The sequence below is a fragment of the Dermacentor andersoni genome, chromosome 5, assembly GCF_023375885.2.
Source record: "Dermacentor andersoni chromosome 5, qqDerAnde1_hic_scaffold, whole genome shotgun sequence".
In the NCBI taxonomy this organism is placed as follows: Eukaryota; Metazoa; Arthropoda; class Arachnida; order Ixodida; family Ixodidae; genus Dermacentor; species Dermacentor andersoni.
This window is the reverse complement of record NC_092818.1, coordinates 199,007,657-199,151,835: the sequence shown is the minus strand read 5'-3', so window position 1 is coordinate 199,151,835 and position 144,179 is coordinate 199,007,657. Positions and strand designations below refer to the sequence as shown.

General features: G+C 47.2%; 2 protein-coding genes and 2 long non-coding RNA genes across 9 annotated transcripts in view; 3 read left to right on the top strand and 1 right to left on the bottom strand.

Annotated features, from left to right (window-relative positions):
* The window catches only part of LOC126531844 (uncharacterized), an 80,042-nt gene extending 36,039 nt beyond the window's left edge, over positions 1 to 44,003 (top strand). For 2 of the 6 annotated variants that reach the window (XR_008612788.2, XR_008612787.2), the window contains exons 3-5: positions 22,415 to 22,555; positions 26,729 to 26,840; positions 43,160 to 44,001. Coding sequence is in view for 1 of the 6 variants with exons in the window: in XM_072288486.1 (XP_072144587.1) it covers positions 22,415 to 22,555; positions 26,729 to 26,840; positions 43,160 to 43,265 (359 nt within the window). In the remaining 5 variants the exon portion in view is untranslated. Of the gene's footprint in view, positions 1 to 21,654; positions 21,865 to 22,414; positions 22,556 to 26,728; positions 26,841 to 43,159 lie in introns of those variants that run through there. The other 4 variants (XR_011894860.1, XM_072288486.1, XR_008612789.2 and 1 more) reach the window with 4 other exon arrangements.
* A 14,709-nt stretch (positions 44,004 to 58,712) lies between these two features.
* On the top strand, positions 58,713 to 62,117 carry LOC129385192 (uncharacterized). The gene is made up of 2 exons (XR_008612792.1): positions 58,713 to 58,973; positions 61,725 to 62,117. It is a non-coding gene; the product is annotated as an uncharacterized lncRNA (long non-coding RNA).
* Positions 62,118 to 71,762: 9,645 nt separating this feature from the next.
* LOC140212796 (uncharacterized) lies at positions 71,763 to 137,762 on the top strand. The gene is made up of 2 exons (XM_050179582.3): positions 71,763 to 73,688; positions 136,347 to 137,762. Exons 1-2 carry the CDS (start codon positions 73,266 to 73,268, stop codon positions 136,680 to 136,682), a joined length of 759 nt encoding a protein of 252 aa, XP_050035539.1. The 5' UTR covers positions 71,763 to 73,265; the 3' UTR covers positions 136,683 to 137,762.
* Positions 95,555 to 99,008, bottom strand: LOC126531846 (uncharacterized). Its single transcript, XR_007599707.3, has 3 exons — positions 98,497 to 99,008; positions 96,489 to 96,698; positions 95,555 to 95,652 (listed from the first exon to the last, which is right to left on the bottom strand). It is a non-coding gene; the product is annotated as an uncharacterized lncRNA (long non-coding RNA).
* Positions 137,763 to 144,179: the final 6,417 nt, after the last annotated feature.

Genomic DNA, 144,179 nt, shown 5'->3' with positions numbered 1-144,179 from the left:
GCTCGATGGTAATTCGGCGAGATGAAGCGAACGGAGCGATTCTGATGAAGCGTATTCCATTTGTGGACGGACGTGTGTGGTGTATGGTTGTAGTTCTAACAAATATAGACCGAGGTAAACATTTCTGCTTAAGTAGCCTAAGATATGGTTTGCTTTTGCGTGGATGCCACGGTAACGGTACGATGTTACAGACTGCAGTGAGAAATTATTCAGCACGTAGGTTGGGCAGGCTGTGTTAGTACGAGAGATTCACGTGGCTTTGCATTTGTTAACGTTAAGTTCCACCTGCCAAGTTCGACACCAGTCACAGATGTTATTTCAATCACCCTGCAGGCACATATGACAGCAGAAGTCCTAGTAATCTTGCGATAAATAACTCAGTCATCTGCGAATAAACAAACCTGTGAATATTTGTTATTAGGCAAGTCATTTATGTATATTAAGAATATAAGCGCCTGTGCGCTTTCACTGTGCGAACTTTATGTGCGAGGGAGTGCTCAATTTACGTGACCCTTTCCAATATTCAGTGGCGTAACGAAGCAGAATGCGGAAAACGATCTCAATTGCGGACAATCCACTTCCGACTGTTCACCTCTTACGAGCGAGCTCGGCAAATTTATGCGCGGAAGGGCTAACAATCCAGAAACATGCGCACTATTCATTGCTTCCACCCGCTTTCTGTCGCAGTCCGTCACCATTTGTGCTTTCAGCCACCCCCGGCACGCGACTCAGCTGGCCAGCTTACCCACTCGCTTTGCTTTGCTCCGACAAACAGAGAAAGCGAAATGAAGGAAACGGGCCAGCTGTTCAAGCCGCCGCCTCGATCAGCCAAGCACGACGCGGGCTGCAGCGGCCGACTCTCCCCGGGGCTCGTCACGGTCGGTGGCACGCGCTTGCCCACTTTTTCATTGTTTCGCCCACTGGCGTAAGACGCGTGCTGGAACGCGAGAGGCTTTGCAAAGTCTGCTGGTTCTCTTGAGCTCGAGTTGGTATTCGACGGCATTGCGTATCGACAGACAAATCGAGGGCCTTCGAGCCGTTCGTCGCTTCTCATGCACGAACCTTCTCGTCTTCAATGAAAACAGGCCTCTTCACGGGAAAATACTTAACTGGAAATCGTTGCTGAATCTCCCCAGTGACCCAGCTCTACGGGGCAACCACAGCAAACTGCATTTAGAAGAAAAACAAGTTTTCTTTTTTACGAACTTCTTTTATCACTTTTTTATTTTTTGTATTGCCACACCTTCCTGAATACGCTTCCGGGTCAGGAAAATTACCGGAAGGTCCACCGTTCTTTCTTCCCCCCCCCCTCTCTCTCTGAGGTCCCTGTGCTGCTTCCTCCGCGCCAACGCAAATTCCACTCAGTTCATTCAGCATGCGAGCGAGTTCAGTTGCCGAGCTCGCGAGAGCTGCACTAGTAGCAGCGGCCCTTCTGCTGCAGATGGCCGGCGATCGTGCGGCGGCCGAAGCCGAAGAAGGTTCCTACACGGCGCAGAAAGAATCGAGGCACTTTGGCTTGGCGCCGTTCAACTTGGGTATCAACATTCCCTACATCTTCAACATGAAGCTCCTGACGTCCCCCACAAACACGGGTCTGGGCCTCAGTGTGCCCGCAATCTTCAATATGCAGCTGGATACCGGAGGACCGCACCAGCTGCGTCCCACGGGCTTGCGGCTCAACTTCTTCGGCGCCGGACGCAACGGAGAAAAGGCTCGCCGAAGGCGCCCCAGCATCTTCAGGCTTGCAGGGAACGACCAGCTCATCGGTACCAGGACTACGTCGAAAACGCAGTCACAGACTGAGGCGTCGTCGTGAAAAACACGTTACGCTCCGTGGCATATCAGTTTAACACCACTTGGATCTCCTATTCGCTTGTGGCTTCTTGGTGACATGTTGCTAAAATTTGACAACCTTACTGGTTGTCAAATCCAGCCTTGGCATCCTGAGTGCAGTAAAGGTATTGTTGAAAGGGTGTGTACCGTTTTTGTTTTTCTAAACGTTGATTTTGTCATTGCTGTAGCAGTGAAGTATCGCGGGTGAGGGAGCATGCATGCACAGTCCCGTCCTCTCGGGACAGCTTTATATGCTTTGAGCAAATCGACTGACTACCCAAACTTTGTGCGTGTAATTTCCAGAAGAGTGCGAATAGTAATTTTTGAGACTGAATCGAATACGAATGGAATAGTGCCAGAAGCAAGTCAAATCGAAAACTTTTCGAATATTTTTCAGATAATCAACAGTTGATGATTCTGAAATATTCGAAAACTATTCGAAAAGCTTTCGTATTTATGAAATAATCGTTCTTCAATTCGAAGAACGAGTCGCACAATATTCGATTTGTTATTCGAAAGTTTCCCATATACGCACAGAAATTTAACAAAAAACAAACGCGTGCAGGCTTTTGTAACGTATAACGTACACACACAAAAAAAAAGTTCCTGGAGGCCATAAATTGTCCCGATCCATTACATTTTGTCATCCGTCGCGAGGAGTGGCTCATTGCGGCCATAACGGCGGTGCGACTTTGCCGGAGCTAATGATGAAGAGCGAAAATAAGTGAAATTAGTCGTCACGAAGTTAGGGCCCAATTTTCAATAATTTGAAAACGCGTCCCGCTATTCGCGCACCGTTTATTCGGAAAATGGAACGCCGCTGTACATGCCGAGTTCGAGATGCGCAGCCTGGCGCGACACGAGTGTTATCGCTCGAGAATCCACCGATCCAACAACGGCGCCGTTGGAGCTTACTTCACGCATTTTCGACGCCAAAAGTTACTCATTATCCTATCTTCCGCACACTATTTCATAGCGGAACTTATCGCATCCGAAAAAAAAAAAAACTCTCGCTTGCTATTGAAGGTTAGAGGATCTCCGTCTCAGTCCATCTGGGTCAAGCTGAAATCATCGTAGGCTTGGTCACGTTTGCTGATACGTTGTCAGTGCCCTTTAGTGCTCCTTGAAAGAACCCGAGTCTCTCGTTAGCTACTGGCAGTGTAGCACAGCTTTGCCTGGGAGCGAACTTGTTAGATCTCAGGGAATATTTTTCTCGTCACGCTGTCATTGCAGGAACAGTGAAAATCTTCACTCACTCGCCCTCTTACGAATTTCCTTGCCCGAGGAGGATTAGGGCGGCCTTTACGTTGATGCGACAGCAATGCAAGAAGGTGGGTGCACGGAGATTCAGCAACAAACCATGTGCTGCTACTTTATAACTTCGATTGTTGCATGGGGTGTTTGGCCCAAGGGCCAGGAATAGCCAAAGAGCGTCAAGAAATGGTATGGGAAAGTCAATGACGCGGTGAATGACAAGTGTCAGATGTAACGAGGCTGTATGGAGGTCTACAATGTTCCCTGTAAGGCACGTAAAATGTAAGCATATTAAAATAATGTGAAGAACGAGTAATGTGAGCGATGACCATAACATATATCCTACAGAGAGATAATACTATAAAGTGCGTAGCGTTCTAGTAGCACTAGCGCGTCACTGATACCCTGTAACACAAGTGCCTGGAGGCACGTGCTCTACGAAACAGTTCACGCCCGCCGCAATACCCTCTAGATAGAGGTACGGCTGTGACTCTCTCGGGCTAGTAACACGTAGCACAATATCACTTAAAAAGTTAAGCACTGCTTTGATCTCAAAGAAAGGTTGTGGGCCAAGAAATAATGTCGGATGTAAGAGAATACGTAGTTTGTATGCTAGAGGAAAGTGCTTTTTTCTGTTCTGCTTCTACTTCACGGCACTCCAGTAAGACGTGGAGTACGATCAGCCTCTCACCACATCTACCACAGAAGGGAGGTTCAGCGCCAGTCAAAAGGTATGAATAGGTACTATATGTATTCCCTATTCTGAGGCGGCAAACGAGGACGTCAGATGGTCGTGATCTTGTTAATGATGGCCAGTTCCCTAAAAGTGGGTTATTTACATGGAGCTTATTCAATGTTTGCTCAGTAGCTTCTGAGTTGTTTGCGTTGGAATGGCTTTAGGTCTGTGGCAGGAACGGATATGGACGGATTGATAGGTTTCGTTGCTATCGAAGTTGCCATTTCATCTGCAAGCTCGTTGCCCTCTATACACCCGTACCCAGGCACCCAAAATATTATGACCTGTTGGCTGGATGCATACGTATTTCAGAGCATTGAATATAGGTCGTTGATTACAGGATTTTTATGTTTTTGTAGCTATAGTAAAGCTTTGACGACGCTTAAGGAATCTGTGAATGTAATGACCTTTGGGAGCTCTCTTTTCCTAATGTGTTTAGTAGCCAACAGTATTGCACAGGCCTCTGCCGTGATGATACTGGTTTCAGGGTGCAGAACGTCAGATTCCGGAAACAATGGGCCGACAGCTGCGTAAGAGACGCCGGCTTGTGACTTTGATGCATCTGTGTAAAACTCTGGGCAGGCGTACTTCGACTGAAGCTCCAGAAAGTTCATATGCATGTGCACATGTGGCGCGTGTTTTGTTACATCAATAAATGAAGTGTCATATTAAATGAGTTTGCATTGCCACGGCGGTAACAGCTTTACTGGAGCCATTAAGCAATATTTGGTTAGACAACGGTACATGTATTTATTTTCATCATTTGGTAATGGTAGTTGCGATAACTGATTACTGTGTTTCGCTAGAATAGCAGCTTGGGCTTCGCGAAACATAGACGAGACACGAGACGAGAAGACAACACCACAAGCGCTGCCAACAACGTTTATTTGAATAAACACGGCTTCTTATACTATTGCCCACACGTGTCGCAATCACGTGATCGCACATCATGTGAAACACGCACTTTCTTTTTTTTTTCACTCAAGATAGTGGTTGTACGTACAAAAGCTCAAGTTCTTTTTTGTCAGTAACAAGGACGGCGTGCTAACGCATCGGTCACGATGTCTGGTAATCTCGGCGGCCTCGATTATCTCCCGGACCAGCTGGTCATTGGGTTTCTTCAGCACTTCACAGCGTCTAAATTCTGCGGCGCAAGCTTTAGAGCGCTTGTGGTGCCGTCTTCTCGTCTCGTGTCTCGTGTCTCGTCTACGTTTTGCGCTGTTAACACGAGGATGATTACTGTGATAGCCACTGATTGGTTCGGTTACAACCTTAGACAGAATTTTGGCCAAAGTTAGATCCATACACGACTGTTGTTGACTGGTTGAGTGACTTGGATCGGCGCGACACTTAAACCAAACGCTTCTAGCACAAACTGAGTGAGCCATTTCTTGTCTGATTTCGAAATGTCCACATTGAAGAGATGGACAGCAAATGATGAATGAAAGGTAGGGAGGGTAACCAGGACTGAGCCCGGTTGGTTACCCTTCACTGGGGAAAGAGAAAAGGAGACGGAAACATTAAAAGGAGGAGAGAAAGTCCACTGGGGATATCATTCGGTCACACAGTCCGTGTCACAGACGGTTACTCAATCCGGTCGCTTTCAAATATCGCAGCAGCGCTTTTATGGCTTTTTGTAGCTGCGATATGCGAGGCCATGGTCCCAAGATCTTGTTCAAAGTGAACGGTTTTCTTACTAACTGATCCAAGAATGATCACAGGAGTATTGGGATCACGGCTAACCTATGCAAAATGCGTGGTCATGAACTTCTCTATATCACACTTGGGTGTGCCTGGATATATATGCACAGTAAATATCACAATTCCGTCTTTCGTTTGTATGGCCCAGACATCACAGTCGGCGACATTGTCATTTTGCTATTCATGGGTGTATGGTTGCACATACATCTTGTGCTTTGCATATATATCGCAATGTCCCCTGCTTGCGAATCCATGTGCTGCTGACAAACGAGTCAAGTATACCCATCGACTTGAAACAATGCATCTTTATTTATTTATTTATTTTTATTATTATTGGGGCCGGGGTGCTTGAAGCCTACTTCACCGCCGCCGGGGGTCGGACCGGTATTTTACTAATTCCGGGATCGGCCCACGCTCACTTTTTTTATTGTTGACGCGAAACCACGAAAAATACATGGAAATCTTGATTTATTTAATGGATTATTATATATTCGTATTATTAGGAGTGGAGTGTTTTAAGCCTGCTTGACCACCTCCGCCGCGAGTCGGGCCGGTACTGCACTACTTCCGGGACCAGTCCACATTTTCTGCCCACGGACACGACATATGCATTGGGGGGGGGGGGGGGGGGGGGGTAGAGGAATGAATGAATAAAGCCTTTATTTTAAGGAAGGGGACGGCTCTAGGCCGCTGATGGGGATTAGGAGGGAAGGGAATGTGGGCTCCCAGACTGTTGGCTGAAGCACTTCTTCATCTCAGTCTTGGATCTTCCGCTTTATGCAGGCTCAGGTGCATGTTCAGTTCCGCCGCTCTCACATGGGCTGATCGACCCCTTCTACACTACTCGAAACAGGCCACTTTGTCTGCCATATGTCGCGATGGCTTTCTGTGTTTCAGGGTTAGTTTGTATTGCAATTCCTAGTGTTCTAATGTATCCGTGTAGTAAATACTGAATGTTGGACCTCCCTTGTGAAAAAGCTGCACAGCTCCAAATGAGGTGTTGCAAGTCTGCTCTGCATGACTCCTGGCAATGTGTGCATCGGGTATAAGTCTTCGCAATCGTAGCTTGTCTGGGTTGGTGCCATTTCTCAAGTATGTGTGGTGTGTATGCAGCGTTGGCCATAACCTTATTCAAGAAAACCTCTTCCGTGCGAGTAACCCCGCCCTTGTCGTCAAACACATGTACTGGTGTAGCTTCTAATGATCTCCGTTTACTGTCTGCTTTTATTTTAGTACGAATGTAATGCATCAGTGCTCTGCTAGGAAAGCCTTCGGCCAATATCTTTGGGTATGGATTTTAGTCCGCGGGGTTTGGCGAGGAAACGGAGTGTGGGGAGCTGTACGCGTAATCAAGCCCACCCGCTTGCGCGGCAGCTGCGTGAGCGGCTGCGTTTACTCCATCCGTGCCGGTGTGCCCCGGTGTCCATAGGATTTCAACATTTGTCCCATTGTCCTGTATTCTCTTTAGCTTTTTTCTGGTGTCGTTGGCCACCGCATCATCTGTCGTAGGCCCCATTAATTCAGCCACTGCTTCGTACGAATCAGTAAGAATCCGATAATTATTTCGCACACTCTGCTCTAAAATGTCTCCCATGTCAATGGGAATGGTGTTGACCGCTCCCCATATAGCTAAGAACTCAGCGTGCAAGGTTGCACCCCCAGGAAGCTGACATGTGTGATAGCCATTGTGTTGGGGTGCAGATGTGCTAACCCAGGCCATGCTTGATATGTCGTTTGTGATTGCAGCGTCCCTGTAGATGTCAATGGTGTGCTGCGGCGTTCTTAATCCCAATCTCCTTTCAAATATTTTTCTAGCTTCCGCGTTTCGTCTGGCGATAGGGCGTTGTTGCCTCCGTATGCCCAGTGGTGCTTCCCATGGTGGCGTTATGGTCGCTTCCGCGGGCTTTGGCTTCGCATGGACTTGTTTATCCCATGCCATGATCTGTTTTCCTTGGATCGTGTTTTCCAACCGGGATCGCATTCGAATTCGTGCTTCACTGATTATGTACCGTATGGGTGGAATCGCTACGAGCTTGAGCAGGTCCTCGTTCCTCGTGTGCTTCGGTAGCCCAGTGATCGTACGGAGGGTGGCCCTGTGTAACTTTTTGATGTCACCGAGGTCTCGTTCAGAGAATTCGTACACGGGTGCCCCGTAAAGAATCCTTCCAACCGCGACCGCTTTTGCAAGCGTTTGGCACGCTTTCTGACGCGCTCCGCCATACTTGCTCGATATTCGTCTAACCATGTGCAACAGCGGTCTCCATTTTTGCTTTAGTGTGCGAATCCATAGCTGGGGGCTATTGCAGCTAGCAATCTGTGCTCCAAGAATCTTAATTTGTCCATTGGCCGACGTAATATCGCTTTGGCCGATGTGTAAAGTGATCTGCTTGTTTACATTGGTTGCTTTCTTTCCGTCTACGCTGATCAATTCTGTCTTCTCTGGCGAGAGTTGCAGTCTGAGGTTATCTAAAGTGTTGCTAAGGCTCAGGATCGCTGCTTGCAGTTAAGTTTGCATGCTCTGTATGTCGGAACAATCCGCCGCTTCCGTCCATATTGTTATATCGTCGGCGTAAATAGTAAAACGGGCTGAAGTGTCTCGCTCAAGACTTTCTGCCACACGTGTCATGGCCAGATTGAATAGTATAGGTCCGAGGATGGAGCCCTGGGGCACTCCCCTATCCAAGTAATAGGTCTTCGGACTCCATCCCGGTGCCTTGCCGTGGAGCTGGATTGCTCTGCTTTGGAGGAAACTACGTATCCAATTGTATGTTCTTTGGCTAGGGTACCTGGTTGCCAATTCCTGTAAGATGGCCTCTTGTTTCACGTTATCGAATGCTTTACGCATATCGACTCCAAGAATATAGTCAGGCATCTGTTTGCCAGACTTACGGTTGATCACTCTGCGGAGCAACCAGAGGCAGTTATGTGTGCCCATGTTCGGCCGAAAACCTGCCTGCGCAGGATGCAAACCCGGTTGTACATATTCGATGTAGTGCTGCATTCTTGTGTGTAGCATTCTTTCTATCAATTTGCAGACAGTTGACGTTAGAGCTATGGGGCGTAGGTTAGGTGGTATCGTGTGGTCGTTGCCCGGCTTCGGTATAGGGTAGATGAGAGACAGTTTTAGTGAATCTGGCACTAGTCCGGATTCCCAGGATTTATTGACAATTGTTAAGAGCTCTTCTTCAACTTCAGTGCTGAGGTTTCGAAGTTCTTGCCAAGTCACTCCATCGTGCCCGGGAGCTGACTTCGTTTTGCCTTGTGCAAGGGCTGCTACGAGTTCACCCAGCGTAAAGGGCGTGTCTAGCTCCTCTTTCGCGTTGTCTATTGTTGCAGAAGGCAGCGGCGTGTGGGAAGAAAGTGTGGATGACGCGGTCCTCCAGCACGGCAGGCTCTTCTCGCAAAAAGAGCTCCGCGAGAGGAGGTGCGCCTTTCTTGCTCCCAAGCAGGCTCCTTAAAATATGCCATAGCCTTTTTAGGCCGGGTTGCCGGCCAAGCTTCGCGCACGTATTGTGCCACGTGTCTGCTTCGAGTTGTTGTTGGTATTCCTTGATGAGTCGGTATTGATGTTTAAGGCGCATTATATCTTTGTGACGCTTTCCTTTATACCGTTATTGCTGTGTGAGGCGGTTGACCTTCCGCCACAGATTTGCAAGTTGCATATCCATGTGAGTTGCAGTGTCATCGCTTGGGATAGTTTCTCTGGCCTCCGGCCGTGCCTCCGCTATCATAGCGCTGAATTGTTAAAGTCCGCGAAAGAGTCCCCGGTAGCCATTCTAAATTTCTTCCAGTAAAAACACCGTTTCTCTCCTCTCTCGGATCTTTTTGCGTTTGAGCTTGATAATTATTGGTAAATGGTCGCTTCCCCATGTCGTCGATTCTACGTTCCATTGCTTTATGAGCCCTGAAGTGGCTAGTGTCAGATCGGGCGTTGTGTCCTGTTGTCGCGCGTGTAGCCCTATGCGGGTTGGTGTTTCTGGTGTGTTGCATATGTCCAGAGTTGGCATTTCTATTGCATCGTGCAGATGCGTCCTCTCGGGTCAGCTTTGGCGTAGCCCCATGTTTGGTGCTTGGCGTTAAAATCTCCTCCCACTATAATGGGCAGGCCTCCGGCTTGTGCCTGCACCTTACTGAGCCATTGGTAGGAGTCATTCCGTTGCTTAACCGTTAGGGGTCTGTAGTACGTGGAGACTGCAACCATTGGCCGGTGGCCGCGTAGACATAGCTTCACTGCCACAATTTGTCTAAAATCATTACACAAATCTGGTATCTGCAGTTGGGTTGCGGTGCAGTCATGTCTTACTAAAAGAGCAGCTTGGCCTTGCACTTGTTGGTTTCCTTTGCCTTGGTGTAGTATCGTAGCCTGCTGAAAGGTTTGGTAACCTCGAACAGTGCATTGTCCCCTTGTCTCCTGCAGAAGCACGACAAGGGGTTTGAATTTATTAATTTGCTGTCTTAGTGTAGATCCATTCTGCGTAAAACTTCGACAGTTCCATTGGATGCATATAGGCCATGCCGTCATCTTTCATCTGCTGGCTTCCGCCTTTTAGGTTCGTCATGTTGCTTCTGAATATTTCTCTGAATTTCCGTGAATATCGCCTGCATCTGAGTTTGTATTGCATTCGTTACTGTCTGAAATTCCTCCCGTAGGTTCTTTTTGAGGCGCTGGGTCTCAGTGTGTCTTTCCTGCCTTAGAATGCTCAGTATCTGTGCATACGCCGTGTCTTGGGCTGTTAGTGGTTTTGGCACTGACGGTGCCTGGTTCTGCTGGGTCTGTGCAGGTCCTGCGTGTTGCAGCTTTCTAGAGTTTGCCGTGGTTTTCCGACTAATTGATCGCCCGACCCGACTGTTAGAACGCGTGCGTTTTTCTCGGTCTGCCGGCGTCTCTGATTCACGTTGCCGTGGCGTTGGCGGTGGTTGCGTATCTCGTTGCTCTGGTGGTAGTCGTGCGAGTATTTGCTGCAGCATTGCTCTCAACTGCTGATTTTCTTTTCTTAGTTCTCTTATTTGTTGCTCATAGTGAGCGGATAGCGTGGGTTGTGTGGTTGTTCCCGCCAGTACTTTTTCAGACCAGGTCACTGTCCTCTGACCTTCTTCTATGTTCTGCACGACTTTCTTAATGTCTTTCGGTGCACGGCTAGGACATGCTGAGTTTAGCGATATGTGGCCATGTGTCTGTCATGCGACACAGAATAGCTCTTCGTCACATTCGTTGTCTTCAGGGTGTTTTCTACCACACTGTTTACACACTTCGTCTGAAGGGCAATACTTGGCAATGTGTCCCAAGCCGTGACAATTGTAGCAAGCTATAACCTTCGGTCTGTACTCATGCACCCTTGTGATCTCATAATCCAACACGAGCCTGTTTGGGGGAGATTCCGTGTTAAATGTTAGCAGCAGCATGTTTGTCCTCCCGAGCAGACGTGCCTCTAGGATAGTTGCCGTCTCGCATCTCAAGTGATCCTTGATATATTCAATGGTCTGGCCGGGACGCACCTTGATGACCCCTCGACTGTTACCCACCTTCTGTCTTGGCGTTCTTTCAATGATCACTTCATACGTACGAACGCGACCGCTCATTTTCTCAGCTAATCGTGTCAGCGCCGCAAGCCTCTTCGCGTGTTCTTCATCCCTGACAGTAACCTTTATGCAGTTCGCTGCACGGTCGCAGCGAAAAATTGATAATTCTGCAAGTTCCCAACTTCTTGCCGTCATCTCTAGTGCTGCTGTTATAGCCTGCTTAGGTATGTCATGGACGTGTACCTTGTTAAGTGGCCTGATCGAGAGCGCAAAATGAGGTCGACTTACCCGCTCGAGGCGAAGCTGTTCGGGCTTGACTTTTCTGTTTGGTTTCCGCTTGCTGAAAAAGGACCATCCGTTGTCCTCCTCGTTGTCTTCGTCGTTGCTATCATCGTTGTCGTCCACGCTATCATCCTGAATATCCATTTGGTCGTTCACTTGCGACACCCTCCTTCTGGCCTCTTCCATCGAGGGACGCGCCACGGCGTCTTCGGCTGCAGCTCGGCGTTTCGACGCTCTCTGCGGGCTTCGCTCGTCGCGTTGTCTGCATTTTGGAGGGGCTATTCTTCAACTTTTCGGCGTCTCTAAGCTGAGGTGAGCATGGAGTTCCCGCGCTGGGTCCACTCGAGTGCGAATGTTGCTGTGGTGGTGACATGATGCCGTGTTCACCTGGCCGGCCTCGCCGAGGCCGCACTCGGGCTAGGCCCAGACGTGGTTAGGCTTAGGTCAGCGGGTCGCCGTCGAAAATGTCCTCGTAGCCAGAAAAAGACGTCAACTAGAGCCGTGAAAAAAGCACACCACACTCACAGAAAGTACTCACAGTGTCGTTGCTCAGTGTTTTACCACGTAGAATGATAGTTCCACACAAGCTTAAAAGAAAACATCGAAGAGCCAAATTGGGACACGTCTTCACACTCTGGCGGTCGCAGCGCCCTCCGCACCCTCCCCGGGGGCTAGAGGTATACAGGTTCGCCGCAATACATGTCATAATCGAACATATTTTAGTCATTTGTGGTTGATGGTAATAGCAAGAGTGACATCCAGGACGAACGAGACTTCTGCTGCCTTCTGATAACAAGAAAAGAAAAAAATTTCAGTAATGCTGGAAAAGAGTGACTTGTCACTACAGCTTTGAAGAACATACGTGGCCTTCCCATAGCGCGATCAGCCTTCAAGAGTAGAACTTTGCTAGGACTCCGGTTGGACAGCCATTGTTTCGGGGTTTACACGACACACGGTAGGAGTCACTAAAGCTTTTGCTTGCATAAAATTTTGCTCTTCCAAGTTTGCGCCCAAAAACAAACACACTAGGCGAAGTCAGCACCATGCATTAACGCTTGCTGCGCTCTTCGATCCTGAATTATCGTTCCGGTTCCTCTGCTCTCCCGACGACAGTTGGGCGCAGACAGCACGCCTTGTCTTCCGAGTCAACATTAAGCCTAGCGGAACGCGTCTGGCAAGAGGCCTTTCTTTTGACGCACTCTAACATGCGGAGCATCGCGCCATCTGCCGGACGGCTGTTGTTGACCGGCGCTTTCGTCGGCTGTTCGAATTTTAAAGCGAAAACGTTACTGGCCGTGAACTTGCGATTTCGCTGTGGCGGTGCTCCGAGGAGGCACATGACGTCACAACGTGCGCCTCGCCGCGGATATTTCTCTCTCTCTCTCGCTCCCTAGTCACTACTGCGCATGCGCCAGTAGTAGCACCGAGCCACAGGTGTTCCGCCGCTGCGCAGCACCGCGCCTTCCGCCGCCGCCGTTTGGTATGACGTCACCCCGCGTTCCTCGTCGTTGCGCTTGCCACCGCTCGCTTCGCCAGCTGCGTCGCATGCCTGATAACATGTCGGAGGATTGTAAAGGAGAGCTCGCGTGCGCCGCAACCACAGTTGAGGCGGCAGTACGGACGGCGACAATTCTGATAAGCAGGAGGAGGCCTGGAATCGACATCAGAACGAGATGAAGAGGAAACGAATTGCCCAGGAAACAGAAAAACAGTGCGCCTAACGACTGGCTAAACGCCGCAACATAGCTAGACAACCAGACTAAACTGGATTTGAAATCAAGATTAACCAAGGCTAACCATGCTATGCCTTAGCTTTCGCTACGTATAGCCTGGCATAGCCGAGCTAAGCCACTGCCAATTTTTTTCTGCCTCTGCGCTGGCGTTGAGGGGCCGAGAGCCGCAACAGCACAGTGTGCACAACGGAACGATGCCACTGGCTTCCGGGGACGACGGACGTGTTCGACGTGCAAAGCGCAATTTCCCTGGTTCATCGGGTGCCTGCGGTGGCTTCCCGGTTGTGTGGTGGCTACCGTAGTCTCGTTTGGAGAGCTTCAGAACACCCACCAGCGGCCCGTGCCGGGAGGTGGATACCAAGGAAACCGCCCATCTTGTGAAAGCGCGGGACGTACTATATCAGGTTCGAAGCGAGTAGCCAGGTGGTTCGGCAGTGCGAGTCAGAATTACGACTCCCTTATACTGCTGCTTCTCGTGATTCGCAGTTCGTGTCGGTTACCTGTGGCCCGTTCACTTGAGGCAACAGCAGGTACTCCAGCTTGCGTTTAGGTGACAGCGCAGGATAATTGTACCGTAAGTGGCCAAAATGTCCAAGAATTGACATCTTTCCAATTCAACATTTCACTTGCGCAGTGATAAAGGTAAGTGCTTTAACGGTACAATAACCTTTTGAACCAATTGCTGCTGGGCTTAACACGAAATATAGGAAGAGTAGATTTTAATGAAGAGAAAGGAGGAGAGGTCGGCCTGGAGAGCGTGTCTCTAGCCTGCTACTCCTCACTGGGGAAAGGAGAAGTGGGAAATACAGGGAAAGGTAGGTGGCGCGTGATTATGTTATGGTACAATGAGATACTATATACACGTTGTCCAATATGCGGATGCGCACTGGAGACGCAATACACGTAAGAGTAATCTTGTCCATACAAAAAGTAATCTTGCCACAAAAAGTTATTGCGCAAGCACATTTCGCACTGACTACACGTCTCACAGCTTCTAGAGGCCATCGTCTAAACCAGTCTCACTTAAAATGTTCAAAAGTGATTTTATGGCACGTTGGGCACAGTCAACACTCCTCCACGCGCCCAAAAGCTTTTCTTCTGAAAAGGGGCGGGAGTCCAAGCTGTCAACAGTAGATTTGAGTTTTCTTCGTTCGGCCGCATATTGAGGGCACACGCAAAGTACGTGAGCTATTGTCTCGAGAGTGTGACAGACGCTACATTCAGGGTCCCGTGCTTGTCCAATCTTGTGAAGGTATCGGTGGGTGTATGCCACACCCAGCCGTAATCGATGAATGAGTGTTTCCTGGCTTCTCCGCAACCGAAGTGGAAGCCGGAATTGTAATCCAACGTCAAGTCTATGGAGGCGCTCTTGTCGATGTTCGGGGTTGTCCCAATGTCGCGCCGTAGAAGTTTTAATGGAGGTATGGAGCAAGGCGTTAATGCCATACCGGGAAAAATGAATTTTTATAATGGTTCCGTCAGTGTGCGCCTTTTTTTGCTTCCGCGTCAGCCTGTTCGTTTCCTGCTATTCCACAATGGCCAGGAATCCAGTGCAGCACGATGGTGTGCCCGGAATGAGACGCCTCAGCAAGCAGAGACATGATGTCATAAACCAGAGGACTATATGCGTTTCTGTCATTCATATAATTGCTGATGAGTTGCAGTGCTGGTTTTGAGTCACAGAACACTGTCCACTTCTCGAGACTCTGTTGCAGTATGCAGCGAACTGCTTCTCGAACTCCAGTAAACTCAGCTGCTGTAGACGACGTCCTGTGTCCTATCTTGAACCGTTGTGCGATCCCCATTCCTGGCACCATGTAGGCCGCCGCGGAAGAGGTCTTTGTCACAGAACCATCCGTAAAAACATGTTCGTAATATCCATACATGTAAGCAATGTATGATAGCGCGAATGCTTGAGACCAGCAAGCGGCATTTTCGACCTCTTCGTTATTCCAGGGATTGAGAGTCTCACCGTTGGCTTTGCCATCGTCCAGAGTGGAACTTCGGGTATGTCATACGGTTCGAAGTCCGACGGCAATAAGTGTTGCTGCGACAACACGGCTTCTGAGTAGGCGGACACAGGCCGTACGCTTGTGACGTTCGTGAGTGGATGATTCCTGTGTCTAGTTAGTAGCCTTAGATGCACTCGCAATGGCTCATGTTGCAGATAAACTCGAGCTGGGCACGCACGTGCCTCTGCAATAGTGCCCCAAGTAGACGCACATCGTGGTAGTCCTAAGCAAATCCTCAGTGCGCGAGCCTGAGCACTTTCAAGCGTGCGTACAGTAGTTGTACTAACCCGAGAAAGTACAGGTGCACTGTAGCGGAAGTAGCCAACAAAAAGTGCCTGGTAGAGCTGCAGAAGAGATGACTTGGATGGCCCTCATGATTTTCCAGACAAATGTCGAATGATCTGAGTAAAGCTGTCCATTTTTCTTCTTAATCCAGAGAGGTGCTTCGACCAAGATAAGTCACGGTCGATGGCGACTCCGAGAAACTTGTAGTAGGTTACTGAAGGTATAATCTTCCCATTAATCATAACTGGGTAGCAGGCCATTGACTTCCGTGTAAATGCCATGGTTACACTTCTTTCCGGTGAGAGCTGCAGTCCGCGACTGTTTAGATATATCGACGTTGTTGACACCGCGCGCTGCAGCTTCGTTTGCACTTGCAAGCGCGTTAAGCTCGTGGTCCATATACAGATGTCGTCTGCGTACACAGAGACCGAGACTGTGCCTGCATGTTCTTTGACCAGTCCAATGCGAACGATATTAAATAAAGTTGGGCTTTGTACACCTCCTTGAGGCACTCCACGATAGACGGGGTGGTTAATTGTTTCACCGTCTGGAGTTGTCATGAATATCGTTCTCCCTTGAAGATAGCTGGCTATCCACTGATGCATACGTCCCCAAACGCCACATTCTTCTAGGGCATTTAAAATTGCATCATGTAGAACGTTGTCAAAAGCACCCTTGATATCTAGAAAGACAGCAGCCGTTAATCGACGGCGACGTTTCTGATGTTCAACGGTTGTTACTAGGTCAATGACGCTGTCGATTGACGACCAACCCTTTCGGAAACCTGTCATTGCGTCTGGATATATATTACGCTTTTCCAAAAACCACTCCAGGCGCGTCAAAACCATGCGTTCCATGGTTTTACCTATTCATCTGGCAAGTGCCACAGGTCTGCAGGAAAGCATAGCATGGGGTGTCTTGCCTGGTTTCAATAATGCCACGATTTTGCTTGTCTTCCAGTGTGCAGGCACAGTTCCCGAGGACCAAGAGAGATTGTATAAAGCCCGAAGCTTTTCAGTCGCTCGAGGGCCTAGATGGCGCAAGGTAGAATAGGTAATGCCATCAGGACCAGGCGCACTTGAGTGTCTTGAAGAGGAAATCGCTGCACGTAGCTCTTGCAGCGTGAATGGGAGGTCGAGACGATCGTCCATTGTTGGAGGAGCACACCTGAGCACTGAAGCTACCGATGTTGTAGATCCAGAGAGGTGTATGCAGAAATCTTCCGCGATTTCCTTCTCACTGCGCGTCTGGATGATAGCCAAAGCTCGGAAGGGACGTAGCTGTTGTGGAGAAGATGGTAGTGCTCGTACAACATGCCATATTGTGGACAACGGTTTTCTTGGGTCCAGGCTGGTGCAAAAGGACCTCCAACGTTGTCTGTCGAGCTTGTCTAAGTATCTTTGAATTTTCTTTTGCACATGGCGTGACGTCCTCAAGCCTGATATCAATTTAGTTCGCCTGTATTTCCTCTCGGCGCGACGACGAACAGCCCGCAGCTCTTCATATATAATGTCAACGGATGTTTTTAAATTTGATGTTTGGATGATGCATGTTGTTGCGTGGATTGCTGCTGTAATGCGCTCTTCAATCTCTTTCGGTGAAATTATAGAGTTGCAGGATTCTTCTAGCTTGTTCTGAAAGGCATCCCAGTCAGTGCGTCGCGTATGAGAACTTGGAAGTCTTGTAAACTATCTCAGTTGTACATAAGTAGGTAGGTGATCACTGCCATACGTTTCAGCATCTGTGCACCAGGTAGCAGAAGACGAAAGGCATCGTGAAGCGATAGCTAAATCGAGACAGCTGCTGTACGTTGTTCCACGTAGAAATGTTGGTGAGCCGTCGTTCAGGATGGTGAGATCATTGCTGCTTGTGAAGTTAAGAAGTTGACTTCCTCGAATATTTGTGATCCTACTACCCGAAAGATGGTGGCGCGCGTTGAAATCGCCTACAATAATATGAGGTCCTTGGCAAGAGTCAAGAACAAGTTTTAGGCATCCAGAGTCAAATCTTCCCCTGGGAGAAATATAGCCACCGATGATCGAGATTACCCGGCGCTTTAGCTTCAGTGTTATAGAGACGTACTCGTTGCTGTTATGCACCGGAACTTCGTTGAGCGAATACGTCAGGTCACATCGCACACATAGCAAAACTTTGCTAGTATTTCCACTTGTCCCAGACGCGAATTGTTCGTATCCAGAGAGTCTAAATGGCGATGACATATTCGGCTAGCATATTACGATAACTGGAAACCGATGCTTGAGCACTCTCTGTTTAAAATATCCCAGGTGACTCCGTAGACCTCGTGCGTTCCACTGGAATATTACGGAAGCGCTTATCCTTTCCTGTAGTGACAGCCTTGGAGTTGATGATGCCATGGCGTTTGCTAGCTTTTATACAGCAGCAAGCACTGGTTCTAGTGCCTCGAGAATTTGCACCGCAGCCTTGGCAACGGGCGTCTGAACTCCGATGAGCAGCATTCGCAAGGAACGAATCATCTGTGCAAGCATTGCCTTGATTTGCCCATCCGAAGATGAAGGTTCATGTTCACGTTGGCGTTCCGGCTGCACTTCTGTACTCCGAGATGGCAGGGAAGGCCATATAGTAGTGTCCTTGGTGTCCAGAAGAGTAGACGTGGTTAAAGGTGGCTCTGACGTTTGAGGACAAGCAGGAGCGCGTGACGACTTTTCCTGGTGTACAGGTTGTCCTGTTGTCGATGCTGATCTCCTTCTGCGATTACGTGAGCGCCTCTGGCGGCGGTGGACCTTGGTAGCCGCTTCTCTGTGTGTACATCGATCTCGTACCATTTTCCTTAGCACGGACATTTCAGTCTTTAATTTTGGACAGTCCTTCGACGTTGCCTCGTGCAGCCCATCGCAGTTAGGGCACTTCAAGTCAGAGTCAGCACACGTCAACTAAATATAAAACGATATCTTGCCCTATAGGAGGCGATGAGTTTGCTTATAGGGTCCGTAGCCGTGCCGACAATAAGGACCCCAAGGTCGCGAGCGTGAATTCTTATTAAGAAGTTTATAATAGCGGCCAGCTGCGACGACACATCGTTCACTTAGTATAGGGGGAGGGGGTGGAAGACCTGTCCGAACAGCGACTTCAATTTGCTAGAAATCTCATTGCGGCAACATGGACGTTCCCGTCTTGTTTTCCTTCAAAGCGTGTGTGCTCGGATGCAACCATATATACATACAGTAGACTTCTATTAATTCGACCCGACTAAATTGATCGAATTATCCGGTCGGTCGAATTAAACAATAGGCAGAAAAAACATAGAAACACACAGGTGATATAATCGGCCGTATTTGGTCATTCTAACAAGCCCCACGAATTAACGCGCGGCTGGTATATATGTGTCCAAAGGAGAAAACTGAAGTAGAGATAATATTAAAGTTCCAAAGCAAAGTAGAAATCTAACGCGCACCCTATTTGTGAAAGAACAAGAAGAAGAAGAATAGGCGAGGATCTAGGTTACGTTGTACAGCGGCGGCTTGTTAAAAGTCAGCTTCGCCGCGAAAAGTATTGTTATGCAGAAAAGCATAAAATGCCGCGAAGGCGGTATTCGGATCAGTTTTATTGTGGAAAAAAGTGTGCGTTATAATCGGGTAAATGCCTTGATCGAGCATTGTGAGCTACCCGCATTGGTTAAAAATTCTAGCTAGGGCAGGCCAAAAATAGGTGTTTTCGACGGTAGATGACGTGTGTTCAACGCATTCGCTGTCCTCTAAGCTCTGCCGAGAGCGCCAGTAACAGGGTGGCTGTTGGGGTCATCATAGGGATCAGGTGCGTGCATGCTGGCTGGTCTAGTTCGAATTATTCAGCGAAGTGCAAGTTTAGGAAACGAAATAACGGATGCTTGGGCCCATAGAAAAAATGCATGGACGCTGGCCGGAACCTTCAGTCTTGAGCGAATTAATCGAAAAATCCAATGAACCGGAGTCGATTTAACGAAAGACTACTGTATATATGTAATGGTACTATATAAAAAAAAGAACTACATTTTCAATCCCAGCGTCTGGTTCTTCTCAGTTTTTATCGGTATTTACGCTGTTGTTTGTCTCAAATATCCCTCGCTAGCAATTACTCCTTTTGTTTAATTACACATGGCTCGGCAACCGTCTGGTTGCCGAGCCAGTTTCTATGTCTAGAAACTCAGTCCACGCTGGCTGCATGCGATGTGTTGAATAAGCAACTCCTTGCATTCTTATTTGGTTCGATGGGCTACGGTGGCCCCTAGAGGAAGAAAATAAGTTACGATGGCGATGATAATCATGTACACCAGGCGCCTTCAAAAATACAAAACAAGGACCAGACGAATAGCGTTTTCTTTTCTACAGCCAGGGTCGCATGCTACGCGCGCGCCTTTCCCAGCATTTCAGGCGCCACCTGTGAACTTGTGCGAAAACTGGATACCTCCGACAGCCCATGTCAAGACTGAGATAAGCTACTTTATGGAGCTTAATTACGAGAGAGGCGGATACAAGCCGACTTCTCTGATGGCATTTGTTCAACTTAATTCATCATTCACAACGACGTTTAGTCACCTGCTTTGGTCTGCAGCCGTATAATTTGCAAGGGCTGAACCGCCCGAGCCACCACGTGCCCTATTTTCCGCTTCCACTCGAAGCCGCGCAAGCAGCGGCAGCGCGTGTTTCGAAAGTAGTGCAAAGAGCTCGTGCTTTGAATATGCAATGTAGAAGGCTGGAGCAAAGCCTGCCCCGGTGGCGCGTTCTTGCGTGAAAAGAACTCTAGTTCCACATTTACCCAAGGTGTGTCGTCAGTAGTCTGTTCTGATGCAGGTAACAAAAATTTGTCTTGATTGGTCCTTCCCGTGAAGCAAAAGAAAAATAAGCATGTTGGCAGATTGTGAGGAGGAGAGGAAGCGATTTTCTAGGCTTATACGTTACTCTAGAGTCCTGCGGCGAAGTGAACAATGGAAATTCAGTGAAAGTAAGCTATAATGATTATTTACTAAACTGAATTGGTTGTTGTGTTATCGTGAAATTGTCTTATTGTGAAATCGTGTTATCTTGTTCTTACGAAAATGTTAATTCTTGCGCTAGATATTGCACAAGGTGCGAGAATGCGACTTTTTTTCAACACACATAATTATTATCTCAAAAATGCAAGAAAGAACATTGCTGCACAAGAACGTTGCTAAGGAGCAAGGAAAAACTCACGTTGTCGCTAGAACTTTAGCCACCGTTATCGACAACTTCACGCTTGCGTGCAATAGCCAGTAAGCTGGAAAAATGCGTAGCTCTGCAGCTGAGGCCTCCGAGGTAATTCAAGTGCAAGCGCCCGTTTTTTTTACGAAGATGCCCAGAGATACGAATCTATAAAAGTAATCTCATTGAACAAGAATTATTCGTTGGCACTTCGAAGGGTGTGCGTGGCACGTCGCGCATACTTTCGTACATAATTTTCACATAAAAAATATCTATATCGATGACGGGCTGCTGACTGCAGTGTGTGCTGGTACCGCCGGTACATGCGGCAGTTCGAGAACCGTTAAGATCATAGACGAAAAAGAAACGAAAGAAAGCAGACCGGAGTGATCCGTCATTCGAGGCGTGTGCTCAGCCGTCTCTGCTCTGTCGCGAGAGTCACGTGTGTTGCCGCAGGCGGCATCTTGCACGCCGCTGTTGATCGCCTCGCCAGAGCGCCGCCATCTTAAAATAGTATACTAGTTACGTAAGGCATATGACGCGCACATGTTCAGGAAGTGTGCTCGGGTTCGCCTCGTTGATGCCGAATAATAGCGGTGCGGAGGGGTAAACGGGAAAGGCCGTAGCGTTGTCCGGAAAGCATCAAGTGCGAGCAATCTTGCCCGCGGCACCGGCAAGCGGCGCGAGGGCTTTCGCGTTCGCACGTCGCCTACAAGTCGTATACCGCTCGCGAACGACGACTTTGAGCGACGTCTCGCAAGGTGTTGCCGGTATGAGGGCAGCAAATAGGCGCTGAAGCTGGCGTGACCGTGTTTTAGGTTAATGTGTTTTACTTTAAAGAGCAGCGTAAAATATTTCTAAAGGTCTTGCAGTAGGTTCTTAGCCTTGCGCGTACCAAAATTTAATCATTTGCTAGTTCCGTGCGACAATCGGTAGTACTTGACTGATGTACCTATCGGCGTTCTGTGGATGTACATCCAATCCCGGCTTCGCGCTAGTGGCTAATCGCTCATAGCACTTCCGGGCGATGAATTCTGGGCTTCCAGAACCGAGCGACAAGAACGAGTGACTTGTTCGCGCGGCGGCCCGTTTCGTCGCTCAAAGCCGTCGCGCACGGTATCGGTGTCTGGGCGTGACCCCTGTCCGTTCACACAAACAGCTACGTCACGTGACAGCCTTCAATCCCTGTTATTTTCCTTGTTGGCGGCACACGCAAACTACAGATGAGTTTTGTTCATCTTACGAGTTCGTGCATTCGAATTTATATGCTAACAACTTTGGGCAAGCCGAAACACTAAGAGAAGAAGAAGTTAGCTGTCGCTGTTTTCAAGGTGAGAAACGCCGTTACCTTTCATCGTAACTCTTTTTCAACCACTTATCGCTCAGCGGTATGAGTAAGCACATTTAGCAGCTAGAGGTGCTTTATATCTGATAACGTGTGATCGGATACATGATATTTTCACGAGTTCCGCTGGTGAGGCAGTCAGTCTAATTGCTTGAAGAGGCACTACTGGCAGAATATCCTTCCCCTACAGTTTCCAGCACATAAACGATGTTTCGTTTTTAAGTGGATAAATAATCGGCGCTTTTCACAACTAGAGGAAAGACATCAGAGAGGCGCACAGCTCCACAACTTCCCCCTGTCATCCAGCGAACTCATTTCGGGCTGACCGCTGATACACTCAGTTGCGCGGTAGTGCCAGCCACAGTATCTTCTTTGTACCAAATGTGGGACAAACATTTTTTTTAGAGATAACGCTTGTAAGAAAAAATAAAAGAAAGGCCCGCCACTTGGCTTTGATTCGAGGTTAATTCAAACACGAATGTGAGCAGCTTACACGTGCGTGTCCATGTACATTGTGCAACTTGCACCAATTACAGTCTTTCTTACCGGAGCGGTGAAGATCCCCTTATCGGCGATGACTACGAGGCTGCTGTGCTTGGCAACCGTCTTCCTTGCCATCGTATTCGGGAGAAGTGAAAGCCGCTTTCTGCCATTGCAGAACGACGGGGCCTTAACCCGTGAGTTGAACTGGGCATTTCACGTTTGCTAAAACAATTCCTCATACTTTCTGTTTACGTAAACGACCAGCGGGCGCTTTTTTAATGGGAATGCCATGCACAAGCTTCTTTTTTTCGTATCCACCTATCACTGGTTGGAAACCGTATAGGTTATGAAAATCAGTAATCAAGGCGGTTTTCAGTTCCCTTCCGATAACATACATAACTGGGTACTTCTTTATTTGCTTATTTGGCGCATGCTTTCGCATACCAGAGGTAAAAGCTATCATAATCTGAGGCAATTTCTTTTTCTATGAGTTTTCTATAAAGAATTAAAGAAGGGAAAAACTCGCGGATGTGCAGTTAGCTCGGCGTGGAGGCTCCGGACAGGCCGCCATTGCAATCTGAACCTGGCAACGTTTAACGTTAGAACGTCATCTAATGAGGCGAGTCTAGCAGTGTTATTGGAGGAATTAGAGGGTAGTAAATGGGATATAATAGGGCTCAGTGAGGTTAGGAGGACAAAAGAAGCATATACAGTGCTAAAAAGCGGGCACGTACTGTGCTACCGGGTCTTAGCGGAGAGACGAGAATTAGGAGTCAGATTCCTGATTAATAAGGATATAGCTGGTAACATACAGGAATGTTATAGCATTAACGAGAGGGTGGCAGGTCTTGTTCTGAAATTTAATAAGAGGTACAAATTGAAGGTAGCACAAGTCTAAGCCCCTACACCCAGTCATGATGACCAGGAAGTCGAAAGCTTTTATGAAGACGTGGAATCGGCGATGGGTAAAGCCAAAACAAAATACACTATACTGATGGGTGACTTCAACGCCAAGGTAAGCAAGAAGCAGGCTGCAGACAAGGCAATGGGGAAATATGGCATAGGCACTAGGAATAGCAGGGGAGAGTTATTAGTAGACTTTGCAGAACAGAATAAGACGCGGATAATGAATACCTTCTTCCGCAAGCCGGTTAGCCGAAAGTGGACGTGGAGGAGCCCAAATGGCGAGACTATAAATGAAATAGACTTCATACTCTGCGCTAACCCTGGCATCATAAAAGATGTGGACGGGCACGGCAAGGTGTGCTGCAGTGACCACAGGATGGTGAGAACTCGAATTAGCCTAGACGTGAGGAGGGAACGGAAGAAACTGGTACATAAGAAGCCAATCAATGAGTTAGCGGTAAGACGGAAACTAGAGGAATTCCGGATCAAGCTACAGAACAGGTATTCGGCTTTAACTCAGGATGAGGACCTTAGTATTGAAGCAATGAACGACAATCTTATAGGCATCATTAAGGAGTGCGCATTAGAAGTCGATGGTAACTCCGTTAGACAGAATACCAGTAAGCTATCGCAGAAGACGAAAGATCTGATCAAGAAACGCCAATGTATGAAAGCCTCTAACCCTACAGCTAGAACAGAACTGGCAGAACTTTCTAAGGTAATCAACACGCGTAAGACAGCTGACATAAGGAACTATAATATGGATAGAATTGAACATGCTCTCAGGAACGGAGGAAGCCTAAAAGCAGGGAAGAAGAAACTAGGAATAGGCAAGAATCAGATGTATGCGTTAAGAGACAAAGCCAGCAATATCTTTACTAATATGGATGAGATAGTTCAATTAGCCGAGGAGTTCTATAGAGATTTATACAGTACCAGTAGCACCCACGACGATAAGTTGAGAGAGAATAGTCTGGAGGAATTTGAAATCCTAGAGGAATTTGAAAGTAAAGAACGCCTTGGGAGCTATGCAAAGGGGGAAGGCAGCTGGGGAGGATCAGGTAACAGCAGATTTGTTGAAGGATGGTGGGAACATTGTTCTAGAAAGACTGGCCACCCTATATGCACAATGCCTCATGACCTCGAGCGTACCGGAGTCTTGGAAGAACGCTAGCATAATCCTAATCCATAAGAAAGGGGACGCCAAAGATTTGAAAAATTATAGACCGATCAGCTTACTGTCCGTTGCCTACAAAGTATTTACTACGGTAATAGCAAATAGAATCAGGAACACCTCAGACTTCTGTCAACCAAAGGACCAGGCAGGATTCCGTAAAGGCTACTCAACAATAGACCATATTCACACTATCAATCAGGTGATAGAAATGTGCGGAATATAACCAACCCTTATATATAGCTTTCATTGATTACGAAAAAGCGTTTGATTCAGTCGAAACCTCAGCAGTCATGGAGGCATTACGGAATCAGGATGTAGATGAGCCATATGTAAAAATACTGAAAGATATCTATAGCGACTCCACAGCCACCGTAGTCCTCCATAAAGAAAGCAACAAAATCCCAATAAAGAAAGGCGTCAGACAGGGAGATACGATCTCTCCAATGCTATTCACAGCGTGTTTACAGGAGGTATTCAGAGACCTGGAGTGGGAAGAATTGGGGATGAAAGTTGATAGAGAATACCTTAGCAACTTGCGATTCGCTGATGATATTGCCTTGCTTAGTAAGTCAAGAGACCAATTGCAATACATGCTCACTGATCTGGAGAGGCAAAGCAGAAGGGTGGGTCTAAAATGAATCTGCAATAAACTAAAGTAATATTGAACAGTCTCGGGACGAGAACAGCAGTTTACGATAGGTAGCGAGGCATTGGAAGTGGTAAGGGAATACATCTCCTTAGGGCAGGTAATGACCACGGATCCGGATCATGAGACTTAAAAAACCCGAAGAATAAGAATGGGCTGGGGTGCGTTTGGCAGGCATTCTCAAATCATGAACAGCATGTTGCCATTGTCCCTCAAGAGAAAAGTGTATAACAGCTGTGTCTTACCAGTACTCACGTATGGGGCAGAAACCTGGAGATTTACGAAAATGGTTCTGCTTAAATTGAGGACGACGCAACGAGCTATGGAAAGAAGAATGATAGGTGTAACGCTAAGGGATAAGAAAAGAGCAGATTGGGTGAGGGAACAAACGCGGGTTAATGACATCTTAGTTGAAATCAAGAAAAGGACATGTAATGAGGAGGGAAGATAACCGATGGTCATTAAGGGTTACGGACTGTATTCCAAGAGAAGGGAAACGTAGCAGGGGGCGGCAGAAAGTTAGGTGGGCGGATGACATTAAGAAGTTTGCAGGGACAACATGGCCACAATTAGTACATGACCGGGGTAGTTGGAGAAGTATGGGAGAGGCCTTTGCCCTGCAGTGGGCATAACCAGGATGATGATGATGATGACGGAGGAGGCTCCGTATCAGCTGCAGTGGAAGGATGGCTCGCACATGTGCAGATGCCTCCTCGCGGTAACGGATCGCAATCACGGTATGCTACAACTGTCTATTATCTGAAATTTGAATTTCCTTGCTAATAATGTTGTTTTTATCCTATTCGATTACGTTTCGGATTTCGGAGTGCATGTGTTGCCCTAAATTTATACATACCAGCCGAGGGCGCGCTGGACTTCCGCCATTCAGAGCTGCAAAGTTTGTAGGTTGCCATTCGTGCTGCACAGCTCTTAACGCTATCACTGAATTGCAAGCAACGCGCGTGTTGTGTTGCACATAACCATTAGATAATGTAATTCTTCATACAAGGCTCCTGTAAAAAAACGTCGTGGTTGAACGCGGTTAAACCGAGTTTGTCGAGCAATACCACGGTTTTGCTTGATAGGACACAGTCGCTGCTCGGTGCTGTAATGAACTACCGCATCTACACTTGCACCGCAAGACAACACACAGGCGCTGCTCGGCGCGGCAGCAGCAGCGAGCGAATTGAACTTCATGCTGCGTCTCGCTTCAGCGCGAACTAAGCGTTGAAAGCACAGCGCATACGAAGTTAACAGCGCTCGGCGCACTTTGTGCACGTCGCAGATCACTTTGAAGATGCCCGCGTGATCGCGCACTTTGTCTACATCGCAGGTGGCTTTTAAGATATGGGCGCTCACGCGGCGTACACGGCAGCCGCCGGTAGGGGCAGGCTAAGTACCAGTTTGGTCTTGGCCGAGCTTGAAGGTCAGACTTACGGAACCAGGCGTTTTCTGTGTTTGTGGCTAAAGCAGTAGAGCTATCGCTCTAAAAATAACCTGGAAAGAGGAGTAAAGTGCTGTTATTGGCTGTACCTTACGCCATATTATACCAAGCCTCGTTCCTCGCGCTGCTCACATCATTAATTTTGGTGTTGTAGTAGATACTGTCGATTAATGATTCGCTTTTTCTCTCAATAGCAGGCGGATGTGTGGACCCAACCGGTCATATCGTCAACGAAGGCTTCAGCATCTCGAGAACACGTCCATGCCAGCTCGAGACTTGCCGCAATGGCACGTGGGATATAGCCAGGTGGGCAGCGGTGCACTCTGAGTTACCTTGGTCGTACAAGTTCGTAAGGATATTCCCAGGGTCTTGTGCCGTAGTACGTCAGTCACCACAAAGGCGAGGTGTACTGCGTCCCCTTTCACGGCTGTCTATCAACCGCAGTGGTGGTGTGGTGCACGTGGAATGTTTTGCGCGCTGGCTTTTCCAAGACATCTGCCGCTGATTCGAGACGGAATAATTTCATAGGGGTATCTACCATAGGGGCAAAGGGCAAGTGCACCCTTGCCCCCCCCCTCTCAAATGTGAGTGGGGGCAAAGTATGTCATGCCCCCCCCCCCCCCCCCACTTTTGAAATTGGCCACCTTCGGCTGCATGCCGGAAAGTCCAACAAAATACAGCTGAAGCTGAATTTTCTTTCTTGATAGAGAGAGGGAGAAAGAGAGAGAAGCCACAAGGGAAATGCAGAGCCACCACATAATACTTTACTGCGCATCCTCTGCTTGGACAGCGAGGATTGTCTTTTGTGCCTCCTCGGGACCCCCTGTAGCGAACGGACTGACCACACACGTTCGCGTTACGGAGAACGCCTCGCGCTGGTCAGTTCCCGCCGTAACAAGTGTCAGCTTGCGCAACTTGCATAATGCCCAGTTTTGGGGAACCGCTATGTCCGTATTCGATTCAGCTCGCTACATTTAACCTGCGGGCGAGGGGGAGGTTCGGATAAAGCACTATAAATAGCCGCGCCCAGTGATTGTGTGCCTTACGGCATGAAATCATAAGATTATCAAATGCTGGAGCTATTTATCTCTGTTCACAGATAGCCTACAAAGCGTTGCAGTGTCAGTATGTTATCATCATGAAAAGTCTAATCAATCTCTTACAGGCATAACTGTCGAAATAAATTGTGTTATCACAACTTATCGTAGATAGGCTCGTGAAAATGACCTTAGTCGAACGTGCAGAGCCGTTTGAGTACCAATTTTTTTCTAAAGGCAAATGTCACTTCTTACTTTGACGGTTTAATTTTCAGGTGGTTTCTAGATAAGAGTTGCACTATTACATGTTTCCCGGCAGGAGGAAGAAAAGCAGATATTTAGTATTTTGAAAAAATGAAGGCCACTTTTTGGTGACGCGTACTGAAAATTTGCTCTGTGTAGGTTGCTTATGGGCTCTGAAAACAGCCACTGAATAATCGATTTCTACCAAATTGTATGCGTGATACATGTAATTTAGTTTTCTCCCCGGTATCCTCGGTAAAATATTCGGGGCACAGTGTCTTCGAAGTACGAAGCAATGTTCTGATAGGCCAGCGAGATATTAGGTTATTAAATTAAGATTAAGAGTATTAGGTTCATTACAGCCTTTGTAGAAAGTTACTCATTGAAGCGTTCCAGGGCGTCGTAATGCCGCTAATAGAAATGTGTCCCAGACTCCTAAAACAACAGTAGAAAAGATGGTTGAATTCCCGTGAAAATAGGGGGAATTTTAAGCGCAATGCGTTGCGAAACTTTCGCTTTCCTGCTTTAAATGCAAATGCTGCAGATAATTACTCGTTTTATTTCATGTATTAACAGATTCGTAGGTATATATATATACATATATATATATATCTTTATATCTCGGAGAAATGAGGGGCGCAGTATGGCCAATGTGCAGGCAATGATCCAAATGGGTGAGTTAAATGCGCATTTTCTAGCAGAATATGTGTGCAAGTGGTCCATAGCGTTATCAGTCTGTTTTTCGAAGGCTGTAAAGCTTAGAAGGCTATGATGCATAATTACATCTACAACTGAGGTGAAATTTTGCGAACATAAGGGGAATAATACACCAACTTTATTTGCGATGGTAAATGACTGTTGATCAACTACAAGGTTAAAAAAATTGTAAGCAAGTGTTCGAAAGTATCATGCTGCTACTATAGCCAGGTTTCCCAATGTCCCAAGAAAACTCTGTGTTTCAGATATTTTATACTTTGAAGAAATAGGCAGCATTTTAAGTGCAATGTGTCGCGTAGTTCTAACTTTTTTTTACTTATTTAGAAGCGTTACGAAAAATTATTGAACCCTCACCTTTGTTCTTCATAGTTTTTTTATGCGTGATATATTAGTTTCGCATGGTGTCCTCATTGAACTAAAGAAAATAGCTGCATTATGTTTGGTGACTGCAAGTACAGGTTAACGGGTGATGTGGAGGTGAAATTCAAAATGGATGGTGTAATTGGGGCTTTCACAATAAATTACGTATGCTAGCACTCCAGAATGTTTGAGCGTGTCTAACAAGCGGGAAACATTTGAGCCTACTGCCCTGGCAGAACTGTAAAAGCCGCCAAGATCAAATTTAGCGAAAGTTGGTGGTACACTATGAAAACTATTCGTGCGAAGTCAAATGTGGTTGGATCAAACACAGCCTTTGTAGAAAATCTTATTCAAGTGTGAGAGCGCGTGATATGGCCGCTATCATCTATGCTACCTAATATCCCGACATAGCTGTTGAATACAACAGGTTTACATATATTGTGGAAAAAGGATGGGGGGCATGGTAACTGCAATATGTGAGAAAATGTTTACGTTCCTGCACCTCTCAGAATCGTTGCAAATAATTACTAAGCCATCGTCTTTCTTTCCCCATTTTCACGCATCATAACACGTTCCGTCTTGGTTTGAGCGATGTCTTCGTAGAACTAAACAAGAAATTTTGCTTATATTTGGCAAAACTAAAGCGCGCGTTATGAGCAATATGTAGGTAAACTTCAAAGACATGGACTAATTATGATATCTGCAGTAAATTACTCATGCAAGCGGTCTAGAACTTTATGAATGTGTTTGGCGAACAAAGGATTTATGCCGTTGCCTTGAGGAACTGAACTCAACCGATATCAAATCTAGCGGGAATTGAGTCGGGTGGGGGCAAAGAGGGACGAAGGACGCCATGGTAAATCATCAAGCCAGCAACGAACTAGCCCTTCTAAGTCTCTTAACCATGGAAATGCCATGCCGATGTAACATATGTGTTGATTTACTGGAGTTTTAAATATTCCCAACAAGAAGTGCTCCAAAGCATTACATGCGGGCAAGGTTTTAAGCGGGACATTCATATATATATATATATATATATATACCCGTATATATATACGGGTAACCTTTAATGTATGCGATATAACTACTAGAAACTCAAACATTTATTGCGGCTGTTTGAAAGAAACAGCTTCGCGGGAAATCGGGTTGTAGTTATTCATGGTCGCACCCATCTGCTGTCTTTTTTTGTTGTCGTGAATATTGCAAGTAATTTATATTGATAGTACTTCGTTGCGTATAACCTCAGCAATACTATTACCGAAACTACAGATGCATTTATGCTGTAGACTTAAACACCAAGTACAATTCCTTGTTTAATTATTAAATTTTCTTATCACAAATGTCCATTTTTCACGTGTGCTGTACTGTTGCTACTGGGCGGGATCCGGGGACTCTCTGAGGCACTCACTGCCTTTTTCCTGCATCTTCTTGAGAGATTTTATACACTTGCAAAAAATAAATCCAAATTCAAATAATTCTCCTGGCCCCCATAGTTCACCATGTGTGATTTATAAAGACGTCTATATCTGCTAAATATAAACAAAACTGACAGAAGCATTTCCAGGCTCTTTCGCTTACTTTTCTGACAGCAATTACATGGACGCTCCAGGCGCATTTCTGTTGTCGTCGCCGTCGACGTTGTGTTCCGTATGAAGTCCAAGGGAGATAACACTGTCGCCGCGTGCCGTATGCTGTACGCGCCAACGAAAGTGTGCGAGGTTCAGCCGACGATCGCGGCTCAATCGCGCGTGCGCGAGGGAGGAATGCGGGGAGGAAGCGCGCCATCTTCCGTCGCATGCGAAGAACCGGTGGGACGGGAGGTACGGGGTGCGTTGGTACTTCGGCAGCAACTGCGTATAGGGCGGCCGCGCGCGTTCGCGCGGCTTTTGTCTTGAAAGCGGTCTGCTTTGGGGCCACAGTCTCGGTGGGCCGACGGCTCGTACCTATGCGTGCGCTGTGTTCTCGCCGCTCAGTTTGCGCTGAAGAAATAGACAGCACGAAGGTCACTTCGCTCCTGCTGCCGCATTTCCTCACGCTAGCGATTTCACTCCGCGAGTGTCCGCGATCATTGAGTGCGATGTGTGCGTGCTTGCCTGTGCGCGCTGACACCATGCTTGGTAATTTTGTTACTAAGCGAGTTCTTACAAGTCTATACGGCCGATAAAATTACTGTCCTTACTTATGCTTGCTGTGTACTACTTTGTAATTTGCTATAGCAATCGATGCTTCGCATCTCGGGTGAAACTGCGACATTTATAAATAGTAATTCGCGATATATATATATATATATATATATATATATATATATATATATATATATAATATAATATATAAATGTCGCAGTTATATATATATATATATATATATATATATATATATGACAGAGAGGTCAGATAGTTCGCGGTTTGCCCCCTCCCCCCCCCTCGAGAAATAGTTGGTACGCCAGTGAATTGTCGTGCTGCTTCTGATCGCGCACTGCCAATTGGACCCGCCGCTCGCTCGTCACACTTAATGCCTTGCTCAGATCCCACTCAACAACGGCCGGGTCGGCATAATCTGACAGTGCATTTTGCTCGGGTCCACTGCTTTCTTATCATCCACCACTCACGACCTGGTGATAGCGTATAGCGAATGACAAGCGCAAGCAGGAAAAGAGTTGAAACACAATCGCTACATTATCCTCCTGGCCCAAGCTTGTGGACCTGCATGTTTTGAAGGTCAGCCGAACGATGGCGGCCGCTGTTTGTCGCGGCTTTATCGGTGACCCCATGCATCGCCATTTGTCCTGAAGCACGCGCGATGCCTGTTCGGTTGCAAGTTCTCAGAGGCAACTATGGAGAAGCAGTGGTGCCGCCGCTAAAATGGGCTGACGAAGAGAACGCATTCTTTTTTGACGTTTGCACAGTGCGCTTCAATTGCAGCAACTATATGTCTAACTATATGTCATCATCATCCCTCATGACACCTTTATGTCCCTGTTCCCCCTCCGCCTTTGCAGATTAGCAGGCTAGAGCGTGTTAGCTCAGGCCGACCTCTCTGCCTTCATTAAAATAAATTATCTCTATCTATATGTCTAACGTTCATAATGAATTTATCACAGGATTTTAGTAGATTAAATAAATGAGGGTTGCTTATGTGAGTGCTATCCCGACAGTAGTAATGACCGCGTATAAATTGTTTTGATACATTGAGCGAGTCGTCTTGCAGTAAGTCCTAAGAAGCAGCCGAACCGTAGTACTGAAAAGCTGACGTATAAAACTGATCTGTCATGATTTCATCCTAAATTTAAAACGTAATCTTTGTGACTGGTCTAAGACCGTGCTCGGCAACTTGGTTCTCGCAATGGCCACAAGCCGTCGTAAAGCAGCGGACTCATGTGTGAACCAGCGCTTGATTAAGGGGGGGGGGGGGGGGGGGGGCTAAAGGGGCTGCAGCCCAGGGCCTCACCTCGGACAGTAGCAGAAGGGGGCTCATTTATTCTAACCTGCTTATTATATGGAACCATGGGCAACGGAACTTCGAGTGACATGTATGAAGTGAGAAAACCAGAACGAGCAGACGGGGCCCCCCGCCTAATGTAACAGCATGCGTTTAGCCTGATCATTTGGGGAGAGCTTGTCGAGCTGCAAAAATAGGAATCCCCCGCCACCCCGGCGGGGCCCTCTTTCTTACGAAGCGAGGTGCGTTTGCTTGGAAGAGTCTTCGTGGTTTTCTGTCAGCCCGTCTGTCCAGTGCTGTCTGGAGAGGAGAAGCAAGGGGGAAACAGCTAAAACATGTAATGTGGGATGAGGACCTCAATCTTCCTTGCCCCTCGTCACCACCACGCCACCCTACACCTCTCAAATAATTCCGCCGCTGTCCTTGTCATAGAAAGGATGTGCTGCAGTACCCAACAGTGCCTCCCATTCGACTTTTCTTTACCGTGATGGTAATTTGGGCGTGGGAGGATGAGTCCGATAGCAGATGATGATGAGTCTGGTGGCAGAGTCTAGGCAGGAAAGGAAAGAAGACGTCACACATGCTTTTGTCCGCGTGCCGTGGGGCATGGAATGTTCACTGTTCGGGCTCGGGTTGTGGAAGAGTGAAGGGGGAAGTTGGAGAGCTGGACACAAAGGCCTGTCTCCAGGGCCCATTCCTGCCTAGTGGCTGCGCACCCTCGCGTGCGCTCGACGGAAAAAGTAGGTCAGACTGGCTGCCGAACTTTCCAGAAAGAAGTAGAGAAAGATGACTCAGAAGCGACGGAGGGCGCGTAACTTCGCCCGCGCTAGGAGTCGCCCTCTCCCCTTCGTTCTCGCGCTCGGCGTCGACGGGGCGAAAGAAAAATCGAGAGCCTCCCAGAACAGACGATTGCTCCTACCCAATAGGAAGACGAGACCGGAACGGGAGAAGGAATGAGTTTGTACGGAGATGCAGGGAATTTGTACAAGGAACTCTATGCGTATGTGAACGCCTGCTTTGGCGCTAGTAACAGACAGACGCGGCGCACGTCTATAAAAGGAAGTTGATCGCGGGCTGCGATTCAGCCCCGAGCCGCCGGTTAAGCTTGCATAAGCCCACCCGCTGAGGAGCTCCCGGGGGACGCACCACTCTCGGCCAGCCACGGACCATCCAGGCAGCGTGCGCCAGTCATCGAGACGGCCGCCGTTGGACACCTGCGGTCGCGTCGGACTGACGAAGTGCCCGGTGAACAATTAGCGTCCATTCATGCGAAAATGCTCATCAGAAGCATCAAAGTGGTGCGTCTAAACGAAAAGCGGAGTTAGAAAGAGAAGAACGGGAAAAGAAGCTACCAAAGATGACAAAGTACCTACTGAATGCAGCTTCCGCAGAGCAGTATGATCGCTCTACCCAGAGTCCGTGTCAAACTCCCAATACTATTGACACGTGCACTTATCTTTATCGGGCGACCACGTTTCGCCGCTTAACAACTGTAATCGCACAGCGACGGACGCGCCTGCATGTATCCGACGTTTCTGGAAAGTTATCGATGATTCTACCCGGCTGTCTGTTGTCGCCGAACCTTATGTTATCTGATTTCATCGCCTGACGCGAATGGCGTAGAACATTGTGGAATACGCGCGGGTCCCAGCGATTAGTCTGGAACATTCGACGACTGCTGTATAAAAGCCGACGCGCTTGACCCGCTGAGCAGATTTTCGACGATCGCCGAGCGTGTTCGCCGCTATCGTTGTGCTATAAGTGTAGCCTGTTTTGTGGGCACAGGTTCGCCCAATAAAAGTTAGTTTTGTCGTTCACAGTACTGCTACTGTGTTATTCAACGTCACGACCACGTGACATCTGGTGGAGGTGCTTGTGCGTTCATGTACCGAACGCCCCCGCAAAGCCGCGATCCAAGCCCGAAGCCCGAGGACAAAACCAACGTCGCCCAAGACCAGCGAGCTAGCCGCCGGCTGCAAGGACTGCCCCCAGAGCACGGACTCCTACCTGAGACGTGCAGGAAGATTGCCACCAAGTCCTCCCCAATGGCAGCCCCAGCATCCCCCGTCGTGCTGCAGCAGCCCAGGGAGCCCCCCACGTTCCGCGGTTCAACATTCGAGGACCCGGAAACCTGGCTCGAGACGTACGAGAGGGTCGCTGCATTTAACAGCTGGAACAGCGACGACAAACTGCGACATGTCTTCTTCGCATTGGAAGACGCTGCCAGGACGTGGTTCGAGAACAGAGAAGCCACGTTAACGACCTGGGACCTTTTCCGAAGTGGCTTCCTGCAGACATTCACAAGCGTCGTACGCCGAGAACGAGCCCAAGCACTACTGGAAACCCGAGTGCAGCTGCCCAACGAGACCACCGCGATTTTTACAGAAGAAATGAGCCGCCTATTCCGCCACGCCGACCCGGAAATGTCCGAGGAAAAGAAAGTCCGGCTACTAATGCGTGGTGTTAAGGAGGAACTTTTCGCCGGTATGGTACGAAACCCACCGAAGACTGTCGACGAGTTTCTTCGCGAGGCCACTAGCATCGAGAAGACACTCGAGATGCGAAACCGGCAACTCGACCGCCGCACCAACGCTACAAACTATGCCGGAGTTCAATCACTGGCCTCCGAAGACCTGCGCGAGGCTATCAGGGCAGTCGTACGAGAGGAGCTTCAGAAGATCTTCCCGTCATCGCAGCCTCAAGTGGCCTCGATCGCTGACATCGTCAAAGATGAGGTTCAGCGGTCGCTTGGAGCTCCGGAGGTGCAACCTCAATTACCCCAACCCGAAGCGATGACCTACGCCGCCGTCGTACGCCGTCAAGGCCCTCCTCAGCGACCGCGCCAGGGCCCTGTAACGCCGCAATTCCGTCGACCAGCGCCGCCGCCGCCGACAGCGCGCCCACCCGTCGCCCAGCGGAGCTACCCGAGGAAGACCGACGTTTGGCGCGCTCCTGACCACCGCCCGCTCTGCTACCACTGCGGGGAAGCGGGTCACGTCTACCGACGATGTCCATACCGGGAAATGGGACTGCGAGGTTTCGCCGTCAACGCTCCGCGCCCGCAGCAAGGTGAACGCCCTCGCGATATCGCTGACTACCTCGCGGCTACTCAGTGGAGTTCTCGACGACCGTCGCGTTCACCATCACCAGGCCGCTACCTGTCGCCGCAGCGCCGACCATACACTGGCCCAGCTCGGGGCCGGTCAGCGAGCCCATATCCGGAAAACTAAAAGCAGCAACCGATGGAGGTGCGGTTGCTGTCCGTCGAACTGTCGAAGATCCTCCGCCGCCGACGAAGACGCCGAAGAAACTACCTCGACGACATAACGACACGCCGCCGTCCCGACGAAGTCTGGAAGGAAAGAATCCGACGACGAAAGACGACCTGACGACGTCACATACCAGCCACAAGTCAACGCGACGCAGTCGTGATCCGACGCCAAGACCGAACTGTAATGCAAGACAAAGAGCCACTGACCTCGACGTGCTTCTCGACGGCCACGCAGTCACCGCCTTAGTCGACACAGGGGCTGATTACTCCGTCATGAGTGGACACATCGCCGCCCAGTTGAAGAAAGTTAAGACTACGTGGGAAGGCCCTCAAATTCGTACCGCCGGAGGACACCTCATAACGCCGACTGGAATGTGCACGGCAAGAATTACCGTTCACGACCGGACTTACCCTGTCACCTTCGTTATCCTCCAACAGTGTTCACGAGACGTCATTCTCGGCATGGACTTCCTCAACCAACACGGCGCAGTCATCGACCTGAAGTCGAAGTCAATAACTGTCGGAAGACCATGCGATACCGTCGGAGAACCCTCGTAGTCACCACGCCTTGAGTGTGCTCGAAGATCAGGTGAGCATCCCGCCTCGCTCCAGCATTGTTATTTCGGTCGGCACCGAAACACCCGCTGACTTAGAAGGTGTCATCGAAGGCGACCAACGTCTACTGCTAGACCGTGAAATTTGCGTCGCAAGAGGGATCGCTCGACGGCACGGAGGAAACACGAAAGTGTTGCTGACAAACTTCAGCCAGGAGTACAAGCACATCAACAAGGGCACGACGATCGCATACATCGAGGAAATTCTCGAAAACAGCAATGCGTTTGTCCTCTCGGATTCCGCCGCATCTACCCCGACGACCATGGTTGCCGAACCAGACTACGACATTAATCCAAGTCTCCCCGTGATTAAGCAACAGCAGCTCAGAAGTCTGCTCCGGCGATACAAAGGCTGCTTTTCGACGTCATCGAGGATTCGACAAACACCAGTCGCCAAGCATCGCATAATCACCGAGGAGTACGCTCGACCACTTCGCCAGAGCCCTTACCGAGTTTCGCCGCGAGAACGTGAAGCTATAAGAGAACAAGTCGACGAAATGCTGCGCGACGACATCATCCAGCCGTCGAAAAGCCCGTGGGCATCTCCTGTTGTGCTGGTGAAGAAAAAGGACGGAACCCTTCGTTTCTGCGTCGATTATCGTCGTCTGAACAAGATCACGAAGAAGGACGTATACCCTCTCCCACGGATAGACGACGCATTGGATCGGCTCTGCAACGCTAAATACTTCTCCTCGATGGACCTCAAGTCTGGCTATTGGCAAATAGAAGTCGACGAAAGAGATCGTGAAAAGACCGCCTTCATCACCCCAGACGGCCTCTACGAGTTCAAGGTTATGCCATTTGGACTGTGCTCGGCGCCTGCAACGTTCCAGCGCGTGATGGACACGGTTTTAGCAGGATTGAAGTGGCAGACCTGTCTCGTTTACTTGGATGACGTCGTTGTATTCGCAGAAAATTTTGACGATCACCTTGGGCGGCTTGCCACAGTACTAGAGGCCATCAAGTCATCAGGGCTCACTCTGAAGCCAGAAAAGTGCCGCTTCGCTTACGATGAGCTTCTATTCCTAGGCCACGTCATCAGCAAATCCGGAGTACGCCCCGACCCGCAGAAAACAGCTGCCATTGCAAAGTTCCCGCAGCCCACCGACAAGAAGGCAGTGCGTAGATTTCTTGGCATGTGTGCCTACTACAGGCGATTTGTCAAGAACTTTTCACGCATCGCTGAGCCGCTGACACAGCTAACTAAATGTGACGTCGAGTTCAAGTGGGAAACGCCACAGGGCGACGCATTTCAAGAACTCAAACGACGCATGCAGTCGCCGCCCGTACTTGCGCACTTCGACGAGCACGCCGATACCGAAATACACACTGACGCCAGTAGCCTAGGCCTCGGTGCAGTCCTAGTCCAGAGAAAAGATGGACATGAACACGTGATAGCTTACGCTAGCCGATCATTGTCAAAAGCAGAAGGCAATTATTCTACAACCGAAAAGGAATGCCTCGCCATCGTTTGGGCCACAACGAAATTTCGCCCTTACCTATATGGCAGGCCATTCAAGGTGGTCAGCGATCATCACGCGTTGTGTTGGCTAGCTAACCTAAAAGACCCCTCAGGACGGCTGGCACGGTGGAGCCTCAGGCTACAAGAATACGACATCACTGTAACCTACAAGTCCGGACGAAAACACTCAGATGCCGATTGCCTATCCCGCGCCCCCATTGACCCGCCGCCGCAAGATGACGAGGATGACGACGCCTTCCTTGGAATAATAAGCGCGGAAGACTTCGCCGAACAGCAACGAGGAGACTCGGAGCTAAAAGCCCTAATCGAGTATTTGGAAGGGCACACCGACGTTGTCCCAAGGGCATTTAAGCGTGGATTATCTTCGTTCACGCTTCAAAACAACCTACTCGTGAAGAAGAACTTCTCACCAGTCCGCGCCAACTACCTTCTTGTTGTTCCGTCGGCGCTACGTCCAGAAGTACTGCACGCCCTACATGACGATCCGACCGCTGGGCACCTCGGTTTCTCCCGGACGCTATCGAGGATACAAGAAAGGTATTACTGGCCGCGCCTAACCACCGATGTCGCCCGTTACGTCAAGACATGCCGCGACTGTCAGCGACGCAAGACACCACCGACAAGACCAGCGGGATTACTACAGCCGATCCAGCCTCCTTACCGACCTTTTCAGCAGATCGGGATGGACTTGTTGGGACCGTTTCCGACATCAGCTTCCGGAAATAGGTGGATTGTCGTGGCGACGGACTATCTCACCCGCTTCGCTGAAACTAAAGCTCTACCGAAAGGCAGCGCAGCCGAGGTGGCTAAATTTTTCGTCGAGAACATCCTGTTGCGACATGGTGCTCCAGAAGTCCTCATCACCGACAGAGGAACGGCCTTTACAGCGGAGCTCACTCAAGCCATTCTGAACTACAGTCAGACAAGGCACAGGAGGACAACGGCCTACCATCCGCAGACGAATGGTCTTACGGAGCGGCTGAATAAGACCCTCGCCGACATGCTAGCGATGTACGTCGACGTCGAGCACAAGACGTGGGACGCGGTCCTGCCGTATGTCACCTTCGCCTACAACACGGCGGTGCAAGAAACAACACAGATCACGCCATTCAAGTTGGTTTACGGCAGGAACCCGACGACGACGCTCGACGCCATGCTGCCGCACGTCACTGACGAGGAGAATCTTGACGTCGCTACCTATCTCCAGCGCGCCGAAGAAGCCCGACAGCTCGCCCGCCTATGGATCAAGACCCAGCAGCGTACCGACAGCCGACACTACAACCTCCGACGACGCTTCGTCGAGTACCAGCCCGGCGACCGTGTTTGGGTATGGACCCCGATACGCCGGCGAGGACTCAGTGAGAAGCTGCTGCGACGCTATTTCGGACCCTACAAGGTCATCCGACGTATTGGCGCACTAGACTATGAGGTCGTGCCAGACGGCATTTCGCACTCACAACGGCGCCGCGCACGATCTGAAGTGGTCCACGTGGTGCGCCTTAAACCATTTTACGGACGCTGATGAACTTCCTTAGTTTGTTGTTTTCTTTGCTACGAGTGCTTTTCTTTGTTACTTTCGTTTGTTAGCAGCATCGGGGCGATGCTTTTTAAGAGGGGGGTAATGACACGTGCACTTATCTTTATCGGGCGACCACGTTTCGCCGCTTAACAACTGTAATCGCACAGCGACGGACGCGCCTGCATGTATCCGACGTTTCTGGAAAGTTATCGATGATTCTACCCGGCTGTCTGTTGTCGCCGAACCTTATGTTATCTGATTTCATCGCCTGACGCGAATGGCGTAGAACATTGTGGAATACGCGCGGGTCCCAGCGATTAGTCTGGAACATTCGACGACTGCTGTATAAAAGCCGACGCGCTTGACCCGCTGAGCAGATTTTCGACGATCGCCGAGCGTGTTCGCCGCTATCGTTGTGCTAGAAGTGTAGCCTGTTTTGTGGGCACAGGTTCGCCCAATAAAAGTTAGTTTTGTCGTTCACAGTACTGCTACTGTGTTATTCAACGTCACGACCACGTGACACTATCGACTGTGCTTTTGTGGAGGACTTGCCAACTCCATCACCACGGTTTCCTGGCAGGAAGCAAGATTTGACTCATCTTGGTTGTGTGGATCCTGTGAAAACGGTGCCAACCTTGGTCGTCCATATTTCTGAGCAACCGACGCTAACCGAACCTTGTCCTGTTCCTGAGTCAGCAACGTCTATGCTACTCGGCCGGGCCCCTGCCACAGAGCTCCAGGTGTCCGAAACGCCGCGCCCGATTACTACTACTGCTGATCAACAGGTGCCATACCTCCCCGATGAGCCTCCTTCTACTGACGAGCGCCAGGAAACAACACTCCAAGAACCGACTCACTTGTTTCCTGTTAGTTTGGCTTCAAATACTCCGAAGTGACTCTGCTAAGTCGCCGGACGTTATTACTGACAACTTTCGGAGTGTATGCCTTGAGAAAGGGCCATTGTATTTTCAAAATCGGGCAGAAAATGTTCCGTCTTCCGAAAGGCAATACAAAACTCAGAAACGCTATATGTCACCTCATCTTTTCGTGCGAAAATGGGGAGGCGTGCGAGTGACACTGGTTAATGTACTCGGAGCCCAAAGGTCCCGTTTACTGTTTCATGTGCAAACTATTTTCGATTTCAAGTAACCCCAGGGTTCTTGCCACGCACGGCGTTTCTGATTGGAAAAGAGCAGAAGAAAAGGTTTGCGCACATGAAAATAGCGTCGAGCACCGGAACTATACGTGGCAGCATGGCTCGCCCGCTCTAACTCGAGCAGCACAATTGACAAGGAGCTGGTTAAGCATCTTGTCACTGAGACCGCTTACTGGACAGAGGTGTTGAAGCACGTAGTCAAGTCGTTGTAGTTAAGCTTCTAGCTGAGCGCAACCTAGCGTTTAGGGGCAGTGAGGAGATTTTTGCCTCACCGAGAAATGGCAATTATATGGGAGTGCTTGAGGTCAGTGCCAAGTTTGATCCCTTTCTAGAGGAGCACATCAAACGCTACGGGAACAAAGGAAAAGGTCACCCATCGTATCTGTCAAAAACCAATTGTGATGAATTTATCGAGCATATGGCAAAGGCAGTCAAGGAACGTCTCGTTGACGAAGTGAAACGTGCAAAATACTTCTCTTTAATAGTTGATTCGACTCCAGACCTTACTCACGTTGATCAGCTGTTATTTGTTTTACGATACTATTTAAATGGGAAAGTGTACGAACGCTTTCTTGGATGTGTTCCAATTGAATCGCGTACATGCTTGTATCTTTTCGATACCGTGATGTCCCTCTTGACGACCAATGGTATCTCAATTGATGATTGTAGGGGCCAAGCTTATGATAACGCGAGTAATATGTCAGGAAAATACAAAGAACTGCAAGCTCAAACACCTGAACGAATTGGCAGTCTACGTCCCGTGTGCTGGTCATCGACTGAACTTAGTTGGCGCGTGTAGCGTTGACAGTTGCCTTGAGGCAGTCAAATTTTTCAGTGTAATTCAGAGACGGTATGTGTTCTTTGCTGCCTCACCTAAGCGATGGAGGTATCTTTTGGACAGCATGGGTGGAACTGGCCAGCAGCTTGTTTTTAAAAGACTCTCTGAGACCAGGTGGTCAAGACACGTTGAATCATATAAGGCTATTCTGAAAAAATTCAATGCAGTCTTGCGTTGCCTTGAAGCTATATCAAAGAACGAGGAAGAATGCGGGGACAATAGGAACGAAGCGCACTCTCTCTTCAAGAAAATGACAAAAATAGGGACTGCATTCATGGCGATTTCCTGGAGTGAAATCTTGGAGCGCTTTGACAAAACGAGGGTAGCAATTCAGAAACCAGGCCTAGACATTTCAACTGCTGTAGACCTGCTGAGCTCTCTAGAAGGCTTTGTTAATTCTTTGCGAACTCTCTTTGATACATTCGAAGAGAGGGCACGCACGCTAAGTACCAATAAATGTTATCAGGATGAGGGCAAACGCATCGTTTTGAGTAAGCACCCGGACGGAAAAAGCGATAGTGCGCTGCAAGGTGGAAAAACGTTTATCGTAGATACCTACAATGTTGTAGTTGACAGTCTAGGCTCTGCTTTGCGAGTGCGAAAGGCTGCCTACACTGAACTCTGCGAAAGGTTCGCATTCTTAAAATTGCTGACAGAAGTTGCGAGCGAGTCCTCCCTGGCAGAACAGGCTGAGAAGTTGGTGAAAACCTACAAAAATGATTTGAAACCAGCATTTTCCACTGAAATCGTTCAGTTTACGGACTTTCTGCACAACTCTGTGTGCCAGGACACGAGTCCTCTGGGAATAATGAAGTTACTGCACGAAAGAAAGCTTATTGATGTGTTTCCTAACCTTTCTATTGCTTTGCGAATATACTTAAGCATACCCGTGGCAAACTGTGAGACCGAACGATCGCTTTCCAAGTTGTCGCTGATAAAAAATCGCCTTCGTTCGAGCCTCCTTGACGACAAGGTGAACTCACTTGCTATCATGTCCATTGAAAGTGACCTCCTTCGCGATCTATCCTTCGAACAGACTACATCTGATTTCGCTAAAGCGAAGGCGCGAAAGATGGCATTTTGAAAGAGGACTGTTTGCGCTATACGTGAATAGTTCTAATAAGTTCGTTGTGTCGCCTCCCAGCCTCCACGTTCCCAATGAAACGCTGAGCAGTGTAATTCAAGATATGCAAATCTTCGTTGTTCGTCTCTTGTTTGTTATTGTGATTTTAGCGTGCTTCAAAGAAATGTATTTTTGTTGTTTTTGATAGTGCCACGTTTATTTGGTGTCGTCCTTGCTTGTCTTACCTTTAACGAAAACACTTTCACATGATGTTTTGTAATTGCAGTTGGTAATTTTCATCTGTATTTTAGTGCATTTTTATGGTGTTCGTATTGCCTTAAGTATAGTATATATCTATTGCATATTTATAGAGTAACCTGTATAACGATTACTGCAGTCTGATGCTTGAATTTTAATAAACAATTTTTGGATCAAACCATGCTTCTCCTCACGGGATCAAACTTAGTGATGCAAACAAAGCCTAGCTTCAGAAGGATCGACATCTGAGCTGTGTTGTGTTTTCTACGTTCTTGTTCGTCTTGAGTGCACTAAACTTTTCCTTAGCGCCTAGCTTTTGCTGAAAACAGAATGCAGATTAATCACAAAGTGAACATATGTGTGGGTGTTTACAACAGCACGCGTTTCAAGCAAGTTTTGTTGTTTTCCTTATAACAATAACAATAATAATAATCCCTTTGATCCCACTTCGTTTTTTTTATTTGGTGGAATTAAAGTGAGACATGGCATATTTCCAGTAGCGTAGCAGGCGACAGGAGGGGGGGGGGGGGTCAGTATAGGGAAAGGAGGCCTGCATGCGCATTAGCCGAGGGCCCCCATTTTTCTTAATCCAGCCCTGGTGTGAACACATGGCTTTCCTTGGTGACAGGTGCATCGAGGACGTGGATCCGAAGTGCAAGGGGCAACTGGGAACCAGGGGACCGGGACCGTACCCGGACTGCTGTGCGCTTGCTGTGTACTGCGCCGGACACTGAGGCTCGGCCAAGGACAGCGCCGCAGCTCTCGAGAAACCGTGCTGTAACTGCGTCACCTTTGTTAAAATCTCGTTCGAGGACTCCAAGACGACATGTAAACGATCTTTTCCCATCCGCCCGCTTTAAATTTTCTGCGGCAGCTCGTGAAAGAGAAATGCCCCTCGGCTGAAGATGCAATCCCAATCACGCTGTGCGCTAGCTAAACGTGCTATTGGGCTCGGACAACTGCTTCAAGCGCGTCGTGTAAATTGAAAAAACGCTGCAGGCATCTTTTGCGCCCTCTAGTGCACTGAGTCAGTATCAGTTCGGACGTGTTGGCCGAATGTAAAACACGTAAAGCAAGAAAAAAAACGAAAAGAAAAATGTTGTCGACTCCATTTTCATTTGTCGTCAGCCATCCGTGTAAATTTGGTGGAGAATTCCCAAAGGGTTGTTTGCCATTGGCCCGTCACCTTCGCTGATAAATACAACATCAAGATTGGCTGGCAGCTGCTTCTACGAGTACTTCCTTTTTGTGAGTACGATTTCTGGTATCTGAAATGACCAACATTTACCACATAGAAAGGCATAAACGCATTAAGTCGAAGAAAAGGAACGTTCCTGGCAATAAGGCTGCAGCTATCGTGATAAATGCCATTCTTTTTCCTATACAGATAGATTCACGAGCGCATCACCTGATAAAAAGCACGAACCATTCTGTCTCGTTTACTTTTTGTGCAATGTGTTAAGTGTCAAGTGTTTTTCTAAATGCCTGACAGCTGAAAGCTACATTTATTTTCGAATATTAGCTGACGCACACTGCGCAGTCTCTATCCTGGCTGGGATAGCAGTAAAGTGATCCAAAGATAGACTGCCGCGCTTTCCAAATGTTTCCTTGTTATCACGAATGTTATCACGAATCTTCGAAGTTCGAGCGATTGTTTCTCAAACCTTCGGTAAAACATGTTTTAACGGGGCAACTAGCACTCGTTTAGGAGCCAGTAATTATTGCATTCTCACTATACATTTGGAGGCATCAAATGAAGGACAGGTTGCGGGCGCCAAAGTCAGGATACAAATGATTGGTCGCACCACTAAGGACACTGTCTCGAAATCGTCGGAACAGCAGAGTGCCAGGGACAACGGCTCGCGCTGCCTGCACGGTGCGAGTTTCGCGCCCGGCTCTTTCATAGACTGTACAGGTGAGAACCGCAGACTGCTTTCATCTCCGGGCGAACATACTCGAGCGGTGACGTCAGTGCCAGGTGAAACCGTCGATCGTCAGTTCACGCCCGAGTTCGGCGCTCCTTCGCAACCACTCCTTGCTGCGGACGCGTCGAACATATCCGTCACACAAGCTGCAAGTACGGCATAACATGCTTTGGAGAAGGCGTTGTCATTGAAGCTCTCTACCACACGGGGTAGCTCATCGGTCGCCCAAACGCTTCTATTGGGCTGCCTGATGTCTGGAACTACTGTTGCGCCAGGGGCTGGGAGCTGAGACGGCGCAGTGTGACGCGGACGCTAGTGGCAGCCGCGTGGGACGTGGCCGACGGCGCTTTCCCGGGCTCCCCGTGGCTCCTTCCTGGTCGGCTGGAGCTCGCCGTGCAGCCTTACTTCGGAGACCAGAAGCAGCTGCTTCGGAAGGCCAACGTGCTGGGAGTCGTAACGGCATTTCGTAAGAGAACCGGCCGTTGTGCGAACGCCGGGATGGTCGCAGACGTAGCGGTCTTCGAAGGAGGTCCAGTTCGATTCCAGCTAGATGCTGTTGACTCGTTTATGTTGTTGATGATGATGCTTTATTTAATGGCACCAATACACTCTGGGGTATAGGCCACGAACCGGGTGGTAATACGATAAAACAATAATAATGTGGATTCCAACAGCGTCTCCTTTTGCTTCTTCTTCTTATGACGCAGGCGTGTGTCGGTTCTCGCGTGGCGCGTTGCATGACTTCAGGCTTCAGGAACGTGTTGCTGCCTGCATGCAGTGGACAGAGAAAAGAACTGCGCTGCAAAAGTTGAGGAGTCGCCATAAATTTAGCAAGGACATTAACATTTGTCTCAAAATGAATCAACATGAACAAGATCTTGAGTTCAGGGGTGCATGACTAATCTCACAGATAATTCGAATCTAGATTTCCCACCAGATACCGACAGATCGTCCCCTCTGAGACCAAACAGGTGCGTCGTACCAAGCTCAGAGGTCATGTACAAATATGCGACTTCTAGAGGCGCCACAGTCGGAAGTGGTGCCGCTTATTAAGAGGACAAACCACACATCCGAAATCGCTGGTATCCTGTCTTGCTCTGCTTCACAGCATCCGCCCTCCGGAATAAGCACGGATATGACTGTAATGCTATATAGAAAACTTCAGAATAAGGATCTATTAGTCTTTTGACGTAAGTCTGTAGCTCAATTCGGCACACGGTCAGGATTTTCTTCTTCTTCCTCCTCTTGTTTTCTTTTTTTGTTGGCAGCTGTTAGGGACAGGGCCGAATATTCGCCCAACTTTAATGCACAGTATTAAGTAACTGAAGTAGCAAAAAAAAAAACTAAAAATGGGGAAAAAAAGGAAGCAAAGCAGAAAATGATTCAAACAACTATTATTTTGGCCAATCCCCGAGAGTGGGTAAGTGCTAGTAGATCACAAGGATTTGCATCTACATATTTGATAAGCAAGCAGGCGAACTGTAACAACAGCGACTAGAAGTGATGACGTGTAAAATATTGCATTGCATTGAATTTCTCTGTCAAACCACATATTCACCGAACGTCGTCGCGCTTGCCCATTACTGCCGGTTATTAACAAAGGGTGTATCTGAGCTAGTTGGTTCGTGACTACCCTAGAGTGCAGCCTAAACTTGGAAACAGGAGAAAAAGGAGGCAACGTGACACACAGCTGACAGCTATGTGTCATGTTGCTTCCTTTATGTCCTGTTTGTAAATTTAAACTGTTTGCTACAGTAAAGTGTCGGTTATGGATGCACTCTCCAGATCATAGTTAGAAATAATTTTTGTAGCGAAATAATTCAGAACAGGAAATACCACTAAAAGGAAAGAGCAGACAGAGGGACAGGCGCTACACTGTATTCCGAAGCTAACCCTGCTACATATACCGAGTGTTTCTACGGAGACTTTAACTAATATTTAAAAATAGCCGTTTTGAAATAAGCGGACGGCTTCTTCGGTGCCGACCATGGGGGTATGGTAATTACTAACTAATTAACAAAAATCAGACAATTACAGTTAAAATTTTCTGTGTAAGCGGGCTCATCACAATTAAGAAATTGACGCAAAGTCTCCGTCCAAGCTATGTCAACTTCGCGATCTGGAAAGATGCGCTTACCCGCAAAACCGGGGCACGACGAACGTCGGCTATCAGAGCGCGCGAAACAGTAACTGGGAGGCTGCAGCGAGCGCAAAGCCGCGCCCCTCGAGGCCGCTTACGTCACCCAGCAGCGGGCAGTGCATGCACCACGCCCCATTTGAGCTTCAGGGTAGCCTGCTAGCTTTTCTTAATATATTACGCTATCCGTACATGTCCCAATAGAGTCGGGCCGGCTGTTCCAAACTGTGATTGCGCCAGGAAAAACAGAACAGGGCATGGTAGATATGCGGTCTTTGACGCTGGTTATGAGATGACTGTTGCTGCCATTGGGACCATCTTAGAGGTTCTTTTAAGAGTGTATGCTATGCGTTATAATAAACTTTGGGTTATAATAAAAGGGACGCAAAAGGCAAAGTGCTGAAATAGAGCGGTGTGAGACGAAAGTGAAAGTGAAAGTGAAAGTTTATTTTCTTTTCAACGAAAAGAGGGCGCCAAGACAAAAGGCAAGAGCCTGACAAGGTCCCGGTCACCCGGGACCTTGTCAGGCTGATCTTCTGTCAGCGACGGAAGATCAAGTGATTGCTGTATATAGGAATGTGGACTCTGGTTTCTCTAGAATAGTTTGATGGGATAAAACTTATTCACCGTATTGAATTTCTTTAGGTCAGATATGAGACAGTCTCGAGATAGGCGCCAAATCGCAGACATGTGCCCTGGTTTATAACCCAGTTGGCAGTTGTGCGGTGCGGACGCTTGTTTCGGTGCTCTTCGGATTACGCATGGTGACCGGGACCGGTTGGACGGACGACTGCGAGAACGCAAATAGATGAGTTCTTTCCTTTAATATTTTGAGTATTTGGATTTGGGCTAGTTTTTAGATCTAGGCTAGTCAGGTGAAGTGCTCGCGAAAGAGTAGGTCAGTGACCTAACGGCCGGGTCTTTTCCGGCCGGCAACTATAGATTTGCAGGGCTCATTTATGAGTTAACTAGTTTAGACAGGCAGTTAGTATTTCTTTTCTAGGTGATCGGCTTTTTGCGGTAGGCAAAATTTTATTTGAGCACGTGGTTGCAAGTGGTTGTTTTTTTTTCTAGCTTTCGTGGTAGCGATAATAGAGTCCTGCTAAGATGGTCAAGCAACTGAAGGTTAAATGCAAGGAGTGTGAGGCGTCGGAGAATGGGAAGAAAACATGGTTCGAATCTGTTGAGGAGGCCGAAGGCGCGGATTTTATGTGCAAATGCTGCGTATTAACTGCACGCCTGGTCAGGGCTGACGAAGCGAACACCAGCCTAGCGTTACGTATGAACGCTCTAGAAAAGGGGCTACAGGTAGAGAGGGCAGAGAAGCGCAAACTCCAAGAGCAGCTTAGTGAATTGTTGGATGAAAAAATGGTTGACACCGCCATGCGAAGTCACATTGGCGGACTCTCCAGCGCCAGCCACGTGGATGGGGCCTGCACTGGCATGGACAGCGACAGGAAAGAAGGTCAGGCAGGTTCATACAGGAATAGCTACGCACACGTGGCAACTAGGAAATCAGGAGGTGATGGAGAGGAGGGGAACAAGCTATCGACGAATGAGGTCACAGTCAGTGATAAGAGGCAGCAAAATCTGGAAGTTAGGAGGGAGGAAGGGAGTACCCTAGTGCTTATCGGTGGTGACTCAAATATGGGTAGGTGCAAAAGCACTATAATGGAGCGTGTAAAGGGCGATAAGCGGGTAGCAGGCGGGGCGTTCCCAGACAGGACGCAGTACTGGGAGAGACAAAAAGCGAACTTTCTAAGAATGTTGCAGAGCGCAATTTGGTAGTGGTAGCGGCGGGGCTAAACGATGTCCTGAATGGTGAAGCCGCCAAAGTAGTGGAAAGATTAGCGGAGGGAGTTGACGATTTAAGGGCGATAGCATAGCAAGTCCAGAACGTGGTTTGCACAGTGCCGGAGGTGCAAGGACGGAATAGAGAAATTGCCAAGGACGATGTGGCTGTTATTCTGGAGATAAGAAAGCTAAGCCAGGAAAAAGGGTTTGAAGTGGCGGACATAAACAAAGAAGTGCATAGCTTTGGTGGAGGCTTTACACGAGATGGCATCCAGTTTAATAGAAGGCTAGCAACCGAGATCGGCTGGCGCCTGGCAGGCCGGGCAGTAGCTTGTCTAGGAGGTCCACTGCGGCTCAGGGCGTAGGGGTAAGTAGAAACAATGTAGAAGTGCAACACGAGAGGATGACGCCAATAAAATGCGCACTAGAAGGTCCAGGAAGAAAACTACAAAAAAGACATTTAACACCAGGATCAGGTACATAAACGGTAGAAAGAAAGGTGGTAGAAAGAGAGCGAAGTGGTTAGAAATAGAACAGCAGTTAAAGGACGAAGAAGTAGATGCATACGTGCTATGCGAAATACATCTCAGGGATCTAGAAGATTCACCATTTATTGAGGGCTACGTCTAGGAAGGGGGCAACAGAACAACAACGGAGAGGAAAGGAGGAGGAGTACGCTTGCTGATACATCAAGGAAAAAATTGGCAAAGAATAAAGTCAACTTGCAAAGAACATGTCTGGCATCAGGTACAATTGCCATTAAAAAGACATGGCTTGGAGTAGCTTATTTAGGGACAGGGGACAAATGCAGGCAAGAAAACAAGGATCTAGTGAAGTGTCTCCATGACAATATAGAGCAGTTTGGAGAAGGTGCCGATAATATTCTGCTGGGTGACATGAATGGCCACATTGAGGATCTGGATGGATACACAGATTGTGACGGGAAGGTGATTCTAGACTTCTGTGAGCAACACAACCTAGTTATAGTAAATAGAGAAACTAAGTGTGAGGGACAAATCACGTGGGAATCCCGTAACAAGCTAACGATCATTGACAACTGCTTAATCTCGCAGGAGATGTATAGCAAGCTCTCAATAATGGAAATAGACGAAGGGGGGAAGTACAGCCTCAGAAGTGATCATAAGCGTATTAGTCTACAGCTGAAAGCCATGCTCAAAAGAGAAATGCCAAAGAAAAGTAAAAAAGAGTATGCAAAATTAAATGACGAACAAATAGCGCAAATAGCGGCCGGCATAGAGGAAGCAATAGAGAAACATCCCATGGAAAAGTGGGATTATAATCAGAACTACTCATTAGTACAAAAATAAAAGAAGTAAAAGGAGTAAACTGCTGGAGAGGAAAGAGGAAGCCACGAATTTGGTGGAATAAGGAAATTAGGGAGGCCATCGAACAATGATGGTTGGCATCATGGGAACACATAGAAGCAAGGATGGTGCAGTTATCTGAAGAGGAAATAGGCGAAAAATGAGAATCTTATCGACAAAAGAAACAACAAGTGCAGGTCCTTGTCCACGCTAAAATGAAGCAGTCCTCTAATCACTGGCTGGCTGAAGTTCGCGATGCAACTCAAGGGGGTTGCATATATATATATATATATATATATATATATATATATATATATACACACACACGAGGGGAACGTCAAAAAGTAAAGGGAAGGGACTTTTACAATTTCTCGCACTACGCTTTGGCAACACTCCTAGTATCCAGCTCTGAATTAGTGGTGTCGTCTACAACACTTCTATGGAACGTGTCACTCTTATTCCCGCGTTAGTCGTTAGAGTGTCGCAGACCGTTAAACATAGCAGCTCTGTTGTCGAACTGCACCAAAAAAGAAATGAGGGCGGTGATTCGCTTTTTGTTTTCGGAAGGTGTTAAACCTGCGAAAATTATTCGTCGAATGCAAGCGTAGTACGATGAGAGTTGTTTATTGCGGAGCAAGATATGCAAACAGAGATGAACTTTTTATGTGATGAGGAAAGATTGGGAAGACCATCGACGTCAGCGACTGAGGACAATTTGAAAGTCGTTTGGAGTATGGTGATGGAAAACAGACGAATCACAGTAGACGAAGTCACCAATACTTTACATATCAGTCATGGTTAAGCGTATTCCATCTTACATGACGGGCTAAATTTTCGAAACGTTTGTGCGAGGTGGGTCGCGAAAGAATTGTCAGCGCAGCGCAAGGCACAAAGGTTGGACATCTACCCGCCGTGTTTGCTCAGTGGCTATGGTGTCGGGCTGCTGAGCACGAGGTCGCGGGATTGAATCCCGGCCACGGCGGCCGCATTACGATGGGGGCGAAATGCGAAAAACACCCGCGTACTTAGATTTAGGTGCACGTTGAAGAACCGCAGGTGGTCAAATTTTCCGGAGTCCTCCACTACGGCGGGCCTCATTATCAGAAAGTGGTTTTGGCACGTAAAACCCTATAATTTAAGAAGGTCCCTCGGTTCTGTCCAGGTACGTGGCATTTGCATATTTTTACATTTTGGTGTATGATAGTTGAGCAGCCTGTATATTTGCATGTGCATGTGCATATGCCTGCATATATTTTGCATGTGCATGGTGTCTACAGAGGAAATTTTAAAGAAATGTTAAGTGAAAACATGCGGATGACGAATCGGCCGCTGGTGCGTTAATGTGCTTGTCCTCCTATTGTCAGAATCAACAGAAATAAAGCTAAATAATGATTTAACAGCCGAGCACGTTCCCCACAAAAATGATGCAGTAAGCTCTTAGCCTCAATAAAAGTTTGAAGGGCCCCTCGCCAGGCGCCATAGCAAATTTTTATTATACAGTAGAAGTTGTTACGTGTCCTCTAGGGCGCGTTCTGCCACAAAAATTTTTCAAATCGGCTCATTTATAGGCGGATAGAAATATTTCAGTGCCGCGAACCCATGATTTCGGAAGGCGAGCTCCACTGCATAGCGAGACACTCTTTCACTCGCCCCGTCCAGCCTCCGCAAGCGAAATTCCTTCCCTGCGTGCTCCCATGCCGGACCTCGAGGATCGCGTGACGCATACGTCACGGGCCCCGCCTTCATTTTTTTACTTTTTTTTTGTCGGCGTTGCGCTCGAGCTGTTGTGATGTCTCGTTTCGCGCAGCCCATGCTTTTGCGCGCTGTGCACAAGGAAACATGACCAGCGGTCCGCGCTGTGCACAAGGAAACATGACCAGCGGTTTAATTCAGTGCTATACGAGTACGAATACTGAGGCAGAACAAGCGGATCGCAGAGCATGATCACGCGCTGGAACGCGGTAGAAAATGGCATTGTTTCGGTACCTGCGCACGGGACTGCGCGACCATGGGAACAAGCAGACGAAGCGAGAGTACATCTCTCTTGCTTCGGTGCGAAGTAAAAGAACACGCAGACATTCCGTTTGTGCATTTTATTATTTCTCTAAACTTCAATTTGTCAATTCAAGCAAGAGATCACACAAATAACAGATGATGCCTTGAATAATTCTCGAAGTCACGTGTCACCACGAGCGACGTCTCACTGCGGACACGACTACGTAGGCGCAGGGGCACGACTACGTCACCGTCCGGCTTGGAGCGCGGCGGCCACGAGGAGAAAGAAAAACTGCGTTCGGTTTGAAATTTCATATCTTTCCGCGGCGCGAAGCGATGTAATACTTTGCAGACACGATCGTTAGCGCACATTGTATGGTCTGCGCTTGTCAGCTCAACATGGCTAGACCTGGTGAGGGGCCCTTTAAGTGTAAAGGTAGAAGCAACTCAAAAGAAACCTCAAATGATGTGGATAACTGTTAACGCTGTGGTAATGATGCTTTAAAGGGGGGGGGGGGGGGTAGGTTTCGGCAGGAGGAGGAGGAAGTAAACTTTATTGCCCTAGAAAGAGTAATTCAGCGGTCGGGCCGGATGTCTTCATCTTCTATTGGTTGATGCCGATCTCCGGCCTGCATGGTTGGCGCCCCTATTCCAGGGCACCACTGAGCGTGGCTGCTCGTCGGGCATGATCCACCAGCCTCCGTTGGAGGCTAGGGTCGCCGCTGGAGAGCACGCTCTCCCACTGCTCCGCACTCGGATTTTCTATTTTGTGGAATGCCTTATTCGTATTGCACTCCCATGTGATGTGATAAAGTGTGGGTATTGCGCCACACCACGGGCATGTGTCCCTGTATTGACCTGGGAACATTTTGTACAGTTTATGTAAATTTGGGAAAGTTCCTGTCTGCAGCTTTCGCCAGTAAACTGCCTGTTCTTGAGTGAGTGTATTGTGAGGCGGGGGATATCTGATCCTCGTCCCTCTATGGTAATTTAGTAAGTCAGAGTACGTTGGGATCACTGTCATGAAGTCCTCAGGATCTCTGTTTAGGTCCGCTCGGTTTGTATGCTCGCGAGCGATCCTATCTACCCTTTGGTTGCCCTCAATCTCAGTGTGCCCCGGTACCCAAAAGATGGTGTGTCTAATGGGTTTATTCTGTTGGCCAGAGCGGAGGAAGATTTGGAGCGCTTTTAGACCGATTCTGCCGTTAATGTAGTTTCGGCATGCTTCCTTGGAGTCTGTTAGAATTATAAGGGATCTATTTGTGCGGTAGCCCTCCACAGCTGCTAGAGCAACAGCCATTTCCTCTCCCTCGGTTACCGTACAATCCCGTGCCGACGCGCAAGCGATTTCCCTATAGTCCGAGCCTATTACTGCCGCGACGACTCTTTGTTCTTTTTCCCTTCGTTCTCGAGGATATACCGCGGCGTCCGTGTATACCGTGTTCGCCTTGGTTGCTAGGTATTTTTCTACATACTTTGCCCTAGCGTTCCGCCTGGCTGTGTGTAAATTCGGGTCCATGTTTCTTGGCAGGGACCCTACCTTGATGGTACTGCGATACTCATCGGGTAGGTTTGCCGTTCTTTGTTCTTCCTTTTCAATTTCTTTATGCCCCAGTTTCTTTAGGAGCTCTCTGCCCGTGGTAGTCTGCTGGAGTCTGAGTAGCTGCGACCCTAATTGTGCTTCTTTGAGCTCCTCGAACGTGTTGTGGAGTCCGAGGGCCAGCAGCTTCTCTGTCGAGGTGTTGGCCGGCAGGTGAAGCGCTGTTTTGAACGCTTTCCTTATGATGGCGTCGGCCTCGGGTCCCGGAGCAATCCCGTAGTAGGCACCTATGTTCTCTAATCTATATGTTGTCACAGCCTACTGTTGTCGCGCGCTACTTCAGCGTCGTTTTCATTGCCTGGCACATACCCGCGGCGACCATAGAAGATGTGGCAATATTTTGGTTCTAACATACTTATTCTAAAATTCTGGCTTCAGATTACTTTATTTCGAACTACCCAGTCCTTGGCAAATCCCCCAGAGTGGGTATGTGCCAGTAATTCTAAAGTTTCTACATCTAATCAGACACATAGACGAAGCTGAACACAGCGCATTTTTTCACCGCAATGCTTACCATGTTTTCTTTCTTTAAGGAGCGGCACTAGGAGAGATCAAGACATACTTCGCCAGGTTCAACTGCTATAACTTAACAACAGTGTGTAACTTTGCTTAGGGTAAGTACTGTGTTCAGGTGTTGACTTCTGGTGGTAATTACAACGATGCTGTCTTAAATAATGACAATAACCCAGTAGCAGCCCACATCAGCAGCAGCAGCAGTGGGAAAGTCGAAGGCAGATGCAAAGAAAGCTTCACTTTTAAAAAAGAAAACTACCCAATTATTATTTAAAGGCTAAAAAATCAAATCAAGAACAGAAGCAAGCTCAAAGCATGCACAAAAAAAACTTATGATTTCGTCGTCGCCACGGAGCCAATGGGAAAAAACGTTCATCCGCCACAATATATCTCCCGCCGTTTTGATTTTATTGAGTTTTGATTTAGGTCAGCTGCATCTCTCGGTCGCTTACTTTAGTTCACAGCGCCACCGCTACTCTTATATCCGTTGCACTGCTACTCTATCCTTCTGCTTGCCCCTCTCTTCCTCTTCTATCACTTGCGGCGTTCTTAGTCACCGTTACAATATACATACACTACAGAAGGTAAAGTTTCCCTTCTCTAATTTTATATAGGTGTTGCGTCGTGATGCCCTCTGGTGTCACAAGCGGCACTCGCTACCATTGTTATCTGCCATGTACGCATGATGGAGCCGCGACCTTCATGTCTATGCGTCCGTATGAATTCGTTGGGCCAATCAGGTGTCATCACGCCACCTGTGTACCAGCCAATGTCGCGATGCAACCTGTGTTTGAAATGCTGTATAAGTCGAATAAACGCCACGTTGGCCAGACCCTCTCATCCGGAAGAAACGTCTCCGCCAACCTCACGGCGTCTTCCTTCGGCTTCGGGTGCGACGCTACAGTAGGCGGTCTGTGATGGTAGGATAAAGAAAAGATAACGCTCAAAGTAAACCGATGATGAGTGAGACAAAGGAAGGAGCAACAGGGTAGTCAGTCTCGTATTGCAAGAGTTTAAGTTAACACACCAGGAGAAGCAAAGAGGGACCGTCAAAAGAGAAACTCATAAATTGTGAACAAATTTTTATTCCTGTCTTGAAAATTTCAATTTTAGAATTTTAGGGAGAAAAATTGTGGGGAATGTGGCAGAGAGCCATTAACATAGAGAAGTATATTCGACGTAATCTTTTCGTTTGAATGCGAATAGTGTAATCTGCACCTCCTTCTCTTCAATCGCTCATCAGCATCATCGTTCTTGCGCGAGAGGACACCCGAGTCCCGGTGACTAACCTTTCGGACGGCGTGTACAGCGTACGTTTCTAGGCATCACGAGTGAGTTACACTATTCTCATGAATGTGCGCTGACGTGTTCTTTTAAGCACAAGCATTAGTAGCGTATTTACAGACACGCGGGTGGTCCTATGGCGCACAATGTCGTACGGCCTAGACCAGCATTCTAGATGTACTAAACGCCTGAAACACTAATGGGTTCATTCAGGCTGTATGCGGGCAGGTGGTGCTGCGCGATGAATTGAAATGGCGCAGCGCGGTTGGGAGATGTTGGTAGCCGCCTAGGTTGACAGCAGGCGGTACGTAGTGCTAGTAAGCGAGTGGAGTTTTTATGTGCCGTCGGAATCGCCCGCCTTCACGTAGTAGAAATGGCAACGGGTTGTCCGTTGGCTTGACTAATTGCCGCTGCGTGTTCATTCTGTTTCATTCGTTTGTTCCGCAGTTTATCCATTACTTCGGCGGTTGAAGACAGTGTAGACCCAGAAATATTATCGCGCTGATCTCTTCACTTCACAACAATGCTGTTGAATGCCCACAAAATGTCGAGAAGCGGTTAATTTAGAAGTTCAAGATAAAAGTTTGTTGAGGAAAAATGCCTTTAAGCCACCGTTTGTTTACAAGTCGTTCACAGCACCATGCGTTCTTACTTTTGCAGTGACGCAGTAAGTATATCACACTTCGAGCACTTAGTTTCCCTGAATAAGAACTGAAAATTTTACTTTGTTAAGGCGCAGCAGCTGTGCTATCATCATGCTCAGTCACGAACGGTGCTTTAAGCTCCGAAGCAGCAGCTTCAACCGCAAGGTAATCACTCAGTGCTGAACACGTGATGCCAGTGCTTGTATCTCGCCCTAAGCTGGTGCTACATTGTTGGACGACAGCTAGGCCACTTGTTTGTATCCAGAAGGAAGAATCCACGTCGGTATGGCAGTGGTCTGCCAAATGAGGTCAACAAAGGTAGAGGAAAATGGGCTAACGAGCAACATACACAGACCTGACGACATGGTTGGCGTGCGCAGACACGCCTTATACGGTCGCACCCTTGTGAATTTCAGCGGCGAAGCCCCAAGAAAGGCATGATGTCTTGATCGGCCACATTGTTTAATGTGGGTGATATCGGTGCCTTTTTCTTAGTCTGCTTGCGTCAAAGCAAGAGGTATGTTTGATAGCATAAGTGTTTGCGCCACCCGCCGTGGTTGCCTAGTGGTTGTGGTGTTGGGCTGCTAGGTACGAGGTCGCGGGATCAAATCCCGGCCATGCCGGCCACATTTAGATAAGGGTGAAATGCGAAAACACCCGCGTACTTAGATTTAGGTGCATGTTAAAGAACCCCAGGTGGTCAAAATTTCCGGAGCACCGCACTACGGCGTGCCTCATAATCAGATCCTGGTTTTGGCAAGTAAAACTGCATAATTTAATTGTTTGCGCGAAGAAACACGACTGCACAAGAGGCACAGTGACAGGACCAGCGCCAACTGAGTTTACTCTGCGTCGCGTCACAGTGCACACCTCGGGGCACTCGGTATAGTGCGCTTGCGCAGACGGAGAGTGTTAGAACACATAATTAACCAGCAGCGCGATCGAGGAGGAATGTCTCAGAGTTGTACAGCAATATAGAGGTGTCACTGACGCAGGCACTTCGTCTTTTTCACGTTGTGATATGTCTCCATTGGTTCTTGTACGCCCTTACCTTCGCCTTTTCCCAGCGTTCTAAACGCTGACAAAAGTGTCTCACACGTTTAGGCAGCGCAATGGGCTGGCGAATTTGCCAGAACGTTGTTGTTTTAATGTTTTTTATTGCTCCCGCGAATGATGGTTAATGCAGAATCCCGTTTGCCTAGGCATAACTTGTCGCAGTTGGCGAGATTTCACAAAGCACCCTTGTGGAACAATTCACACGCAGCTTGCCGTGCATCGTGCCGCATTGTCTCATGTGCTCACTGTCGTGTGAAATATGTGCGAACACACGTGCTAGTTTTTCCTGAGCCGAAAGCACCACTGCGATTTCATATCGGTTCGCAATCTTCTTGAGGTTGTGCAATAGTCTCTGCACGTATTTCTTGCGATTTTGCCGTAGATTGTGGTAAGACTCGAGCCGTGTGTTACGTACGCTTTCTTTAGATTTTTGTAGAAAAGTTTCAGCGGCTGCTGTCAAAACTACTAGCGGATATACCAAGCTCAACGTACTGAAGTATGTTAAGAACGTTGAACAAGCTAACCTCAGAATCTGTTCAAAGAAGCAAGCCTGCATAGAGTCAATTTTCAACAAAGCTTGAAGCTATCAGAACTGTCCCTTCATACAAAGCTCAGCCAGGATGATGGTCATTGAAAAAATAAGACATTTCACACAGAACAAGTGTGACACATGGCCCAATACACGCGTTGTCGTTGCAGATTTAACACATTATCTAGAGATACAAAGAGAGTCTTCAAATGAAATTCTAAAACTGACTGAAAATATTTTTCTGCGCACATTATCTTGCACCTAAAAAGTTCGTTGTAAGCTACTGAAAAAAAGAGGCATTGAATATCGATCAAAAGGGCCATCCCAATCGACACGTTATTTGGCAGAAAGCTCGCGACTTCGGGTAAACTCTTAGTACCAAAGAGATGTTTTGCAGTTAATTTATTTAGTTGCTTTGATATATGAACTGGTTGAGCTGGTGTCGCTCTACGATCCGTTTTCACTAACAACAATACGAAAAAGCAAATCTCGTTTACGGGTGTTCACACAGAAAAAGGCTACCAAGGTGCTGCGCGGTGCCCCTGGCGAGCTTTTGTGTCGCATTTCATCGACAACGAAAAAAACGCTGTCCCAAGGAAACGAACCCAAGCGCCAATTTGTTCTGACGCTTAGTTTCCTTTCTTATGATTGCGCTTTTTCTCGCGTTATACTTTCAGTCACAAGTATGCTTAACTTACGAGCCAGAGAAAAAAAGTTTAATCTAAGCAGACATTTTCGTGACATACTTACGAGGCGTTTAACGACGTCGAAGAACGACAAGTAATCAGCTTCTTCTATAGACGTTGCGGTTTCAATTAGTGTACTTTGTTAATTTTCGAATTTTGCGTAACAAAAGCGTGATATGGTGATGAAGCACGCCGTAGTGGGGGACTCCGTATTAATACTGACCACCAGGGGATATCTAACGTGGCCCCAGTGCACGGGCGTTTTTGCACGTGTAGTCGCCATGGAAATGCGGCCGCCACGATCGGGATTTGATACCGCAACCTCGGGCTTCAATGCCACAGCCGCTATAACGCCGCTGCAGGTATTCACAAGTTTAATTCAACTACTACGAATAGTGGGCGTGATGGGGAGTGTACTCTCAATTTAATTAAATACCTAGTATATGATACGCAAACGAGAAAGTGAATGCAGATGCATTTATGTTACGTTCAGTGCGCTTTGGCTGTGCATCTTGATGATGCACATCTAAGTGCTTTCCCACTCTTTTTTGTGATCATTTCATGCTTTCTGGACATTTATTTGTTAACTTAATGTGTACTTACGCTTATGTACACGAGTATAGGATTGTAGGTACCTAGTCAGGTCCAGTCACGAACTTGGTCTTTTTCTCATCTGATTTTTTGAAGGGGTAAAAAGAGATGCCCGAATGCTCGTGGAAAGTGAGCAGCCTGCTCTGTCGGCATGTCCGTACGGTGACATATTAAAAGAAATGAATGAAAGATAAGTGCATGGGGACAAACACCAGTGCTCGGGAAGCTGAGCCACACGCTAGCTGTGTCCGTGCAGAGATCCGGGCCGCAGCTGCGCTTGCTGTTGGGCGTTCGTCGGCGCGCTGGCCGTTGCTGCGCTGTCCGCCTTCGTCGTCTGCATGGCTCTCGGGGTCGTGAGCATCAGTGAGTGTTCGAGCTAGTTCGATGTTGCAGCGAACATTCCGCGATCTCAAGAGTACGGGTTTCTCATAAGACAAACTAAATGTGTAATCTTGTGCAACGAAAATTTCTGTGGCCAACATATGTCCTTCTGTATTTCTGCTGAGAAAGAAAAACTCGGAGTATTTACTACACATTCATAACCACCATATAGCCGCCCTGTGGCGGCTGTTTCCCGGCGATCATGTACAAGCATTAAAATGTGCCGGGACTTATTTGCACTGATGAACCAGCGAGATACGAGCTGGAGCCCGCTAGGCACACACTACCCGCCGCGGTGTCGCTCGATGTCGTGCGTTGGATCCTGGCCGCATTTCCATGGGAGCGAAATGCAAGAACGCTCGCGTACTGCACATTCGGTGAACGTTGAATGCCACACATGGTCGAAATTCGGAATACAGCACTATGGTGCGCCTCGTAATGAAATCGTGCTTCTGGCCTGTGCGTAAGACTTCGGAATTTCGGTGGCAGCTCGACGACGGTGACGACGATCCGTGCGGTGATTGCGAAAGAGCTCGTGCTGTTGGCTGCTGCTAGACTTATAATCACCTTTGTAATTAAATCTTGTTGCAAATCTTAATTTAGCTATTTACACAGCGACCATCTCTAACTTGAACTGCTGGCTTTTATTTAATTAATTAATTAATTAATTTATTTATTTACAAGCAATAGAAGTAGTATACAAAAATGGAAAATAAGAACGCTTATGAAGTTATATTGCCATTAGGTTCGATGAAAGTTCATTATTGGAAAGGAATGGATATCGCCTGGGAAATAAGTTCAAAGGCCTATAGCACGTGGGAAGATAAAGTTTAGGAAAGCTGCGCGACGACCCTATTGCAAAACCCAGTGCCACTGGGACCCAGTGCGCCGGATTATGGGCCCAGTGCAGCGCGCTGGATGCTGGGGCGCTGGGAAGACGTGGCGTACTGGGAGGCACTGGCTACTCGTGCGAAAAACAGCTGTAGCGGGTTAAATATGCGGTGCCTGGACACCGTATATATTTTTTTAATACAGAAAGCAACAAAGAGCGTTTTAGTGCAATAAAAAAAAAGAAAAGCGTAAAAATAAAACTACTCCGACCAGTATTCGAACGTTCGACCTACAGATATCAAGCACGGCACTTTAACGCTACGCTACGCCAGCACACGGAAATATAGGGATAATTTGCCACGTCAAAGCCTAAAAGCAGTTTGTTTCGCAGAGCTACGTCTCGTACAGACATGGTTGATGCGCTATCGCCCAGCAACTAAAACTCACGCCTGTACCAGAAAGAAAAAAATGGCCAGGCTTAGCTTGGTTAAGCCAAGAATGCGTTGCATATTGTGTTGGGGCCCAGCTTTTCCTCCGGCTGTCGTGACGTCACGTCACGTGGTTGCGCTAAAGGTCAATGGTGGCTGCCCGGCCGCGCCCAAGGGCTGAACTGAGTGATTGCAATATGCAACGCATAAAACTCTAGTGTAGGGGTATGAGCCACTATGGTGGCTCATACCCCCAATGGTGGCTGCCCGGCCGCGCCCAAGGGCTGAACTGAGTGATTGCAATATGCAACGCATAAAAGTTGCTGTCCGTATTCAGCAGTATGCTTGCAAGTGCCACAACATCGATTTTCACTTGCGATTGCTATATTAACTTCGAAAAAAAGTCCTAAATGAACCGCCGACCCTGGACAGTGTATGGGCTGTTACTGCCGATTTCGATAGCCGTTTCTTGTTCTTCACGCAAATGATATGCGACGTTTCTTTAGTTCAGTGATGCCTTTCAGTCAACACGCCTGTCTAGTCATATATCTTCGTCAGAGAAGCGCAGGCTAGTGCTGAGAGCCTTCGGCGATAGCACATATACCTGTGTTTATGACGCGTCACATCTGCGGTCATCGCTTCTTGTGCTGGCACTGTAGACATGAAACATTTTTTTTATTTAAGAACACCGATGCGAAAGCTGAAATATATAGTGATTTATCCTTGTTAGATATTTTGATTCCTGAGCCTAGACGCGCCGATAGCGTGTGGACGGACTCGGCGGATACGCTAGGCTTAAGCTTCGGTGGGGACCGATCTCGGCGCGGGTAGCTGGCGAAAGCTAAGATGTGTGTATTTGAGCCTCAGAACTTCTTTATGTACTATAGGGAAAGTGGAAGCGCACGAATCACCTTAGCTTTGTTATCGGTGCGATAATATCAGTCAGCTATAGGCTTCGAACTCGGGGTCCGTTCGCGCGCGTCTGAACTTCTGCATTTCATGTCCACTCCATAACACTGCAACGGCGACAACTCCCAGTCATATGTTACGTGCGAACTACTAAAAAACGCGGCGCCCTCTGCGTTTACGTGGTTTCGTTCAAGAATTTAGCTATCCGCCCAGTCAAAAGGGAAAATGAAAAAACAAACGAAAGTGAATACTATGAAACTGGCTTTTCGCTTGTCCATTGCGTGGAATGTCTTCGTTATAGATAAATAAAGGTAAACCAACAAAAGGAAGCTACACGTTTGAGAATACATGCATAAGGCTGAGTGGCTGTCGTTAAAGAAAGTCCAGAAAATAAATTCACAGCGTCGGCGCTTACGCTCAAAGTGCGCCCTTCGGCGAAGTATCTCGAGCATTAAGTGCCGTTTCTATGCACTCCTGACACGCTATAGCCGTACTCATACAAGGAACGTTCTGTCCTTATACCGACTTAAGCTGACTGTCCGAGACGTGCTATTACCGGTTGCAGAGCTGCACTACGTGACAGCCGAGGCCAGGAAGGGCGACGCGACCACCTCTTCTGCGAGCGAGAGCGGCAGCGACAAAGCGCTGCAGACGAACCCTGCGGCGAAGACTGCGCGCGTCGAAGGGAACGCGCCGACGACGGCGGCCGCCAAAAGGCGCAACCCGGGAGACGAGCGCGTCCCTGATCCTCGCCTGATCTGAGGACTTCCGGTGCCGCACCTTCCGATGTGCGAAGGCGCTAGGCTTATTTTCCTTCTCTGATTTCGCCATTTAAACATGCGATGCTTAAAGTAAGGAGGAGGACGTGGGCAAGAAACAAAGGCGAGCCCAGAAGAGACGACGACACAAGATTTCGTAGCCACCTGGAATACATGCTCATAAATCTTACGTGACTGAATCTACCGTGCCGCGATCTTGTTCTTTAAAACAACGATACGCTTACAAGCCAAGCGAGAAGGAAAAGGCGCGCCGAAAACCGCAGAAGTGAAACAAACGACGCAAAATTTCGTCATCTTTTGTCGGCAGCAGTCGTTCCGTGGCCCAAATACGACGTGTACGTGGTCTGTGTTGGCAGATGGGGCATAATTATCCTGCTATCTATTGTTTTTTATAAGTATTTGTATGTCACGGATCTGCGCGCAATATGTCGTGTTCGGCACACTAGCACTGAATGTGCATTACAAATACGCATGTTTTATACACACGTCGCAGGCCCATGCAGCATTCCAGGCGCATATGGGCACTATGACGTCATATATGAAGCGATCATCTTGAACTACATTAACGTGTGGGGGATATCTCAAGCTTGACGGCTTGACTGTTTCGATGACCGGCCGAATGATTTCTATTTGCGGAATAAAGCAAATCAATGCTTTGACGAAGTGGTTTATAGGACGCATGACGACGAATACTTTGAATAACCTGCATCGTAATATTGTCACTAGAAAAGGCTGCCGAGGAATTGTTTATAATATCTGGTGTGCTGGCTTGTCATACTACTCGTACATGCATGCAGTTGTGAAATGAATTTGACATTGGTAGGATATTGGCTACATTCGGAAGACGACAAGATTCATCATTATCATCAGCCTGGTTGCGCCCACTGCAGGGCAAAGGCCTCTCTCATACTTCTCCAACTACCCCGGTAATGTACTAATTGTGGCCACGTTGTCCCTGCAAACTTCTTAATCTCATCCGCCCACCTAACTTTCTGCCGCCCTCTGCTACGCTTCCCTTCCCTTGGAATCCAGTCCATAACCATTAATGACCATAGGTTATCTTCCCTCCTCATTACATGTCCTGCCCATACCCATTTCTTTTTCTTGATTTCAACTAAGATGATATTACCTCGCGTTTGTTCCCTCACCCAATCTGCTCTTTTCTTATCCCTTAACGTTACACCTATCATTCTTCTTTCCATAGCTCGTTGCGTCGTCCTCAATTTAAGTAGAACCCTTTTCGTAAGCCTCCAGGTTTCTGCCCCGTACGTGAGTACTGGTAAGACACAGCTGTTATATACTTTTCTCTTGAGGGATAATGGCAACCTGCTGTTCATGATCTGAGAACGCCTGCCAAACGCACCCCAGCCCATTCTTATTCTTCTGATTATTTCAGTCTCATGATCCGGATCCGCAGTCACTACTTGTCCTAAGTAGATGTATTTCCTTACCACTTCCAGTGCCTCGCTACCTATCGTAAAATGCTGTCCTCTTCCGAGAATGTTAAACATTACTTTAGTTTTCTGCAGTATAAATTTTTAGACCCACCCTTCGGCTTTGCCTCTCCAGGTCAGTAAGCATGCATTGCAGTTGGTCCCCTGAGTTACTAAGCAAGGCAATATCATCAGCGAATCGCAAGTTACTAAGGTATTCTCGGTAAGGTATCCCCAATTCTTCCCAATCCAGGTCTCTGAATACCTCCTGTAAACACGCTGTGAATAGCATTGGAGAGATCGTATCTCCCTGCCTGACGCCTTTCTTTATTGCGATTTTGTTGCTTTCTTTATGGAGCACTACGGTAACTGTGGAGCCGCTATAGATATCTTTCAGTATTTTTACATACGGCTCGTCTACACCCTGATTCCGCAATACCTCCATGACTGCTGAGGTTTCGACTGAATTACATGCTTTCTCGTAATCAATGAAGGCTATATATAAGGGTTGGTTATATTCCGCACATTTCTCTATCACCTGATTGATAGTGTGAATATGATCTATTGTTGAGTAGCCTTAACGGAATCCTGCCTGTTCCTTTGGTTGACGGAAGTCTAAGGCGTTCCTGATTCTATTTGCAATCACCTTAGTAAATACTTTGTAGGCAACGGACAGTAAGCTGATCGGTCTATAATTTTTCAAGTCTTTGGCGTCCCCTTTCTTATGGATTAGGATTATGTTAGCGTTTTTCCAAGATTCCGGTACGCTCGAAGTCATGAGGCATTGTGTATACAGGGTGACCAGTTTTTCTAGAACAATCTGCCCATCATCCTTCAACAAAACTGCTGTTACCTGATCCTCCCCCGCTGCCTTCCCCCTTTGCATAGCTCCCAAGGCTTTCTTTACTTCTTCCGGCGTTACTTGTGGGATTTCGAATTCCTCTAGACTATTATCTCTTCCATTATCTTCGTGGGTGCCACTGGTACTGTATATATCTCTATAGAACTCCTTAGCCACTTGAACGATATCATCCATATTAGTAATGATATTGCCGGCTTTGTCTCCTAACGCATACATCTGATTCTTGCGTATTCCTAGTTTCTTCTTTACTGCTTTTAGGCTTCCTCCGTTCCTGAGAGCATGTTCAATTTTATCCGTATTATACTTCCTTATGTCAGCTGTCTTACGCTTGTTGATTAACTTGGAAAGTTCTGCCAGTTCTATTCTAGCTGTAGGGTTAGAGGCTTTCATACATTGGCGTTTCTGGATCAGATTTTTCGTCTCCTGCGATAGCTTACTGGCATCCTGTCTAACGGAGTTGCCACCGACTTCTATTGCAGACTCCTTAATGATGCCCAGAAGATTGTCCTTCATTGCTTCAACACTAAGGTCCTCTTCCTGTGTTAAAGCCGAATACCTGTTCTGTAGCTTGATCCGGAATTCCTCTAGTTTCCCTCTTACCGCTAACTCATTGATTGGCTTCTTATGTACCAGTTTCTTCCGTTCCCTCCTCAAGTCTAGGCTAATTCGAGTTCTTACCATCCTATGTTCACTGCAGCGCACCTTGCCGAGCACGTCCACATCTTGTATGATGCCAGGGTTAGCGCAGAGTATAAGGTCTATTTCATTTCTAGTCTCGTCATTCGGGCTCCTCCACGTCCACTTTCGGCTATCCCGCTTGCGAAAGAAGGTATTCATTATCCGCATCTTATTCTGTTCTGCAAAGTCTACTAATAACTCTCCCCTGCTATTCCTAGTGCCTATGCCATATTCCCCCATTGCCTTGTCTCCAGCCTGCTTCTTGCTTACCTTGGCGTTGAAGTCGCCCATCAGTACAGTGTATTTTGTTTTCACCTTACCCATTGCCGATTCCACGTCTTCATAGAAGCTTTCGACTTCCTTGTCATCATGACTGGATGTAGGGGCGCACACCTGTACGACCTTCAATTTGTACCTCCTATTAAGGTTCACAACAAGACCTGCCACCCTCTCGTTAATGCTATAGAATTCCTGTACGTTACCAGCTATATTCTTATTAATCAGGAATCCGACTACTAGTTCTCGCCTCTCCGCTAAGCCCCGGTATCACAGGACGTGCCCGCTTTTTAGCACTGTATATACTTCATTTGTCCTCCTAACTTCACCGAGCCCTATTATATCCCGTTTACTGCCCTCTAATTCCTCCTACAGCACTGCTAGACTCGCCTCACTATATAACTAGATAGAGTTGAGATGCGACATCGCTTGGCGAGGGTAACCACAGCGGATTATTTCTTCAATGATGACACGCTGACATCATAAGAACAGTTTTAATGGATGAACCTTATGGCACGGTTCTGCACTTATTCGAGCGCGTTGATTAGATATACTTGATGAGGACCCCATACCGCACATGCATATTCGAGTTTAGGACTGATTATTGTTTTATAGGCTAGTAATTTCACCTGCTTTGGGGCTTGCCTTAGGTTTCGTTTTAAAAAACCGAGATATTTATTGGAAAATGAGATGACGTTAGTAATGAGTGCGCTCCAAGAGAAGCCATCAGTAAGGGTAACAACAATGTATTTGTAAGACTGCGCAGTTTCGACATGTGCGTTATTTATTTTGTATCTGTAAGCTAGTGGGTTACGTTGGAGGAAGAATACCACTGCTTTGCATTTATGTGAGTTAAGCGTCATTAGTCAGCAATCGCATCATTGTTGCAAGCGGTTAATATCTTCCTGAAGGGAGATTTGGTGAGACCTGTTAGTAATTGTTTGGTAAACGACGCAGTCATCCGCAAACATGCGAATATTGCAGGATACATCAGTGGCAAGTGGTTAATATATGTTAAGAAGAGGAGAGGCCCGAGAACAGATCCTTGTGGTGCTCCAGAAGTTACCGGTAGGGAATCAGATGTGCTGCTGTTAATAAGGACAAACTGTGAGCGGTTACTAAGGAATGCTTCAATCTATCGCAAGATGTCGGGGGGGCACATTCGCCAGAGATAGTTTTAGTAATAATCTTTGATGCGGTACCTTATCAAATGCTTTCGCCAAATCTAGAAATAGTGAATCTGTCTGTTGGTTAATACCTATATAATTATGTTTATTAATCTATATACCAACACCCCCTAGACACGCTCTGAACCATCACTCGACGCGGTGTGCGCGACAGCAGCAGCCCACAGCAGCAGCAGTGGGCGCTTCAAGTCGAGCCGGCCGAAAGTGCAGCTCTAAAGCCAGCGCAGAGGATACCGAAAATAGGCTATGAAGAAAAAAATTTGGCGTAGATATCCTAGCATGCTGTTAGCGACAGAAACCCTCGCACGATGGAGGTCGACGTTAAGGCAATTAGCATTGGAGCAATCTAGCGACACGCCTTATTACCGCCACCGAAACGCGTCACATGTGAGCCGTGCATGTAGCAGGGCGCCTCTTTCGCGCGTCGATGATGATGGTGATAAGATTTATCGGCGTCCTCTTCGAAAGGCGAGGCGATCTTTACAGGACGTGCCACATTGGCCCGCTCTGCGTGTGCTCCGCCCAGCCGTGAGCATCAACTTCAGTATAATCTCAAAGTGAGTAGTTTACGATGAAACGAATTCGCAGTAACAACGTCTCATTATTCATTGGTCTGCGGCCGTTTAAGTGGCATCCACCTAATTTTCCTCCACCACACTACGCGTCGGGTCGCTCCGCTCCTCTTGGTAAGAATACTCCATCAATACTTCACACTTCTTATGGACGCACAGTGCCATCTAGCGGCACCGCCATAAAGTCCTCACTTTGCGCGTGTTTGAATATATAATCAGTCTCGAACCCGCGTCGTCATATATACCCGACAAGATTGAATATACGGAGTGCTTTGTTTTCGGCCACATAATTTCTTTTTTGTTCGGCGTAATTGTAGTCCTTCACTTGAATTACTCGAAGCGGATGACATTTCTAGGACAAAAATATAACTGAAATATTGAATGGCACCCATTGCAACTTACGAATTGTAGCCAGCGAGCTTGCAAGGCATATAAACTTAAAACAAATTCTAAAGATTGCTCGGGTTTTGAGATATGCGCCGCGAAACTGCATGGCGCCAAATAGCGCTATTGTTTCGCACACCACTGTTTTATACACTGCACGATAAAAGGAACTTGAACGGCCATGTATTTCGTGGCACGCTTTGGGAATGAATGTCTCGAATTCGCTGCAAGTACATACGCCCCGCGAACTCACCAGCTGCAATCCGTATATGGGAATGTGTTGTAAAGTCATTAATTCTAAATTTCATCAAGTAAATTTGAGAAATTTTGTTTTAGTCGATTATGCGTTTCGATTTGTCGTGCAAGTAACGTCGGCCTTTTCTGGTAATCGGTCTCAGTTACTAGTAAGAATAGTACGTACGATGCAGACCGGGGGCCAGGACCATCAAGGAAGAGTGGGACCGAGCTCGACGCAGCTCGGACCTTAAATCACAGCCCTGGGCTGTCCATCGGGCCCGCGACGCGGCGGAGGGGCATGTCCTCTCTATCCCGACGTGGGAGCGGCCCGTGCGCACTAATCGCGCGCACCGACGGACCTCAAGAAAGTTATTCATCCATGCATCCGTCTCAATTACTAGAATGATGCTATCCGAGACAGGCGATGTTTCTTTTTTTAAATTCTGTATGATCTAAAAAACATACACCAGGTATATGATGCGCGTTCGATTCAACTTTGCATCGCATAAGTTAAAAAAAATATTTTTGTCATTTGAGCAAGAGCTTTGTATCCCTGGAGTGAAACCTGATCAGTCATCGTTTCTTGCAATAATATAACATGTGGCTTTTCTTTGTGAGTGCGAACAAACTGCTGCAGGGTGCATCTTTTATGGTGGAGTCCCCTGCAGTTCCAATGCCAAGTCCTAAATTGGGTGTGTGGCCCCATCATTGCTGTATAGAGCACCTTCCGGCGTTGCTACTAGGGTGTCACTGTCTGGTGCGCGGGTGGCAGTGACGGACAAGCCGAAGCCGCTCTCCAGGAAGCTGTCGACACTACAGAGCGCTTTCTAGCCGACACGGGACTCCGGTGCTCCCCAAAGAAACCGGAGCTCCTTCTCTACAGCCCAACTAGAAAGGTCCGCAAGCCACAGAACTGGAAACCCACTGAAATTGACATTAATATCTACACCAAGTGCGGAGATCCCATTCCTAAAGTCGCGTCCATTCGAATCTTGGGAATGACACTCGAAGGGGCGGGCACGAATAGCATCACCATTCACAAACTAGCAAAGAAGACGGATAGCGTCATCGGTCTAATCAGGCGGGTAGCTAACAGAAGGAGAGGCCTGAGCGAAGAGAATCTGATAAGGCTAGTCCACGCTTTCTTGTTATGCCATTTCACGTACGTAGCGGCCATGCACGCCTGGAAGAGGGCCAAGCGACACAAGCTAAATGCCATGATAAGGAGGGGGATCAAGAGCGCGCTCGGACTACCAAACTACACACGCACCGACCGACTCCTGCAGTTCGGTATTCATAATACCCTGGAAGAAATTGCAGCACAAGAAAGGGCACAGATTCTCAGGCTCTCCGGCACCAGGGCAGGCAGACGACTCCTAACAGAGATGGGCGTCCCACCGGCCACTGTCGAAGACGCCTACCAGGGCCTTCCGAAAGAGCAGAAAGATAGCATCATCATATCGCCCGCCCCGCGCAATATGCATCCCCAGCGTAACGTAGAAAGAGGGGAGGCCAGGGTGGTGGTGCTCCTACGCTGCGCGACAGAACTCCCTGGCGGCAGCTGCTTCGTTGACGCGGCCCAGTATGGAAACAGCAACAATTTCACGGTAGTGTCGATCAACCACAGGGGTTCGACCGTTAACGCCGCTTCGGTACGAAGCACGTCGTCGCGTGCGGCCGAGAAAGTGGCCATTGCCTTGGCCCTCCTGGACGACAAACATCTTCAGCGACTCCAGGGCAGCCATCCGCGCCTTCAGCGTTGGCGCTGTGTGTAAGGGAGCATGTCGCATCCTCGACGGCAAAAGCATCGCCACACACACTCTCACGTGGTTCCCCTCTCACATGGGATCTATCTAGGGGGGGCCCCACAAACCTCAACGAGCTGGCCCACGCCAAGGCGCGAGGTCTCGCTTTCCGCGACCATGGAGAACTCCAACGCTGGCCCGCAGTGGTGGAGAACAGAGATCAACCGACCACATACAATGAAATTGCGCAGCACTTTTATCTCGGCAGGAGAGACTTTCCCCTTCCGCACAAGAAGTTAAATAGAGCGCAGGCATTGACCCTCAGATTATTGCAAACAGTCTCGTATCCCAGCCCGGCTTTATTCCACAAGCTCTATCCCGACACCTATGCCACTATTTCTTGCAGGCACTGCAATGACATTGGTAGCCTAGACCATATGCTCTGGCGTTGCCCCTCGTTACGAGGCACAGAACAAATCAATGAGGACAAGTGGCTCTCCGCCCCGATGCCGGGGCGCAACTATGGGCTGTCCAGAGGGCCCACGATGCGGCGGTCGGGCAAGGCCTGACTGTCCCAACGTGGGAGCGGCCCGCAGCGCGCTGAGTCGCGTACCTCAGGACCTTCATTAAAATTTTGCATCCATCCATGTCATTTGAGCGGTGCACGCAAGAGCGGCGCGTACCTATTGTCGCTTTCTCAGTGACCCAAATGGGTTCAAAGGTTAGTTTCGAACGCCGTTCCCTCGACACGGCAGCCCGATGCTCTTCCCATTAGACCGTGGACCTCCCCAGTGATCTTAGTTGGCGAGAAAATGGTTGGAGACAGACAGATAAGTGGATAGTTAGACACCGGAAAGTGCGCGAATTGCCCTAAGAATTATAATCGCGGTAATAGTCTTGTGCTCTTTGGTTTTCAAGATCACCGGCGTGAGACATGGAACCAGAGAAGACAGGCTGTTGTCGCGTTTTCTTCTATACTCTTGAAATCTCAATAAACCGAGTGATTATCTATTGTGCACATAGGCTTGGAACATTCCAGCTACATAAGAACCATCCAGTAATTCAAAAGGACAGTAATAGTTTGATTTATGCGTTTGCAAGAAAAAAAAGAGTGGTTTTGTGGCGCGCAGCCAACTGAAAGGAACAACATTTTTCTTTGTGTACGTTTTACAAGTTCACTCCGTTTTGCTCGACGAAAGCTGCTTGACATAGGTAGCGTATGTCACCGTGACATATGTATGTATGTATGTATGTATGTATGCATGTATGTATGTATGTATGTATGTATGTATGTATGTATGTATGTATGTATGTATGTATGTATGTATGTATGTATGTATGTATGTATGTATGTATGTATGTATGTATGTATGTATGTATGTATGTATGTAGGTGTGTGTGTATGTATGTATGTATGTATGTATGTATGTATGTATGTATGTATGTATGTATGTATGTATGTATGTATGTATGTATGTATGTATGTATGTATGTATGTATGTATGTATGTATGTATGTATGTATGTACACTTCTTCCAAAAATGATCATCAGTTCAAGTTTCACGTGCTATGTTTCCGCACTAACCTTCATTACAATTCCTTCATTCCTGCAACAAGCACCGACTGGAACCACCTTCCCGCTTCCACTGTTTCAATCGTCAGTGCCAATGAATTAAAAAAAAAAGCCCTTGTTAACTTCCTGTAATCCTACTGCGCTGCTAAAATGTGTTTTGTTTTTCGTTTTGATAACCAATTCCTTTTTCTAATGCATCGGCTTTGAGAGAAAATAAATGAAACATACACCGATACATAAACACGTTCTTTAAGCTCTTCCATCCCCTGTCTACCTCTACCACGTGACCGGCTTCTCACACTTCACACACATACACCTTTTTCCACTTTGAACCTGCTACTGCTAACGAAAAAAAGAAAAACCGGCAGATCCCACGCCCGGTGGGAATCGATGTTATGCGAAGTAGTATGCAGGGATCCTACCAAGTTAACGAAACGATTATGAGAGCACCAACACGTAGGCGGCTGTTTCGTAACCTACATGACACACATATGACATTCATGTCATGACCTATCAGTTATGTCCGTCATACACTCATACACTCTTGTCATACTATGCCAATTTTGGCACATACAAAGTTAATGAAACGACCATGAGAGCCCCAAGACGTAGGCGGATTAATGAATGAATGAATGAATGAATGAATGAATGGATGGATGGATGGATGGATGGATGGATGGATGGATGGATGGATGGATGGATGGATGGATGGATGGATGGATGGATGGATGGATGGATGGATGGATATTGTCAAAGTGGCAAATGTTCGCAAAGGAATGCTTCACATTTTAAAAAATCGACTTGTGTGATTTATAGCGGGGGCGGCCACGAAGTAGCATTTGATTAAGTGCTTCACAAAAGCTTCGCTTCAAATATTTCAAGATGGGCGATATATCTGAATATTGTTAATACTACTACTGTACATGTAAACAGCAAAGTAACATTGCAAGTAAATGTGGCTTATTTTCTGTTGAACTATAATGAACAAAATTTCTAAATAGCCTTCGTCGGTAGCCACCGGACCAAACTAATCTGACACGTTTAAGTCCGTTGCGCCAGTCGTCATTTACGTATAAATGTGCTTCTGTTTGCGTTCGGATAATATCTCTACACATTACAAGAGATGACGAAAACATGTTTATTACCAGGGAAGCGGCAAAGGGGAAGGAGCCCCCTGGTCCAGGGCTTCTATGACATGACACTTTTTTGTGTTTCGCGGTTTTCTTTTTTTTTAAGGCTTGGAAAAAGCTTTTACGCAGCGTGTATGAGCAGAAATCGGAATCAAGAATTTTTCAGGACGGTCTAGAATTTTCTCATTGTGACTTGCTCTGAATATAATATTTGAGAAGTTGATTAATTAATAGCACATAATTATGTATCTAAGTGAAATAAAAGAAATAGTCCGAGTTTTTCTAAGCTACGCCACATCACATAAACTTGGTTCTGTTCAGCTACGTGTCACTTGCATATTTTACGTTTTGGCGCAAATTACGTGGGCCACATCGTATACTTGCACTTACTGCGCGCAGGCAGCCTTTTGGCGTGTCGGAGGCTCCTTCGAACACCTGGCCCTGTCGCCACAATGCGTCCGGCAAATACAGTACTTTATCTACAGAATACACGCGGTAGACCGGATCTCTAATATGGACGGGTTTAAGCCTGCTAAATGAAATTTCACTCCTGCGTCTAGAGAGTGAAGGGTTGATGGGAAAACGGGACCCTTACACAAAGAGAAACGTTACATAGAAGTGGAGTGCTGCCTTCTCCAGGCGCGCACTTGACAGAAGGACGACGAGCCCCCATTAGCTGCAGCTCCTCCACGGCGGCGGAGGGGACGCTAAGCGGTCCACTTTTCACGAGCGCTGGCAGCGCGGCGGCGAACGACCGGTGCAACCTTGAACAATGCCGGTTCCGCGTCGTCAGCGCAGGACCGGCGGCCTACACCGACGGCGCTGCCCTCGACGCCGTCACGCGTCGGCGCAGCGACCGCTGGCTGCGTCACGCCAGAGGGCGAGGGGGCACCAACGCCCGACAGCAAGCGCGTCGACGCGAACGCCGCGCCGACCGACGGGCTTCTCAGCCGTGCGGGAACCGAGCGAGCCCGCCAGGAGCGTCGCCGTCTTTCCCCGGGGCAATTGTTCGAAGGCGAGCACCGAACGGGAGCACACCGAGAGCAAGTTCGCGGGCGCTGCTCCCTCGCGAGCAGCATGCCGCCGCGATAAGTCGGCCAACTTTCTCTGGTGCGGGGCGGAGCGCCACTGCGCGTTCCTGGTTCCGCTGGTTTGCTGGGCCCGGGATGGGTAGGCATCGTGGACCGCGAGGCATCTCCGCCAACTGAAGCGCTGCGGAACACGTCGAGAGTGCAGCGCACGTCGGCGACATGTCTTCCTCGCCGTGCTCGTGTCACCAGCAGGGCGGTCACCAACAGCGAAGCCGCCAATTGCGCACTGAAAGGCCGCTGGGCATCGCCGGTCCAAAACGCGCGCCCAAGCGTCCCGACGAGCCCGGATGGCGACGCGTGGCTCGACGTCGCGAGCACTCGGAGCCCGTGACGACTTCGCGCCTTCAAGGAGCCACTACGCTGGTGAGACGCTGCCGCGACTTCTACGTGCAGCGGCTGCGACAGTCCGAGCTGCTGAGGAATAAGTGGGCAGCTGGTGCAGCGTCTCCGCCCGGGAGCGACAGCTCATCCCAAGAGGCAGCAGCAGCATGTTCCACGGACGCGATGGTTTTACCGGATGGCGAAGCCACTTGGCGTCGGTCCAGATTTGACCTGGCTATGGATTCGCTCCGCAAGGAAATCGTGAGTTGGCCGTTATAGCTGAGTGTCCGCGTATGGTGCATCACGCGTCGTGTTCTTGGGTCTTTTTCGAGTTTCGTACTTTTTCATGTGGGCTGATCGTTTGCCTTTCTCGAAAGGAACGATACCACTAAGGATCGCGTGTATTGTTGACTACTGGCAGTGTTGTACTGCGCTCGTGAAACTTCTGGCGTCAGAAACTTCTCGATGGCGTGAGCTCGTCTCCCAGTCCACAGTGCAGGTGCACTGCAGGCAGCCAGGCATCTCAGCTTATCTGCCCGGTGGCCTCATTGATTTACAGCGAAGCTGTTGTGTATAGCATCTTTCCAGTGGTGGTCGATGTCCGTCCGTCTACGCGTTGCGTCGTCACGAAAAAGTTTTCGTATCCAGCTTCTCGCGAATGCTCTGTAGCTCTCAGCCTAATGTAGCTATCTTGGAAAAAATCGTACTGAAATTGGCCGCTAAGACGACTTTACCATTACGCCGAGTTTCATTCACTTGTCTTAGTTCACAGTGAAGTTGTAAACGCTACAGAATTCCCGTCTGCTATGAATACGTGGTCGTCTGCGGAGGGAGTATGAATACAGAAAACGGCGTCAACTCTCGTCTTATATAAAAACTGTCGCAACACAAATTATATGACAATTAGCTGCTAAAACGACTACGCCGAGTTCCATCTACTTTTCTTAAACACGCAATTCACAGCGAAGTTGTAAATATTCTGGAATACCCGTCGGCTGTCAATACAGGGGCTTCTAGGGGAGGGAAATGGACAGCCCCATGTTTGTCCGCTAGAATGAAACTGCAGTCCTTCCAAGTTTCATTCAGCTAATTAACTAGGAAGTATGCTCAATCGCAAATTACAAACAAACGTGTTTCGGTTCGTGCACTCCTTTGACTGCGCTCCGGTCAGCGCATATCGTCGCTCGCGTCGAGGCTTGGTTTAACGGCCACCTGCGTCGAATACACACTGTTACCACCAGTGGGCGTTCTGTGTTGTTGCTACGTCATATAGCCGCGTAGGCGATCTTGTAATAATAATAATAATAATAATAATTATTATTATTATTATTATTATTATTATTATTATTATTATTATTATTATTATTATTATTATTATTATTATTATTATTATTATTATACCTATATATACATAGATGCGTCATTTGAGATAAAACACACCAGAGCTTCACTGCTCGTCCTTCACAGAATGGAAGGGCTGATTATATTTTTCTGAATAAAGCCCGCAAATTCGTCATGACACGCAGCATCGCTAAGAGCGTTCCTCTGTTCCCCCTTTCTCTCAACTGTAAATTTAGGTAGTGGTGTTTATCTACACAGTCTTTATCTTCAATAGCTTCAATACCTTTACTACACACAGGTACAAAGTCAGGGATAGATAGTGTCGTCGTATAAGTAAGCAATTCCGTTCTCCTTTACATGACTTGGATGTTCTCCCGATTTGGTCAAGCTATGGCTTTTCTCCGCAAGCATGTTGTAAGTAGGTCGTTAGGACGACATGCTGAGCACCTTGCGCTGTTTGTATTCCGTAACTTCACGATCCTGCATTCAGCAGTTCTTGGCACCAACCGATCGCCATCAAGGTGTAAGAGCTTCTAGTGAAGACGCCTTAGGTGTTTCATGTACATGCAGATTGCCAGTATATTTTTCATATTGTACATGGTATTGGTGGTCCTATGCAAAAATACCACTAAGGAAGATTCACATAACCTTATTTGTTGCCAAAATAAAGGTCACATCCGTCGTGATATCAGAAGTTCTCTAACTTTCGCTGGCTCAACTGGAGATGCTCCTGCCCTCTGAAAGTGTAAACCGAGAAGGGCTTCGGGCTACCAAAGAATTTGCTTGCAAAAAAAATGCTTCAATAAACGTCCCACCAGGTTGACCTTTCAAGTGCGTCCCTGTAAGAAGACACGCACACACACGAGATTGTATAAGGACTCAACAGTGTTCTCGTAATCTCGCTTCTTCAGTAACTTCGTCTGTGCGAACTAATCTACCATTCTGTATTCCATATCTGTGGCAGGGCAATAAGATTATGCTGCAAGCATGCAGTCGTGACATTGCTAATAAAGTCGCGAGAGAGCTTCGCAACTGTGTGTATATGATTTTCGTCTTTTATATCCGCATCAGTGCCACATACCTAATATACTTAAATTCCTACGGTGAATATTTAGCAGTGGCGTCCGCTCTTTTGTTTCCTGAAGTAAGAGTGCCGTGTACATGTAATATTCGATTGACGTGCCATAATAGCTCACCGGCTTCGCGATCGTAGCTGTAGTCGATTTCTATGTTGCACCTCATTCAGATTCCACTATACGGCGACCCTCGGTTAACATTGCGCCGACGTGGCGCCGTACTCCCGCCGCCGTACCGGGACGAAAATATATACGCAATTTCTCGGCCATGCAGGAAGCAGCAACATGAAGGGTACTGTCATCGATGACGTCACGCATAAGACGTGCAGATGTATTCAACGGATCTAGTGGCCGAGCAAAGCAACCTCGGCCGCCCAAACGGGGAGCGCCTCGTGGACACGTCGCCGCTTATTTTAGTAATGCTATCGCTGGCGTGCCCCTTTATGTCCCAGAACTACGCAGGAACTGCGAGAGACGCCATAGCAGGCAGAACTTGCACGAACGTTTTTCTTCTCTTTAAGTATCGTTGCCCCGATCACAATGGATAACTTTTAACTTGCCCGCTTCACCATCTGTCCATCTTACCTTTGTTTTGTTTTTGCACACGTTACTTAAGACCCAGCAATAATTTTTTCAAGATGCATGACAGCCATTTTAAACGTTGTTATTTGTATAAAGGCTTTTGATTTCGAGGCTTCATCTTGGCGTGCACCATTTTGTGCACACGCGGCGCTTAAAGCGTCTGTACCGTGGTTACACGCTCATCGCGACACGATGACGTCACGGGCGCCAATAACGGCGCGCACGAAAGCGGGCGTTCGGCACTAAAAGACCGAAGAGGAATGTGCTATCGACACGTTCTGGATTGCCGACTCGTCGGGACACCTTATACCTGTGTCACACGGGCACATTTGGAAGGCCTTCCAGTCGACGGCCTTCGAAACGCCACAACTCTATCGACTCAAAGGAGTTGTCGCGCTGCTACACGGCACTTTTGAAAGGCCGTCGAGTGGTTCAGGCGTTTCTCGCAAGATTGTGTGGCGCTGAGGATCTTTATTTTCGTTTTCATGTCACGAAAAGTTACACAACAATAAAGCCTCTTAAAAGTACTATAATTTCTTTTGTTTGTTTATATAATAAAAGAATTTGTTTATACATCGCCATACATACATGTTTAGTTTTTAAGTTGTTGAGTAGCGAAACTGCGGCAACGTTTGCGCCGCTCGGTGTGGCTGCCGTTTTGGTGTGTGTTCGCACATGTAAAGTGGAAAAAATACTTTATTGAATAATTAATAACACTCATGTTTAGTATTTTTAGAGCATTTTGTTTGATTAGCTCTTTCTAACCGTGAGTACGAGCACACTGTGAACGAAGGGCATGTTCGCGCTGTTTCCGCTTCCGTTGCTCAAAGGCCATCGAGATTTCGATAGAGTTGACTCGATAGACTATTGACTCGGCGGCCTTCGAAACCGCGCGTGTAGCAGCTCGAACTTGACCTTTGAGTCAAATGACTATCGGTTGGAAGGCCTTCCAAACGCCCGTGTGACCCGGGTATAAAGCTAGACTTACACCGGGCACATGTATCCATTGCTTCTACACGAATCGAAAGCAGGCCTCATTTCAGCAACGCACGGCGGCTGCATTACACCTCCAAAAGCAGGTGAATGTCCGGTACATGTCGAACTCGCTTGCTGTGTGCAGTCTTATCCGAGCCATTTACTTTCAGAACATGCATGCATACACTGCGGAGTGAGGTTTCACAAGATCATATTCATACTTTAATGTCACAGTTGATATATAAAACCGATCGAAGGTGTCCTGTGATCTTGCGTGTCGTTAAGTGTGCGCTGTTCTATTAGGTCCTTGCATAATCGTCGTTCGCAGAACGTTTATGCGTTGATGTTAAGGTGAATATTGTAAATGAATGAATAAGCCTAATGAGTCAAAGCGAGGTTCCGATAGGGTCTCGTCTCGTCTATATATATATAGAAATAAGCAAATTCACAAAATGAATATAAACAAAGAATAAACTTAATGTAACTGAAGGAATGAGGTTATGAACGGTATAGTGAGATTTGCAATTGACGGCATTTGTAGACCTGGTTCACGCAGCAATGATAATGCTACCTTAAACCAAATGTCACGTAGTCTGCTTCAAACAGACTGATGAAAATATTATGCAACGTTCTGTGAAAAACACAGGGTCGCAGGTATGTATTATGCTAAGCCGTTAAAAATGTGTATGGTTGATATAGCAAAAAAAAATGGGCTCCGTATGTTAACTATGCGTCATCTCCAGAACTTATTTGAAAAATTCGTAACTTTGTTGCACATGTGAAGCCACACAATGACAGCTCACTGGTCCAAATTATTCCGGAGTCCCCCACTACGGCGTGTCTCATAATCAGATCGTAGTTGCTGCACGTAAAACCCTATAATTTACCTTTTAATGACAGCTCTCACCGACACTTTATTAATTTATTTATGCACACTGCAGACATCTGCTTCGTCCAAGAGAAAGAGAGAGCTACAGGACAGCATTTTCAAGAACATCGACAGATCTGGGTTATCAATTTCTATCATCATTATATGCCGTCGAGAAAAATAATTTCGAAACAGCTGAACTCTTGCAAGAACGCATTACTTTGGAGTGATTAATTCTAGATGGTCTGTTAGGTGGTCAGGTAGCGCGTTGACTGTGCTGTGTAAACCACTTCTTCCAAACCGGCATGTGCTCAGGAAAGTATAGTGACCGCTGTGACGTATCTACTGACAAGTTCTCATTTCCACACTCGGGTTTGTGGGACTGCGGCGCTGTTCTGACCGACATTGTCGAATTCCGCCCCACTTCTTTCTTCTTCCTTTAATTCATCCAAAAAGGCCATGATGATAACGCATCAGTGCTCAAGCTGACAGTTTCCAGTCCCGTTACGTTCTAGGAAACCAGCGTATTCGAGAGGAAATTTCGACGAGAAATGTGGACACCGTTGCGAAGGTGACACCGGGTGGCCACTTTGACTAATCATACTGCCGGCGGAGGACGACGTCATGTAAGGACGTGAGCAGGATTTTAGAACTGCTGTGGAGTTCCTAGCGTTGTTTTTCTTCTCTTATCTTGTAGCTTACCGGCGGTATTCAGAATAGCCAGTGACATTCGCTGCACGTCGCAACAGAGAGGGCGGCCGTCATTTTTCTGGGAAAATCGAGGTCGGCTTCCGCGAATTGACTGAGAGCTCCCAGTGTGCTGTGGAACCTGCGTGGCCTGGCGATGGTTCGGCTGTAATTCCACAAACCCACTGCAAAAAAAAAAAAGAAAGAAAAGAAATCAAGCAGTTCTTTTTTCACCAAAATTTTCAGAACGCGATGAGCCCTTCCTTAATTCAATAACTGGTAGGCGTGTGCAGAGCTGATCCCGGGACGTGCGTTGTCCCTCTGCACGCAGGCCTGCAAAGGCACGTGCAGCTAACGCGTGCAGAGTGCTCGCCCAGCGTCACAGTCAAGAAGCCTTTTACGCGAGGGAAGTACTCAGCAGAGAGTGCAAAAGAATAAAAGACAAACAAAAACTAAACAGATGCCGAAGTCTTACTTCACGGTTCATACGAATATTTGAGAGCACAAGTGCGGCGTTAATACGGGGCCGTAGGGGTACAGGGAAAAAGAGATTGCTTCAGTGGCATTTCACTGACGTGAAAACGGCCGCATCCGCGTAGCAGTACACAATGGAAGTTGTTATTAACAAGACGCAGGGAATAAAATTTATTTGAACATTGCCCGCACGCTCGTTTAATATTTACTGCTTTCGTCTACACCTATTTCTTAAAGATGGACCCATTAAATTCTGGGGATTTACGCGACTAGACTGCCATCTAATGATGAGGCGCTCCATAGTGGTTGACTCCGGGTTAATCTTGAACACGTGTGGTTCTTTAACGTGCGCCGAAATCGAAGTACCCGAGCGATCTTGATTTCCACCCCGTTCACAGAGACTCATTCGTGTCAGTAAAGACTACGAGCACCGAACCCAGCCCCCGCGATCTTTGTGCAACCGACGCGGGCATTACAGCTACGATACTAGCATTTAACTTCTGGTTCACCTATAGCGAATGCATTGTGCGGCTCTGGCAGAGAGGGCAGTCCCTTCCGGCAATCTGGCAAGGTCGCCCAAGGTGGACCGCTACGGTCGCGCACAAAGGCGGTGAGGAATGCGGCCGCCGCTGTAGAGACGACTCCCCAAGGACCGCCTGATCCTCCCACTTCGCCACACGGCAGCCTGCCCGCTGCGCCAGCGACACCCGCCGCTTGAATCTCTGACGCGCATTCATTCCGCTTATTTCTTTCTTTTGTGTTTCCCGCCTGTTCCGGGGCGCACTCGTGTGAGCGGGTCGAAGAAACTTCAGCCGCCGGTGCGGCACTGGCAATACGTTAATTTGCCAGAGTGCACGCAGCATTTTTTCTTTATCTTGGCAGTGACACTATTGCAACGCTGAGCTTGACACAAGAAAGTACGTGCGAAAAACGGCTCGTAACTCCCAAGTATATTTAACAAAGCCCGATGCTTAGCCTAGAGAACACTATTTTTCTTGGCATACGAAAGTGCAACACGAAGAATTTTTATATAGCAGCCAAACGTTAAAAAAGTATCAGTTCACTTCTGGCAGCGCTGGCACAGGCTACACATGTGTTTAGTTTATGCTCTGCTGTGAATGGCAGCTCGCTCAGAGTAAGGACAGTTTACGAATGCCATTCGGGTGGCAGTGTGGTCTTGAAATGTGCTGATACTTCTCCTGAGCGCGCGGCACCGAGCAAGCGGCAATGTCGCTGTGAGGAGCTTTTGCCTTCACGCGTACTCACAATGAAGCAGCGCCAATGACACTACTGCTGTTCGCAACCAGATAACTTGATCTAGCTAAGCAGAATGCTGTGTGGGCGCTACTGACGACCGTCAGTTGCACGTTCCTCGAAGAGGCAGGACATGTGTCGAGTGAGCTCCTGAGCATCATCTTGCAATGCGGCCAAAGCGGTTTAAATATCGTGGACCCGAGGCATCAAACAGGTGCAACGTAATGCTGCCACACTGCTGTCGCATTTGCCGCTAAATCGCCACTGATCGTCTTTATGTAATTTACGAACAACAAAGGGTACGCAGCCAATGTGTTCGTGGCGACGTGCTGCCTTTTTATTACGTGCGCTCCAAACGCGGATCTCCGAACGTATATCACTTGCTCGCGGCAGACACGTCGCGCGCTTAGGCTGGGCAAGGATAACTTCTGACGCAGCCAGGTCGACCTCGCCGCTGTGGAAAGCAGCGAGTCACAGAATACGATGCAATGCGTCCCGCTAACCCGATGGTTGCTGGACGTGGGACTGGAGCGAAGAAGGCTGTGCGGGGGCGCGCAGCGGAAACTGCCCTTCACGCGGCGCTGACCGCCCGCGGGTGTTTATATCGACAAAGAAAAAGAACAAAAACGCAGCATAAAGTTCCACAGATACATAAAAGACTGAAGGGCGCCTTTTTTATAAAGAAGTCGCCTTCGTAGTTTCCTGCCAGTAACCAGAACCAACGAACAAGCACACAGCTGAAAGATATATAGGGCGTTAAGCTGTACAAAAGAAAGAAACAAAAAGTTCGGCAGCGGCCGCCAGGTACTCCCTCCCTGTCAGTCCCTGCGCGGGCGACGCCCACTGCGCGCTGACGTGCGTCCTGCAGTACCTTTAATAAAGTTTCTCCAAATCCAGTTCGGCAAGTGTTACACTCTTGTAACACAAGAAGACGAAAGCCTGCTGTACATTTGGTAACATATGAAGTTATACAATCGGGGCTAGACTTCTTTGTAAGAAACATTGGTAATACAGTAAAGTATACAATCGGGGCTAGACTCCTTGCAAGGCATAACCAGCCGCAATGGGAAGTGTGGCACTACGGCGACTTCGGGCGCAGCGGCGCTTCTTGCGCGGCCGTTCTCGCGAGCCGCAAGAGCGTGCACGCTCCTCCATCGCTCGCCGCCGGCCCGGTTTTCTGCGCAACACCACCTGGCGCGACAGCAATCACTAAACATAAAACTCGGCCGACATTGAAGACTGCTTGCGTGTAGTAATGCGAAAGCGTTATACCGCTCGCAGACCTCGGAACGTCATCAACGCGCTCATGTTATACACCATGGTGACGTGGCGCCACCTTCTCCGCAGCGTCACGTGCACCACGCAATGACGCACGCACTATTCAGCGAGGTGGCTGCGCACGTGACGTGTGCAGTCAGGCACACGTTCAGTAAGCCAGAGCAGCCGTTGCTTCAGGGAAGGGTGCTCGTTTAGCGCCCCGGAGGTCCGGGCTCTATTCCCACCCAAACCGAAAGGTACCAAATTTTCTTTTCAAAGCCACTAATTTACTTTGTTCACAGGAACCTCCCTGTGAAATGTGATGTCAACACGAGCATTTTTGACGTGCTTAATCTTTGGGCTTCGGCCATTTTTCGTCACGCGCAGTACCGCCAAGGGGACCGCCAACATAAACGCCTAAGGCTTTCGCCTTAAAATTCTCGATCAATGCTGGCATGTACAGAAAGAGAGGGGGGAGGGGGGAGTGTTAGAGTGCACATGCATACGGGTTGACTCATTTTTTTCTTTTTCTTCATGTTTGAATTTCAATCGAGGGCGTCTTGCAAGAACGGTAGTTCGTCGAACGACGCCAGGAATATATAAGGCGTGGGCGACAACGACGAGCGCCTGGCGCTTCTGGCGACCCCTCAGGCATCGAACTTCGCTGCGCTGAATGACACGGCTTTCTTCACGATGCCGTCTGGAAGACTACGTACCTCATTTTTTGTTTCCCACCTTGCGCAGACATCTCTTTCAGTACATTTTTCCTTTCTCTCGTCGGCGTTAAACTCGTTCTCCCTCCAGCAAGGTAACGGTTCAGTCAGGCGCCAGCGTTCGATTGCTACTGCCTCTATTCTGCATGGATTTTTCCTTCTAAGTCCCGTTGTACTTGGCGCTTCGGCCGTGCCACCGTGCGACCAGTTTCGCGAAGAATGAGGAAACAAAAATGAATGCGATCACCGCGCACAACGATTCATTCGCGGCGACGGAGGAGAAATCGCGGCAGAGAAACGCGAGCAGCCGCGTGCAACCGGTCGTTGCGCAACTGCAGACGAGTCTGGGCGCGCGAGCGTCGTCTTTATTTTCTGTCGCCAAACGAGCTGTTGGAGGCCGACTTGCTTGGCCAGTGCGGCGACCGTGCGATCCGGTTGTCGGCGGCGTTACAGCGCCTCCTCCACGTTCAGCCGGCGCCGTCAGGGCAGATGCGGGCAGGCGCATAACTGCAACTCACAAACGCGATAGTTGTGTCTGTAGGCCACACTGCCACAGTTCGCTGCCATGTTGCTTCGTCATCAACTATAATTTATGCATTATTTGTCGAACCACGACGTTATATTTAGCTTGTTACTTCTTTTCACGTCTGTTTTTACCTTCTCAAGGCCGAGTCTTACACACGTTTTCGCTGCCAAGTTTTGCATATGCTTAATATTTATTTCGTTGATATTTGTAGCGTCGAAGTTCTTGGCTATCGCTTCTGCCACTTTTGGCGATGTCTTTCCTTCTTAGTAACTGCAAGGAAGTCAGATCCAGTTCTCAGTTAGTACCAGGTTGGCTTCCGTTAGGTTAAGTGAGTCGTCATTAAAATTTTTGGGTATTAACATCTTCATAGATTTTGAGCACCAGTGTTGGATATAACTAACAAAAGGCGAAAAAGCAATCGTGATATATGATTCGTGTACTCAAGGCGTGTTAAAACAGACGTAGCGATTTCGTAGCTATCGCAAGGGGTAAAGAAACATTGTTTCCATAAGGCTTTGCGAAGTCTAAGCATTCATTTGGAAAGACTGAAGAATAGCCAGTTCCCCGACAGCCTCATAGCGTCAATAGCTGAACTGTTGAGGACAATGAATGACAAGATAAATACAGAAGATAATGTTTCAAGTAATGACAGAGCAAGACCTATAGTACTGCCGTAGATACACAACGTTTTGCGCAAGCTAAAAACTGAAATAGCCCATAAAACAAAAAGTCGAAATAATGTTCTATACCCCAGATGTATAGAAGAGTAAATGGCTGCAACGGACAAAGTCGTAAAAATAAGAAATGTGGCATAAACCACATGCTAAAGTTCGTGGATTGCGAAAAAGAAGAATTCTCTTTTCGCCTGCAGAAAGAAGTGTGGTCGACAGACTGCGTATGAACACAAGGCTATGAGAACATCGAAATATAGCTGCCAACAGACAAGCCCGCTATACGTAACCCAGCATCCCGTGTGTCACAGTACAAGGGTACTCAGCAGTTCTAAAAAGAAATACTATATTATCAGTTAGGCACAACAGAATGGAAATAGTTATATGTCAGGCGTATGCCATGGAAAACGCACGTGCAGGCGAATGCGGCAGCGCGCCATCAATAGGTCCATCTGATAAAGAAAAAATGCAGGAAACGTAGCAAGAATAAATGCTCATCATACTGCTGACTGGGCGGCTGCATATATATATATATATATATATATATATATATGTATAGATATGTCACTAAATCATCTGAAGTAAACCTATGTGTGGTGCGGTGTTTCGTCTGACTATCCTTGTGAATAAAAGTGCGTTTGTGCATCATCATCATCATCATCATCATCATCATATTTTATGTCCACTGCAAGAACAAGGCCTCTGCCTGTGATTTCCAATTACCCCTGTCCTGCACCAACCGATTCCAACAAACGCCCGCGAATTTCCTAATTTCATCACCCCACCTAGTCCTAATTTTTTTTTTGAATACCCTAAAGGCCCCGAAAGGCATTACATAGGGGGGGGGGGATACAATTCACACATGATATGCCAACACAATAAAAACGACTGAAGACAACAATCAAACACAGATTTCGGTAAAGGGCACTGTTTGTAAAAAGAAAGAAAGAAAACGAAAAGAAATTAGGGTGGGGTGCTTATACATGGCACGCTTCAACAAGGCACACGCGGCCGATGGGCGTAGGGAAAATACACACACACACACACACACACACATATATATATATATATATACATATATATATATATATATATATATATATATATATATATATATATATATATATATATATATATATATATATATATATATATATATATATATATATATATATATATATATATATATATATATATATATATATATCTTGGGGTAGGGCCTTCCATTCATGCACTGATAACAGCAAAGGGGAATTTTGGAATTTTTCGGTCTTAGCGAATATCGGAGACAATTTGCATATATGGTCATTGCGATTGGACAGATAATGGGCGGGCAAGATGGAAGCAGATAAAAAAGATGAACCGCAATAGTAAAGATAGTGAAAAAAAGACGGAAATATTTCCGTCGTGTGCCAAGGTCCGGAAGATTAAGGGCCTGCTTTAACGCAGACACACTTCAGTATGGAGAGTAGGAGCGCAAAATAAAGCGGGCAGCCTTGTTTTGAATTGATTCGATGCAATCAGAAAGGTTAGCTGTGTGAGGGTTCCAAATAATTGAGGCGTAATCGAGGGTTACTATGATAAGGGAAACGTATTTACGAAGTCTTGTGTCACTGTTTGCAAGGTACAGACGGCGCTTTAAAAAGCCAAGTTTTTTGAGTGCCTTGTTAGTAATATGCTCAACATGCATGTTATGGTAAAGCTTTAATTAAGTCCTGCAGATCATGAGTCATCACGAAGCGGGCCACGTGGGAAACGGAAGGCCGAGCCTCTCGGCCGCATCGTGGGCCTGCTGGACAGCCCAGAGTTGGTCAGCCAGAAGAGGGCTGTGCAGAACCGCCTCCCATCTGGCCGAGCTGTTATCGATGATAGAGCGTGACCAGGCACACCGCCAGAGCATGTGGTCTAACGTGGCTATTTCTCCACAATCGTGGCAGGTAGCATTGGTGTAAGTATGCGGATAGATTTTATGTAAAAGCGACGGATCGGGATAGGTTTTCGTTTGTAGTAGACGGAGCGTTAATGCTTGAGCTCTATTGAGCCCCGTAAGCCGACTCGTTGAGGTTGGGAGGAACACCCTTTATCTGACCCTGATGTGCGGGAAACCAATGAATGAAGTAGTGCTTGATTGCCTTGCCCCCAAGAAGTCTGAGGGCCTGTTTGGAAACGGTGCTTTTTTTTTTTTTTTTCAAATGCTCTGACTGCAGATCTTGAATCCCTATACATGACATCCTGTGAGCTATCCAGCAGGGCTAGTGCAATAGCCATTTGTTCAGCTATTTCGGAGTCTCTCGTCCGAACCGAGGCAGCATTGGTGATTCCTTGCTGACCATCTACAGTGACGATGGGGAACGCCCGACGTCCCTTACAAGAAGCGGCATCCACAAAACTGACCTGTCGCTGATCACTGGGTATTTGCCTAAGGAGGTTGGCCGCCCTTTCCCTCCTTCTACCGCGATTATGATCGGGGTGCATGTTCCTAGGTATGGGCGCGACCGTAATGTTCTCACGAATCGGCGGAGGAACGTCAGAGAACTCCTCCGCTACACTATCGGGGTGATATCCGAGTTCCTGCAAGATGGATCTCCCTGCCTTCGTTGTAGTGAGGCGAGTTAGCTGTGCGCGCTCCTGGACCTCTGCAATCTCTTCGAGAGTATTGTGAATGCCAAGCTGCATTAAGCGCTCTGTACAAGTGTATACGGGTAACCCGAGAACCCGCTTAGTAATATTCCTAAGCTGTGCATTCAATTTATCCCGCTCTACCCGTTTCAATCGATGCATGGCTTCCACGTATGTAAAGTGGCACAGCACGAAGGCATGCATTAAACGAATGAGGTTATCCTCCTCGAGTCCATGATGCCGATTTGATACCCTCCGTACTAAACGAACAGCACTTTCAGTTTTAGCAATTAGCTTGCGTATAGTCTTGTCATGCTCAACATGCATGGCCCAGCCTAAATCAGATGTAAGATTAACGCCCAGGTATTTAAAAGAAAAGGTTCGTTCGAGTATGCAATTGCGTAGAGTGGGGGGGGTATACGTTGAACGGAAAGCTTAACTTAGAAAAAAATGTCATGACCTTAGTTTTATCTGCATTAATTTCCTATCTTCCATACGCGACACCACTCAGCTAATGTGGTTAAATCTTTTTGTAATATGACAACGTCATCAGGGGTGATTATCTGTCTATAAATTACACAATCATCGGCAAACAGCCGTATTGTTGAAGTTATATTCGTAGCTATGTCATTAATATATATTAGGAATAATAACGGGCCTAACACTGACCCTTGAGGCACCCCTGACGTAACGCGGCAGAACGTAGATTGGTTGTCATTAATAGTTACTGATTGAGAGCGACCAGATAAGAACTCGTTAATCCACTGGGTAGTTTTTTCATCTAACTTAAGGCTGTTTATTTTCACGATTAGCCGTTTATGGGGAACACGATCGAAGGCTTTCGAGAAGTCAATAAATATTGCGTCAGTATAAAGCAAATTGGGCAAAGAGTCATGTAGGTCAGTGGTTAGTTCGAACAACTGCGTTTGGCAAGACCGTTTGTATCGGAAGCCATGCTGATTTTTGAATAACAGATTACTTGCATTAAGATGTCCCATAATGTGGGAGTTAATTGTGCTCAAGTAGTTTACAACAAACTGGTGTCAGTGAAATCGCGCGGTAATTGCTTGGACATGATGGCTCACCAGATTTAAATATGGGTATGATATGGCTAGATTTTCAATCATTTGGAACACAGCCGGTATCCAGTGATGGTTGGAAAATTAAACACAGTAAAACGATGATGCGTGGGAAGTTAGCTTTAGTAGTTTTGAGCTGATGCCATCGGGTCCAGGACTGGAGCTAAGTGGGAGCCTGTCGACAGCCCGTGATACACCTGCTGCAGTAACGGTGATGGGCTCGCTTGGGTGAAGTTATCGTAGAAAGAGAGGCGCTACAAAACTGGTCGAGTGGCGGTTCGTCGGTAAAAGCTTGACTGAAAGTATTGTTCAAGAGGTCACCACATGCTTCATTGGGCACAATGCAGCCATCTGCGTCCTTTAGGGTTATTCCAGTGTCCGTATCTTTATGGTTAATTACAAGCCAAACTTTCTTGGATGAGATTTTAGCGAAGTGGGCAGGGTACAATTGAAATAATGATCCTTAGCTTCCTCAATTGTTCCTTTTTTCCGATTCCCGAGCTAATTCTTTATTTTTTTTTCACGCATAATCAGTTTTGGTTCGCGAGGCCTTATTACACGCTCTTTTCTTTTTATTCAGGCAATGTCTGACTTTTTTTTGTAAACCAGGGAGAATTTGTTCTTGATGTGAATGAAATCTCAGGGATGCACGTATTTTCGATTTTCTTAAGGAAGTCACGGAACACTATCCAATTTTCATTAGTTGTACGATTAATAAATTCGTTTGAAAAGGAGCTTGCAAACTCGGTTAGCATGCTGTTAATTTTTCTTCCGTCCTCGACTGCGTTTCCCTTCTGTGGGTACCCATTCTGTAACCCTGATAGTCCACCGGTTATCTAACCTACGCATTACATGACCTGCCCAGCTCCATTTCTTTATCTTAATGTCAATTACAATATCGGCTATACCCGTTTGCTCTCTAATCCAAACAACTCTCTTTCTGCTTCTTAACGTTATGCCTAGCATTCTTCGTTCCATTGCTCATTGCGTAGTCCACAACTTGTTCTCAAGCTTCTTCGTCAGTCTCCAAGTTTCTGCCCCGTAAGTCAGCACCGGTAGGATGCCTTGATTGTATAGCTTTCTTTTCAATGATAATGGTAAGCTTCCAGTCAGGATCTGACAATGTCTGCCGTGTGTGCTAATCCATTTTTATTCGTCTGTGAATTTCCTTCTCATGATCAGGGTCCCCTGTGAGTAATTGCCCTAAGTAAACGAACTCCTTCACAGACTCTAGAGGCTGAATGGTGATCCTGAACTCTTGTTCCCTTGCCCGGTTGTTCATCATTATCTTTGGTCTTCTGCATATTAGTCTTCAACCCTACTCTTTTATACTCTCTCTGTTAAGGTCCTCAATCATTTGTTGTAACTCATCCCCAGTGTTGTTGAACAGGACAATGTCAACTGCAAATCGTAGATTGCTGAGATATTCGCCGTTGATCCTTACTCCTAAGCCGGTGTCAGGCGCCACTCTAAGCCTGGAGATGTAGTGTACTGGAGGTCGCGAATTCGAGCTTAAACCTGTGTAACCAACTGACATCAATCGCAGCTCTGCTTACACGCGCATTTTGCCCGTACCTACCGCCTGCGGCAATTGGTGAGGCAGCTACAGAACATGTCCGCTTCCGTACTAAATAGTCATGGTTTGCTATATGTCGCTGCTTTCGGATTGGATGGCGAATCCGAATCTGACACGCGTTTTTGCCTGCTGGCGGACGAATGAAAATGGCGAGTGAACCGAATGGCGACTGGTGAAAAAAGAAAAGTAATTAAATTCTGGGGGTTTACGTGCCAAAACCAGGATACAATTATGACGCACGCCGTAGTGGGGAACTCCTGAATAAATTTGGTCACCTGAGGTTCTTTAAGATGCACCTAATGTATGGTGCACGGGCGTTTCATGGCGAAACTGTCTGTGGCTAGGATCCCGGAAATTCTTCGTAGCGAAAGGTCGACAGAAAACTGTCATATAATGGCTCTTACCCCCAAATGCAGTGGCTCGTATACCACCGTAAGGCAGAGGCTATACTAAGAAGTCTGCAAAGTGAAGCGAACAGTGTAAACATTCTTTGGAATCACGCATACGACATACAGAACAGCACATGTTTCACTAAAGAACAAGTTCAAAACAAGCGTCCGAACTACATAATTAATGGTAAGGCGCTCCTGCGCCTAAATGCAATGCGAAGCACGTAGCGCTTCCCGCATGCGCTTTCCGAAAAATATTACTGTTGTGCAAGCTGCCGCGGCGACGGCAGCTTGACTGTAGCATATGAAGCAGGGAGTGACGTAACCACACTTTCGTACGTAAAAGCATTAGGAACCCGCCTAGCGACTGATTTGTTTTGTGACAGTGCTATGGGAAAGCCACGTGTTGCGAGGGCTCCAGAAGAGCAGCGCACACGCGAGACGCGTCGAATCTCTCTGGTTCACGCTTCGTGGGGGCACGAAGTAGCGGCGCAAGCCAAGTCGCAGGCCGTCGAAACGTTTAATCGTTGGTTGAAGTGCATGTCAATGTCGTCACGGGAGTAATTTCAACCTACGTCGCAATGGGTAATTGTTGTAGTTGTCGTTTACAGCTTCGCTGTCCAACCCCCCCCCCCCCCCCCCCTCTCTCGCTTCTTTTTTTCGCTCACATCGAGATGCGGCCGGTCGCGACCGGGACTTGATCCCGCGCCCTCCGGCTTAGCAGCGCCATGAGAAAGCTACTCCGCCACCACGGCGGGTGGTGGAAAAAATAAAGAGAGACAAAACGCCGGAAACTTCACTATGAACAACCCCAGGCTCGTTGAAATTCTTTGGTATAGTTGCATGCTTTTAATGTGCGAGAAATTGCATTCAACCGCTCGCCAGATCAGATGCAACGCTACGACCAGGTCGTGAGCACTTGCAAACGGTGGGGGCTATGGTTTGCACTCCGAAAGGCCTCTTCCTGCTTGCAAGGTCAGCATGAACGTTAGAGCCCGCGTGTGGTGTCGTTGAACAGCTGAAATTGCAGCCACACGAGGTGGGCGCCTGAACTGGCGCTGTAGGGGAGCTCACCTCATTTCTGGCAGTCTTTCGGTGCAGAAGAGGCGCCACTTCAAGAGCACCATTGTCGAACCATCTGAGTGGGCGATGCAGGTGAACCTGGATGTTCTTTCGGTGTTGCAGACTCGAAACGAGAAGACTGCAGCTGCCACCCCGCAGTGCTACACTACGTCCAGCTTATATATCCGGCGAATTGCCCGACGCTACACGAATGAGCTTGAAGCTTCAGCCGAGGCGCTAACAGGTGCAAACAAAGAGTCGCTTTATAAATCACCCGATATAAAAATGGACGTGTAGTTTTTTCTGTTTGTAAAGATGTTTCTCGCAAGCCTATTTGCTTCAGTGTTTCATCTTAAGATGTTGTAAGCTTGAACCTATAATTTACTCCGCCGGATAGTGTTTAAAGCGCACCACCGCTTCCTTTCTCTCCGTTCTTATTACTCCGTGTTTAGCTTATCGTCACCGCACTATATATACTCTTTCAAGCTTTCAAATTTTCTTGTTATTTTTTACTCGTTCCCAAATAAAGCACTAATATAAGCTCAGGATATTCGCACAATATGAACGACATTTCGTCACATCAGAAATTTGTTTCATTGTGACAAATTTCTATACGGCAGTCGCACAATATGAGCGACATTTCGTCACATCAGAAATTTGTTTCATTGTGACAAATTTCTATACGGCAGTCAGGGTCCTTTCACAACCCGACGCCAACATATATAAGGTGAAAGACCAGGGTAGGCTTGCACGAACATTTAATAACGAAAATAAATAATTTAAGAACGCGTTCTAATGCGCACTAGGAATTTTCTAGGGAACATTTAAAAACGCGTTCATCCTTATTATTTCCGTTATTAAATGTTCGTGCAAGCCGCCCCTGGTCTGTCGTATCAATGTAACATTTTGCTGCGGCGATGGGGTGTCAGCCTTAAGAGGAAGCTTTAGCTCGGGTGCTCCTATCTAAATACATGTAAAAGCAGAATTCGTTTTTCTCGGCAACCACTGCACCAAATTTGACGAGGTTTGTTCCATTTAAAAGAAAAACTTAAAATCTAGTGACTGTTGATTTCGAATTTTTGAGTTAGGTCTCCAATTTTTTATTAAAAATTAGCAAAATTCGAAAATTTTCAATAAACGCAACTATCAAGTTTACAACTCCGTAACTCAACAACGAAAAACGATATCACAATACTGTGATTTGCATCTAATAGTACATCTAAAGCGGACAAAATTGGTATGTTACACATGAATATAAAAAAAATTTAGTAGTATGGAAATACAGTCTTTGCAGAACCCTTGTAGCCAACGTAACAAATTCACGTAAGATGTAAAATTACATATCGAATTTGTCCGCTTTGAACGATCTAATGGATGCCGTTTACAGAACCGCGATATCTGTTTTTGATGCAGAGTTATGAATTTGTAAACTTCGTGCTTCTATTTTTTTCAAACTGTCGAATATTTGAAAATCTCTTTAACGAAATTTAAGCCCTAAATCGAAATTCCACTTCCAACAGTCACTAGAATTTAACTTTCTCTCTCAAATACAACAAATTTCATTAAAATCGGTCCAGGGGTTATCTCGCAAAAACGTTTTTGCGTGTTACATGTATTTGAATAGGCCGCGTCGGAGTTGGTCCCGAGCTAAAGCTTCCTCTTAAGGCAAATTCTTCCCACGTTTTGGGGCATACTCACCTTTATTCTGCCTTTGTACTCGTGCATTATTATGCTTACTTATCGGTCCGGAGCGCGCGGAACCTCTGCGACTGGGCTGCCTCCGAGAATATTGCTTTAAAACTTGAGGAGTGTGCGAACTTTCGCCGAGTTGAGGGATGCCTTTAATTCGGTCTAAAACTTGAGGAACAGACTGGAGGTGCAGCATAACGATTGCAAATAACGCCAACGAAAGCAGAAATTGATAGCAGTAATATATGTTAAGGACGCCCGCTGGTGCTTCGCGTAGCATGCCGGGCGAAGCAGCGCCCGATGCAAAACGTTGGCCCGGCGCATCGCGTTACGATTGCCACACACAGCGCGTACACGCAGGGCGCTGCAGGCACACAGCCCGACGTAGAAATCTGCGTTCTGGGCACGCGCACTCGTGACCCACAATTTGCTCGCTTGCCCGAAGAATGCTGTCGCGCGTGCGCGCTTCGCCGTATACGCGTTGTCTGCTGCTTTTCCTTGCTGCTGCTGCTGCTGCCCAGGGGATCATCGCGCTCTCCCTCTTTCTTGTCTCTCTCGGTTCTGTTTTCTCCTCGGACTTTTTACTGCGGGCCTTGGTGCCCGGTCCCCTTCTTCGTGCGTCACCTTCTCCACGCGAGTTCGCCAAACCGCGGGCGTCCGGTAGGAAGTTGTGCCGAACGTGATGGGCTCGGTTCGCAGCTCACATTGCAAAGGGCGAAGCCCTGGCAACATTTCTTCGGGAAACCTTTGCTGGTCGAAAGATGTCTGTGCAAGCTGCGCCGTCGCGGGTGCCGCACTTGTTTGTTCGCACGGCGCCCCTTGAATTGAACCCGATCGGGCGCTGCGTACGGAGAGGCCAGCAAAAGCGAGGCTGCCAACACGTGCCACAGAAATTCCGTGCGCTGACACGCGTGGCCGACTGGCGCGGCCGGAGTAGCGTCGGCGACCGCCGTGTGCTCGCTTTATTTGTGCCACGCATTCTTAAAAACTTGGCCTTTGCTAGTGCGCTCGGTTTGTGGTTACAACTTCTAGGTGCGTGCACAACGACGCGTCGCTGCGTCAACGTGACTTGTGTCGGTATTCATTGGAGCATGACACATAAGAAAGGACACGAAGAGTAAACTGAACGAACGCACCAAAACGCGGGAATGCTTTGAGCTGTATACTTTATATATTCCACCTCGGGATGGGATGCGCAAACACCAGTGCTGTTTGCACGTAATATCGCTCACGATCTCTCACCCTAACTTAGAGTGCACGAGAGAGAGAGGGAGGAAAGCTTTAATCAGATAAAGGTGGAGAGGTCGGCCTGGGTATCGTGACCCTAGCCTGCTATTCCACGTTGAGGAAGCGGTTTGTAGTAACGACAGGGTAGTAATCGAGATGGTGTTGATGACGACAGCTGCTGCACAGTCTGCTGCTTCTGTGCAACGCGCACAAAGTGAATCGGCGGCCGTATACTTTCAGTGACAAAATGATCTATCGTGCAGTAGCTATTTGCCAATCGAACGGGATGAATCTTGTTGACGGTTGCAGTTCATGCATTGGACGTTAATTCTGGGGAAGTGCAGTGGTGGCGTAGAGGTAGAACACCCACCTCGCGTGCAAGAGGTCCGTGGTTCGAATGCCGGTGCCGCGCAATTGTTCACCGGATTAAAAAAAAATCCGCGTGTTGATAAAATTCCATGAACAGGCCTGGAGTGTGGCCTGATGCCGGTGACCAGAACCGGTAACGTACTCCCTCACCAGAGCAGGATTGGCCACCCTGGTGCAGTACTTGGCCACAACCTCCTATATGAACACAACAATCAAACCCCGGCCCTCAGTCCCCAGCAGCTGCGAAGCAACTGACCACGGCGGCGGTCAGACCTGCGATGCCGCAGAGGGTGCTAAGGATCCCTGGCTCCGGACAGGCCGCCATTGGAATATGAACCTGGCAACGTTTACGTTAGAACGTCATCTAATCAGGCGAGTCTAGCAGTGTTATTGGAGGAATTAGAGGGTAGTAAATGGGATATAATAGGGCTCAGTGAGGTTAGGAGGACAAAAGAAGCATATACAGTGCTAAAAAGCGGGCACGTCCTGTGCTACCGGGGCTTAGCGGAGAGGCGAGAACTAGGAGTCGGATTCCTGATTAATAAGGCTATAGCTGGTAACATACAGGAATTCTATAGCATTAACGAGAGGGTGGCAGGTCTTGTTGTGAAACTTAATAAGAGGTACAAAATGAAGGTTGTACAGGTCTACGCCCCTACATCCACTCATGATGACCAGGAAGTAGAAAGCTTCTATGAAGACGTGGAATCGGCGATGGGTAGAGTGAAAACAAAATACACTATACTCATGGGCGACTTCAATGCCAAGGTAGGCAAGAAGCAGGCTGGAGACAAGGCAATGGGGAAATATGGCATAGGCATTAGGAATAGGAGGGGAGAGTTATTAGTAGGGTTTGCGGAACAGAATACCTTCTTCCGCAAGCGGGATAGCCGAAAGTGGACGTGGAGGAGCCCGAACGGCGAGACTAGAAATGAAATAGCGCAGCTCTCTGCGCTAACCCTGGCATATCATACAAGATGTGGACGTGCTTAGCAAGGCGCGCTGCAGTGACCATAGGATGGTAAGAACTCGAATTAGCCTAGACCTGAGGAGGGAACGGAAGAAACTGGTACATACCCATACAAAAATTTTTAGTAACATTTTATAAACCGTCTTTAGACAAATGTTACTAGAACCTATCGACATTCTTTAAACCGTCTTTAGACTCCGTAACAACTTCCTACTAACATCCTACCGACTATTGGCCACCGATATTGAATTGAAAGTATAGATATAAAATGTCGATAGAATTCTTACCGACTGCTTATTATCATATGTCGTTAGAAAGTGTCAACTGTGAAGCGACTATTTATTGACCACCTTTATACATCCTAACAACTTGCTAGTAACATCCTGTCGACTATTCGCCACAGATAGTTGACAGGATGTTACTAAGAAGTCGTTAGGATGTATAAAGGTGGTTAATAAATAGTCGCTTCACAGTTTTTAGGAAGTACATAAAAATTTTATTCAGAGGTAATTACTTTTGCAATTATATATTGCAAAAATAAGCTTTGATTATCTCTGAATAAAATTTTTATTTGCTTCCCAAAAACTGTGCAGCGACTATTTATTAACCATTTTTATATATCCTAACGACTTGCTAGTAACATCCTGTCAACTATCTGTCTGTGGCGAATAGTGATTGCCAAGTCGCTAGGTGTGGCATGCAACAGAAGAAGACAGGTTTCCATTTGTGCTTGAACACATCCATTTAATATCCCCGGGCTAGTAAGGAGGACGAGTTCTCCAGCTGCCCTGGAAGTAGGCTGAAATGTTGCGTTGTGTAGTCTAGAAAAGAGAAGAGAAAAGGCAATATATTAGTTTTGCTACAGTGACATTGCAACACACTATGCATCTGTTTCTTAAAAAGGAAGTGCACAAAGACAAGCTTTCAACCCTGTGAGCTCTAAACATCTCCACCTGTTTTGTGCAAAGTCCTAAAAATGCATGAAATGACTGAATTAGTGCATTAAAGCTGGGAGCGTGATGGATGTGCGTAACCCACCAACAGATGCATGACACACAAACTCTATCATACCAATTGTCATCTACAAACAAAAGCTGTAAATCAACTTCAGTTTAATGAACTTCGATATTCGTATTGTGACCAGTACATGGAAGTTTCATGTGTGAATTATCTTAGGGAAAGGCAAGGTGCCAGTCATAACAGTGCTGCAGCTTTGCTTGCGCACAGGTACGTAGAAGAGTTGACTTTTGTGTTGCACTTAAGAACCACGAAATGATACAAGCAACATGTAAGCAGTTGAACAGGCATTACGGACGTTCTACAGCAAGATTAGAAAATGCCTTTGCTGTGCAGGCACACATTGTCAAAGTGAGCTTGTTACTAAACATGTTAGCTTTCCACAAGACAGGAAATTATATTATCAGTGCAATCATATGACCAGGGCCTCTATCACAAAAATACATATGCCAACAGTAATGACAATTTTCTAGTTATGGTGGCAAAGCTTGCATTATAGTATGCTATTATAATCAGGTTAATAGCTATTTTAGCAGGAAAGAAAGGAGTATACCCTAAGATAGCACTGAAATTGCCATGAAAGGAGTTTTGTTGAAAACTGCACAAAGAATATTAAGATGCTTCTTTGCGACACACATACCTACTATGGTGTTGACCTTCTTGGAATCCAACGGATCCTTCTGAGGAAGGCATTTGACAGCCGCCCAAAGAAGGACCTCCCTTCAACGTCTTCTATTGAAAAAGGAGCTTTAAGGAGGCCCTCCGCGAAGTGAAATCCTGAGTCGTTAGCATCCAGGCACAGCCTCTTCAGCAAGCACTTTTCAACGTATACACCGTCACCGATGTCTACCTGTGAAAGAATACAACAAACACAGATTCATTTTATACACGTTTGATCAAGGAATGGTTAGGAAGTAGGGTAAGGTTTGCAAAAACGGAAGTCGCTGCTTCTCGTTGATTCGGTTTAAAGAACAAAGCAGCCTTACGTATACCATACATGCATTGTACTGAGCTGTGCACTTTTACGTAAGACTAGAAAGTATTGGGAACTTCAATGCGAAAGAAAGACATGCATCTGCCTAGGACTAAGCAAATGTGTGCCACCCCTTGACACAGAGTGAGATCTGGTGCTGTTTTAGTGATTAGCAGACATTGAAAGCTTCAAGCCTCATCGAGTATTGGGCCAAGCTGTGCTCGATTAGTGACGCACAAGTGCTCGAGAACTATCAAACAAGATGCAATTGTCTTCAAATACAATTCTGACTTCCCCTTGCAGACATGCAGTTTTCAATTTACTGACTGCACTTGGGTGTAAAGATTTTGTCTGACAGAGTGAATAAACCACATACACAAGCAGCATTTTCATAGTTAGCATAGTCTTTAATAGGTACTGATACCTTCAATTTAGAAAGCCCTGTATATTGGGCCTCATCAAACTAATTTCACAAAAGGTTTGTCAAGGTAGAAGCATAGAACTTTAGTCATTAGAAGACAGGTGAAATGAGTTAATTATTGCAATTATTACTGAAAATTAAATTTTAGACAGCTCATCCCAATGAGAAATTGATGCAAGCAGTTTGTACATGCCACATAAGCATTTAGATATCAAAAATAGGGATTAGAGAAAACCTTCCCTCAGAGGTTCATTAGTACAAGCAGCCATGCCCTCAAGGAGACATAACTTCTTTTTCTGTAGGCAGAAAGACGCTCGAGTATTTTATTGACACATATATGTGCCCATGCATATATGTCATCTTTGTTGTAAACCTTTTTTTCATGTACATGCAAGGTGTGTTTATAACATCTCATTGTGCACAAAATTTGCGTAATAATTTAAAGACCGCGATTTTGTAGCGATGGTATTCCTTTTCGCTATTCGTTAGTGGGCTGACCGACGCCCCGGCCCGTGCTACGTACTGCAGCTGCCGGCCGTTAGCGGTGGGCGAGAAGAGTGATATAGAATCGAGGGGTAAGTATCGCTACAAAATCGCAGTCTTTAAATTATTACGCACTGCCGTAACCTACGATTGCAAGAGCTGACATTTCGTTATTAAGATTTGGTTGGTCTGTCCTTCTTAAAGGCCGGCGTCTGATTGAAATGTCTAGTTTAAAAATGCACCTTGTTATTGTAACATCGGCCTATATCCGCTCTGTAACATAGAAGACAAATACGCGAAGACACTCAAGAACATAAACAATACACACAGGTTCTCGCGACGCGGACTTCCAAACCGAACTATATACATACAAAAATCTTCATACAAGCTTCTATCTGCTTAAGCGTCAAACATAGCAATCGTGTGTCAACGCGCGAAGCCCATGATACATCGACGCATACATTACACATGTACTGTACTTGCGGGAATGCCTATATAGCGAATAACTTCTTGCCAGGAAACTACCGAACGAACACCAACTTTCAATGCGTTTTCATAATTGTGTGCCCATTCAGGCATAGCAATCAAGGCGGGTAGCAGAATGCAAGTACGCTGTAACATCAGAGGAAGCTTTCGTGAAATTGCTTGCTAAATGTGCACAGCAACATGGCTAACATACGATAGGAAAGCGCTTTGCTCTAGCTAGTTACACAACGCTCATTACGTAAATCATAAGCTTCAAGAATGCGCGCAAGCGCCAAACTTGCTTACCTTTCAAGACTTGGCAAACGCTCCTTCGTCTAACAGGTACAGAGGCACCGACGTTTCTCTGGCGCAAGCACTGTAGAACTTCCGATGAATTCCAGCTCCACAAAAGCACAACCTTCATCAGTCTTCCAAACACTACAATTCTAAGCCCCAGTACCTGACTTTTCACGAGAGCGCGGGCAGGCAGCTCGGCAGAACAAAGGCAGCTCGGACGGGCGCTGTACTAGGGCACTCACTGACGACACTGGTGGATCGCTCGAAACACACGGCGAACTAATGGCGTTACACGAGTCCGGAGGGTTTGGGATGGTTACTGCACACGACAAGGAGCACGTTTTGTCTAGGCACTTCTAAAATATAACTCAAATACCAACTTACTGCAAGGAGCATTCACTACAACCAACGTGGTGTGTCGACCAAACAAATACTGCAGTAGCGCCACTCTGCGGTTTTGTAGAAAAATATATAATAAATGAAAAAATTGCGTGTTTTTTCCTAATAACATTTGATAGAGTCCTTTAATAGATTTGTTTGGTCCAAAAGTGTGTACTTTGTACTTTGTGACACGAAGTTCAAGGAAATGTATATATAATAAAAACTAAGCGGATGTTGCCTTCAAGATTCGCAATTGCTTCAGGTGCATGCAGGTTGCAAAAGCACGGCCTTCGAGATCAGACTTTGTCACTCAACGGAAGCCGTAGTGGGAGGCCGAGAGGCATTTAGGCCCCAATCGTTGGGTTTACAGTGCCTAGGTAGGCTTCCTTATTTATGAAGAATATACGGGGACTTCAGCTGAACCATGAGCGAGCTATACAGACACACGCGGTACGATTCGGTGTCCGATCCGACGTGCGGCGCTGCATGCTACGGCATGAGCGGCGCGTAAGCTCCGCCCACATCTAGCTCCCCAGCTTGAGTTCATATCCACGTCGAGAAACGCAATATAAACAACTCTGCACAACACTGCTTCGCTTTACGCGAACGCTGTCGATAAAATTATGCCCCTGTGAGTGACAGAACACTTCACGACGGCGCGTTGTCCACTGACGGCTCCGCTAAAGCCAGCGATAGGGCCGGTAGGCATAGCTAGGCGGACGTTGCAGCCGACGGCGCTTGCGATCCAGCCCGAGCTCGTCGAAGAGTGCTTATTTTTGCCAAAACTATTAACACTGTACACTTAGGTCGGCCGTAATTAAATACAATTGGTTTACTCGACGCAGTCGTTGCGAAGGGCAAACGTGCAAGCGAAGCGGGCAGCCTCGCTCAGACGGTCGATGTGTGATGTCTCCTCGCGCAATGCCCTCGCGTCGCAGCTCCCGATCTCACCAGTAGCTTAGTGATAGTGTACAGGGCGCTGGTTTGCATAACAGGCACACGTTCGAGATAATTTTACTGAACTGGTAACTATTTCATGTCAGAAACAAACTGCAGCAGGCAAGGAAAAAGAATAACTGCGAGAAACCGGCCAGCCAGCACCCGATCGGAGGGAACGTCAGAGAACGTCACATGCCAGCCGCGCTGCCATTGGCTGTGGCCAGACGACGGTGCAGTTGTCGGACACGTCGGACGATGAAAATCTGCCCGGTTTGTCGCACGCCGGACGTCCGATCCGGCGCTTCGGCACGGCAAAACACCTCGATTCGGGCTGCAGTTTCGGCGCGTCGGACGCCGGATCGGACACCGAATCGGACCGTGTGTCTCCCGCTTTAGTTGGCGAACACGAGCCGATCAGCGCGCCGTCCGTGCAGCTCCGTCTAGTGCTATGGTGTATGGCCTACGGGCTTCTTTGACACCTACTGAGCACAAATTCATGATCACCGCTCATATACACGCTTCCCATGGCACTAGCTGTCATGTTTTCGAGAATACGTGCCCTCATCTTGAATTGGTGAGACCATATTTCCTCTTAGCGTCCGGTATTAGAAGCAATTTTTTCTATGAACATTCTACTATCATCTGTTACTAGGAAGTTGATTAAAAATTAGGAAAACAGTTACTGTGCAAAAAAACATTTTTTTTAAAAAGCAGCCAGTCTTTGCATATTCATTTATAGTTCAGATGCTGTTATATGTTCATTTTCACTAAATCATTTTTAACAACTTTCTAGTAACCAGTGTTACTAGAAAGTTGATTGAAAATTGTGGAAATTTACACCTGTCCATGAAACAAGACTGTCTTGCACCAGCCATGTTCACTGAATAATTATAACCTTATTGAATATTATTCATCCATGTTTTGTAACTTGGGTTATGTACTTTTAGAACATAATTATTTTTATTGACTTCCTATTGAATCGTGTTTCTAAAAAGTTAAAATAGTGTGTCTTAACTTTCTAGTAACTTTCTTTTTACATACTGAAGTTAGAAAAGAAGTAACCAACTTTCTTTTGACAAACGTTACTAAAAAGTAAAAGTCAATAGGATGTTACTAAAGTTGATAGGATGTTGATAAAAGTTCTAAAGAAAGTAAGGAAGCATTTTTGTATGGGTAAGAAGCCGATCAATGAGTTAGCGCTAAGAGGGAAAATAGAAGAATTCCAGATCAAGCTACAGAACAGGTATTCGGCTTTAACTCAGGAAGAGGCTCTTAGTGTTGAAGCAATGAACGACAATCTTGTGGGCATCATTAATGAGTGTGCAATAGAAGTCGGCGGTAACTCTGTTAGACAGGATACCAGTAAGCTATCGCAGGAGACCAAAGATCTGATCAAGAAACGCCAATGTATGAAAGCCTCTAACCCTACAGCTAGAATAGAACTGGCAGAACTTTCGAAGTTAATCAACAAGCGTAAGACAGCTGACATAAGGAAGTATAATATGGATAGAATTGAACAAGCTCTCAGGAACGGAGGAAGCCTAAAAGCAGAGAAGAAGAAACTAGGAAATGGCAAGAATCAGATGTATGCGTTAAGAGACAAAGCCGGCAATATCATTACTAATATGGATGAGATAGTTCAAGTGGCTGAGGAGTTCTATAGAGATTTATACAGCACGAGTGGAACCCACGATGATAATGGAAGAGAGAATAGTCTAGAGGAATTAGAAATCCCACAGGTAACGCTGGAGGAAGTAAAGAAAGCCTTGGGAGCTATGCAAAGGGGGAAGGCAGCTGGGGAGGATAAGGTAACAGCAGATTTGTTGAAGGATGGTGGGCAGATTGTTCTAGATAAACTGGCCACCCTGTATACGCAATGCCTCATGACCTCGACTGTACCGGAATCTTGGAAGAACGCTAACATAATCCTAATCCATAAGAAAGGGGGCGCCAATGACTTGAAAAATTATAGACCGATCAGCTTACTTTCAGTTGCCTGCAAACTATTTACTAAGATAATCGCAAATAGAATCAGGAACACCTTAGACTTCTGTCAAGCAAAGGACCAGGCAGGATTCCGTAAAGGCTACTCAACAATAGACCATATTCACACTATCAATCAGGTGATAGAGAAATGTGCGGAATATAACCAACCCTTATATATAGCTTTTATTGATTACGAGAAAGCGTTTGATTCTGTCGAAACCTCAGCAGTCATGGAGGCATTACGGAAGCAGGGTGTAGACGAGCCGTATATAAATATACTGAAAGATATCTATAGCGGCTCCACAGCCACCGTAATCCTCCATAAAGAAAGCAACAAAATCCCAATAAAGAAAGGCGTCAGGCAAGGAGATACGATCTCTCCAATGCTATTCACAGCGTGTTTACAGGAGGTATTCAGAGACCTGGATTGGGAAGAATTGGGGATAAGAGTTAATGGAGAATACCTTGGTAACTTGCGATTCGCTGATGATATTGCCTTGCTTAGTAACTCAGGGGACCAATTGCAATGCATGCTCACTGACCTGGAGAGGCAAAGCAGAAGAGTGGGTCTAAAAATTAATCTGCAGAAAACTAAAGTAATGTTAATTTAACAGTCTCGGAAAAGAACAGCAATTTACAATAGGTAGTGAGGCACTGGAAGTGGTAAAGGAATACATCTACTTAGGGCAGATAGTGACGGCGGATCCGGATCATGAGACTGAAATAACCAGAAGAATAAGAATGGGCTGGGGTGCGTTTGGCAGGCATTCTCAGATCATGAACAGCAGGTTGCCATTATCCCTCAAAAGAAAAGTGTATAATACCTGTGTCTTACCAGTACTCACCTACGGGGCAGGAAGCTGGAGGCTTACGAAAAGGGTTCAACTTAAATTAAGGACGACGCAACGAGCTATGGAAAAAAGAATGATAGGTGTAACGTTAAGGGATAAGAAAAGAGCAGATTGGGTGAGGGAACAAACGCGAGTTAATGACATCTTAGTTGAAATCAAGAAAAAGAAATGGGCATGGGCAGGACATGTAATGAGAAGGGAAGATAACCGATGGTCATTAAGGGTTACGGACTGGATCCCAAGGGAAGGGAAGCTTTGCAGGGGGCGGCAGAAAGTTAGGTGGGCGGATGAGATTAAGAAGTTTGCAGGGACGACATGGCTACAATTAGTACATGACCGGGGTTGTTGGAGAAGTATGGGAGAGGCCTTTTCCCTGCAGTGGGCCTAACCAGGCTGATGATGATGATTTGGAGAAGTACAACAAACGAAAACTCCGCATAAAGTTGATTCACCTCCGATGCCTGAGCGCAGCCGCATACCTGTGGCGTGTCGTGTTGGCTGCTATACAAACTGAACTCGCTTAATTATCACCCGTGGGGTTCCGCTGTGAAGTGTCTGCTGCAGATCCGTCCCCATTTAGAAAAACCAGTGGGTCATAGCTTTCCGTTTCTTGAGGTCGGATACACAGGGCGTCCCAGCTAACTTTAGCCAGAGTTTAAAAATGTGCGAATGCCACGTAGCTGGGCAGAACAAAGATAATGTTGTTTCCCGTCGCTTGGAGATACTCAAACTAGTTTTTTCTTTCCGCCTACTTAGATAATTCGTCTTAAGTAATTAATCAACTTCTCAGATATTATCATTCGATGAAAAGTGTCAATGAGAAAATTGTAGAGCGACATGAAAAACTCCCGATACAGGTTTCTGTTCCTCAATGTGTACTACACCAATGTGTTTTTCCGAGCGTGAAAGAAGCCTGCGAAAACACGCAAAGTGCCTCGAGCAGCCATCGGCGCGGCAGTTTTGCGTGTATTTGCGGGCTTGTTTCAGGCTTAGAAAAACTTATGTAGCACGCATTGAGGAACAGAAAGCTGTATCGGTAGTTTTTCATGTCGCTCTTCAATTTTCTCATTGACACTTTTCATCTAATTATAATACTTAAGAAGTTGATAATTAATTAAGACGCATTATCTAAGTAGGCGGAAAGAAAAAAAAGCTAGTTTGAGTATCTCCAAGCGACGGGAAACAACATTATCTTTGTTCTGTCCAGCTACGTGGCATTCGCACATTTTTAAACTCTGGCTAAAGTTAGCGGGGACGTCCCCCGTGTACTTTGCTGCCAAACACGATACCAGTGGCGTTGCTGCGTCAGCAATGGCGCGGACAGGCTCACCCACCCCCCTGCCTCACTCGGTTCGACTGGGACTCGGGACTCAGTCAGCCTCCAAGGCGCCGTTACAAGCTGCCGGTGACGACTGGTGTGTGGGAACATTAGCGAGCACACCGATTCTCGAGTTCCTTTTTTTCCACAGCATTGCCGAGTGTAGCAGACCTTCTTTCGACATTTCACAGCGACCACTTGCAAGTACGCGAAACGAAAGCGCACGAAACACGGCCGCTGTCGGGTGCAGCACGCGCTCCTCACACGCCGGTCGAGGTCGTCGACAGAGCGGAGGCTGCAAAGGGGCGTCCGCAGTTGCTCGCACAAAACGCGTGCACTGTTTGTGGAACGGTGCCGCTTGTCGGCGGCACCTCGGCTGCCGGCATGCACTGGTTGCACGTCGGGCTCGTTGGTGGCATACGTCACGCCAAAGTGCGTCATACGCCAAAAGCCTTGCGCGTGCAGCGCAACCTGCGCAGGACAAAAGAGCGACGCTGCCTCTGTCGCGCCCGCTGTAACTTTCGAAACCGAGAGGTGGCGGCAAAGAAAATGGATAAAGCGCGAGCGGGGACATCCGTGGTCCGCCGGCGCTCACGCCGCAGATATTGTGCAGCGCTCCCGCTACCTGTGTTCTTGCAGCGTCATCTCATTCGCTTTACATCGGACGACGATGCAAGGTAGAACAGTATCTTTAAATACTTGTCGGTCCGCAAATTTGTCTCAACATTTGGCCATTTGTAGCTTGCGACAGACGAAATTGTTATACCGTTTGTCTACAGCACGCTACTCCACTTGCAATTTGCGTGGCCGTTCAGAGATTATTGCAGATCAAGCGTGCGGCATGGAAACCAGCAGCCTTTGTGTATCGGTATGCAGCTGTAAGCAGGTGTCGGTACGCAGGAACTAGTTAGAAATGCAAATTTTCAAGCATACAGGGGGACCTTAGTAGCAAGCTTACTGCATGTGCCTTTCGATAACACCTATAGTTAAAAAAAAAGGAAATAAAGAAAGTGACGTCGCAGGTTCTGAAAGCGCTCGGTATATTGCGGTTAGAACGAGTGGACGAGCTCGTGGAGGATGCGAAAACGTGCACTCGTCCAGCGGAGTCTCCTTGCAAGCTCGGTGTCTTCGCGTGCTGCGGCTGCTTGCATGCAGATGCGTGGCTCCGCAGGACGCGCAGCGAGTCGAATCGGCCCCGCCATTGTCGCCCGGCCGGAAGCGGTCACGGCTTCGCGGTTGCGGCCACGACACGCGGAAGTGCGTGCTCCACCCCCACAGGAGAAGGAGCGAAACCCGCCTCCGTCGCAGGAAAAAAAAAGCAGAGGAGGTTGACAACCGCAGCGGCTCTTTGGGGTTCACCGGCTGTTCTCAGAACCGCGCTGCACTCCGTTATCGTTCCGCACCGTAAGGAATGACGTCGTGGGGCCGTTCGTAAGAAGCTCCGGCAGAAAGCAAGAAGAGTGCGCCAGCACGAGTGCGAGACCAATGTCGCATGCACCCGAATTTACGATTGATAAGCGCGTTGAAACCCGTCTCCGTTGACGTTCCTCGTCCTACGTTGACTACTCTAGAAATAGCGAGTGTCGCTTATTACGACTCGAACATGTAATGTCTATACAGTCTGCAAAAGTGGACATCCATTGAAAATCCACTATCTACGCTTTATTTTACGCATGCGATACATTGGTTTTAAATGGCACCAGCCTGCCAAAATATGTTTAAGGCACACTACACTTCCTCCTGCTATGTGTACTGTAATGTCCGCGGTACCATTTAAACCCCTGTTGCCTATAGCCCACGAACATACCGTTGTTTTCTTGTGTCGTTTACTTAATCGACACATTCGATTGTACAGGAACATTACTTAGCAATGCGCTACAATTATTATTATTATTATTATTATTATTATTATTATTATTATTATTATTATTATTATTATTATTGCCCTTACTTCGCTGCCGACGCTGCCACTCACAGACCTTACTGCATAACGAGGGTCTCGAATCCGGCAACATTGATGCCTTCAGGTAGCATGTGTAGGTTTATTGACCAGTCGCCTTCACCCAAAAAGATCACGTTGTCGTGACGCCTGCGGCAGAAGGAACGTTCCACGTCCACCGCCAAGGTCTGTGAGTGGTGGCGCTGACTAACACTCCCAGGGTTCTACTACACTCTAAGAACAGTTTACACCCTTTGGAGTGCCCCTTCTGCCACACAACGATAATCGTCATCTGCCTTGATGCGTTTCCTTTCTTTAACGCTGCGAGCCCGGTGCTTTCCAGTAACGAACGGCATGCGCGCTATCAGCATGATAGCATTTCCTGTCGCCGACGCTATCATGCTGATAACACGCGTGCCGTTCGTTACTGGAAAGTACCGGGCTCGCAGCGTTAAAGAAAGGAAACGCATCAAGGCAGATGACGATTGTTGTTGTGTGGCAGAAGGGGCACTCCAAAGGGTGTAAACTGTTCTTAGAGTGTAGGAGAACATAAATACCCAAGAAAGTGGCTGGGGAAACGGCGTCGCGGTGAATCAATTGGTAGAGCATCGCACGCGACATGCGAAGGTTGTGGGTTCGGTCCCCACCTGCGGCAAGTTGTTTTTTCATCCACTTTCATTTCCATTAATTTATCGTCTTCTTATGATATGACTAAGAAAAAAAATCGGGCCCCTCGGTTAATCCCCTTCCTTCTCGTTTATATATATATATATATATATATATATATATATATATATATATATCACATCAGCCTGGTTACGCCCACTGCACGGCAAAGGCCTCTCCCATACTTCTCCAACTACCCCGGTCATGTACTAATTGTGGCCATGTTGTCCCTGCAAACTTCTTAATCTCATCCGCCCACCTAACTTTCTGCCGCTCCCTGCTACACTTCCCTTCCCTTGGAATCCAGTCCGTAACTTTTAATGACCATCGGTTATCTTCCCTCCTCATTACATGTCCACCCCATGCCTATTTCTTTTTCTTGATTTCAACTAAGATGTCATTAACTCGCGTTTGTTCCCTCACCCAATCTGCTCTTTTCTTATCCCTTAACGTTACACCCATCATTCTTCTTTCCATAACTCGTTGCGTCGTCCTCAGTTTAAGTAGAACCCTTTTCGTAAGCCTCCAGGTTTCTGGCCCGTACGTGAGTACTGGTAAGACACAGCTGTTATACACTTATCTCTCTCTCTCTCTCTCTCTCTCTCTCTCTATATATATATATATATATATATATATATATATATATATATATATATATATATATATATAAAGATCCACATTGAAAAACGCAACAAACTTATTTTCCACGTTTCGTCCTTGGACCACGGCCTTTATCGAGAATGGTTTAACATGCGTAACGACAGCTGCTATATGTTTAATTGTGCACCATTGTGCAATAACTTTTTGCAACGAAAGAATGAGGGCACCGTGCACCGTTATCTTTTAGTAGCAAACTAGTTATTGTGTGACGTTGCACCAATAAATTTATAAAGCAACTGTCGTTACGCATGACCGTGTTCAGATGAGGACAGACCATTGTCAGTCTTCAGCCAAATATTTTTATGAGGTGGCACAACGGAATCAACCTTCGTTTTGCGAAGCTTAGCACGGATTTGTTGAAAAGGATTTTAATTTCGCTAAAGGTGGAAAGAAGTGCTTTAGCGACTTGCAGATCTTACAAATTCGAAGGTCTGTCAGCCGAAAATTAACGCATTGTACCCCACCAAAATGTTTTCCGTAAACCTACACCACTAGCGCTGCTCACCCACGGGGATATAAATTTATATCAATCATAGCATGTATTTGAAAAATTGCCAAACTGTGGCTTTTGTGCAACTGCCTTTGACTAAGCCCGAAACCAAGGGTTTCTTTAGGCCATTTCAGCTAAGGCGCTGAAGCCGAAAAGTATTTTTGACAAATCTTCAAAAGGTTTCTCGCAAACTAAAAAAAGAAGTATGCGAGCTCGTCGAGCAGTGAGAAAACATAAAAGCAAGAATAAAAGCAAGGAAGCATAAAAGATGCCACATACCGACAGTCGCGGCACTCTAGTCCTATTTCTGTGGAGATTGTGCAATGACTACGATATTTGCTGAGACGTTTGGACGCGCTTTCTTCAGGCTCTTCCTTCTAGCTGGGCAGTGCGCTCCGTCTTCCTGGCGCCATTCGCTGCCCGTTGTGCCCCCTTCAACCAGTTTTCTTCTTTTAGTTGTGCAGCGTCCATATGGACCAGTGTACAGTATGGCGTGGTGTGGTGTGGTGGGTACTACGGCTCGAGGTGGCGTTTGGGCCAGGAATCCACCTAGCCCGCTGACGAATACGTCTGCTAGAAGGAATGACGGAGAATGGGTTTATTTTACACTAGTAACACTGCCTCTAGATACGGAAGCCTACTCCATGTAGGGGCATATTAAACGTCTGAGTTCACACCAGGACGCGTCAGTCTTTTCTCGCTGCACGAAAGGTCTCCTCTTTTAATACCGTCGTCTTCCCTGGGTGACTATAGGGTAAGGAATCTGATGGCTGCATCGCGGCCAATAACAATCGTCGAATCGTTCGCAATATCCCGCCCTCACTCTTAAACAAATGTACACCCTTTGGGGTGTATATTTGCCACACAGCAATTATCGTCATCTGTTTTGCTTGCGTTTCCATTCTTGAAAACGATGCGCTCGATACTTTCACGTCGAGAATGCTCTGTCATGCTGATAACACGCATGCTGCTCGTGACTTGGAAGTGCCGGGCTCTCGGCGTTACAGAAAGGAAATGCGGGCGAGGCAGATGACAATTAGTGTTGTGTGGCAAGATACAACCCAAAGGGTGTAATCTTGCTTAAGAGTGCATCACTCTTCGAAAAATTTACACCCTTTGGGGCTTATCTTGTCCCACAACAATAATCGTCATCTGTCTTGCCCGCGTTTCCTTTCTTTAACGCGGCGAGCCCGGCACTTCCCAGTCACGAACGGCATGCGCGTTATCAGTGTGACGCAGCATTCTCGACAGGAAAGTAGCTATAGCGCCGAGTTTTCAAGAAAGGAAACGCAAGCAAGGCAGGTGACGATTATTGTTGTGGGACAAATATACACCCCAAAGGGTGCAATCGTTTTAAGAGTGATGATATCGCACCATTCCGCCGAACTCCGCCTCCGAAGTTCTACCTTCGCCCCCGCATATTTAACAAGCGCATAGCAATCTGGGAATCCAAGGTCGAAGCCGTTTCCACGGTAGCATTCGACGTTGGCCCTTTTCATCGTTAGTTCAGGCTGTCAGGTGTAAGGATCTTTTGGTGACCCGTCAACCGTCAATGTCAACGCTGCGTTGACTTCTGGATAGGCGCTGATGAATGAGTGGGGTTGCCTCATGCTAAACGTCTAATTCCCTTGGCTGTGTTGAGACGTAACATGGGGTGGGCCGTTGCGAACATGCACTACACCCATTTTAAGATTGGGGCTAAAAATCGTCTCCAACCAATCGGCTTTGCCGGTTGCCATTTCACGCTTAAATTTACTCTCGATTACGGGGCAGCTAGCATATTTTTTTTTGGCACTGATTTCTAATTACATCTGCTATCTGAAATTGTCCCCGTGCACATGAACGATGCACCAACCTAATGTGAAAGCGCAGTGACGCCATTGCAATGGATGAGGCAGCTAGGCATGTTCGGATGAGGAAAGTCACCAAGCGGGTCACGTATATTCTTCATTTTCAGTAATTTAATCTAACTTAATTTAAAAATACCTTACAGTCCTCAAAGTGGGGCATTGAGTAGGGGGGGGGGGGGGGGGCGACAGCACATATTTTAATTTTAAATTTTAATATTCAGCAGAAAAATCCTTCCAGAACCTGGAGCTGTGACTACTTTTTGAACACATATTTATTTTCACACAGAAGTTATCTTAACTGAGACAAGGTCATCTCGTTATCGAGTCGGAAAACGCTGAATCTTTAAAATCGCGTGGTATAGCGAACAGTTTTCTACATGGTAACTTTCTTACTCCACTTCTTTCTTTGTTTCTATCTTCATTTACATTTACACAGAAGATAAATGGGACAGCTAGAGGAAAAAGCCGCACACACGCGGCATGAGTGACGCAAAGCTCAAGCCAATGCACAAGCCGTGTTCTTCAGCCGTCGACCCGGCCTGCAGACGGAGGTGGCCTGCGAATAGACAGGTGCTAGCGAATGACATTTATGAGGAGTGGTTGACAAGCACGTTTGATGCCACACTATTTGCAGATGCGAAAGTTTCCATGCATCGTACCACTGCCAGTATAGGCAGAGATGTTGAGATCTTATGCCTGGTGCCGTGCCCGGGATAAAAACAGGGTGAATATAAGGTGCCTGAAGACGCTGTGTCTTCGAAAGCAGCACGAAACAGTCGCAAGCGAGCTACATTTGGCGGGTTGTGCTGTTGGTTTTTCTCAGGATTTTCTCAGCGCTCTGAATGGCGTGCCGCTCGACGCCGCGCCTCCCGCCTCTGCATAGCGCGCGTGCGCCGGTTGCTTTCTCGCCGCGCCGTTCGATTTGCTTCGCTCACGCTTGGCCTTGAGAAAGACGTCAGATCAGTGGCCGAGAAATGACTCCTAATGCAGTCTCACACTGCTAATGACGCATTACTAATGCAGCGCGCACTGCAAACGTCCGGAAGGGCGCGGATGAGGACCGCGGTGGAGCTGACCCCAAACGCTGCGCGGGCACGGGAGGGGGCTCCTCTTCGAGGCCGTGGCGGCACTTCGCGTCCGGGCTCATCTAGCTCGTTCGTGTTCCGCGGTCAGCTGGCGAGCTGCATGCGCATTGGCGAAAAAATGGTGGCGGCGAGCGCAGTCGCAGAATGTGGACGCCGAAGTCGACGCGAGACCTTGGCGAATCGCGCGATAGCGAGCACGTGGCTTCGAGCTCCTCAGGTTGACCTCATTCACTCGCACATGCCGTTAACGTTTGTGTCGGTTAGAAATGCCGGGTAGAATGTCATCATGGCGCCGCCACCGAAGACATCATTGCCCTCGTGTTAGTCATGCAAAGTAAGCAATGCGTGTCTGCGAGGCCTCGGAAAAGCATCAGCGGAAGGCGTGACAGAGGTTGGCACCAGCAGTGACCGTGGTTTAGTGAGGACAGGAAAAGCAGCTTTCACAGCACAGTACAGCGTCCGCAAACATCGTTATTAAAGATAATTATTATTTGTGGGGTATTCATTCTTATCAAAAGTGAACAAAATAAATGAATTAGTCACGGCTAGAGCAGCTGGTGACTTCCCGTATAATGAATATCAGGGGTGATAAGGTTTAAGTTTTCCTGACTTTTCCGATGCAGCCGTGTCTTAGTCGTAAAGCGCACGCCTCGGCTGCGGGGTGTTGCGTGTTCGATTCCCACCGCCGCCGGGCACCCACTGGTTCTCGAACAGGCACAGGTGTTACCCCGGCCTGGCGTTCGAAGCTTCCTTCAAGGGTGATGCGCCTGGAAAAGGAGCCTGCGCCATAAGTTCCCGTCGAAGCCCCAGTTCAAGTTTATTCACATTTTCTCACGTACATGATAACAGCATTAGTGACGTTATTACACTCGATGGTCCCTTAGTTATGGGCACAAAAATTCGCAGTTGAGCCCGAAAGGCGAAGCACCGATTGTGATAGCAAATTAGTAGATAGCTGTACGAAGCAAGGGTAGTAGTGTTATCGGCCGTATAATCTTGTAAACATTCGCTAACTAAATTAAAGATGATATAAAACATAGCGCGACTCAACGAAGACGTTGATAAAAAAAAACAGACACACAGAGACAGCGCTGTCTCTGTGTGTATTTCTTTGTACGTGCTCGTTCAGTCGCGCTTACAGATTATCTCACGGATTCAAACGAACTAGCCCGTCTCAGTGTTCGAACTAAATTAACAAGCACGGTGTCACGCGCGCACAGGTAAACACGTATCGCTCTATCAGCGCAGAGACTCGCTGTCAAAATGCTGGAGTGAGGAATCGCGGCAGCGGTCGAATTGACCTTCGTGCGTCTCTCGCTTCAACGCGAATGAAACGTCGAAAGCACGGTGCATACGAATCTATCTGCACTACGCGCACTCTGCAACATCGCAGATCGCTTTGAATATGAGGCGCTCGCGGGCGCGCACTCTGGCCACGTTGCAGATCGCTTTCAAGTGGAGTGTACGATCAAGATACGGCGCTCGCATGGCTGCGCCGTAAGCAGCAGCCGCCAGAAAAGAACGCCGCCCCCTCCCTCGCCTCACCCCGTGCCTTGCACGCGATAGGAGAGGGCGCGTTTCCGACCCGCCTTCCTCGCTCGGACACGCGACATTGAGCCGCGCTCACCGACTCAGCGTGGCTCGCACATACAGCATACGGCACGCGGCGACAACTTTATCTCCCTTGGACTTTATACGGAACCTCACGACCACGGTGGCAATTATACCACCGTGCTCACGGCGACGTCAACGGTGACGGCAGAAATGCGCCTGGAGTGTGCATATATATAATTGCTATCACAATAAACACAAGGCTTGGGCCGCGCCCCAAGTGCCCCCCTATTGACGCGGGGACGCCTTCGAGTTGAGGAGAAACAGCCCTTTGCAAGCGTTGGGGTTCCATAATGGCCGAGCACCAGACCCGGGAGCGCGCTTGCAGCACTCGCCTCCCACACCCGCGGCGGGTGCTCTTCCACAAGGCTGTTTGCGGTCGGACAAGAGGAGCCCAGAGACCATGCATCTCACATGAAATCTCTATTGGGCCCCCTTTGGAGATGTGAATTCCAGAAGAAGCCGAGAACCAAGCCACCCCAGACACACGCACGCACGCACGGACGCACACGTGCACACACATCCGCACCTGTTCGTTCCCTCTTTCTACGTGGGGTCGCGCTTCCTAAGCTAGCTCCAATCCAGTCCAACAAGCCCACTTTCCTGTGACTATGCAAAATGGATGGTTTTGAGGTCCGGCGAACTTCAGCAGAAATTTCCCGCCCTTTCCGCTACTTATGAGACATATCTGGTCGTCATAATGCGGCGTGGCCATTGTTTGCTTCATTTTACATTGTCAATAATTGCTGGAGTTAATGACAGCGTACAGGAAATGGGGCTAAGGTGGCGCCGTAGGGTAGGGCACACAATTGCTGCTAAACATGTAAATGTTGTTTGCCGTCGCTTGTAGGTACGCAGGTTATTACTGCGAAGCTGTTTACCTCTACCAACCGGCGATTCTTTTGTGGCGCTCCACAGAAAACTCGGCTTTCTAGAAATCGACGATTTAGCGCAAGAAAAAAAAAAAAAAAAGACATGTAGCGCATTTTGAAACAGGAAAACAAGTGGTTCGTAGACTTTGTCTTCGGAGAGTTTCCACTAATGTGTTAATAAAGAAAAGAAACTACCAGCCAACTCAATCCGTGACTCGGGTGTCGACCTAACGTTAGCGAATAACGTGGCAAGTGTCAAAACCGAAAACCTCAGTGTATACCACAGCGGTCATAAAGCCGTCGTGAATGTCGTTGTGCAATAAATGGTTATACATTGCATTTTACGGCGTACTCATTTCATTCGTTAGACCAGAATAGGTTAAATGGATGGTAACAGCTTCGCTGGCACTCCACCTTCACAGAGGTGACTGGGCCTTCAAATTTTTGTTGCGTGCCGCCTAATTACACAATCAGTCTTAATTAATCAACTTTAGAATATTATTATTAGATGAAAAGCGCCAATGAGAAAGTAACCTCAAAAGCTCCCTGCACAGCTTCCTGTTGCTCAGTGCGTGCTACGTAAAAGTGCTTTTCCGCGCGTGAAAGAAGCCCGCGAATACACGCAAAATTGCCGCTCGACTAACCGCTCGTGGCACTTCGTGTGCATTCTTGGGCTTCTTCCGCGCTCGGAAAAACACCTATGTAACGCATTGAGCAACAGGAAGCTGTATAGGGGCCTTTTCATGTTGTTTTATAATGTTCGCATTGCCATTTTTCATCTAAATATAACATTTGAAAATTTGGTAAATTAATTTAGACTAATTATGTAATTAGGCGTAATAGAAAAAATCTGAATATCTCCAAGCGACGGCAAACAACATTACTTTGGTTCTGTCCAGCTACGTAAAATTGGCATATCTTTAAATATTGGTGCATGATATAGTTGGGTTGTATATACTTCAAGCTCTCGTATTTTAAAGCCTTCCTTCTTGTTTACTCTTTAGTTAATGCGACACATTGCCCTGCGACCCTGTATTTTTTAGGTTAAAATCGAATCCAGCGTAATTATTTCTGTCGTCATTTTTTTTAAGGTTACAAGAAAGCCCTGAAGCCAAATATACCGAAGGAAGATGCAGCAGATTTAAAATTAAATTACGGGCTTTTACGAGCCAAAGCCACGGTCTGATTATGGGGTACGCCTTAATTTTGACCAGCTGCAGAGTTCTTTAATGTGCGTCTAAGCGTAAGCGCTAAATGCGTTCTTGCGTTTCGCTTTCACCACGATGTGCGGCGGGGACTCGATCCCGCGACCTCGTGCAGCGCGGCGGCGAGCGTAAAGCGGCAGATTTGCGTCGCCCTGTAGCGCAAGCCAACTTCTAGCGAAGCCGTTTCTTTGAGCTGCTGTATCAATAATTTTAATGTCTGTAATAAATGTGTTGTATGTGTATCATGTGTTATAAATGTGTGTAAACAAATGTGTAATTAAATGTGTTATATTACTTCGTCAGCGTAAGGCCCATTACTTGGGCTCTATTTCCTAAGATTTTAAACTACACGTTAGAAAGTATAGTTACATACAGAACAAGGTTACTAGGATGGTTGCGACAAGCGAGTAATTACAAAACACGGCCTCACAGCCCCTAACTCATCTACACGACTACTTATATGTGCTGTACTTAAAGCTGCAAATCATTGTACTGCACCTACATCTGCAGATCTCCTTAGACTCCCACCTTTCAAAATTTGCAAGATAACAAATTCACCCGCACAAAAACAGCACTGCTTCTTGTGTGATCTGCAGACACGTCAGCACAGTCTATTTTTGCGACCAAATTTTGTTTCTTTGGTTGTGCGAAGATTCCAGCTCGCAGCAGGTGGCGGCACCGGATGTTTATGTAAAGTATTTCCGGTCATGTTCAATGACAATACTGGTGATTTCGGAAATGTATGTGAGCTTCAACGAAATATGTATGGTATAAATTCTAGTGGGCTCTTTGGTGATATGCACCCAACGGTGTGACTGAAAGCTCTGCAGTTTTTCACAAAGAAACTGTTTGGCTGTAGTTGGTCGGGATATTTCGCGGCGGCGTCCTCACGGACAAAAAAAATTAATAATAAAAAAACCTTCAGCGATTGAAGCGAAAAGCGCATGCATTTTTGGTATCACGCATAGAACATAAAACGCATCATTCGTTTCAATAAAGTGCAAGCAAGAAACAAGCATACAAACTACGTAATCGATGATAAGGCCCTCCTGCTAGTAATGCGTTGCACATAGCGCTCCCCGCATACGTTTCACGGCAAAGATTACTGTTGCGCAAGCAGCCGCGGCGACGGCAGCTTGCGACGTGGGGAGTGGCGTCACTAGTCTTTCATATATATAGAAGCAGCAGCCCTGCAACTGATTTCATTGTTGTTGCAGTACCGCTATTGGTAGGCAACGCATAGTTAATTAGGACTCCCGAGGAGCAACGCAATTACAAGGAGCGCCAAAGGGAAAAAGAAACAGCAATACGACCAGCAGCGGCGTGCTGTCGCTGGTCACGTATCGCCGTGCAATTCCAGCGCAGGGAAAGTCTCTCCGTTCACATTCTCCTGTGGCTGAATAATGTGCCGGAGGAGGAACTTCATGAGCAATGAAGTATTGCATACGTACTCCCCTCCATAGGCGGAAAGTTTTGATTTTCCCGGGGGGGGGGGGGGGGCAGCTTTTCTAACCCTATATATATATATATATATATATATATATATATATATATATATATATATATATATATATATATATATATATATATATATATATATATATATATATATATTGCCCTTGAAACTTTGTGTGAACTTGAAGAATTGTTCACTGAAGTGACGGCCTTATATATGAGACTTTAGAAGACCTCATAGTAGGAGACAGTTGAATTTCACAGTCTGAGTGCTCTCCCACCACCAAGAATCTGGCATCTCTCGGTGGTATAATCTTCCTTCGTGTAATTGTCGTATACTTCACTATCACTAATACTGTTTCGCGTTTCCGGAGAAACTGCAGCCTTGCTCTGCCTTTATGTCTTACTACGCGAGTCCGAGTTTAAGCGCTGCTGCGCGTGACTGCTGCTGATTATGATTTCGAGTGAATCCGGCTTGGCCTCATTTCGGTTACTGAGTGAATTATACAGGGTGCCCCAACTATCACGCACCAATACTTAAATTAAGAGCAGTTGCGTTGTTCGAAGAAAGCCTACTGGATATTGTTTCCAGTGCAGTGGAGTAGCCGCCATTAATTATTTCGTTTCTTAAATATAATTCGACAATTGCAATTATATGATTCTAGAAGTATTGTCCTAATTATCAAAGTGTCAATGAGGCATCTGCAAGCACCCCCAGGCACCCCCGAATGACATCTAACTGCTGTGTTTTCCGACTGGCAAACAAACATCACGAAATATGAAAAATATCACGTGGCTACGCTCCCACCCGCATCATGAAGCAGCGCCCTGAAGTAAACTTATTGAAGGCAACTGCATTGGCTGTCGCAAACCCCAAGAGACAGCGCACCACCTTAATTATGGTACGGAAGGAGCACCAACAGCAGGCTTCCCGGCTTTGCAGCTATTCCTTCCTCTCTACGTCCCACTTATTATACGTATCTCAAGGCTGACTGATCCCATTGATAACAAAAGCCCCTTGATAACGCGGTCGAAGCGCCGCTCTGACCACGAACGAAACGCGAAAAGCAATGTAATACGCATAGCATGTTTCAAAATCCAGGCTTTGCTTGCACCGAATCGACAGAGTGCGCGCGCAGCTATATTTCGCGCCAGAAATTTGCTTCAGACCAAAACCATATTAAAGTAACGGTTTTATTTTTCATAAGAGTGTATACTTGCTGCAAAAATAGGGTCGTGGGAAAAAATAAAAGCGAAAAAGCAGACTGGGAAGCGACGCATGTGTAGAGAAAAGGCAGAACCGATGCGTTCCAGAAAGTAAATATAGCACTTCTAAAGGAGCCGAATTGGCAGTCGCGACGCCTGCACAAAAAAACAAACTAAAAATACATCGGATTTCAGTGTACCTTCATTATCTATGAATTCGTAAGCGCCGTTGAACTCCCGCTGCTGCCTAGAGGACATGTTAGAATAGGTGTCTCCTTCTGCAGCTACGCAGTACTGAGTCCACTTTATCACATCTTCAGTGGCTTTCTTGATGACCTACGCTGGAATTCAATGGCAGACATCCGTTATCCTTGCCTTGACCTAGTCTGACGTCCGTCTCGATCATATAAGCACGATCTTTCACATAACCTCAAAGAAAGAAATCGAGTGGAGAGAGGTCAGGTGGCCTGGCCGGCCAATTTCGCATGGAAAGTTGCATCCAGCCAGTTTCTTGCTCGGCTACTGCTGTGTGCTGGTGCCCCACCTCGCTGATACCACGGAAGTAGAAGACGTGATAGCGGGACTTCACTGAGAAACTCATCCACCACTCCTTCCAGTATTTCGTCCATCCAATTAATGCTGCCCGGTTCAGTGTGTGATCGAAGAAGATGGGACAGATCATAACGCCGGCGTAAATTTAGAGAAACACATGGCGACTGGGACGAAACAAAACACAACTTTAAACATTTGCACTGACGTCAATTTGCTTTTGTGGTGATAGGTTTTGTGGCAAAAAAAAAAAAAAAAAAGGACCATCCGTGCACTTTACCTACACTAAGACAACAGCTATCACAGTTTGTTTCCAACACCAAACGCGACGTGTTACTTCGGCCGAGGCGCGGCAGATAAGGCACTATAGCTCGATAACGATGTTTTACAGCCAAGCTGTATATGGCTAGTCGATTGGAAGGAGAAGCGAGACTGAGACACATCATTCACGTGCATTTCACACGCTGTTCATAAAAGACTCTACCGGAGGGGTCACTAAAGCCTACACGTTCTTTGCAGGGCCAAAAACGCACGCAAAACATTTTGAAGTGATGCGAACACACAACAACATATTCATTCTTTAAGCATAAGCTATCCACACCTTTAGAAACAATTGTTATTTCGCTGCCTCCTTCTCTTTAAAACATATAATAAATCTTTTCCTGTGTATATATCTAAATATATTGTTTATGTGCATAGTGTTTAGAGTGGAAATTTGAAACAATGTTTAAGTCAGAAAATACGCACGAGGCAGCCGCCGCTGGAAGTTCTAATGCGCATGTTCTGCTATTGTCAGGATTTGCAGAAGTAAAGCGAAGTATGAATGAAAATCCATGCACGTCCGCGCCAACAATGATGCAGTAAGCTATTAGCCACAATCAAATTTTAAGTGAAAAGGTCGAGACAAGTAAAAAGAAACCTCAGATGATGTGGGTTACAAAACTCGGGCATTGACACGTTAGGGGGAGGGGTCAGCCCCCACCCCCGGAAAAGTCCGGATGGGGCTCGAGCCCCCCGTAGTCGGCGCCTATGCTCCCCTCAGCGGTTGTAGCGGGGGTTTTGAACACCTTCGCTGGACATCCACTTTCGCAGTGCCGAAATGACGAGTCAATTTTTTTTTGTCACCAAAATATAAAAAATATTTTCGTTCGCGCACCTCGCCGTGCCCTAAAACAGATCATTTCTATATTCCTGTTAGCATACAGTATAGAGGACAAAAAGGCAGTCCTGCGCATACCTAAGATTCACTCCCTGCCATACAGACTTTAGAAGCTACCACGCCTATGTAGTCGATACGGGGATGTCGTGTTCATTGCAGGCGATAAGTTAAGAAATAGACGTCGCCACGCAGAAAGAAAAGGAGCAGTTGAACGACAAATAAATATCGGAGAGGTGTTATGTAATTCATATTAGTAAGTTGTAGAATGCCGTAGGAAAGTACTTTTCAAAGTTCTTTAGTTAGCTACGGTTGAGCTTATGTTTAGGGTAAACGGACCTTTGCATCAACCAGAGATTAATCAACCACGAACCATGGTTGACCAGGCGCAACGCCGTCTAACTATTCGATGTACTGTGGCGATTGCTAAGTTTGATTTGTGATGGTCAAAATAACTAAATGGAGAGGAGAATTATGCTACAGTAGCATAGGTGAGAGGAGTGGACAGTGAGAGAGGGAGAGAAAGACACGAACTTGCATAGAGAATAGCGGTTCTTCTCAACATTTTTTACGAGATTTAAAACGCGGATATATAGTCCGGCGTAGCGCACGCTTGCGGCCACTTCTGTGAAGCCGGGGGTCCGTGCGGCCACGAAGGTTCCATGGATGGTGCCGGGAGGAAGAAAGGTTTCGAGCGACGTTCAAGATATGTTAAAAATGTTTATGTACAAATGTCCATGATCGAATTTTACAAAAACGGCTCCATGTATGGAGCACACTGCATGCTTAAGTCTTTGCATGTCCGAGCATCTTCACAGCTGTCCAGATCCGCTTTTTTTATCCCGTTTTTTCCCCCTTTCACTCGTCGAAGGAACTCACTGTTCTTCTTCATGGCTACTCACAAACGCCGAACCGTTCACAATATCCTGCCCATGACGTCCCACCTTTTTGCCGGACTCTCTGTTCTCCAACGTTGCACAATCGCCCCCACATACGAGGCAACCACGTGGCAAACTGTGAACCTGATGTCATGTCCGTTCGATTCACCTGCGCGACTATGTACCAGTTCACGGCGGTTCACGATAAGTTCAGAAATTGTGCAGCTCGATTTTTGCGGTGCAGCCACAGCGCGACATTCGAAACGGATGCCAAGGTGAAGACGCGGAGCAGGGATATGGTACAAGCGTTATGTTATATCCGACTAACGGGCACGGAATGCGTATGTTTGAGGGGTCCTAAAATGCAGGTACGATCGGCTACTGGGGCGTAAATACACACCACACTTGCGTAGGCACATGAGACGTGCGCAAGCGTGGTTTTAACGGCACTGGTGCCCGTGCGTTGCGTCGTCTGCTACGCTGCTGCTTCGCACCTGTACGCTTGCACCAAGTTGGCACGGGCAGTGGCGTGGGTGCAGCAAAATCATGAACCAGCCCTGCACCTCTCCTGCACCTTTTGAAACCAATGGCGGGGTTCAGCAGACGCCATTGCTGCAGTACTGAAATGAATGCCAGGGTACAGCACATCGTGAACTGGTCCAGGTGGTGCAGGCGAATCTAATGTACCTGTCGACGCCGTTCCCACGGGAGTCCTCGCCAATGGCTCCTTTCATCAATTAGTGGCCTATTCGTGACAGTCAATCTGTCACGATCGGGAGACTGGCCTTGGCGGTCGTCGGAGGGCGGCGCTGTCGTCCTGCAGTGATCTGTCACTGTTTCCGCGTCACCGTCCGCCAGGTCCAGTCGTATACATATAGGCTCGGAGGGCACTCGCCTCCCCTGTCAGCTCTGGGCGGTCTAAAAGCCGATGATACGGAACATAATTGCTTGTCCGTCAGTCTCAGGCCACGCTGATTTAGTCGCCTTGATTAAACGACGAAGCGTGAATGGCACTCCACAGCTGCACGTCTGCCGGTGAAGCATGCTCTGTTCCGAGACATCGCCAGGCACACAGCACGCGCGGCGCATGGTTACGTTAAGACGGCAAGAAGTGGACGCTCTACAATTAAGCGTCACGGCGCAGATAGCGTGCGTTGAAGCACCTACCGCTGAAGCGTGCCACGGGAATAGCAGCGCCAGAGCACAGCCTTGCGAGCGGTGGAAGCAGACTAGGTGGAATGATATAAGAATTCGCCCTGACATCTCCGATCACGTATCACGAGGCAAGGAGTGTACGAGATCTGAAAACGTCCATGCGCGCATGCTCCGCATGAATCGGTAAAGTTCGGCACGTGACACTCAGGCAAACGATGGCGGGTGGGTTCTTGTGATTCTCAATGTCTTTCTTAGTTTCTTCGCACCTCTAGCTGCAGGTGTCGACGACGCTGTGATGTTAAAGGGACACTAAAGGTTAATATTAAGTCAACGTGGACTGTTGAAATACCATCCCAGAAACCTCGCAGAAGAGACTTATTTTAAGAGAAAATGCGTTCTGAAGCGTCCGCGTTCCTCCAGCGCAGTTCAAATCACCCGCCCTCCGATCGAGGAGTATTGACGTCATGGTCACATGGTGACGTTGCGCCGTCGGTGAGTAAAACGGCTCCCGCAGACGGCGCTACGGCTTTTCTGCAGAAAACGCAAACGCGCGGCCACAAACAGAGCCAAGACAGAGCCGACAGCAGCGCGAAAGCGAAACTATGGTAGCTAGCGGAAGGGAAAGCGCACGACGATAAGCTGGTTCTTTGTTTTATGACGCCAACTTCGACGCTCGTTGCAATGGATGACCCTGACAACGACACATTAGCTCGCGATGCTGGGCTCGAGTTCAGCGATTTAAGCACTGATGAACGTGACCTGCTGTTTAGGGCTCGCGCTGCCGGCGTCGTCGCGTACTACTATGACGACGGCCTGCTTTGAAAGGCACTTCACGCGACTTCAGTAAGTCGGCGTTGAACTCGTAATCCTCTGGACGAAAGTGCAGCGAGCACACTACGTGATTTTTCGGCTCTTTGCCAGCGCGCTGTGGCAGAGGTACGGCACTTAACCACTTCGAACGGAAAGGTTCACTCGTTGGCACACAGTGATAAGTAACGTTGGATTCGCCGCTGCAACTGCCCTTGGCCAAGTTCCGCGGACCGTTCGCGCATCCCACGACGTCACATGGAAGTGACATTCTCGCTGCTTGGTCCAAATGCAAGTTTCGCGAGCCAGCAGGACCACCGCAGCACAACGCGTTAAAGAAACAACTGAAACTCCGAAGCGCGCGCGGCGCAAAGTCGAGCGCGCAGAGTAGAGCGAAAACGAAACCTGTCGATCACCCATACTACTCGAGGGTAACGTCAAAATGTTATTTTTTCTTACAATCCAATAGAAGTAGACAAGTAGCATTTTCTTCCGTCTCATAATCTAATGAAATTATCTTTTTAATACGGGTAGTTGAGTACTAGTGACATAAATTATGATGAGGAGTGCTTTCGTCATCGGGCTAGTACCGGAATGTCGCTGGGGGGGGGGGGTCTCAAATCGTGTCATGCATTTACCTCAATTTCTCGGTTACTAAAGTCCTGTTCGCGATTATATTGACGCCTTAGACGTTCTAGCGCATTGCTTTATCACCTTAACTTGACTTTCTGGTAACCTTTAGTGTCCCTTTAAGTGAGAAGGTCGCGGCGCCCTCTGTCCGGCGCCAGGTGCCTGTAGAGTCCGCACATGTACTGTTCTGGTCGTTCCTCTTGTGATGTACGTACGCTTAGCTTGCCACCACTGTGAATACACACCAACGTGCTCAACTATTTGTCCTCATGAGAAACTACGTGCTTGCCCGTCGTGCCGTTCGTAGCGGTGGTGACATCGGTGGGGTACCAGCATGCGCGAGTGGTGAGTCTGCGGCGAGTGTTTCTTTAAACAAAGTGCGCGGGACTGTTATTGCCAGTAGCGAGCATGTCTGGCTGTTTCCGTAAAACGTTTCGGCAGTGTAACATTCCCAAAGCAGGTATATTGTTTCATCTAAAGTTGCGATATGCGGGAGCATTTGTAATTTCTTGCAGTCAAACACGTCGTCTGAAAATGTTGCTACAGCGGCCTTGTTCCTTTTCACGCGTCACCGCTCACGTCATGTCGGAAAGCTCTCTGACCCAACAAACTGATATGGTTTCTACTTGGCATTTCTTTTTTTCGTTGTCTGAAATTATTTCGGAGCTCTTTTTGTGAATCGATCTGTCTTAAGCCATTACAGGAGACGCTGGGAAGACAACGACCCCTTACAAGACAGGATAAGAAACCCTTTGGGAGTTAACGTTTGACATGGCGATTCCCACTGGTCGTTACTAAAACGGTCAATCAATGACTGCCGACACGCGAGCGCCCCTCACCGAGCGCTCCATGCCGCATCATTTCGAGCCACTCGGGGCCGTGACGTGTCCGGCCCTCTCCGGCGGCCCACTTTGGCCGGCGCCCTGCCTTCCTCTCGGCCAGCGTTGTTTTCCTCGGCCGTGACGCGGCCGCGTGCACGCGTCCGCGCTGCCGAGGAGGACGCCCAATCACGGGGGGAAACTTCCAGCCCCACTTGGCAAGCCCAAGGTTTGTTCTGGCACTGCTGCTGCCTCCAGGGCAGTGGAAAGCGCGTTCAAAGTCCCCTCGCGATGGGCCGCGTTTTTCGGGCTGGGCGAATCGCGAAAACGCCCTGCTCTGCCCGAAGGTCCGCTTTAAGGAAGCCGAGCAAACTGCGATTATTCCGCTCACGACTCTTGCCCCCTTTCGCCATGGTTGGGATAGGCTGACTTTATCCTGGCGCACATCACTGTTGGTCTCACATATATAGACAAGGATGGTCATTTTCTTTCAATGCTAGGTTTCACACTGACGGAAAGAAGGGACGTCTTCACGCCCGCTATATCTTTGATGCACATATACCTAGACGATTAGCCCTGCAGAAGCATTTGAGTGAAAGTGGTACGTTAATATGGCAATAAATGTACCGCTTGGTACAGCTTGCACAGTTGGCTGCGTCGAGGCATAGGCTAGTGGTCTTCATTCAGATTCATTTTCATGCTATTCATTCGTTCGTGCTATTCATTCGTTCATGCTATTCATACAATGCCAGTGTATCATCGTTAAAAGCAGAATCCGGCCTAACAACCCTGGCTTGTCGGTGTCGTATTGCTGCTATGTACTTATTCCATAGGTTCTTTTACAGCTCACTTCATTATCCACTCTACATGAGTCCTCCTGCACGCATTTCACTCCGCATTGGTCATCCCCTTCAAGTCGCTCGGTCAAGAGCGCACACTACCACTTTTGCCTCATCGTTCTTTCCACGCTCAGCCTCGGACTGGAGCGGCCTTCCACACGACATCGCCGCAATCACCTGCCTTGTGTATTTAATTTTTTTTTTTAATTTGTTACCCACTCCTTATGTAATACCCCCAATCCTGGGGGCCCTTAAAATAATAAGGTGAAGTGAAGCACGCCTTAAGAATAGGTTGTCAGGCTACTGAGGCAATATTGCTGATTGTACACAGATAGCCCGGCACGACCTTGCCATCCAGGGCTATCGGGGCGCTGACAGGTAAACGGGAGCTGCGCCACGAGCACCAATTCCTCCCCTGGTGCTTGGTAGGCAAAACTGCCGAGAGAAAAAAACAGAAGAGATTAAGCATGTTGTCATGCAAACGGTTTTGTTGATGCGCGAGGGGAAACGTCATCCCGCTTGTCGTCTGCTATGCGCTCGACGAGCGCACCACTTTCTCTGCAGGCGCTAACAGAAACCAACACCGCCTGCATTTTTTCTTTCAGATGGTTTTCATCTTACAGATATTGTTGTCAACAACCTAAGGCTTCTACTTTTCCTGACGTAATCACCACATATCTGCAACGCATCTGAGTGAAAACATCTTTTTTTGTTCAAGATGCGCGAGCCATCACGCCATGGCACGCGGCTATTTTGTTATGCAAAACATAAACAGTTTGGAAAATATGGTTTATTCACTGCTTTTAATAGTAACCTATCGCACAGCAAGTCATTCAATACACAACGCAATAATATAGAGCTGAGTATCTCATTATTCAGTACAAATGTACGCATTCTGTACTACGATCATGCATACATAAGGCAGCTTCCTGAAATTTCTCAGACAGAAAAGGGCTACAGAGGCCATGTTTTTTTACTGTGCACAACGCGAGTATAACAAAGCAATTTTTGACGCAATAGTTGTTTGCGAATAATAAAAAGATGATCAAGAGCAGCAGATCCACATCTTTCGCATAACAGTAAAAACAAATTCCTTTTTTATTCCATACGACGGATATACTTCCTAGTCCAAAAAACATGCTATACATAGTAAATTTTCTGAATAGCTCTCATTGTGCTTATGTGCCGATAACTACTTAGCAAATTACATTGAAAATGTCTATCTTTTTTTTTTCATATTTGGTTTTATTTCGCGATAAACATGTAAGCCCAGTAGAGCTTAATTCAGCGCTGTAACATTGCTAACAAGGTATCACTACGAAATTCCTCACGAGTATATTGCAGATGTTTCTTAAACATTTGTAATGCACTTAGTTTGTTCTAGCATCATCTACACATAAATGGCGCATTTCCAAGACAGCTAACAACAAAAAGCACTGAGTTCTTTTGTCAAGAATCAGTAAATGCAGGAGAAAAATGTTTCAATCGGCGGTTGATCTTTAATTGAAGTTGGGCAAACACAGAGTGATGCACAACCGTATTATTGAACGCGCAACTTTAGAACATGGTGAAATATTTTTAAAGGTAACTCAACTCGGCTGCATTCAATGCATCAGGGCAACCGCCTCAGAATTTTCTTTTGAATGGTTTTGAAGGTCATCCTCTAATACGCTGAATGTACATTATGCAGAATGGTTGCTTGCTGGTCTAGTACAGGTGCATTATGCACTTTCTTTAACAGAACTCATAGGCTCAGTTTCGTGCGACCTGTTTGACGCATAGGACCAGTGATATATGTCATCATTGGCTGGGGGCCATCCGTCATGAGAATTTCGATGTCGACACAATAAGGAGGCGAAAGCGTTTCAGCTTTTCTGTAGCACTCGTTTCTGGCACAGCATGCTTTCTTTGCTTATTAATATTATTCGTGGCTTTGCCTAAAGGTACCCCACCCTACTTTTGCTATATTAATGAAACCAGTGAAGTGTGTCGAACAACATTAGTAACTTGCACAACATTATCGAAGTAAGCTCAAAAAGATTCTAGCATCCCAAGATCCCTGTATGGTAGCTATGTAATAATTTTGAAAGAGGAGGTTGCAAGTTTCTCAGCACACGTGGGGCAAATTTTGCTGCGTATAACTGGCACCCGGCACCGTAGAATACGACGTGGAAAAGACAGCGCTCGCCGTAGTTTCCACAATTGATTTACTTCTACTTCAGTCTACGAAATCCAAAAAATATAAAAGCACAAATACACAGTTTAAATCCTTCTAGTATTGTTGTTCAAAAATTTAGCTTACCCAAGTCCAAGTATATGTTTCTTTTAATAATTTAGTATTCCTATCAACGCAAGGTTTACTATAGTATTGATCACTAGTTTTACTCAGGTATTCACAGTTTATTTTTCATCTTGGATTACATATTTATTTTACTTTTTGTGTTCGTTATTTATTAACCAAATTCTTTTATTCATTCAATCATATTACCACCCGATTCGTGGCCTATCCCCCATAGTGGGTTTGTGCCATTTGTTGAGGATTCATCATCATCATCATCATCATCAGCTCGTGGCACTTGCGCCATGCTCTATTGGTTTCTGTACGAAAATAATGAATGACAGAAGCACAGATTCGCACCCACTACTAACTTTTATTCCTTACCTTCATCGATCAGGTATCGCTCTGCCACTCCAACAGCCGGCATAGCCCACCACAGCAGTCTTGTTTTGGTCGGGTTGACCTAGTTTTTGTGAAGTAGTCCAAGCAGAAGCGGTAGCCATTGTATATACATCTGCTACCATGTCAGCCCCGTCAGGACTTCCCATTCAGCGTAATTTTTCCATATGTCACATCTGAAAAACGGGCATAACCGCGCGGTCATGATTAAAGAACACATAAAATATAAACCAATTTTGAGATTACGAAGAAGCGACGAGAAAACTCTGTCCTTCTACCTAGAGATTTAAAAGTAAAGCGCACTTCGATTCTCGCGCAGGTAACTCAAACTTCGTGTAATTCAAAACGCAAACGGTGACTGCTTCTACATAATTGTTTTTTTTTTTTTGGGGTGGTGGGGGGGGGGGGGGGGCATCAGCGGCGTTCATGAACATTCAAGCGTGGTAATGTCACAACAAAGAACTGGTCCGTGGAATGCCCTCCAGTAAAACCAATTTGTGCAACCAGCAAAAACTTTGGGCAAATAAAAATTGGAAGTTTTCCACTGGTGGAAAAGATGAAGGGCAACCGCTAACATATACCGAAGCAAAATTTCCATCTGTGCATCAGCTAGCCTCAATCGGCTCATGAGCAACTGTCAACAAGCAGCTTCAATTCTTACAACACCGCAGAAAAATGCGCCACGCCAACCCAGAAAAAATATATTCACTAGAAAAGAACCGCGGAAGATCTTTCGTTTTGTCCTATATCTGCTTTTATGAGGATAGCCGCGTGTCTTCATAACGACTGCAGAAAAAGCGTGCTTACCTCTCGTCTGCTGGGAAACGGAATAATTTCGCCCTGCTCCCCGAGTTGCCACACCACACAGCACGCCGTGTGCCCTTTCCTCAGTTTTTCCGACATCGACGGAACGTTCCAGCGCACGGGAAAAAGTTTGTTAACTGTAGAGCATACGAAAAAGCGTGCACGTGAGTGGAGAGCGGCAAGAGCAGACGAACAGAATGGCAGTCGGAGCGGTGAGGATGAAAGCACCGCCCGTCGGGTGCAACAAATAAAGCGACTAAATATACGACGCCGAAAAAGAAAATAGCCGAAAACACATTTTATTTGCTCACAAAATGGCATGACTTTATTGCGATGTAGGTTGAAAAGATAGAGCCACATATGCAAAAGTTATTGACTTTTTCTTTGGCTGCAGTGTCATGACGACGCTTTATTTCCGATACCGAAACTATCCCCGCTGTCCACCCACTGCTCAGAAGTGGACCAGCATTTAGCCAGAACATTACCCTCGGTGCCCATATATATATATATATATATATATATATATATATATATATATATATATATATATATATATATATATATATATATATGGGCATCGAGGGTAATGTTCTGGCGGACCAGATGGCCGCGTCAATTGCATCGCAACCCGTTAATCCTACTGCTACTGTGCCTATCACAGATCTGAGACCTTTCTTACGAAAGAAATTGCGGAACCGCTGGCAACGCATGTGGGACGCGGAAACAAATAATAAGCTGCACGCGATGAAGCCACAGTTAGGTTTCTGGCCCTCTACAAGAAAATCATGCAGAACAGATGTCCTATTCTGCCGTCTCAGAACAGGACACACATTTGGCACCCATAATTTTCTACTCACTGGAAATGAACCTCCAACCTGTCGTAGATGCGGGGAGAGGCTGACCGTCCTCCACGTCCTCCTGAAGTGTCGGGAAGCCGAATCTGAGAGAAAGACATTTTGTCCTAGCATACTGGCAGCACATTCCTCTTCATCCTATTATGTTTCTCGGTCCAGAACCGTTTTTGGTACTAATGCAGTCCTATGTTTTCTGAAAGATGTCTTACATGTTATTAGCCCCATAAATTCGTAGCGCTTCCTCTCTTTAGAGGATGCCGCTGCGAGTTTAGTTTTGCATAGCGCACGCCTCTAGGACCTTGTGTTTCAAAGGCCATGGTGAGGCAGTAGTGCTCTAGACAAGTTTTTCATCTGATATATTTTGTATACCGTATCATTTTTTAGCCAAATCATGGTACACGTCATAGTACACGTCATCAGTCATCGCCATAATTTTATTAGGCGCATATTTTACTCACTTTACAGCGACTATTCTTAAGGCCCCTTTACAGCCACGTCTTATCAACTTCATAGAACTCATCATTCCACTGCGATGTCACTAACACTGGCATGGCGCTCTCTGGCCATGACTGGTCCTTGCGCCAATAAACAACACACATTCATTCGTTCAATTGGTCCTCAGTCCTTTACTGTCCCCGTACTAAACTAATGGAGTAACTGGAAATTCACCTGCTAAAGCGAAAGTGCAGATGTCTACCTCCTTTACACATCAAGTAGGGGCTACGAATGATTTATGGCATTGTCGAAACGGCAACCAAATCAGCGGTGCATTAAGACAAATAACGCTACCACTGTAAAACGCCGTATGTGTAAACATGCATAAAATTGGCGCGCCTGTTGGCAGCAAGTAATAGAAGTTCGGGTTGGAAGCCAACCTTACAACTAATTTAACATGTAGAGCACGTGCGTAAAGCGTAAACACTAATGTATGGTTAGGCCGCATTAAGCGGCGCTTCATACAGTACGCCTTGCTTTGCCCATAAATAACAACACGCCAAGTATTAATGCCGCGCACACGATATATTTGCGTGACATGCGACCCACACGAGTGCACCTATAATAGAACTGTATAAAATCTGCAGCACTGTATTTCAAGGTTTGTTTACTTTTGTTATCGCTGCAATAATGCCCTATCTCAACATTTGAACATTATAGTGTTATGATCGACCTGTCAGGTGTGAGAAGCATTCAAACGGGCTTCCCCACGTCAACATAATTGCCCTCTTCTCCGAATCGACACCACCTCGTTTTCCCTCGAGCTAACACAAAAGGATAGAAGAAGAAACCGATCGTCAAGACGACGTCACGGTTTTACCCGAGCTGACACAAAACGATAGAAGCAAAAAGCAAATGTCAAGACGACGTCACCCCTTTTCCCCGAACTGACACCAAGGATGCGCAAAAGGGAAAGACAGGCTCGGGAAGAAGACGGCGACTGGACCGCCAGAGGTTATCCCCCGCTGTGGGAATGTGCCACGGCCACTCACGACAACAACAACAACAATATTTAAAGCCGTGCTGACCCATCTGTGAATAGAACTGCGCGAGATTCAGGTGAGACTCACATCCATGTACCAATGAAGTGAATATAATCATTTCTACTTTTTTTTTTTTCATTATCACGATGCCCGGCTTCGTCGTTGTTTCCTGATTCTTGCGGTGAAGACCCACCTCACCGGGTCGAGATCGTATCAATAGGCTTACTCTTACTTGAGTTGCAGGAACAGCAGTCCTTTCCTCAGTACACGCATCTTCAATGATTATTCAGTGGTTGGCAAAACGCGCAATATAAACGAGACTCGGGGCCGTTGTTAGTAACAAACCCAACTTAATTTTCCATTCGGTTTTTCTCGCCCCTTGGTGCACGATGGCGGTGACAGTATGACGCCTATAGGGCACACACCGCACAAGGAACCTCGGCGTGCTATTTCGGGCATTTCTTTCTGCCAGGAGGTTTATACGCTGTGGTGTGGAAGCAGTAAAGGGTTCTTCATTACCCAGTACTTCACGATTGCGCTAATAGCGCTGCCGCACAAGCCGATTTTTTAAACGCTGGCTTGTTGTTACGCCAGCTGTCCTTGTTCGTTATCCCCCAGGTGTTTTAATTATGTGTTTTTGCTGCTTTTGTCTTTGAGGAGTGACGTCAGTATTTCTGAATTATCTAACCTATCATCAATGAAATGTTCATCGTTAGGAGAGCTTAATAATTAGGTCTGAAAATGACGAAGCAGTCTGCCCATTTCAGCGCCTTGCAAATTGTCGTAGCCTGCGTGATAGTCAACCATCCGATTCACACAATACCCAAGGCACTGTACGTTCACGTCATTATTGGAAGCTAGTAGCCTTGTCATCAGCTTGTCATCTTAAAGGAGCTGTAGAAAATAGCCGAAAGGCCTCTTGAATTTAATTTATTTTTGTTAAACATACAGTGCTGTGAAAAAGGCAGGCAGGTGTTTTCCAGCGTCTTAAGAAACAGAGGTGTCGTCAGAAATTCCAACGGCGATTTCGTTTTAATGATAGCACGAAGCTCCGGAGAGAACGTTCAGTTGCGATAATATGTGGTAATACGCCCCCGTCGAGTACGAGGCGTTATGTCTCCGGCGTTTGCCGTCCTTGCCGATTCCCACGGCTGGGCGCGGTGCCCGGAGTGATGGTTGGCGTGGATAAACGATCATTTGGAAGCGGCAGGGGGAAGGCCGGCACAGCATGTGCGCCGCGTGCGTGGGTGAGCCGGCCCACTTGGGACGAGTCTGTCTCGGCGGCGGGCTTTGGGAATCGCACACGACCGAGACGTGAAAGCGAGCTTGGCGACGAACGCCGCAGGCAAAAGAAATGCAAGTGGAAGGAAATCATTATCCAGCGGCGCTGAACAAACCGCTGGAAGCAGTGCCTGCCTCTTGTATACCGTTCAGGGCCCCCGGGAATACCATGTGACTGGAATAGCAATCTAAAAATTTTCCGCTCCATCTCTGTCTATATATATATATACAGACAGAGATGTACATATATATATATATATATATATATATATATATATATATATATATATATATATATATATATATATATATATATATATATATCACATACGCCCACCGCAGTGCCTGTGTCCAGGAGGGTGTAGGTGAATGGGTGTCACTGCTTTTGTTACAACTTATATCGTCTCAGTTGAATCCCGAACATTTCTGACCTGTTGCTTGTCATTCTGACAAACCTCCGTTCCACTCTCTTGGCCAAGCTACGCGACTTCTCGGCATATATCACGCCACTACGTTCTCTCACGCGGTTGTTTCTGTTGGTCTGACGTGTCCCGTCTAGCGCGTCGTTACGTGGCCTTGTGCGACATTTGTCAACGCCGGAAAAAGGTGACACTATATATATATATATATATATATATATATATATATATATATATATATATATATATATATATATATATATATATATACATATATATATATCGCCTGCTGGTCATCTTGAGCCTCTTGAAGTTCCATACGAATAATTTCACCACGTCGGCCACAACTTACTTACACCGTTTCTCTATCCACTTCTGGAAACAAGCGGATCGCCATTGCCACAGATTATGCGACGTGGTTTGCCGTCACTCGTGAACTTCCCTCGAGCTATGGCACCGATGTTGCAGACTTCTTGCTGCGTAACATCATAATCCAGCACGGGGCTTCTCGGAAGCTCCTGCTCGACCGGGGTAGACATCTCATTTTGAACGTGGTTTGAGCATTTTAAATATTTCGCTCGATACAACACAAGTTAACGGACTACCATTTGCAGCTTGACGGAACACCTGGACCCAACGATTACCGATATGCTGGCAATGTATGTGTTCTCCTAACACCAGCTAGGATTTGGACGCTGTATTGCCTTTTGAGACATTTGTGTACGACAGTCCCAGGCTTGAGTCCATTGAATATTCCCCCCCCCCCCCCCCTATTTTTTCCGTCTTATGCGCTCGAAAGTCTACATTGTTAATGTAGGATTTCGACACGCTGGTGCCTTCCTTTGGGTTCCCACGGACTGATTATGCTCGAGAGAGTATACTACCCATGCAGGCCATGCACGTCAAGTTGCTCGCACTCGAGTTTCCAAGTCCCAGATCCACCAACAAGTCCCTCTACAATATACTACGACAGGACTATCCACTTTGTCACTGAACCGCTTGTCTTGCCGTGCTCCCTAACACGACTTCTCGGCGGTTCCGAAAAGCTGCTCTTCCCATACGCCGGCGGATATGGTGTGTGCCGCCAAGTGACCAATGTGATTTATGAAATCACTCCACCGTATCCTTCGCACCCATCTGCTCATCCTTGCCTTTCGTGGCCGATCCAGTCAATACAAGCCGGGACCACCATGACAACGACAAAACTATATAGGACAACACTATACTTTCAGCATACGTTGAACGCGTACAAGTCGAAAATGACCCGAGAACGTTGTTGCGCTATCATGGGTTCAGGTTCGTCTGCATTTGTAATTTTGGCTTAAGTTAAGCTTCGAAACGTATGTCTCGCACGACACCATGCTCAGAAAATGACGAAGGAGTGGTTGCGCATTAGAATTTGATGTAATGATGCGTAACGGGTATTTTGATCCGTTTATTCTTTTTCGCATTTCAGTTTGTGTTGGTGGTACACCGCTGGGAGTCGGCGATCAGGATAGGCCTAAAGAACTTTTTCAAAGTCAGTTCGGTTCACGAATGTTTAGTTTGTGTGCATGAGAGTATTTTCATTTGCCTCGATGTGTCCTTAATGACAGGCCACGCCTCCCTCCCGCTAAATTAGTGCGCACCTGGTATCGAACGTCAGCAATATTGACACCACCCGTTCAGCACGGAAGCGTCGCTCCTGCTAGGGGCTTTTGCAACCGAGTTCAGGGTGCCAAAAACTGGAATCGCATTAGGGCACAATGAGTGCCCTCGTTCGCAGACATTAAGGCCAACGATTGCTGAAGTCTCGGGGACAACGCCACAAAGCTCTAAATGCAGAACAGGGCTCATTGTTCTGGGCGCAGGAGAGCACTTCCTGATGATCGGCGCAATGGTGCCGGGGTCCATAAAACAGGCGTCGGCACCGCCCGGCGCGGCGGGTGATGACCGTTTTCTTCAACATTTTCTTCAAGTGGCGAGGCGGAGCCTCCTCGCGCTGTCTTCCGCCTGTGAGGTCAAGATCACGGTGTCAGTCGGGCTGCACACTGTCGACGTACAGGCACTTTGACACGTATCGTACAATCCAGCCAATAAGCGCTGATGGCCGCGATATTCAAGTGTGGCAGCTATAGGATGCACTTCTGTGTTGTCACTATACAGCCCTTCCTCCGCGGTCTTGTCCTCTCTTACCCCTCGAGTGAAACGGCACTCGGGTGCAACACCGAAGAGGGCTTCAACTAGAAATATCAGCCCGTTTGTCACCGTAAGTACAAACCCTAAGCAACGCATAATATTGCGAGAAGATTGTAGTATGTTATGATGTCAGGATTCGCAGGGAAACGACCTTTGTATTATTGTTGCTGGCTTCCACAGTTTTACGCTGCATACTGTCAGCCTTGGTGCGTTGTCGTCCTCGAGCCTAATTCACAAAGCTCGTTCGTAAGTGCTCTTTGCCATTTCTAGGCCGCTTTCGCTGATGTCCAACCTAAGCATTTGCTGAATTTTTTTCTTGCGAACAGTTCTAGCATATGAACTTTTTATGAATAAGGCCATCGTTTCTTTAGCTGAGGACGCATTTGACTGGAATTTTTAATATTCTCATTTTTATTATGATGAGAGTGTCCATTACTAAGCTACTTGACCCTCGGGTTTTGTAAGTGGAAAAATATTTCAGTAGAGACTGCACGAGAAGTTTCCAGACACCACTCGGTTTGATATTGGCTATGCACGCTGTCGTCTAGTTAAGAGTATTAATTCCGGCGGTACGGCGCATGCATGCTTTTTGTTCGCCTTCCCTTCCTGCTATGCACTGTATTCTATCACCACAAATAAGGGGCGCTATGACGTAAAGCTATTCCAAGCTTTTCTGTTCCAATTCTGCATTCAGCCCTCCGCGATTGGTCAAAAACTTTTTTGGACCACCCCCACGTCGCCTCTCTGTGACGTGACGTCACGAAAACCGCGATAGCTCCCCATCGGATATGACGCGTACACACTGATTATGCATGATTGGACAGAACAAAAGAAAAATAGTTATTTATCATTCGGCGCCTTTCCCCATTAGACCTCGGCTATTGGTAAAAAGTTTTAGGGCTGCACCCACTTCACCTACCTGCCACGCGACGTCACAAAACCGCGATAACTCACCGCGTCAAAGTCACGTGGGCGCGTTAAAGATGCATTAATATGCCGAACAAAACAGTATTTTTTTCTAAATAGCCGCAGGTTGCCCCGTTCCAAAGGAATAAAAGATGGCCACCGCCGATCGCTCAGGCACTGGCTACTCGCTGCTGCCGGAGAGCATGGGCTTATTTGCGTACGATAAAGCTTTTTGGGTGGCCATGTAACGTTTCCGAGCACTTTTGGCACGTTTACGACCTCGCTCTGCCAACTCTTTTTTGCTGAGGATCCGTTTTAGCAGCATTCTTAACCTTCTGTTGCATGACGCCGCGATTTTCGACCAACCACCGCAAGCTAAGTAAGGTAAAGCGGGCCAATCGCAGATGCCGGTACCACCCTCTTCATCAGGTTATCGATTTTCAGTGCACTGGCTCGGCCCCATCGAAACCTTCTCCACTTGAGCGTGCTCCCCGCCTCTTGTCAGCCAATTAGATAAGACGAGCCGCTCAGTGTAGGCAATGTTATTCGTTTTTAAAGCAAACAAAAGTGACCTTCTATAAATGAGGACAGCGTTAATTTGATTGGGCTGTTGAGGCAACCGTGCGGGTCACCGCCCGATGCTTGCATCGGTGGTCAAGCAAATTTGACGTCAGGAGATTGGAATAAAAACATATTGGAATAGTTTTACGTTATAGAGCGCAAGCACTCTTACTTTTTTATTTTTATTCTATTCTAGCCCTTCCCGCGAGATCAGCCGCCTTAAGAAAAAGGAAGAACGTCGATATCAGAAAATTATTCGAAATGCTCGTGAAGAGTAGAAATATGGTTACAGATATAAATATATCTATAAATAATTTCTTCCCCGCGACTTCGCCACATTTTCAGCCATAAACTCGGTTATACTCGTTTTGTGTAAAACAGCGCGTTCATGCGAAACAGTGCATAACCAACTGGCCTTAACTGCAGGAATTGAGAAAGCTCTGTACTGAAATGCAATGTTTAGCCGGCGTATATATTCGCCTACACACGAACAATGCCTCGCCAGGGCGCCAGAACGCAATCTCTCTTCCTCGAGCTTGTTCCATGGCCGTCATTTAGTATACAAAATCATGAGCCATTATACTCTGCGAAGGTGGTTGACCAGCGAAGCTGTTTAGCACACGACACGGAGGTGACACATAAAGCAAAGGTACGAACTTATTTACTGTCTTGATGGGTGGTTATCGTCACGAAAGGTACGCACAGTCGTCTATTGTATTGATCGGTGGTCCTGATTTCCCTCGCAACTGTAATCACATTCTTTGATAATGTCAAATCGATGTACGTACGCCGCTGGGTGGTGACATCGCAAGGAATATGTCTGCAACACGGAATGCCTAAACCGCTCCCTTTTCGGTACCGACACATCCACATTGAAATCACCGACAACGACAACAGCGGTAGTGTCATCGCAGCTGATTCATGCAAAATTAGTAGCCATGAACCTTACGGGACTATGAGTCATTGCATTTTTTTGCTTGTTTTTGGGGGTATGAGCCATTGCCACGGGGGTGTGAGCCATTAATGATGACAGTTTTCGACATGCTGTTCTATATGTTGTATGCGTGATTAGAAAGAATCTAAGCAGTGTTCGCTTCACTTTTCTGAGTGCTTGTAGCCTCTGCCTTACGGGGCTATGAGCCATTGCATATCTTTCTTGCTTACGAGAGCATGAATGCTCGCTTATGAGCAATTGATGATGATAGTTTTGTTCACTGAGAACAAAAGTGCGCGGAACTTTAGCCATATACAGCTTCGCTGTGTAATAAATGCCGACGAGAATTTCAAGTCACCCTAAAACTCATTCACGTTGAAACAACTGTGCGTGCGTGTGTTTTCACACCTGTTGGGCGCAGAGCTGCCTGATGGAACGGGACAACGCCCTGTTCGGCCAGCTGCTCGGCCTGCACCAGAGCATCGCCGAGCTCAGGCTGGCGCGCGAGACGAGGCCAGCGACGCCGGCGGCGACGACGAGCCGCGGCGAGTGCTCCGCCGTGAAGCCACCCAGCAGGCCGGCCTCGCTCGAGTCGCTCGCCTCGTCGTCGTCTTCGTCCGAGCCGGGAGGCTGTCGTCGGTGCGCAGCCGCCGCTCAGCTGAGGCGGCGGCGCGCCCTGTCGCAGGCCTACGACTCCGGCGTGCAGTTGCACTACGGCTCCAGCCACTCCGAGTCCGACCACGAGGTCTTCGTGTGACGGCTGTCGACAGCATGGACGCAAGAACCGTGTGCGCCGTGTGTCCGCTCGTCGGCCGGCGCAGTTCGTTGGAGACGGAACGCGAGGTGCGGTGCACATCTGACGGATTGTGCGTGCGACTACCGCCTCCACACGGATGCTCGGGAAGCATCGCTCGTTGCGTGAATTTGCCCGCCACACGTGCATCTCTAGGGTGAACAGTGAAGCGAACATGGCGTTAGCCGGGCTTGTTCGCTTAGCTGCGTCAGCTTCGAGAAGAGACCAGTTGTGCTTTGTTTTTTTCTTCGTGTTTCCCTCGTGTTCCTTTTATTTCTTTTCGTGCGATAACAATTGTGTTGTTAAGACGAGACTTTGGCGGCAATTTTCCAAAAATCGTGGATCTCTAATGTTGTTCGAGCCAGAGCGACCGAACTGAGAGTGGCTAGAATAGATTTCTAAGGTTTACTTGTGATGCATTTTCAGCACTTCCCTCGCCTTGCGAGTCCCCAACTGTGGTCAAACAAGGGGTGTCTCATAGGTTGGAGCAAACGTTTCGGCAAGTCCAAACGACGGCTACAATCGCTCTGGGTGCGACCACTAGGTGATCGCGGAACCCGGCGACGAAACAGTGATCCGAGCTGAGTAAAGTGGGCGCTGGAACTGCAAAAAAAAAAAAAAAAAAAAAACGCTACTGCCTCAGTTGCTCTGAACTTTTGCTTGGGACGAGGTATGAATAGCTGCGTGTTTAGGTGGGCGTTCCCGCTTCTCACTGCGTGAGAAACAGAAAAGCTGATTCACTGCCTCCATGGTTGCTGCTCTTTCTTTTAAAGTAAAATATTCCATAAGGGGAAGTTATCCAATGCTGCTGCTGAAACCTCTTTATAACTTTTTATAACTGAAGGGTCCTGTAATTTTACTCGACGTAGGTTTTGCCTTGTGACATATGTTCGCCGTTGTTATGGTATTGTCTGCGTAGAACTGACTGAAATTCTTAGCTGGTATACTTTTACGGAGAAACGCAGTTCTGTGCAATGCATCACTGATATCGCTTGTCTTTTTTCAGAGTTAATACTACACAATAAAATAATGTTTTGTTTGAAATGTTTTATAAGTGCTGCGTTTATTTCCTGAGGACAAAGATAACTTAAAGACAAAAAACGACAAAAATCGCAATGACAGTGTTATTTACAAGAAAACGAAGTAAGCCAGTTGGTGTGCCATCTCTTTGTACCCTTTCTTTAAATAGCACAGCAAGAATTAAGAAATACTCGTATTTAAACAACCATGTGTTGAGGCAATGACAACGACAACATAAAATAAAGATACCTCTATCTTTGAGGAGGTGGGCCCGATGCGCCATTGTATTGAGCTGTTTTTTAGCAATATCACCAGCGTTCCTGTCGCAAATAACTTGTTGTGCATTCAGCCTCTAAATCTGCAAAATTTCAGTGAGCTTGATTCGAAACACATTTTCGTAGCTCCTGCTACAATATACAATCGGACCTATGTTTTGCTGCGCAGAAGAACCCTGTGTATGTGATATCGTGAAGAACGTGAGGCACAGTTAATGAATGTATTAAAATCAATTGTATAAATTCTGCGGTGGCGTTGCCGCGCACGATTAGCCCGAAATAACCAAGTTGACACGTGGCGCATACTCCCACTTAAAGTATGTCATCAATCTGGTCAGTTATATGGCATGACGAGAACCATTACTGGTGTAGTACCTGTAAGTGCGGGCACTTATGTTCTGTGGACATGAACATTTCGAACATGGGCTGATACGAAGCCAGCTTGTCTATCTTATATTGAGAGCGTTGTCGATGTTGATTATGTTGAGCTTTTATGGCGCGTACCCATTAAGGGAGATTGCAGTTGTTATTGTTGTTAGAGCGCAGCTCCTGGGTGCCCGTTTCTGGGTTGAGCGTCGGCAAGCGAACGAGCAAAGCGAAGGATGACGGCGAGAGCGAAGATAGCGCGAGGTGGAAAGCGGAGTATTGAGAAAGGGTGAGGAGGAAAGCGGAGTGCCCGACGAGTTGTGCTTCACGGCGGCGACCAGGCGTGCGGCGAGCGCGCCGGGCGTGGGCCTCGGACCCACTGCGCATGCGCTACTTCGCCTGCGCCGCCGCTAGAGAATGCACTCCAGGCGAGTCACGCGTTCCCGTACTCACGACGCAACCGGCGCAAGTGCTTCGTCTGCCGCTGCTACGCTCAACGAGCTGCCCGAGCAGAGGTTCAGCGCCGTCGCCGAGAGGACCCCGACGTTCGGAATCACATTCTTTGCCACAATATATCGCGAATTCAAAACACCTGAACAGCTGTGCTCGAAATTCACATGAGTGAGAATAATGAAACAAAATTAAATTGTAGGGTCTTACGTAGCAAAAGCATGATCTGATTATGAGGCAAGCCGTAGTGGGGGAATCGGGAAATTTGAACCACCTGGTGTTCTTTAATGTGCGCCTATATTAAGTACACGGATGTTTTCGCATTTCGGCCCCATCGAACTGCGGTCGCCGTGACCGGGAGAGGGAGTATCGTAATGGTCGGTGATTTTTTTTTTTTTTTTACCGGTCGGCTTTAACACATGACACATATACCCATGCGGGGTATTGGACACGGTTTGTAATGGAAACATAGTAGAATTCGTTGCTTCCCTCAGCTTACTTGTCTGTTTAACTTCTATTTAATTAATATTGCTTACAAATGAACAACAATATTTGAAAAGTGAGGATGCAAATTTTTGTTGAAGCTGCTAAACTATTAAACAATGCCATCTAGTGTTGATAATCCGGTATAAAAGGTGTTTAAAATGTCAGCCTCCCTGCAGCAATGACGTACTCCTGCACAATCTGACACTTCCTTGCAGGCACGACGAAGAGTGGTCGAACAAAAACATAAAATATTAATTACTGAGAGAGAAATACGCGATAGAGGTCGCCTAAGTATGTCTTTCTTTTGGGATTATATTTTCAGCAAGAAAGATGGAAACAGTCCCCTTCTTAAAGTTCAAGGTTGCGGTATTCTCTGTATACTTAAGCCAAAAGAAGTAGCCTTGGATATTATGCTCTTATTAGCTCTCCTTTTAGATTGTCATTTCAATAAATGAAGAGAACAACCAATGGCTACACAAATCAGGACACGACGCACTCGCTGCCTACATTGACTTGGCAATTAACCGGCATTCGTTCACCCATTGGTAGGGCAGTCACTCAGTTGGTAGGTAATATGAATGGCAATGAAAATTGTGAAATAAGATATGCTCCGAGTTACTTTCGTGCGAGGTGGCCTGTGCAATGATCATGACGTAATAAAAGTTGTAATGCACGCTGTGTGAAAATGAAAATAGAGGGAATGAGGACCGCTCCGGCTATGTTGTTAGCCAAGCAGTTTCTCAGACGTGTTTAACTGGCGTGTTGACAGGTAGGTCCTGGAAAGCGCTGAGAAATGGACGTCTTAATCAAGATTGTGGGAAGCTGGAGGAGAAAGAAGAAGAGGAAGAGACATGACCTTGTGGCTGGGCATCGCTGTTTCCAGGTACAATCTTCCAGGACAACCGCGGTAATAATCGCAGATGGTTTGTCGCTGTGCACCTCACTTACTGCTCCCGGCGAGTCACATATATTAAAGACTTTGTACTCACTGGCTCCAAGTCATTTGCGGAGTTTACGATTAATATGGGTACCTGGGCACAAAGGCATATTTATGAATGAGGTGGCAGACAGCTTGGGCAAGGCTTCTATCAGCGGCCTGCTGCTTACCCATTTTCCAACGATGGGTTTTATCACGTCTGTCAGGTTCACAAGATACATCCTTTTAATATCAAAATCAAATCTTATATCATCCTTGAAACTACGCCACTTACAATTCCATTGGAGCAGGAAATTATGCAAAACAAGACAAAGGGAATTCACATTAACGAGACTGCGTTGTCGAGCCCCATCTCTAGATCTTTACATGCACCGATCTGGTCTGGCAATATCCCCATCGTGCCATTTTTGCAACTCATTAGAGACGATCGAGCACTACTTACTGGAATGCCGGCGTTTCTCCTCCCTCAGTAAATGGCATTAGAAATTACAGTGCGACAGCTCGGCCTGCCATTGAACACTCCGGTACTGCTGCCTTTCGGAGCGTCTGTGCTTGGGCACTCACACAGGAATGTGTGCATCGCCTTAGAAAAATTCATTGTTAAATCAAACCGATTTCATTGGTGACCGTATCATTCTTTTCATTCCTCCTTTATTGCCTCATTTATATTATATATAATTTTTTTCTCTTGACTGAATGACAGTCTACTGAACCGATTTGAATTTTCCTCGCTTAAATTTATGCAACAAAATTATAGATTTTTTAATTAATTACCTGAACACATAAGCAAAGTCTGCCCCACTCTTGGCCAATCTCCGTAAGTGGGTATGCGCCAAACTCATCAAGGGCATCATCATCAGCATCTCTCTTCAAATAACCGTTCCAGAAAAATGGGTGAGTATCTGGGCTACTAGCACACTGCAATCTTGCACGATGTTGTGAGCCGGACAGCGCTAGGTGGGAGCTATGGTCTACGCGACATTCTGTCGTGCGTGAAAGACGGCAGCACGTTGTTGTATTAGCAGCACAATTTCGTCCAAGAACACGTCTGCATTACTGCATAATGTTTCTGTTTCATGACTAACATCATGTCATTTAACCGTAAATGCTTGGATGGAGAGTCTGTGAAACAGGAAGACGCGTCTTGCTGCTCGCAACCGATTCACCTCTACCTCGTTGTGACCCCGAAAGCCGATACTATTGGGCAAAGCGTCAAGGAGAGAGAGCCGGCCTCATTCAGTTTGTGGTATGGCTGATAACGCCGCCGACAAATTTGGAGCATTCAATGGTTCAGTACGCTATAATAATGCCAACTTTCTTATGAAAGCAGTTATGAATGGTTGCTGAACACACAAGATAACGACTATCGATCACTTTAGATGCGATGCGTTGTGCTGGCGTCCTCTTCCCGCGCGTAATGGTGGCAAGCACGCTGCAATGCTGTATTCATAACACGGCCAAGTTCGGACTGCGCTGTGCCTGACCTAACCCATCACGTAACTGAAGCCTTTAACGAGCGCAAACGTGTGGCCTGTGTATGCAGCGGATTATCTTATCATCTTTAGCAGTTTCCTATCACAACCATCAGTCACGATGTTGTTTTGTGACAAGCACTTCAAAAAATAATAAAAGATTAAATCCCATCTTCGTTAAGCCAGCATTATGAAGTACATATAGAGTTAATGTGATTAATAATGAATACGCATATTCAAAGCGACACAAAGAGCGTTGTGTGTCCAATCTTACGCTTCGTTCATCACACTTCTTAAAATTGTGTTTACAGTGAGCCAGACGTAAGTACATAGCTTTCATTCATGATAACGACTGTCGTATCGATAGTGGCGGCGTTGCTGTGTCTTCATTGCGGAAGAGTGCTACAGCAAGCACAAACAAAGCATGTGGATCTGATTTATGTCAATAAGCGTGGTACGCATAGATGGCACAAACTGTATCAACGGTATACAAGAAGTGGACAAAACGTATTGTTCGGCTAGTTGGTTTGTCATGGCTTGACGACGGCACCAGAGAACAAAACAATAATCCGCCTCCATTCCACCCTGTGAAAGCGGATGTACAGCGAAGCTGGTGGGGACGTTAGACAAGTACCACCACCCCAAATGACGTTACACCACTTTACACAAGCACCACAAACGACGTAGGTCACGCGCGCATGCACGTGTGCGGAAGTGCAGCATACGACGTCTGTTAGAAAAGTATATCCAACGTTAGTTTTTTTTTTTTTTTTCGGACACCTAATGGATATGAAACAAGCGCGCTTGCATCAGCCGACTTTGAACCTTCGTGCGCATGCACAAATTTTTTCCCGCCTGCCGATAGCGTTAGTCGCTGGGACTTAGCGTTTGAGTGAGGTAGTGCGCAGTGCTCTCGTCGGTTTTTTATTGCAAGGGAAATGGCGGAGCGACTGAAGCAGCGCTACTGCATCAAATTTTGCCAGAAACTGGGCGACAGCCAAGTGGAAACCGTTCGGAAGATTCAGGCGGCTTTCGGTGACGATGCTATGAGCAGCACACAGATTAAGGGGTGGTACAACCGGTTTAAAGACGGCCGCACACCGGTGGAGAGCTAGCCACGCTCCGGTCGGCCATCAGCATGCCGAAATGACCAGGTCATTGCCGAAGTGAACGCTGTGGTGGTGCGGGACCGTCGTGTGACTATCCGAGAAATTGTGGAAGAGGTGGGCATAAGCACTTTTTTTGCACATTCCATTATGACCGAAGATTTGGCCATGAAGAGAGTTGTGGCGAAATTCGTGCCGAAGCTGCTCACGGTGGAGCAAAAGCAACTTCGTGTTGATGTCTCACAGGACATGCTGGATTCCACAAACAGTGACCCCGACTTCATGAACACCGTAATCACTGGTGACGAGTCTTGTGCGTACGGATTCGACCCGGAAACCAAATCCCAATCGTCGCAGTGGAAGCATTCCACGTCACCAAGACCAAAGAAGGCCCTCCAAGTGCGCAGCAACGTCAAAGTGATGCTGAGAGCTTTCTTTGACTCCCGCGCTGTGGCAAACCACGAGTACGCACCACAGGGCCAAACAATCACTACTACGGGGATGTCCTCCGTCGCCTACGTGATGCTGTGCGGCGCAGGAGATCGGAGTTGTGGTCAACAGGAAATTGGCGCATCCATCACGACAATGCTCCTGCACATTCCTCACACTTGATTTAGACTTTTTTGGCGAAAAACCAAACTCCTGTAGTTCAACAGGCTCCTTACTCTCCTGATGTGGCCCCCTGCGACTTCTGGCTGTTTCCCAAGATCAAAAGGCCATTGAAAGGAACGCGATTTCAGACAAGAGAGGACATTAAAGCTGCAACGACAGCTGAGCTAAACTCCATTTCGAAAGAGGCCTTCTCGGAGTGCTTCCAACAATTGCAGCACCGCTGGGAGAAATGTGTGGAGTCCCAAAGAGACTACTTTGAGGGTTATTCGGTTCCCAACGCTCCAGTTATGCCAGTTTTTTTTCTTCGGCCAAAGGTCTAATACTTTCTAACAGACCTCGTACATCCTCATTCTTCTAGGCCGTCCGCCAAGCACAAGTGCCTTATTGAACGAAATGAAAGTTTAAAAGTAAATTGGTGTAAGAAAATGCGTAAAGTACGACATGCACGCAAGCTGCAGACATGATAGCTTCGGACTGTAACGCGAATGTGCGTGAAAACATAATTCTGTTACGCGGACACAGACAAAGCCCTGTTCCAACTGTCGTTTGAGGTCCGTCCTCATTCTTGTAGACCCTCCGCATAGCGCAAGTGAATTATTGAACTAATTCAGTTTCTCAAAGTAAAATGTGTCAGAAAATTCGTAAAATATGACTTACACACAACCTACAGACATAATAGCATAGGCTTGTAATTCGAACACACGAGAAAACATAATTCTATTACGCGGAAACGCAAA

Excerpts from the sequence above, each read along its gene's own strand:
- LOC140212796 (XM_050179582.3), top strand. The coding sequence starts at position 73,266 with ATGTCTTCCTCGCCGTGCTCGTGTCACCAGCAGGGCGGTCACCAACAG. Across the intron at positions 73,689-136,346 it reads ATTCGCTCCGCAAGGAAATC|AGCTGCCTGATGGAACGGGA; the intron begins GTGAGTTGGCCG and ends TGTTGGGCGCAG.